The sequence below is a fragment of the Sturnira hondurensis genome, unplaced genomic scaffold (genome assembly GCF_014824575.4).
Source record: "Sturnira hondurensis isolate 20B ecotype Veracruz unplaced genomic scaffold, ASM1482457v3 Scaffold0010428, whole genome shotgun sequence".
Lineage (NCBI taxonomy): Eukaryota > Metazoa > Chordata > Mammalia > Chiroptera > Phyllostomidae > Sturnira > Sturnira hondurensis.
In genome coordinates this window covers 20,552,514-20,696,692 of record NW_028083059.1, presented here as the reverse complement: position 1 = coordinate 20,696,692, position 144,179 = coordinate 20,552,514, and positions in this window count along the sequence as shown.

The window sequence follows — 144,179 nt, the reverse complement described above, 5'->3', positions numbered from 1 at the left end:
CAAGCATAAATAAGAGTGTCTTGCTGAATGTGCATGGAGAATGGAGATATTATTTATAATCAATGGCAGTTCCAGAATGGTTTTTGCCAAGAAAAATCAAAAAGAGATGACTTATGCTTTAAGAGTTTAAGGGGCATTCTAAAGAACCAGCCTAAAATAAATTAGCTGGGGCCACATGACTAAGCATAGAAAAATTCTAGTTCCTTTTAAGTAAGAATGTCTACACATGCACAATTATGCCTAAGCATTCTACTATTTCAATAACAGTAATTTAGTTCCATTTTAGTAAAATCTTTCTTTATCAGCCCTGGCTGGTGTAGCTCAGTGGACTGCACATGGGCCTGAGAACCAAAGGGTTGCTGGTTCTATTCCCAGTCAGAGCACATGCCCGTGTTGTGGGCCAAGTCCCCAATAGGGGGCACACAAGAAGCAACCATACATTGATGTCTCCTCTGTCTCCTCCCCTTGCCCTCTCTCTAAAAATAAATAAATAAAATCTTTAGAAACTATTAAAAATGTTTTTTATGAAAACTATTTGGACAAAGTTAAGTTAAATCACATCCCACTAATACAATAGGCTAAAATAATTAAATCTCCCTGAGTCAGAAAATTTTTTTTCTGAAATATTTAGTCATGCAATAAACTTGAAGACAGAAATCAGATTTTATTTTTATTAATTCAGTTTTTCAAAAAGACAACTTTTGTGAAGGAATAAATGTTCTATAAAGTGTGTAAATATTATAGCACATATAATGTTAATATAGAAGCATTATTCAGTATACACCTGGAGATGGTCATTGCAATTGACCACAACATATAGGCCTAACTTTTCTAGCAGCCAAAGTAATAAAGGAATATGAAGACTGAGCTTATGTTGCTTTTATATCACATTAAAAAACACATGAACTCGTGGAGAGAAAAATATTTGTTAACTCTAATGCTAAGAATTTATTGTATGTTTCCTTCAAAATGAAAAACAGTTCAACATAATAATTAACATTTGCAAATGCATTATACAAATCAAGTGATCACTTGATGGATATTGAATAAAATGTATACTTCAGGCTTATTAAAAATTACTGAAAATGACTTTGATATGAGCTTTTCTAATGTATATCTCAGAAAGAAAGCAATATTATATTATTGAAAGATATTTCTGCTAAAACAGGACTGTGTAATATTTAAGGGAGAGCACATCTTCCTTTAGCAGTTGAGAAGAATAAAGTCAATAAATGTATAACACTGAAAAAATAACATTGCAAAGAAAATATCATCAAAACACAATTTTCATTTTTTTTAAAATTGTGCTATACTAATACAATCTCCAGTAGCTGTTCTTCAAAGAAGGACTTCAGTTAATCATACTTCCCAGGCTTCACACCCTTGTGTATACCACCGCCCCCCACCCCCCCACCATGTTGAATCTGGACTAGTGGAAATAACAAGGTTAGGTCATAAGAAATTTTGCAGCTTCTAACCTCGGTGTTCTGGACCAAGGAACCTCTTTGAACTGAAACATGATGGTGTAACAGGGAAAAAATACTTCGTACTACTCTGGCATACCTTACAATGGAAATAGAATAAAATGTACTAACAAACTAATGAAAAGAACTCACAGACTGACAGTTTCTTCGTAAGTGTATTGCAAGTACCAGCCGTTCCCATTTCTGCTGGTACAAAAAAGGGCTGTGGCCACAACTTCGGGTGATGCCTATCACCCAACTGCATGGACTTGACTGGCGCTGACCAGCTTCAGGATGCTGATATTAAGGATCCATACTGGGGCCAGTGAGGATACTGCCTGCATGTCCACAGCCCATTCCCTGATTTCTTTGCTCTCTTCACCCCTCTCTCTCCTTATAAAATTCCCTGCCTGGCCTGAAATGTTAAGGTAGGCTTTGAGATGATGAGAATTTCCCATCTTCCAGGTGGCCAGCACCTGAATAAAACCACTTTCCTTTGTTTCCATCAGCATCTGCCTCTGGAGTATTGCTTTCGAAGCAGCGGGCAGCTGGACCTGCATTCACTTAAAATGAGGCAAAGAGAAACTATGTGTAGATGCTCTAGTTCTCAGCACCAGATGAGAGACTAGCCTACTGTCAGTAATGTCAGCTGACATCCAGTCCAGCAGAGGCTTTGGATAGCTGCAGTCAAGTTCAGATCTGACTGGGGCTGCAAGGGCTGTCCACCAGAAAAACCAAGTGTAGTCAAACCACAAAAGTAGGAGAGATACATTGTTCTAAGCTACTAAATTCCTGAGTGATTTATTTGACAGCCATACATAACTGGAGAAATGTGTTTTCTTAATACATTAAGTAATAAGGCCATGCAATATCTAATAACCTCATTAACTTCAAATCAGTGATGAGCATAAAATATTCAAGGTTTTTGTTATATCTATAGTGTTCTTTGGACTTAGATTTCCATTTAAGATTTCCATTTAAGATTTCCATTTCCATTTAAGATTTCCATTTAAGATTTCCATTTCCACAGATATTTATTCTTTACATAAATAATTAATAAAATGCTAAATTTATTCAGAAATTTTTGGAAATAGAGATGAGTTTTTTTCCTTTTTATTAAGCTCGTGAATTCTCTAGAATCCGAAACTTGATTATGGATTCCAAGTTCAGAATACCTTTGCTAAACCTGTCAAAGATGTCATCACAATGATGCTATAATATTGAAAAAGATTACTCTTACTCATTACAGAGGCATTGACTTTTAAATAGAGAAACAACTGCAGTATGGTAATTGATCCAAACATAAAAACAAACTATGAGACTACCATATATGACTTTAAAAACTAAGAGGAATACAATGTATCAGCATGAACTCTTATGATAAATCCTCCATCAAAAGCTCTGGAATATTTCAATGAATTAGCAGTTCAAATATTTATTTGAGAAATAGTTAAATATCAAAAGTTCTAGAGTGACACATTACTGTCACCAAATTTAATAACAAAATCCATATGGTTAATATATATCCATTTCTTCCTATGTCCACTTTCAAATTTTACTAAAGTATTTCCCTGAAAATATTTAGTAACATCTTCATCACTATCTTCCCACATGTTTATCATTTTTTCCCTACATAGTTTAGCTGCTTGATGAAAAAGATGGTTCTTTAATTCTGAATCTGATTAATGGTATCAATCTGAAGACAAATGTTAAGGGTGTAAAGACTACCTCAGAGCCCCAGGAAAGAATAACAGCTTGAACCATCCATTTTTTCCATGTGTATCAGAAGGGCAAAGGGTAGAAGCTTTCACAAAATTTCCATTGTTTAAAAATAAGAAAATTAATGTACCTCCAACACACAAAAAATCATCCAGGTAAAGCTAGCTTAAGATTTTATTGAAAACAGATGGTCAGTAAACAATGATTCTAGTATTCCCTCTATAACCTTTTAATCAAACACATACAAATTCATAATCTTTACAGAAGAGGATATAAAATTAGGTTAAATCAGTAGGCAAAGAGAGCTTATTTTTATTGTTATCCATTAGAATATTGAACTATAAGAAACATTTATTTTTAAAGTAACATAGCAGTATACTTCAAGGAATGGAGAGAATGTGATATATTTATAAAATTAATTCAAATTTTTAAAGTTCTAGATGAAAGCTAATCTATTGGTATATACTAGAAGATCAAGTATCCAAGGGAAAACTACGAAATAACCTCTCAGGCAATTTCTATAATCTAATTTTGCTGTCAAATAACTAAATTCATTCTCTCTTATTTTCCCTAATTTCCAAGTTTCTAAACTATCATTTTAATCAAATGTTTCATTCCCAATTGACCACACTACAGAGCTAAAAGCAAAGATGCCTTGTGCACAAAAAGAGTTTAGCAAATAAATTTTACTTAGTGATTTACTCTTGAGGTCCACAGGCATTGATGAAGACATCATGGTTTAAGTGCCAACTGTTGCTTTTAGCCCATATTTTGTTTTCCCCGAGTGGCCGATCATTCAAGTTAATTACCACCATTTTCAGAAAAAGCTCCTGCTGCACAGTCAAAGCCCCAGCTCAACCCTTTACCTGGTCAGAGGTAACCTCCTAAAGCTTTCAGAAGCATTAGTAACAAACAAATCAAAGTAATGTAATCAGCAGCTGATTTTTTAAAAATTATGTGGTCTCCTTTTCTCTCTACTTAGCAGTTTTCTCCGCTCAATTCCACTGTCTTTGTCACAGCAGTGTTTGGATGGCTCATATCATTCCTGCTTGGATAACAGTATGCACCCCACTCGGGGTCCGGATTACCGTCAATGCCAAGCAGAGGTCACCTATGCTCTGAGTGGGGAGAACAAGAGCCAGCAGCCCTGTTCATAATCATCACAGGTACTGCTCACAATACTGTATTGGAGATGCACTTAATATACTTTTAAAAAACAGTGATACTTAATGGGTAATGATTCATATTTTTTAACAACCAACCATAGCTATGTGGGGGAAAAAATCAGTAAAGTTAGTTTTCCTATTCATAAGAGAGCCCATCTATACCAGTACTAGGACCCCACCATTTCCTGGCATAGCTGGGGTGCACAGGGATTAAACTGGAGGAATGTGTTGTGGACATCTTCTTATTTACAACATAAAGGCATCTTTCTTTCCCCGGGGATCCAAGGGGCGCTTATTTTCTGTGCTGTCTCTTTGTTCCCAGGCAGAGTCCTACCGCTCTGCCAGGTTTCTCCTGCCTTGTATGGTGACTTTCAAATGTAAGTGGCTGTCCCCTTGGGATTATGTTTTAATCGGATTCACTTCAATAAAAAAAAAGAATCTTGGAATGATAAAATGCACTGACAATATGTCACAGACAATAGAAAACAGAATCAGATGTATTTGATAGTTATCAGATCCTTAAGATAATGGTAAATGCAATTAGCCCCCTCCCCCCTAAAAATAGGCTTTTCCAACTTAAGAGAACTGGACATACTGCTCTTCAAGTTTCAACCCTTTGTAATTTCACATTTAGATAATATATAAGTCATGCTGCACTTCATTATTTTAGGTATTGTGATACTTTGGCATCTAAGACAATAATATTATATCAAATCACATGAATAACAATTATCTTATGTAATTATACAGCAAGAAGAGAAAAAAACACAAAACTCCATAATATAAAATTTAATTAAACTTTAAAAGTAATTTAAATGTCTTTCTATGAAGTCTATTTTCAGTGATAAATATTAAGTTTAACCTTTTGCATTATAAACCATATTCAGTTTAAAATTAAATTATATGAGAAATACAATTTAAGTCACTCCAACACTCAGAAATACAGACAAAAAGCATTTAACTGCTTTTCATTCTCACCTAAGGATATGTTTTATTGATTTTGGAGAGAGAGAGAGAGAGACATCAATGTGAGAGAGGAACATCAATCAATTTTGTCTTTTGTATGTGCCTGGAGCAGGGATTGAACCCACAACCTATACATATGCCCTGACCAGGAATCAAACTGCAGTGACCTTTTGGTTTACAGGGGCAATGCTCCAATTAACTGAGCTACTTGGCCAAGGCAAAAATGAATGTGTTTTTATTAGATGTCTCTAGTGATGCTTATTTTTTAATGAATTGTAGTAATAAGGAATCTTGGTTTAAAATATAATTGCCCTAGATCTGTGTTCATCTTTCACAGCTCTCCATTTCTCACTTTTTTTTAGCATGTCACTAACATTTGATACTATTTCTAAGGCTTAATTCTGGACTTCTGTGCTTATAATAGTATTTGAAATTCTTCTTATTCCATCTCCTTGATTATAGTTAAAGCACAGAACATTAAAAGTATTAAAATCATTTTAAACTTTTTAATTTTATTTTCATAGAGTGGACTAAATCATCGTAGGTAGCCAAAAGGCCAAAAACTCGTTTTAGTTTAAGTATATTTATTATGTCTTTGTATTTCTAAACTATTATCTGTTTCTACACAAAGCATTTTAGGCATCATCTAAAATAGCCCCCAATAATGACTGCCTCCTGTTTTTCCTGGCCTTTTATTGTTCTTTGCCCTTGAATAACTTGCTTCCAAACAACTCATTAGAGCAAGGCTGAGGTAGCATGTCTAGGACTAAGTTACATAAGACTGGGACTTATGTCTTGCTAGCAGACTGTCTTTATTGCCTTCTTGCCTTGTATCTGTGGTGAGGCAGTCAGCCACGTTACAGAGGCTCATAGGGCAAGGAACTCAGAGCCTCTGGCCAACAGCCAACAAGAAATTGAACCTGTCAGTCCAATATACAAATACCTGCCAACAACTACATGAGTTAGCTTGGAAGTTCAGGCTTCAGATGAGACCCCAGTCTCAGCAGACTCCCTGATTGCAGCCTCATGGAGACAAGACACAGAAGACCAAAAGGCCAGGCCTAAATACCCAGAACACCCAGAGAATAAGAGACAAATAAATGTGTATTAAGCCTCTAAGTTTAGAGTAATTTATTATGCATCAGTAGATAAGTATGTAAGATACTTCCTTAGACTTTATTTACTCAGCATCGCTCGACCTTTTAAAAAACCTGGAGTGTTTCTATAGTCCTACACTGCATTGGTGGAATCTTTTCACTGTTGGTGTAGGTTGTGTTTCCTTGCCAGTGACCAACTACTGGTGTTCAGACCAATCCTTGCCAATGAAATCTAAGTGTAAGTCCACTAGAGAGTTTACAGAAATGGGGTGCCAACAAAATGAAAAAGATATGCAGGAAGAAACACCTCTCTTCTTGCTCAGACCTGTAGGTGATGCCGCCATCACACAACCCAAAAAAAGAGCCATTGTTATTTCAAGAGTAGCAAAAAAGATAAATATCATACTTAGGATGTCATAATGCCACTAAAGTAATCATCCTAGAATTACCATGCTTCCAGAATTTTTTGTGTGCCACAATTAATTTTATATGAGTCTTCTGTAATTGTACTAATATACTTGCTAGCATATATGACTTAACCAATATTGAAAATATGCAGTTTCTTTTCATGTACCAAGACAGAGTAAGAATAAGGCAAGTACCATGCCTTTATGATATTGCTTAATACAATCAAGCTCACATACGAAAATACATGTATTTAATTTTTTTCTTAAAACCTCAAAATTATATCTGGCACAAATTATTTGACCTCAACCACAGCTTGCAGTGCTGGAACTTGAAGAAAATCTCATGTAATCAAAAGAGGAAGATAGGCTAAACTCACACAAGAATCTAACAGCCTTTCTTAACTGGCTCTTCATCTGAATTTCAGAGCACACAATGTGATGCGAATGACCACTGTATCAATTCTGTGGAGGATGGTGGTACTTAAGTATTGCACTATTGCCATTCCAGGAGGTAAGTTAATTCATTGTAGACAAGAGGTGTCTTCAGGCACTTGGATTTAAATCTTTCTTGGGACAGAGTTGTAAAACAGTATTCTGGTAGTTAATCCCCTAGTTTCTCAGTTACACTTTCTCCCCCCATCCTCCACTACATTTATCTCTCCCCAACAAAATCTGTAATGGTGGAACATTCTTCCAGGGGTGTCCAATCCAGCCTTTGGCGTCTCTGCATCACACTGGAAGAAGAATGGTTGTCTTGGGCCACCCAGTAAATACATTGTAGGGCTGCCCCGTAGATACATTGTAACACATTACCACAAAACTATCTCATGATGTTTTAAGTAAATTTATGATTTTCTGTTGGGCCACATTCACAGACATCCTGGGCTGCATGTGGCCCATGGAACGCAGGTTGGACACCCCTGGCTGTTCTCAGGCTCAGACTTCATAAAAAATTCTTTCATACAGCCATCTTTTCCAAAAGTACATTTTGTGATGACATCAGATAGGGATGCTAATCTATAATATAATGCCCTGACACATAGTAGGATTTTAATAAACACTTGATATTGAAAGATAAAAAAGAGTAAGTTTTATATTAGCCCATTATGATTATAGCACTTTCTGAAGTCCAAATTTCTACAAAATAAGAAATGATAAAGCCAATTTTATTATACACTAATTCTATATCTTATCATTCTCATGTATTTTACTTTTAAATTGTTTTGTTGATATTATGGCTATAAAATAACCTTTCACACTATTCTATTCTATTCAACAACATCAAGATTTTGATGTTGTTTTTAATCAAGCAAAATAATTTGTGTTTATATTTCTGACAAAGAAAAACTATATTTTTCTGTGACATTTATTTTTATGACAATAAAGTATAGAAAAGTAAAATATACACAGGGGTTATCTGCATTTAAAACTGTAGTACTTATTTTTATGTGGGGGAGATAAGACTAATAAGGACATTTCAAATGCAAATTTTGAGAGAGCTTTGTGACACAATGTAAATTCCATCTCATAGTCTCATGGTTGACTAATTGAATTGCTATTGATAAGATGTCACTTAAAGAGACACCTCTGCACTGAAACATGAGTTTGCTGTAAATGACCTGTCATTAAAGTCAAGGTAATGTCCAAATCTTGATTGAATTAAAATGTACCTACTAGCAATGTGCTCAGGAGGAGTTAAACCAGCAAGGATGGAAAGACCTCAGCAACCACAATCCACTAGAGAATTATGCCTCAGGTGTTGTGTTAATTTACTTGATGGGAAACATTCATTGAAGCCAATCAATAAACCAGGTAGAAAAGCTAAGAATTGGAGCTCCATTAATAGCCAACTACATTCAGACATTTTTACCTAAAGCAGGTGGAATATTAGTTTTGAGTTTTTAATTATATCTGTGTAAGTAATATAATTAGTTTTACATAATTTTAAACAGAAATGGCATTATTGAAATTACAATGAAAAGACATGGTTTTTATTTTATTTTTTAAGATTATTTATTTATTTATTTATCTTTGGAGGGGAAGGAGAGAGGGAGAGAAACATCAATGTATGGTTGCCTTTCATGCGTCCCCTGCTGGGAGTTGGCCTGCAGGGAACTGGCCTGCAACCCAGGCATGTGCCCTGACTGGGAATCGAACCACGATCCTCTGGTTCGCTTGCCTGTGCTCAATCCACTGAGCTATGCCAGCCAGGGCAAGACATGGTTTTTAAATAAGGGTTTTTCTAAGCAGCCCATACTTGGCCAGGTATCACTTAGAAAAACTAAAATTCAAATTGGACCAGTATGTAAATATTACTCATCAAAGACCACAAATTTATTAAGTACTTACTCTGAAAAAGGAAACTATAAGTGTTCCTATACTGTAAGAAATTTTAGTCATTTTGCTATTTTGAAGAAACATCAACTAACTACATAGATAGGTAAAAAGATTTTCTACAACCTGCCTCAGTAGCAAGACATAAAAAAATTTCCATTAAAAATACATATAAATGCATTTTAATCCTTCATCCCAGAAAATAATCCCTTAAACCCCCAATTTCCTTCCTCCACATCTCAGGAAAGGTATAAAATGCTGACCATGATTCTACTAACATAACTAATATGGAATATGCAACTCCTATTATAAAGAAAATAACCATACTTTTCAAAACATATTTTAGAGACAGATACATATTATCCACAAAAATAGAGTAACATATTTTTATGTAAAGCAAAGCTCTATATTCGTAACCAACTTTTAGTTTCAAACATATTTTAAAATTGCTGAGTCACTGCAAGGCTGGTGTTTCTCAAGACTTTTCAGTGACTTCAAAATGAAAGAATAATTACACCTCAAGTTCTTATCACTCTTATACACAGTTACATTCATGAGGAATCAGCTACGTCAAAGGCTAGAAAATATGCCTATACTGGGTTGTCACTTAATAAGAGATACATGTACACCTAATATCACATCTTAGAAAATTCTAAATTATTTTCATCTCTATTCACATTTCATCTGTATTTCTTTATTTCATTATACTATCTATGACCTTAGTGTTATCCTTTACTATTAACTGATAGAGATTAAAAAGGTATAAAATTATAACTAAAAAGGTAAAAACATTATAAAGCAAGTATGACAAACTGACTGGACTGTAGATGAGTGGATAAAAAGCTGTAGTACATTTACACAATGGAATATTATGCAGCTGTAGAAAAAGAAGGAATTCTTACCTTATTCTAAAGCTTGAATGAACCTGGAGATCATTATGCTAAGTGAAAGAAGCCAGTCAGAGAAAGACAAATAACATAAAATCTCATATATGTGTGAAATCTAAAGAACAAAATACATCTAATAAACAAAATAGAAAAGGAGGTATGAATATATGGAACAGACTGACCGACAGCGGTCAGAGGGGAAGAGGATGGGGGCTGGGTGAAAAGGTGAAGGCCTTAAGAAAAAAAGGAAGAAAAACTCATAGACACAGACAACAGCAAGGTGATCGCCAGCAGGAAGGGAGGTCAGGGGAGGCAGAAGCAGAGAAAAATGGGGTAAATGGTGATGAAAGGAGACTGGACTCAGAGTGGTCAACACATAATACAATATACATATATGATGATATATTGTAGAAATGTACACCTGACACCTGTATAATTTTTAACCAATGTTACTCCAATGAGTATAATTTAAAAAGCCTAAAAATATTAAAAAATAAACCAAATTTTAATATGAATAATTACTCATATCAGAGTAATATTATCTCCAAAATATGACTGCCTTTCCTCATTTGCTATAAAAACATGTACACACAAAATTTCCATATATTTTATATAATTTCTTTAATCAAACTTCAATAATATCTGCCTTTAACATTTATTTTTGTATTTTTAAAATATATTTTAATAATTATACTATTACAATAGTCTCATTTCACCCCATCTATTCCCCTCTGCCCTGCACACCCACTCCCGCCCACATTCCCCAGCTTTAGTTCCTGTCCATGGGACATATATATAAGTTCTTTGGCTTCTACATTTCCTATACTATTCTTAACCTCCCCCTGCCTATCTTCTAATTACCATTCATGCTACTTATTCTCTGTACCTTTTCCCCCTCTATCCTCACCCACTCTCTCACTGATAACCCTCCATGTGATCTCCATTTCTGTGATTCTGTACCTGTTCTAGGTGTTTGCTTAGTTGCTTTTGTTTTATGTTCAATTGTTCATAGCTGAGAGTTTGTTGTCATTTAATTGTTCATATTTTTATCTTCTTTTTCTTAGATAAGTCCCTTTAACATTTCAAATCATAAGGGCTTGGTGATGAAGAACTCCTTTAACTTGACCTTATCTGGGAAGCACTTTATCTGCCCTTCCATTCTAAATGATAGTTCTGTTTGGATACAAGTCCTTGCCTTTCATGACTTGGAATACTTCTTTCCAGCCCCTTCTTATCTACAAGGTATCCTTTGAGAAATCAGCTGACAGTCTGATGGGAACTCCTTTGTAGGTGACTATCTCTTTATCTGTTGCTGCATCTAGAATTCTCTCCTTCATTTTAATCTTGGCTAATTTAATTATGATGTGCCTTGGTGTGTTCCTCTTTGGGTCCAAGTTCTTTGGGACTCTCTGAACTTCCTGGACTTCCTGGAAATCTATTTCCTTTGCCAGATTGGGGAAGTTCTCCTTCATTATATTTTCAAATAGTTTTCAATTTCTTACTCTTCCTCTTCTCCTTCTCGTACCCGTATGATTTGGATGTTGGAATGTTTAAAGATGTCCTGGAGGTTCCTAAGCCTCTCCTCATTTTTGTTTTTGTTTTTTTGTTTGTTTGTTTTTTTATTCTTGGTTCTTCATTATGTTCTGGTCCAATGTTTCTTTCTTCCTTCTGTTCCAAACTGCTGACTTGAGTCCCAGTTTCCTTCCTGTCACTGTTGGTTTCCTGTACATTTTCCTTTATTTCACTTAGCATAGTCTTCATTTTTTCATCTAGTTTGCAACCATATTTAACCAATTCTGTTAGCATCCTGATTTCCAGTATTTTGAACTGTGCATCTGATAGGCTTGCTGTCTCTGTGTTGCTTAGTTGTATTTTTTCTGGAGCTTTGATTTGTTCTTGGCAAACCTGTTACATAGTAAGGGGGAAATCTTAGGTGTTCACCAGGATGGGGCAACGCTGATCGCTGTGTTGTGACACTGTATGTGGGGGAGGGGTCCAGGAGGGAACAGTGATGCTTGCTCCACTCTCTACCAGCTTTCAGTCACTTCCCCCACTTCCCACAAGCAAACTGGGCCCTTCTGTTGCTGATTTCTGGGTGGGTGGGCTTGTGTGCATTCTAGGACCCTGTGGCTCTCTCCAACAAACTCTCCTGTGAAAATGGGATTTTCTCCCACTGCTGCCTCAACCCCCACAGGTGTTTTCAATCAGAGGTTTGAGGCTTTATTTCCCTGTGCTGTGGCCCTGGGTTGCTCGGTCTGCCTTGCTCCACTGTTGTACTTCCCAGTTTATTAGCACATGAATGTGGGACTGCTCAGTCCACCAGCTGCTGCCTTGCTGCCAGCCCTCTCCACCCTGGCTGCCCATCTCTGCCCCTCCTATCTGTCTGGATGAATGCTTCTTCCTTAACTCCTTGGTTGTTGGCTTTCCATACAGTTGAATTTTCTGTCAGTTCTAGTTGTTTTTTGCTTTTAAATTTGTTGTTGTTCTTTTGGTTGTGCAAGGAGACACAGTGAATCTACCTACACCTCCATCTTTGCTGGAAATCCTGCCTTTAAAAACTTTAATTATACTCACTTCAAATTGTTTCTGGTTAAAAGTCGTGGTTTTACTGATTTCTTTTAAATTCTATGTTAATATTGAATTAAAATCTTTATATAACAAGTTGTCTCCTAATAATGTGCCATAATTTGTTGTGATTTTCTTTATTTCTGACTGAAAAGCTTCATAGAGTATGTCAAAGTGTAATATGAAATAGTGTCAGCTGTTATTTTTTGCAAATTTTTAAAAAATGGGTAAAATGTTAAAGAATATAGAAAATATAGGGTGGAGCAAAGTTGTTTACAGTTGTTTGTATAGAAAATAATACAATAATTAATAAATAATACAAGAATAAACTGTCTTGTGTACTCACAACATACTTTTGCCCCACCCTGTATATAATCAAGTAATAGCCACAGGAAAAGTAAAACCTTTCACATATTAGATATATTTCTCATTTTCATCACATTTCTTGCACAGTGCATTTTATGTAGGAATTTTTTAATTTTTACTTTTTAATAATTATGTATTGTTCTTAGTTTTGAATGCTGCTATTATTTTCACTTCTAAGTTAGTCTTGTTTCATTTTTTACAAATTCTTGAAAAAATACTAACATTTTGCCTGTTGCAACTAAGTTTTAACAGGGAGTCAGATAACCCTGTCCTTTTGCCCTCATTCTAACAGCCCAGGCTCCTGCCAGGGGAGTAGTCGGCCTGTGGCTGTGGGAAGGTTAAGGCTGTGAGTAAAAGCCAGCATCAAAGGCCACACTGACATGATTTTCCTGGCTACAGTGAGCTCTTCATGAATTAGAGTGCATGGAAACTCCTATAAAATTAACTAAAGTCCCTATATAAGGTAAAAAGCCACTTAAGACTTGTTAATACATATGTCTCTGAGAAAAACAATCTTGCTAAGAAAAAAAATGCTTTTTAGTTTCATATTGACTGCTTCCAGTAACAGTGTTACAGCAAAATTAGAGCGAATTCAGAAGGCTATTTTGTTTATATCCATGCATAACCTCTGCATTTTTCTCATATTCGACTGTTCAAAGCTTTTACTTATAACTTGCTTTTCATTTTGTGTTGCATTACTGTCGAAATTATGTCACGTTTTATTAGAGAGAGATTGTGAAGAGGAAATGTCTGCCACTGGTAAAGGAAGGTTGGCATTTGGCTCTCTGCTGACTAATTAAATGTCGCTGAGTCCAGAGGCCAAGTACGCATCAGGTGATGATTTGGTAGATGTTACTGCTGCATATGTACATTTAATTACAGAGCGATTGAAATTAATAAAGTGGTAGTACCTCCCGGAAATATATTTTATGACCAGTGATCTCTCTGAGAGAGAGCTGGCTAACCACTGCCCTTTATATAATGCTACACTTTGCCAAATTCATTAGAGAGACAATTAAATCGCAAATTAATAAGCATTCACCTGTGTATTATCTACATTGATGATTCTCTAGTTACTCTAAAATTCACATTTTTGCTGTTTTGCCTAGTAGGTATTAAGGATCATTCCCCAGCCATCATGGCTCTGAGAAGTCTTCCTAATATACATCCACTATACATATATATGTACATGATCATATACACTATCATATATATGTACACTATCATATACATTATCATATATATATATGTACATTATCATATATACCATAATCCAGGAAATTTTATGCTTTTTGCACTAGGGTGTATATAAACATAAGTCTTTTCTTACAATCATATTACCTGAAGGGGAGACATGATTTAGAGAGTACCCCTTTCTCAATTATCTTTGCTTTTTTATCTTCTATTAGATGTGATAATTGGGGGTCAAAAATAGAGCAAACTCTCAAAATCAAAGATATGTACTTCTGTAGCCACCCACGGATCATTCCAATGCAACAAAACAGATGCATATAATCAAAATAACCAATTACACATAAGCCATTTATATTTGAATTTGGCATTCACTTCCTTTTGTGATATCTACAAAACAAGTTTTGCGACCCCACCATCCTACCTATTGTGGCCAATAGGGAAATTTACTCTTCCCTGCATATATGCGTTCCCTGGAATGCACATATTGGTACAAAAAGAGCCAAGAGGTAGACACATTTGACCTAAAAATGCTTTCTTCAAAACACACTTAATTCCTTCAGAAATTAAATGATCAAATCTCTAACATCTGGCAGAAACATGTATCAATATTTCTATTCTTCCAAAGACTGGCAGTTAAAAATATGATTTGTAATCAATGTGAAAATATCTGTTTCCTATATTCAAGGTTAGGTCATTTCCTCTTCCACATTTTATAGACAGAAAACATGCTAGACTGGTGAATTAAAAAAAACAGTCATGTTCATTTTATTAAATGTTCCCTCTTTAATATGTCTTTGTCCCTTGTGAAATAAAGTTGTGGCATCAGGTACTAATGAAAGAAATTAATATAAAAGTGCATGTGGGAAGGGAAATTAAAATGCTTAAGTGCTCATGATTTCTGCTATTCTACAATTAAATGCTTAGAAAGATACTAGACACTTAATAGTGTGGTATTTTTAGGGGAATCTTCCTGTTTTGCAAACAAAAGATATGCATGGGTTTGAACCATCTGTAAAGTGTCTAAAGTATGTCTCTGGTCTCCTTAGACCTACAAACTTAGATTCTCCAAGGCTCAGATAGGTCTGAGTAAATTTTAAAAAGCCTGACTATGTGATTTAGATGCTGACCCCTGTGTAGAAGGCACTGTATTTAAGTAAGGGCGAGATGAAGCAGATAAAATTACCCAGCACATTCCATCCCGAAGCATCCTAGTCACTGCACAGTCTGTAATCTCCGCCGCAAACAAAAACCAGTAAAAACCACTATGTATCTAAGAGACAAATACTAACCAGACCTACACTACTAGCTAGATTGTTATGTAAAAATGTAATATAGATGCAGCACCCAGCATATCCACACAGTAATTATAAACTCTGCCCAAAGGGTTTCTGATGTGCATGTTGTTAGTAAAATTCAGCCCTGTGAAAGTATAACATATAACTGTTCGGCTGTTTTGAAAACAAATATGTGAGTGAAATAAAATTTATAATCTTAGGAAATTCCTAAGGAGAGAGTGGGTGAAGAGAAATCAGAACAAATATTTAAAATCTGACTGTAAGAACTATTTAAATATAAATATCATATATAAAATTACATAAATTATATTAACATAAAATAAATATTTTATACTTCTTATTTAAAAGTCATTTCTTTAAAAAACATAATAGACACAAAAAAGGAGCCAAAACAATGCCCTAGGCAGTTCTCCCACGAAAGTGTACCCTCCCAAACCTCTGTTCTTGCTCTCACTGTTGGGCAAAACACGGGGAAGTTTTCCAGTTTTGTGATCCCCAAGTTGCAAATGTGAACCCATCTCTATCTTCCTTGATCTCCTGCTCTCTGAAAATCTCTCTCTGGTCAAGAACTTGCTCTATTTAAAAGTCAATTTTAAGAAAATAAGAATAATTGTTATTTACTGTTCTGATTTCACATTTTAGATTTCAAGAAGCTGACAAACTTTTTCTTTGACTCTGTGACACTGTTATCTGTGTTTTCCTTCTACTTTCCTCCACTCAATTTAAAATTTTAGCCATCCCTTAAAAGTGATATTCCTAAAGGTCTTGCCCTAGGCCTTATCCTGTTTCTACTTTTCCCCCCTATTTATATGGTCCTCCTGGGTTAGTGCTTCCATTTTCATGGTTTAAACTGCTATCTTTATGCTGAAGACTCATAACGTTTCCCTTTTCCTTATCTCTGTGATGAGCTTCAGACCATACATGTTACTATCCACTGGATGCCACTATTTCCAGAAGTCAAATTATCTATACTACCCTGCCAGTTCCCAAAATTACCAAATAAACTCAAATATTTGTGTATTCTATTCCATGTGTTGGTTTAGACACCTGTCATCCTTGAATCCAGCCCCCATCCATCCAATTACAAAAGCTATGTTTCTACTTCCTAAGCTTCTGAAATCATTTCATCACCTTCCTATTTTGCACCATCACCTACTGTAGGCTATCATGATCTTTGCCCAAACCACCGTGGAACTCAAATTTTCTCTTTATCATCTGTATTTTACCTCAACATAGCCTCATACTTACAAATACTTTCTCATACGTAAATATACTTACTTCCACTGCTATTAACATTTTTTAAAATATTTATTTATTTATTTTTAGAGAGAGGGGAAGGGAAGGAGAAAGAGTGGAAGAGAAACAAGAGAAACATTAGTGTGTGGTTGCCTCTCATGTTTGCCCTCCTGGGGACCTGGCCTGCAACCCAGGCATGTGCCCCGACTGGGAATCGAACCGGCGACCCTTTGGTTCACAGACCCATGTTCAATCCACTGAGCTACACCAGTCAGGGCTGTTAAAATGTTTTTGTTCAGGGAGAAGCATGACAAAATTTTTCCTGAAGAGAAAGATCCAAATACTTAGTCACCTTGAAGAATTCTCCATAAACTCACTTGTTTTCAGTGAAATCCTTCAGCGTACCCACCTCCCCTCCTTTTTCGGCCCTGTCTTTCCTCACCCATATAAGCACTCAATGCTAAAGGCGGGCTGTGTCAGGTTCAAATCCTTAAGTGCAAGTTCTTCTTTCTCACCTCTGGACAGTTTGTTATGCATTCCTCTGGCTGCATCCCTCCTTCACACCCTCCTCTTCACTTCCAGTGTGGATTCTGACATCACTTCTTCCAGACAACCTCCTTAACCAATCCCAAGCATGCTATAAAACTGCTTTTTCTGTACTGTCGTATTCTCTGTGCTTACCCATTATATTACTTATCACACTGCTGTGTAATTGCCTCTTTTTTCAGTGTTTCCCAGCATTTTGTACTCCCCGTGAAAGCAGAATCCATGACTATCTTGTTCATACCAGTGCCCAATTTTCAGATTCCCTTCCCCCTTCTTAGAACTGTACTTGTTAAACACCTCCTGGTGAGACCCTATCATCACTCTCATTTAATCCTTCCTTTTATTCATTTTTGACCCCATCTACTTAGTTTAAAATATACACATCTCTCATTTAAAAGCTTAGAAACATAAGAAAACACATCCCAGTGCTCACTCTGTACCACCAACCTGCTAAGTTTCATGAGAATTTTAATTATCTGGTGCTATTTATATTGTCTTATGTCGACTATTTCTCTAGAAAATATGACTATTTTCTCTGTCTGTCATTTCATTTCCACTCAAACACTACACCAGTCTACAGAAAGTCGCGAATTACCATTGCCAACAGAGTGAGCATTTATATTCAGTATTTTGGCTATAGGTCATAAAGCTCTCTCTTATAGAATAAATATAAAGAAGCTCACTGGATTCTTGCATTGCTATTTATACCTGAGAACAGAGCTTGGTAAACAAACAAACAGACAGACTAAAACATATTGCTCTAAATCAGTATTTTAAAGCAAACACTTTAAATCTCCAGTTTTAAAATATATACAGATCACCTGGTTTCCTGCTGAAATGTAACGATGACTTCAGTGGGTCTGGATTCAGACCTGAGATGTCGCTTTCCCAACAAACTCCCATGCCGATACTGCTGGCCTGTGGATGGCACTTAGAGCAGCAAGTCTCTGCAACTGTCTTGGAATAACCTGAGAGCTTTACAAATAGCAGTCTCTGGGCACTGATTTAACTGGTCTGGGTGTAACCCAGTTACCGGGAATTGTTAATGCTCCCCAGGTGAACCTAATACGCAGCGAAGCTTGAGAACCACTGTAACTAGAGTCTTCATTCCATACATTATATCACCAGATCTGATTTATCTTATAACTTATATCTTGTTTAGAAAAGTCTTTAAAATATAGAAAAGAATTCAGGTAAATGGCAGTAACTCTGGTAGCCCAACCAGTCACTCTTTTACTAATTTCGTCTGGGTGTATGTAACATACTACGCAAACTATTCCTTTTCCTTGTTATAATGCCTGCTGATTCCTACTGAACTAGTCAGGAGGGAATGTCGTGCAGCTGCAAGGGCATGCATGTTCAAGGCAGACACCTGAATTCAAGTTAATCGCTTTGCTCTATTATTCTGAGAAGTCACCCACCTAGTGCACATTCCTTTCCTTAACTTTAAGGGGAATAGATATCCTATGGATATCTTGTGAATTTAAATGAGGACTTTCATAAAAATGCCAGACAAATATTGAAGGTCCATAGGTACATTCGGTTATTTAATCATCCAACGATTGTTTATTGAGCACTTAATGTTATAATTAAGTAAACATAGATGCTTACAAGAAAAACAAGGCAGTCTGCCCTGTCTGGAAAACACAGTGGAATGAGTGCCAGTCTATGATCCAACGCGTTGCCAGTTCAATTCCCAGTCAGGGCACATGCCCAGTGTGTGGGCCAGGTCCCCAGTAGAGGGTGAGCAAGAGGCAACCACACACTGATGTTTCTCTCCCTCTTTCTCCCTCCCCTCCCCAACTCTAAAAGTAAAATCTTTTTTAAAAAATGACTGTTTCCATAGAGCCCCCAGTCATGTGTATGTGCGCACATCTATCATAACATAAGGGGACACAGAAGATTTTGGAGTGTGAGAATCTAATTTACAAACAGCAATCAGTAAAATCCTTTTTGAGATAAATAATATAGAAAATGATCTCCCCTTTGAAAAATCTGCAGAGAAGTACTCCAGGTAGACATCAAAGCAATCACAAAGTCTCTGAAGCACAAGTGAGCTTGCTGTGTTGTGGGGATGGATAGCATATGAGAGGAGAGCATAGTGGGAATGAGCCTGGAGGGATAGGAAGGATCCACATCATTTGGGAATTTGGAGAAAATGGATAGGGGTTTGCATCTTACTCTAATTGAAAAGGAGGAACATGAGAATTTCAATTAAGATATGATCTTGTTTTCATTGTTAAGAAATTGTACTGGCTGCTGTTAGAATTGAGTATAGTGGGGAGGAGCCTGAATGGAAACACTAGAGCCAGTTAGGAAGTTATTGTCTACAACAATGTACAAATGGGAAATGAGAATAATGTAGACAAGCAGGAAATGCTGGCTTTCAGTGTCTGTCTTTCATTATGTGCTCCTTGGATGTACCTTTTCAAGGTGACGAATGCCTTATTGTCCAGCAGGTCAGTGATGTTGCATATCAGACTCCTCTTGGAGTCATCCAAGTTTCCTTCACATGATCTACTTATGAGAAACTACCATAAAACAGACTAAAATACAGTCCTGCCCTAATAACTGCTAGGTGATTTATAGTGGAGCTCAAAATGTTCCTCTAAATATATAGTTCAGTCTTTGTGACTCAGTAGGCATTACATTAATGGCAATGTCCCAGAATTATTAATTAATTTTGGTCACAAGTAATTTGTAGGGCTGTTCAAGCAACATATATTCATTGTAATTGTTGACTTAATATATATACATATATATGTACACACAACATTTTCTCTGCTTTCAATCTTAAACATAGATTTGTTTTAAAAATAGCATTATACAGTTTACTTAAAATTTTTTATTAATTTGGTATTATATCCAGATACCAATCTAAATACCAATGAAAATTTGGTGACCAAGATCACATACATGAAAATCTTCACAGATCTTACTGTTTACAAAGGAAATAAACCCAGAATATAGTCTGTCCCAAGCAAACGCAATAAGGGGCACACATAGTGCTTTAGGAGTGTATGTGACACAAACATATTTAGGGAAGGCTCCCTATAAGAAAGAAGTGTTCCAACTGTGAAGTAAATAATAAACAGGACAAAGGAAAAGAGTGAAAGAGAAAGAATACAATATCAGAATTGAAAGATATTATGGCACCGTCCACAGTTTCTAAATATCCATATGAGGACCCACAACTAGTCAGATGGCTGATACCTGTGTTGAAGCAGGAGGAGAGACAAAGATTAACTCATATATTAATGACACATGTAGTGAGCACCTGCCACACACTGGACACTAGTAACTGAAAGCAGAAGTGAGCAATAAAAATACTCCATAGAGCTTAACTTCCTGAGGGCATGGGAGGAGGGAAGGCAGATGATAGACAAAGAGTCACTTCTTTTTCCTAGTGCATTGTTTAAAGGCAGAAATGTAAACTATAACAGATGTTCTCTGTCCTATCAGCAAATTCCACCTGCGGGACACTCTATAGCTTTCGAACAGGTCTGTCACAAAATAAGTCATTCATAAAATCACCTGACAGAGTTAAGCACATGAAACACATAAGACGAGGCTGTCAGGGCTTCCAGCTCACCGAATGATGAATGTCATGAGGAATAAACCCGCTTTAATTAATTATCCCTGGAGGCTTTCTACAATACTAAGGATTTTTTTTTAAGGATCTTTTTTCTTCCTTTGATGGCTCGAATTAATACCCTTTGCCACCTACCTCCACATCTCATTCCCTCCAATTTCCACAGCCAGCTGGAAAAAAGCCTGTTAGCCATCTACCTGGTCAAAGATTGACCTCGGATCCCTTTGAGGACTGACAATTTATTTTCCCAAATAAGCCAGAGGATATTGTTGATCCTGGGGAATGCTCAAAAGTCTTGCAAGGCCCATTTTACGTTTTTCAGCAGACTCTCTAGAATAATTAAGTTTAATGCAAAAAAAAATGATGAGGTGGTTTCTCCTTTCAATTCAGTAGTGCAGTATTTCAGAATCCCAGAATCTACAATAAATGATGTCCCCACAAGGAAAAGAAATATGTTACCAACATTTAAAGAATGTGAGGTATGGGACTCTCTTGAAAGACATTAGAAATTAACGAGTGGTGTAAAATCTAAAATGGAAATGCCACAATGAATCTGAATTTTCTCAAATATAATTTAGTCTTCGATACAAATAAATCCTGCACAGAAAATCTTTAATATTCCCACCACCTTAGCCTGCAGATCCAATTATCCCCCAACATTATCTGCTCAGCCATGCTGAGCCTGTTCGCCAGCCCTCCAGTTAGAAAATAATAAAAGGTCTGCAGGTATATTTACACTCAGAGGAAAAAGGTACAGGTGTGAGAATTGCAATCATTTTCTTCAGAGTTATACACAGCAAACAGTTTACGACTAGCAGGATAGATATCTATTCACAAGTTTGGCTAATTTTATGTTTCTGTTTTGAGTAAAAAATAGAGGGAATTATTCAAAGGAAATATGGCATGATATTTTTCCACAGAATTTTGTAATAGAGTAAAGCTCTTACATTTTGTCTTCATTATCATTTAGAATTTTTATTCATTCACTTGTCAGCAACATCCGCCAGAATACATCCGGAGGAATAAGTTCCCCACCTTATTCCCTACCAAACATAAGTGACTCATGTTTGCTGGAAGAGACAGACTCCAAAATAGGTAGGGCCAGTGCAATGGAACACATGTTATAAAATGATAAGTCCCAGCTACTACTGGAATACAATTAATTAAGCCCCGGTTTACTCAGGATGGCTGTGTAAATGCACAGGAGACCGCATACACGTGGTGGCTTCATTGGTTGCCCACAAATTGTTTCTGGTTTTCTCAGTGTTACACAGAGTTTAGGGAAATAAATTTATGCAGGTAGATGTAAGTCTGTTAGTAGGATGGTCTGGTGACTGAAATTTTATAAAATTAAAGCAGGAAAATATGAGGTTTTACAAGGAAAATATAAGCATAAGAAATATTAACTATTCCCTGAAGTTTTAAGCTCATTGGTCTTTATGTCCATCACACGTGTGAGATGATCAACAGACTTTAAGGTCAAGACTGCTAAAATGGTCAATTGTGAGTGAGGCCAAAGAGTGGCTAATCAGGACAGGTAGAAGAGGTTTAAACTTGATGGTGGAGACGAAGAGATTAAATAAAGTACATGTTCTCAGCATGGTGGTCCTGGAGCTAATTCTGTAAATACTCCCCCCCCCCCCCCCCGCCATCGTTAACTTGTCTTTTCATATGGCCTAGGTTGGAGTTTGAGTTCATAGAGGGAGCACGAATTTAATATGATGAACTGCCACAAAACTCAAAATATTTCGATTGAAAAACTGAGGTCACTCCACATTAATTAATTTTGAGTCTAGAAAAAATAAAAATGAAAACCAAAGAGACTACAGTAAAAAGAGAGAAAAATAAGAAAAAGATAAGATAATTTTTTGGAAGATATTCGAGGAAACTCTGTGGAGCATATCCGCTCTCTGAGGCCCTGGAGATGGAGTGCCCTACTTCCGCTGCATCCGTGGTGGGAGGCTCACTGCTCCGAGCGTGGGAACCCTTTTCCTGGGATAGACTAGCTGCTAAAGCAACTGACTGATAACCAAATCAGGGACAATATCAAAGCCAGTCAGCTTTAATGGTTTCAAGTTTCCAGATTAATCTTTCAAATCTAACTTAGCTTTATGAATGGGGGAGGGGGTATGTCTAGTTCAGAATGACGGCATCAACAACTCTAACATGATTTAAATGATTTCTTACGACAAAACATTTCTAACATATACAGTAGTCCTAATCACTCACTTTGATATAAAAATAGTAAATTGCAAAAATTCTAAACTGGAACAAATTGGGAGGTCCTGCCTCCATTTAAAGCATTCCTTCGGACCAAGTGATCTCCTTTCCTTCTAAAATCCTCTATTTGTTAAGAAGCATAGATATGGAACTGCATGCTGTGGTGAACTTTCACATTTTATATAGTGTATATAAATACACCTATAAATAAGTGATAAGTGATAAGTGATGCAATTTCTATTGCATATAGAAATTTGTTAAGCAAATATCAGTGTGTTTGACCTTTTAATATTCCTAATTTGCTATTTTTACTAGAAAATTTAGTGTTGAAAATTTTGTATGGAGAATGCTTATTTTTATATACAAAAGTTTAAATTATGTTCGCTCTACCAATCAATATTTTGTACACCACAGGAGGATTGACTATATTAGTATCTATAAAAATTATGAAAATAACTGCTAAACAGACATGAAAAGATTATGTGGTAGACTATAAAAATGGTTGCGAGTTACTCCATTCATTAAACCCAGATCCTTCCAGTGAGATGTTAGTCTCCAGTCAAAAAGTGAAGTCTGTTTCCCCAAAGGCTGAATCTGGGTGGTCATGTGACTTGATTCAGCCAGGAAAACGTTAGCAAACTTGGTACCAGTGAACCTGAAACAGTCTGTGCTTTGGGGCCTTCTCTCTTGCTGCACTTCCGAACTCAGATCACCACCTAAAGAGCTCCCTGGTCCCCCTGCCCGAGGATAAAAGATCATTTGGCACACAGACCACCCACCTCGGTTTAGTTGTGTCTCCCACCACCCATTAGCAGTTCAGTAGCTCTGGTGTTAACGATCAAACTCGCTCCATATGGATAGTGGTAAACCTCAGCAGGGTGTTTACCAGTTTACCATAGAGGTTCTCCTGCCCCATCTCTATCCTGATCTTCTAATTCATTCTTTTTGATTCTGTGTTTCTGATCAGAATTTTCCTTTTTTTTTTTTAAATCTTCTGTCCCAAACCAAACTGGTTGCTTCCGGTTATCAGACTTCAGATTTCTTCCCTAGCTATTTAAAAAATAGCCTGTAAACAGTAAATTCTCAGTAAGTGTTGCAAAACTCGGCGACTATGTCCCTGATTCCCTTGCTATTTCCTTCTCTAATCACCACTGCAACACCAGCAGGTGTACTTAACAGGAGTTCCTCGCAAAAGCCATTGTGCTTGGTGAAGTGCTCTCTATCCTAAGCCTGAGGACAGAGAAAGGCATCGAGTGATTGTTGGGTCTGGGGATGAGTGTTGAAGGAGACCAAGTGACTTCATTTTTTTCATATTTTTTATTGTTGTTCAAGTACAGTTGTCTCCATTTCCCCTTATGCCACCCACCCATCCCTGCCTCTCATCTTTCACAACCATATTTTTAGGGTCAAGAAGAGTCAAGAAAACTGTCCCTTGTACTAAAAATCTCTTGATTTCACTGTTGTTTTATGTTTTCAGCAAGCATTTTCGCAAAAAGTAAATTTTTCTTCCTGAGGTAGAGTTTTGTTTCATTGCTACCATCCTTCCACCCATGTATTTGTTTACAAAATAATATTCGAAGTGCTTATTAGGAGCAAGTACATGTGTGAGGTGCTGGGTATTCAAAGGCTGACAAGAATTAAATTGTCCTTGAGGAAACCTTGCATTCTGTTTCCAAAAGAAAATTAGTTGCACATGGACAAAAATAACTATTAGCAAGGAGCTATTTATTTAAAAATGTATACAATTGCTACATCTTAAACCTCCTACTAGCTTTTTGAGTAATAAATAAGAAAATTTTATGTTATTCTTGAAAAAAATATATACCTCCTCCCCCACGGTGCAAATTGTATCCAACAGTTGCTCCTTTACAAACCTGTTTCATGCAGAAGGACATTAGTCAAAAGTTCTTACGGTTTGGAAAGATAAAAGGTGGCCCTGCAAGCATCCAGGGTGTTTCTTTCTTTAAATACAGCTTCTGTCCATCGTCCTAAACAGTCAATCACAGAGATGTACTTATCACCCCACTGTCATGGGTTTGCACTGCTCTGCCTTGGAATATTCTAGATGAGACCAAACTCTTCAATCACAACACTGGTATCTATGAGATATAACTCGTAACTAGAATACTAGTTAAAAGATGTTTCTTTTTAAAAGGAAAATAATGTCATTACTTTATTAATGTACATTATTATTATCAGTTACTAACTCTGGAAAAAATGATAGCTGGTTCTTCTTCTTATGTTTCTGTATTTTTAAACATCCTAAATATGTTAATGTAATTCTTCAGTTCTTACAACACTTGTTTCTGACAGTCAAATGTGTCAGAGCAGTTTGTAAAGTAGACCAGTTCACTGTCAATGGAAGCAACACAAAGGCATTTGGCATAGAGAATTTAGAGCAAGACAGAGGCAGGAACAAAGCCAACCTGTGCTTCTTGTAGGTTGTATTAGTCAGTCTTTGTTTCTTTACATTTCAAAATGAGTGAAATAATATCCATTCTACAAGCCTAGGAAAAGATTAAATAAGGTAACTATGTAAAAACCTTTGCACAAAACAGCAAGAGTTCAACAAATGCCATGTGCCTTCTGCTTTTTTAACATTGTGTGTATATATATATAACTATATATATAACTATATATATAACTATATATATACTTTATATATAATTAATTATATATGTGTATATATAGTTAACTCTATATATTTATATATATAGTTACTTAGAATATCATTACAATTGTAAAGAAGTAAGTGAGTCCATTAAGGTCCTTTGGAACTACGTATGTACAAGCAAACCTCAATTTTGTGTTTCACTTTATTGCACTTGACAGATACTGAGTTTTTTTTTTTACAAATTCAAGGTTGTGGCAACCCTGTGCCAAGAAAAGTCTATCGATGCCATTTTCTCTGACATTTGATCACTTTGTGTCTCCATGTCACATTTCGGTAATTCTTTTAACAATTCAAACTTTTTCATCATTATTATATTTGTTATGGTGACTGGAGAATGGTGATCATTGATGTTACTATCATAATTGTCTTGTCACACCACAAACTGTGCCAATTAAAGCAGCAAAATCAATCAATAAACGTGTGTGTTCTCACTGTTCCACTGACTGGCCGTTCCCCCATCCCTCTCACTCTCCTGGGACCTCCTGTTCCCCCAAGACACAGTATTAAAATTAGGCCAATTAATTATACCACATGGTTTCTAAGCATTCGAATGAAAGGAAGAGTCAACTTAAATTAAAAGCTAGAAATGATTAAGCTTAGTCAGAAAGGCATGTCAAAAGTTGAGACAGAACAAAAGCAATGCTTTCTGAGCCAGTTAGCCAAGTTGTGAATGTAAAAAACCAAAAACAAGACAAAAAAAACAAACCCACAGAAAACAAAAAATACTTGAAGGAAATTAAAAGTCTACATACATATGACAAGATAACAAGACAACCTTACTACTGACATAGAGAAAGTTTTAGTGCCTGAGAGAAGATCAAATCAGCCACATTTTTTAAAGCAAAGCTTAATCCAGAGCAAGCCCCTAACTACCTTCAGTTTTGTGAAGGCTGAGAGAGGTTAGGAATTTCCAGACAAAAAGTTGGAAGTTAATAGCTCAGCTCATGAGGTTTAAGGAAAGAAACGATCTGCACAAAGTAAATGTGCAGGAGAAGCAGCAACTGCTGATGTAGACGGTGCAGCAAGTTATCAATATCTACCTAAGATAATTAATGAAGGTAGGCACGCTAAACAGAATTTATGTAGACAAAACAGCCTTATATTGGAAGAAGATGCCATCTGGGACTTCCTATGCAGAGGGGCGAAGTCAATGCTTGGCTCCAAAGCTTCAAAGGATGGGCTGAATCTCTTGTTAGGGGCTTATGCAGCTGACAACTGGAGTTTGAGAAATCGATGCTTATTTGCCATTCTGAAAATCCTAGGGGCCTTAAGAATTGTTAAATGTACTCGGCCTGTGAGGTCTGTAAAAATGAGACTGTGTGCACGGGACAACAGAGTCTGAATGACAGCACATCTGTTTACAACATGCTTTACTGATATTTGAAGTCCATATGAAGACCTACTGCTAAAAAAATGATTCCTTTCAAAACACTGCTGCTTATTGACAAAGCACCGGGTCACCCAAGAGCTCTGATAATATACAACAAGGTTAATGTTGTTTTCATGCCTGCTAACACAATGTTCATTTTGCAGCCCGTTGATCAAGTAATTTCAGCTTTTAATTCTTAAGGACGATATTTCATAAGGTTATGGCTGCTATAGATAGTGATTCTTCTGATTGATGTGGACAAAGAAAATTGCTTTTGAGATGAATTCACCATTCTAGATGCCACTAAGAACATTCGTGACTCAAGAAAAAAAGGTCAAAATATCAACATTATCAGGGATTTACAGGAAGTTGACTTCAACCTTCATGGATGGTATATTACGGGAGCAAGACTTCAGCAGAAGTAACGGCAGGTATGGAAGTAGCAAGAGAACTCTAATTAGTAGTACACCCTTGAATTTCTACAATCTCGTGATAAAATTTTCACTGATGAGTAAATGCTTCTTACAGAGGAGCAAACAAAGTGGTTTCTTGAGATGGAATCTATTCCTGGTGAGGATGCTATGAAGAATCATTAAATAACAACAAAGGGGTTAGAATATTACAAAAATTGAGTTGATAAAGCAGCAGCAGGGTTTGAGAAGATTAACGCCATTTGGAAAGAAGCTCTAATGTGGGTAAAATGCTATCAAACAGCACTGCATGCTACAGAGAAATTGTCCATGAAAGGAAGAGTATTGAGTGGGAAAACCTCACTGCAGTCTTACTTTCAGAAATTGCCACAGCCACCCCAGCCTTCAGCAACCACCACCCTGAGCAAAAAGATGACTGGCTGAAGATTCAGATTATGCTTTTTTAGTCATGATGCACTTCACACTTAATAGACTGCAGTATAATTTTTACATGCACTAACTAGCAAAACTAAAATTTCATGTGAGTCACTTTATTTTGATATTTGTGGTGGCCTGACACTGAATCTACAATATCTCAAAGGTATGCCTATATATGATTGGCTTAAGCTCAAGCTTGTTTGATTTGTTTCTTCATCTATGGTTTTTTCCTCCTAAAAATATTTTTGATTGTGAATCCATGTTTTCTTCTATATAATTGTTAGATGTTTCTCTTTACATAGTTGTAATTGATATAAGGGTACAATATTGTAAATTGCTTCAGGTTTGCTTCTCTACTACTTTATCGATGCACTGGCAATTCAATACAAAATCATGTTTTGCTCTGTACGGTGTGACTCGCTTGCTTGGGTATCGTTCTGCAAAGCAAAGGGCGACCTGTTCAGTTCCTGGTCAGGGCACATTCCTAGGTTGCAGGTTCTATTTCCAGTCGAGGTTTGTATAAAAGGTGACAGATCAATGTTTTTTTTTTTCTCTCATTGATGTTTCTCTCCCTTGCTTTCACTTTCCCTTCCCTAAAAATAAGTGAAATATTTTTAAAAAGAAAATAAATCATCAAGACAATCCATTTAATTTTCTAAAGGAAGTGGAACATTTGGTTGTACTCACCCTTTTTAGTGTTTATCATCACTTAACTTTATGAAAAAAAATTCAAATCTACTCTTATCCATCCATCCATCCAGAAATAAAATTGTACAGTTTTGTACAATGTAGATGCAATTCATATATTCCCTTCAGTCCTTGAAAATACTAAACTTTGGGGGCTGCAAGGTTAGATAAAAACACATTTATTTTTGGAAAGAAAGCAATAGGCTGCTTTAATATGGCTTACTGAAAAATACAAAAAAACTAACTTATGATAAAAGCATCAAATTCTGGCCACTTTACAGCATTAATATTAAACCACACATTTTTATATTTCATCTTCTAATTTGGAATTCCCCTAACATCTACTCCTAGAACAACATGTTTATAGAAGATATTTTCAAAACAAATATCATTTCAATCATCAATTTACAGAATATACATTTATGCTTATATTACATCAATTTTGACTTCAGTTTTCCTCCCTTGATGTCATTTGCAATTTATGGGCCTCTAGTTTCTAATATGTAAACTAATGGCCTTCATTAATGAATCAACAAACAACAAGTACTAGCAAGATTGTGGAGAAAAGGGAACCCTTGCACTGTTGGTGGAAATGTAGACTGGTGCAGCCACTGTGGAAAACAGTGTAGAATTTACTGAAAAAACTAAAAATGAAACTGCCTTTCGACGCAGTGATCTCACTGCTAGGTGAGTATAACAGATGGGCCAAAAGACTGTTTTGCATAAAGAAAATAATATGAAAATAATTCATAAATTAGAATTATACCCTAAGAGTCCTGCAACACCAGTCCAAAAGAACCTATGCAAATAATGTTCATAGCAGCATTATTTTCAGTAGCCTGGTACTAGAAACAGCCTAAGTGTCCATCAGTAATTGAATGGATAAAAAAACTGTGGTACGTTTACACAATGCAATACTAAGTGGCAGAAAGAAAGGAGCTTCTACTCTTCGTGACAGCATGAATGGAACTAGAGAGCATTACAAACAGTGATAGACAAATACCATATGATCTGACCTATAAGTGATCAGATTATATTACTACTAATCAACAAAACAAACAAATAATCAAAATAGAACCAGAGATTTGGAAATAAAGATTGGACAGTGACCAGGGGAGTGGGGGAAGTGGGGTAATGGGGGCAGTGGAGAAGGGGAAGGGGCAAAAAAAGGAACAAGAATAGAGGACTCATGGGCATGGACAATGGGGGTATTGACCGTGGCAGTGAGGGGAAAGGGGAGAGCAATGGGGAAAAAGGTAGGACAACTGCAACTGAACAACAATTAAAAAAGAATACAGCACAGATTCTCCTCCACCTTTAATGTTTTGGAGCTTTATATCTAATCATTGTACTTTATCTGCATGTTTTAGAACCACAAAAATTGGAAATAGCCTGAAGTGTTAACTTCAATAAATACACACTTCAGGCTCTGATAGCTTATATGTGCATAATACATGGTTGATGATGATACAAAGTCCTAGTATAAATTACCTAAATTCTAATTTATGAATTCTTTTCATATTATTTTCTTTATGCAAAGCAGTATTTTGGCCCATCTGTTATACTCACCTAAATAAGAAAGTGAGGCATAAATAGTTATTTAATTTGTTATATATTCACTATAATTGTCTTCATACAAAAGATTATTTAAGCCCATAAATCATATAGTCCTAAGTATGAAAAAATAAACTCACTTATATTCTACAAATTTGTTTTTTTAACATAGTATATTTCTCTTGTGTATGCATTTCTAGATATCGGTATTTGGTTAGAGAGATTGTGAGCTGGAAAAAAAATGTGCTCAAAGAATTTTAGGGCATTCAGTCCTTTAATTTCACTTATTTAGGAAATGCATTTATTTGGACTTATATAGGGTATTGGGACTCATACAAGGAGTATAGAAATGGAAATAAAGGGATGCTGTATGTTTGTATATGCATAAATAAACACAGATTTTAAAACACCCTATATTAATGAACATGGAGAAATTAGAGAATATTTTATACTGAAAATTTTATGACTTATCTATATGTAAACATTACATAACTAAGCAAAAGCAAAAATACCTAACAGAAGGAAAACACTGAGGCAACAAATCTCAGGGAGCTGAACCTGAAAAGAAAGTACAAACTGATGGCACATATATTATGACAGAAAGGCAAGGCCAAGTTTGTAATGTTTAACAGGGGGATCATGGAATCCGAGATCATAGTTCCTCTGAGTAGGATACTCTTCATTGCCACAGATAAAGCAATCCATTCATTTATCATCACCTCAAAACCCAAAAGACATCAAAGAAAAACTGAGAATAATAAAAATAACTAAATGTCAAATGGAACAAATATTTGAGAAATGTGCAAGACCCATAGCAGTTTGTTTCAGGAAAAAAATAAAATCTACCAGTTAGAGGAAAATAATAGGACAGAAACTAAACAGAGGATAAATGACAAGTAACATTACCATAAAGAAAAATAGTAAAAAAACAGATGAATTAATGTTAAATTATCAGTGTAAGGAAAACTATGAATACTAAGTAAAATTATTGATAATACATTTAGAAAAACTGTCCTCTATTTTTACTTTCCTTTATTACTTGGGTTTGTGAATACTCATAAAATATGTTAGCTGCTCAATAACTATGAAAATTACAGTTAAGTCCTTGCATAATGTCATTGGTAGGTTCTATGACATTAAACAAAACAACATATTACAAAACCAATTTTACAATAGGCTGCTTGGTATAAGCAAGAGTTAAGTTCCTACAGAATCTCATCAATGTTATAAAGAATATCTTGAACAAAATGATGTTGTTCCAGGACCTTCTGTATACTGCCACGGATGTTCTTAGGTTCAAGCGTATTAGTACTTCAATTTTGGAAAAATTTATGAGCTTAATACAAATTTACATACATGAATTATTTCAAATAAACAGAAGAAATTTAAATAGATCTTCAAATTGTGTTAAAACAATTTCAAGAAATAGTTATCTAATAGTAAGTTATGTGCCTAGCAAAATTATGTTTTGAGTATTTGGATTCAAAGTTTATAAAACGGTAGTGCATAAAAAGGAAAAATATCTTGTTACAAATATTTTTAAAAATAGAGCTCATATCAAAAAACAATTTTATTGTCTGTATACCTGAAGGAGATTGATTATAGAGACTTGTAGTCATTACACGTGGAATTATATTAGTAGCATGATTCCACATGTGTGTTTAAATTATGTGGTTTGAATATCATTGATCTCATTCCAAATTTTAGTTTGAAATAATAGATATGTTACCAAATGACAAAGGCTTGCATTTTTTCTTCAGGTATTTTCTGCTTTCTTAAAGGATCTGCATTTTCTGAGTGTTAGGGTTCACTGAAACAATGGCTGAAACAATCGGTTCATTGTGCCACATCTACAGTTGTTCTAGGGAACCACTAATGAGTGAATTTGTGATGAATTCTCATATGTAGGCCTATGGTCTAAGCCTCAGGAAGTTCTTCTTTCTGCTCAGAAACACTGGCCGACAGGGTAGAAGACACTAGTGTGAGACTGCTTTTATCTTCCATGCACAAGAGGGAGGGTAAATGAAATATACTTGAGCCCTAACCAGTGTGCTGGTTTTATAGTTTTCATCACATAAAAACCTCTCTTGCTGTTAAATCTAAATACTTTAGTATTTTCTTTGAATTCATTCAATATCTTATAGCTGAGTACACAAGGCGAAACTGATCTGGTCAGTAATTCTCCGTAAATACAAATTTTATGGATTGTTCACTATTCATGTTGCCTTTCATTCTGAAATAATACGTGAATTTAGTCATTCTATTGCTACAGAATTTAATTCACTATTAAATACAAAGATGTTTGCACATTAAAATGTGCATCTATAGCTCTCCAATCTAAATTTCAAATATTCAATTTATTATCTACTAGCAACATAAAATTTAATTTTTTCAGTATATCATCATTGAAGTGAAAGAAAGTTGTTAGTAAATTCAATAGTTAAAATCCCTTATGTGTGTTTGATAATTTAGTTGTGTTATTATGTAAATATATAGGGTCCCACAGAAGTAAAGCCTTTGAATGTGGTTAGTAGGGTATGTGACTTTCTCGCAAGAGATAGACAGCAATTTGAATATTTCACCTAAAATGTCATATGGTATGTGTGACTGTGATAGTGTAATGTTATAGAAGTACATGCTTATGATTTTGTAATATAAGATTTTTATGTAATAAAAAGGGCATTATTTCTGCTAGACTCTGTATTATAAGTTCTATATAAAAGAGCAAAATGTTATGTGTATGATATATGATAAAATTAAAAAAAACCTTAAAAGGTATTCAAGGGCACAAATTAAGAGCCATTAAATAAAGTATATATCTACACTATCCTGAGGTCCGTAAAGGACTGTTAGTGTTCTTAAGGGTACAAATAAAGAACAAAAACCATTCCTCTCTCATCAGGAAAGCTGGAGCCTCTTCTGTAATAGTTAAGGACACTAGTCACACTTCATTAACCTGAAAATTTGTCTACAATAAGAGAAACAAGGACTTGCAAAGCATTGGAAATCTAATCTTTCAGTTAAAAATTCAACACTTTTTCTTACTCATACAATTATTAATGAATGGTCACAAAGTATTAGATACTGCTATATTTTTTCCAGAAGAAAGATGTGCAAGCTTACCATTGAAACAAGCTAGGGTACCACTGACCAGAATCCTTGAATACACTCAAATATGTATGAAACTAGATATTCATTCAACAAAGAATGTAAGTATCAACTGTATGCCAGGCACTATGATAGGTTCAAAGGTAACAGATAGAAATAACATATAAATCCATTTTTCAGTGTTAATTTAGAAGGGAGAAACAAGCCGATGCATTAATTCATGATATAACTCCTATTATATCATGAAACAAAGCACTGTAAACCAAAAAGGAGAAATATACTATTTCTGTCTGGTAAACTTTAGAAATATTTCTCATGTGTGTGTTACATTAAAAATATATTATTTGAGCAGGTAAAGAAGGGAGAGGCAGAGGATTTAGTCATTTCACTCAGAGAGAAACATGGGTGACCTGACAGAGCTATGGAAAGTTCCCGCATACATCCTTTCACATATACATGTAACACGCACCTTTGGAATAACCCTGTGTTGCAAAGCACTCTGCTAGCAGTGAGGAAAACACCGACACACAGATGCCCATCTTCCCCACGTCCCCTCTGGCTGACAGTCTAGTAGGATAAACAGGCATTGGATAGTCGTGATAAATGTTCTCTTAAAAAAGAGAAAGTATGGATGCCATGGGAGCATAGGGGAGGCTTTAGAATATATTTCAGGTAAGGGAACCGAAGTCCAGTTAGGGAACAGGTATGTCCAGGAGGTCAAAGTCTCATAAATTAAGGTGTTTAGACTGAATTCTGCAGGCAAGGAAGAGAATTCTGCGATCAAAAAGTGGCACCGTGGATTGCTGTACTGAAAAGGTAGCACTGAAAGTATAAAACAAGAAAAAAATCAAAGAGTAACTAAAAATTATGAAAAACAGAGTCTACTACAAAACTGCACATGAGAGATGAGGATAGCCTGAGTAATAATTTACAGATGTGATAAAGAATAGAGGGAATATTGGAAGGACATTTCTGAGATTCGGTGAAAAATTAGATTCTCAAATATGAGGCACGAGAGAAGTCCCAAACCGAGAGAATGCACCACAGGTTCCACTTATATGACCTAGGGCCATTATAAGGCGGGAAGAACTGAAGAATGTTGGGGATCTAGAAAATAAAGATTTAAGGGTGATCAAATGAGGAAGAGTTCATTCTGGACAATGAGAATTCCCATGGTGGGTGGGACAGAGAACAGACAAATGAAAAGATAAACCCTGGACAACATATGATTAATGTTGGGGAGAGGGATCTATGCTGGAGAAACATGCTTGAGTGTTATCAAAATATTCACTACAGCAATGGTTCTCATCTTTGCAGCCCAGTATAATCACTTCAATCAATTAAAAAACATCAAAGCTGGTTTCACATCCTCAGAGATTTCAACTTCAGTGATTTGTGGTGCAGGCTGGACAGAAGGATTAAAACTTTCCCCATGTGATTCTAATATGTAGCCAAATTGAAAACCTCTGACATCAAGGGACACATGTGCATGAGGTCTTTTAACAGTATAAGCCTGAATTCTGAAGTCAAACAGAACAGTGTTTAAATGGAAGTTCTGCTAATTTAGCCATGAAACTATGCACATGAAAGTTACAAATCTCTTATCAGCAAGATGGAGTCTACTCAATGATTGGTAGGATTGTATGCAAAAAATAAAGAAAGTATAATGGTGCTTCTCAGGATTTATAGAACAAGCATCTATAAATATATTCATCTGTAAGTATCATCAATTTATTATTATTATTATTATTATTATTATTATTAATATAACATCACCTAATTCTCCATTATATAAAGGTTGAAATCATGGAACTCAAGGAGATCACAGAAAAAAATACACAAAATATAAAGAGAAATGCTCTATGGGCTGAATCTGGAGAATATGCAGCATTTAAAGACTGGTAGAAGAGAAAGAGGTGTTAAAGGAAAAAGTAGAAAGGTCAAATGTTTGGAAGAGTTCTTGAGGAGATTGGTGTCTCAGAATTTATTAGATAAATTTCAAATGTCACAAATATTTGAAGTAGGATGAAGTATACATCTTGTCTATTGATTTGGTAAATTCTAAATATGCGGGGTCTAAATTTGATCAGATTAAGGCTGTACAAATCTATCACCGTTTCATGGGTAAATAATTAGGGGCAGTCAAGGGAAGGCAAGAGAAGAAGACTCTTTCAAGAAGTTTATTTTTTTAATGGAGCTTAGCAGATAATTCCAGTGGATACTTGAAGAGAAAGAAATATGATGGAAAATTTGAAGTACTTTTTTTCTAGACTATAAATAATTATAAAAATAAGTAAAGGAGCTAGTTAATGAAGAGGTTGAAGATATAGAAAGAGGAAAACCAATGAGCTATGGCCCCAGTGAAAATGTTCATCTCAGAAGAGAAGAAACCATGACTAATTCTGAGACAGTAGCCCATGAGAAGTGGGGAGGGAAACAGAGAGAGAACCCCACAGCTAATGCTGTGGGACTAGAGACACGCTATGTTGTAATCTGCATTTCCTGAGGGAGGAGACCACTCATATTCACTTTCATGCTTTCAGTGTCTAGCACTCTCTTACAAAGAGACACATTTAGTATATGCCTCATGAAGCCAACTGTGACTTTCATATCAGAAACCATTCTTATCCTGAGAGAGTAGGTAATGGAAGATAAGAATGTCACAGCAAATCAAAGGAAAGCTATAGAACCCAAAGGGAAGAGCCTGTGAACACAGGAACATCTCAGTAGCACATAGCTCTATGTCTTCTTTATGTTCTCGTACATTCCTCTTCCTCCCAGAATCAGAGAACAAAATGAAGGCAATATTATGTCAGAAAGTAAATCATTACACTAAGGAAAGAAAATGTAGAAGGGTAGGGTGGGACTTCCACTTCTTTATTTCCAGTACCAAGAGAAAGCAGTGTTCTCATCATCACCACCATAAGGACCTTTCATTGTAGATATCTGGACACAAAATACAAAGTAAATATCCAGAAATCATATAAATTCTCACATACCAGTAAAGAATAACCAGAAATGCCCTGGCTAGTGTAGCTCCGTGGATTGAGTGCGAGCCTGTGAACCGATGATCCCTGTTCAATTCCCAGTCAGGGCATATGCCTGGGTTACAGGCAGGTTCCCGGTTCCCAGCAGGGGACACACAATAGGCAACCATACATTGATATTTCTCTCTCTCTCTCCTTCCCTTCCCCTCTAAGATAAATAAATAAAAAATCTTTAAAAAAGGAATAACCAGAAATGAAAACTAAGAAAAAAATCCCACCTATAATTGCATCAGAAAGTACTTAGAAATAAATTTAACCAAGCAGGGAAAGGTATGTACATGGAATATTATAAGACGCTGAAGAAAGAAAGTGAAGAAGTTATAAATAAATGAAAGTTTATCCCATGCCCACAGATAGGAAGAATTAACATTGTTAAAATGTCCACACTACCCAAAGCAATCAATAGATTGAATACAATTCCTATCAAATAATCCAAAAAACTATATGGAATGATGAAGACCTCAAATAAGTACAACCATCTTGAGAAGAAAAACAAAATAGAAGAAATTATACTACCTAACATCAAACTATTCTGCAAGGCCATAGTCATGACAACAGATATATAGATCAATAGAACAGAACAGAGAGCCCAAAAATAAATCCACATCTATATGGTCAATTAATAGTTGACAAAGGAGCGAAGAACATACAACAGGATAAAGAAGTATATTCAATAAATGGTATTGGGAATATTGGACAGATAAAAACCAAAAATTAGGCCTGATTACCTTTGCAAACCACATGCAAGAATAAATTCAAAATGGATTACAGATTTAAATGTAACACCCGAAACCATAAAAATCCTAAAATAAATTATATGCAGTCTCAAAGAATTTCTTTTAGTAACATTTTTCTGACATATCACTTTGGGCAAGGAAAACAGAAGAAAAATTAAACAAAGGAGACTACATCAAACAAAACTTATCACACAAGAGGATAAAAGATGGCCCACTAAATGGGAGAACACATTTGGTGATACATCTGATAAAGAGTTACTATCTGAAATTTATGAAGAAATCATGCAACTCAATGACAACAACAAAAACAAAACAATCCAATTAAAAACTAGACAAAGTACCTAAGTAGATACTTCTCTGAAGAGGACATACAGATGGCTAATAGACCTATGAAAAGATGCTCAACAGCACTAATCTTCAAAGAAACGCAAATTAACACCACAATGAGATATTAGCTCACACCTGTCAGAATGACCATCATCAATAAAACAGTAAACAAATGTTGGTGAGGATGTAGAGAAGAGGGAACCCTCATGCACTGTTGGTGGGAATGCAGACTGGTGCAGCTACCGGAAATCCTACTTCTGGGTTTATATCTGAAGAAACCCAAAATAGTAATTTGAAAGAATAGTTGCACCCCTATGTTCATTGCAGTGTTGCCTACAATAGACAAAACATGGAAGCAACCCAAATGCCCATCAATAGAGCAGATAAAAAATAGCGGTACATACATGCAATGGAATATTACTCAGTCATTAAAACAACGAAAACAATGAAACCTTAAAATTTGTGACAGCATGCTCAGACCTACAGAGTATCATGTCAAGTGAAATAAGTCAGAGGGTGGGAAAGCAAACACTATATGATTTCACTTGTATGTGGAATCTACTGTATCTAAAGAACAATATAAACAGACAAAGAAAAGAGAAGTAGACTCATAGATACAGAGAACAAACTGATGATTACCAGATGGGAGTGTGTGGTTGGGGGACTGGGTGAAAAATTCAAAGAGATTGAGAAATATACATTGGTAGTTATGAAACAGTCATGGGGATAGAAAGGACAGCATAGGAAATAGGGTTAATAATAGTGTATAAATATGTTGGTGCCAGTTGGTTTCTGAAAACATCAGAGGGAACACTATAAAGTGTGTGATTGTCTAACAACTATGCTGTAAACCTAAATATAAAATAACATTGCACAGAAACTATAACTGAAAAATAAAATAAAATAATAAGGTAAAAAGTCACAAAATAATTTGAAAGTTAAAATAATTAAATACACATATAATTAAATGGTCAATACTTCTGTCATACTAGCTATGTTTTAAGTGCTCAAGAGATACATACAAGCAGTGTTAGAGAGTAAGCATAACTTTAGATGGTACACTGAGAAATTGTTCATGATCTTTGTCCTAGTTTAAAGCATGGCCAAAAGAAGTGACACATAAATATTACTTACAATAAAAGGTAATATATATAAGTCATACTGAAACACAAATTCCCGTTTTAAACTTTTCATAATTGGATTAATATTTTAGAGTGCTTACTCAAGGGTTATGCATTGATCAGAAGCTGTTGGTTTCTATGCTGAAATGTTGTTCTGCCTAAGGGTTATAATTCACCCAGCAAGTGGTCAATCACGTTTCACTCCTAGAATGAGTCATAATTCCTCCTTTGATGTAATAAAATTAATTTCTAAGGTTTACCCTCCCTAAGCCCCATAAAAAAGGTAAGTGTGTCTTTGGGATATTTGCTAATATTCTCTGTGAAGAACTAAAATGAAGGTAATAACACTAGGCAGAGCTAAGGACTCATTACACATGAACACAAATCATGTACCATTTAAAGAGATTATACAGTTTGTCATAAAAAGCATTGATCTTTTATTCTTGTTAAATATAAACCTATTTGGACCAAAATCTTAATTAATACTTTCACTCTGGTTCATTAACATTGTGATGGTTTAATGCAATGATGGTCCACATATTAACCAGGCAAGGCACATAATGGCCAGAAAGTCATGTCTCAAATGAGGACAGTTGCCAAGTGTTCTGACAGGAAAAAAAAAAAAAAAAGCAATCTACCCATATATGGAACAGTCACATTTCTTAGCACAAAAACTCCCCAGAAACTAAAATTAATTCCAGATAGATCAAAGACCACTAATTATATGAAGTCAAATTTAAAAACTTTTAGGAAAATGTTCTCATATGAGAATATTTTATGATTTCAACATAGGGAATGACTTCTAAACAAGATCTAAAAAAAGAGGAGCTATAATGAAAAAGTTGTATTGCTTATAATGAAATACAATATGAAATTTTAAAATAAAAGACATCATTTTAAGAAAAAAGGCTAAAGAATACAACCTACAAAAACTATGTGTAATGCACACACCAAAAACAAATTAGGGTGGAATATATATAAAGGCATTCTATAAATCTACAACAAAAAGCTAAGTGTCTCAGTAGAAAAATGAGTAAAATATTTGCTTAAGCAATTCACAGTAGAGGAAACTTGAATTCTCAATGAGCGGATACTCACTGAATATATAATCAGAAAAGACAAATGAAAACCATTGAATTGGTAAAACAAATAGACGTGCCAATATTCAATGCTGACAAGGATAGATAGAATGGTAGTTCTCACGAATGTGCTTGGAAACTATAAATGCTGCAAACACTGTGCGGGGTTTAGGCAATACCTGAAAAACAGAAAGAAGTAAATTCCACATAATTAATCAATTTCACTCCTAGTCATGTATCTAAACAGATATTGGATATGAGCACAGTGATGTATATGCAAAAATAAGCAATTGCTACAAGGAGAAACAGGAAATGCCTATTAATGAGATAGGAAAAAGCAAATTTTAGTAGATTCATATAATGGAATACTAAACAGCAGTGAAAATAAATGAAGCAAATCATCCTGGACCAGCTTGAATGAATCATATAAAAACACTATTCCCAGGAATGCACGTAAGATGTTAGCATTTATAAAAATGGTATAGTTATTTAATACAATGCTATACATGATTGAGAAGTATACATATGCATGGTCAAAATCAACAGAAAATACATGGGAAACATAATAGCAGATTTACAATACTGGTCACCTCTTGGAAGGAGATGCAATCTGGAAGAATACAAAGAGGGCTTCAATTTTGTTTAACGTATTCTTACTTAATTTGGGTGGTAATTTACCGACATTTATTCCACTAATTTTTCTATCTTTGCCAAATAAACACACCGTGATATTACAAAGTCAGAGTCATTGAGCCTCAAGTGCAGCAGCACCTCAAATTGAACAGCCATTTTCTATGTGATTACCAAAATTGTGCTCCTGACACATGTGGCTTTCTGAGGCAGACCTCTCTTGTGTCAGTAAATGAACTGAGTGATTGAACTTGCCGTAGTCTGAGATCAAATCTTCCTTTGAAGCAGAGTAATCAAGGAAGACATGCTCATAGCTCTCAGTAAATGTCAGAAGCTATGCTAATGGTGACTCCCTTACACTGCCAAATTAAGCTCCAGATTGGCCTGGCTGAGTTGGGAAGTAACTGCTGTGATAAATTCTGAGGGCCTGGTTATACCTGAATTGCTTGGCAAAATGTGGATTCCAGACTCCCCTGAAATATTCTAATGTTTTAATGGGGGGAGGGGGTCCAGGTTCTGTGTTATTTTTGTTGATTCGGAGCTTTCTTTGATTCAATGGCCAAAGTTTCAGAAATATTGCTTTAAGACTTCATAGTACCACAGTAGAAATTAATAAATAAAGGCAATGGAATTTCAGAGATGTTATTATATTATGAAAACAACAATTGGATGGTGACTAGAAAGGGCAAGGGAGGGGGATAATGGGGGATAGAAGGGGAAGAGTCAAGTCAAGGAACACGTACAAAGACCCATGGACAAGGACAACTGGGAGGGGGTGAGAATTGAATGTGAGGGGGTGGGCAGGGCAGAAAAGAGCAATAGTGGGGAAATGTGGACAACTGTAAGTGACCAACAATAAGAAAAAAATTAAAAGATTAGGAGTAGAAATATTTACTTATTTATTTTTAGTTTTTAAATATATTTTATTGATTATGCTATTACAACTGTCCTATTCCACCCCTTTATTCCCCCCTGCCCTGCACGCCCCCTCCCACCCCCCAATCTCCCTCTTTAGTTCATGACCATGGGTCGTACATATAAGTTCAAAAGTACAAATATTTAAGCTTATTTGCTTAGTATAAAGCTTTTCATAGAACTGACACCTATTTTATACTTTGAAGATCACCCGAAGGTTAAGAAAGAAAGAACTATTCTGAGGAGAAGTTCTAAAATAAACAGCAAAAAAGGAAGAAGGAAATATTTCTTGGAATATTTGAGAAAATACAAGTAGATTTTTATGGTAGCTGAAGATGGAAGAAAGGAATTTCGGCTCCAAATGACAGGGCACTTTGAATGACAGGACAAGGAATTTGGACTACAGCATTTGTCCTCCAGAATGAAGTCTCTGGCAGACACGATGTATGTGAATTCAAGTGGGTGAAAATGCAGGTGAAATGATGGTCTAGAAGGGTGATCCCTCAAAACAGAAGGAGAAGTTGGGGGCAGGTCTGTCTGTGGCAAGAAGCTAGGCTTAAGACAAATAAAATTAACACTACATATTTTCCCATTGCTTAACTACAGTGGATGATGCAGAGAAATATGTCAAAGGTGAATTTGCCCAGATGAATGAGGGCTATTTATGACTTGGAAATTCAAGTATTGTAGAAGAACAAGTTTGGCAGAAAAATTATGCATGTGACTTTAGACACTTTCCTCTACTATATTTTTCTTTAAAATATTTGCAATACATTTCTAGGTAAAGATGTCAAGAAGTCCTTTGGAAATATGTGTGGCATTCAAGAGCAATGTAGGCACTAGAGACACCTAATTTGGATTTCATTACTGAAAGTCTAGAAATCTATCATCTTATGTAACTGACAAGAACAAGAAGACAACCATGGGTAAATGAAAAAATATATAATTGACAAATAAAAAATCAAATTTGACAAATAATTTATGTAAAATGATTGACTATAGAGTGAATCCTCAAGAAAAGTTAGCTTACTCCTCTTAACCTCCAAACAAAGACCAAATTAAATGGCAGAAGTTATAATCGATTGGAAATTTCAGAGGTGTATCAAAGCTATGGGGATTGGGATAGTCAGAGAAATCTCATGGTGGAGGGAGGAGCATGAACCGCTCTAGACAGAGGAAGGGTTTTGCCATTAAAGGGGGGAAACATCCAGACCAGACAAGTCATGTGCATAGAAATGTGATGTAAAGGTATATACTGTAAAAGTAACTCCTGTAGGAGAATAACAGGATAGAGTCTCTCCAGACTCCCTGGCAATAGTGGTGTAACCTTAAAAACAAATAATGAAGGCCCTAAGTTTCACCCCCTCTTCTTTGACCCCTCAAAGGTGTGGGTGCAACTAGGGTGGTGGTTGGAGGTGAGGCTGTTCTTTCCTCCTTGGAGAGTCACTGTTTATAGAAGATTGGTGTGGGGAAGTGGAAAGAATGATTTAGAGGTGGAAAGGATATTTAGGAGATTCAAAAATTATGGATATTCAAACAAAATTCAAAAAATGATAAAATCTTGAGTTAAATATGAGGGAAAAATAGGTCCATGGGATACTGGAAAAACATGTATTCTGTCATGAGCAAGACCTTGTTTACAGTTGTGAGTCTGCCCCTCATTTGCTGAATAGCTGTGTATATTTAGCTTTATACGTTAAAGAAATCTAATAAAGCCTTACTTCAAACAAGTGATGTGAGGGTTGAGTGAAATATCTATTTTGAGTAAGGCACCTAACACTGTGTCTACTGTTTTCTCCTCTATGGTCTTGGATATTTCAGTCCTTCTTCTAGGACCTCTATTTCCTATAGAATTGGGAGCATTGGCTGGCCCATTTAGCACTAATATATTGTAGGTACAATCAGGAATACAAGAATACTAATATTGCTCATTCACTTCAACAGCAAGTTTAGAGAGAAAAATGATTATGTGACCAGGTCATAATTGTATCCTACTGTATGCTATTATGATTTTGTTTTTGAACTGAGAGAGAGAGAGAGAGAGAGAGAGAGAGAGAGGTCAGGTGAGTTTTCTGGTTGATAAGGAGGCACTAATTCTCTCATTCTCTAGTGGATTAGTGGGAACCTCTTCTTAAGTTACGTTTCAAATGGTGCATTGCACTTGCTCATTCATCAAACTGCCAAAGGTTCTCTTTGCTTTTTCTTTTCTTTTACAATTCACTTCTTTGCCATGCCTTGAGTTGCTCAGCCTCTTGATGAAAGTAACATATTAAATCTCACTGAAATAAAAAAGAGCTCTTAATGTATCAAGTATAGATGGATGTCAAAAGGTGAGCTTTCACAGCTGAGTACACTAGTTTCCAAATTGTTGCTAGTGCTTAGCTTTCCTTTCATCTCTGACCAAAGTTATTTTGTATTTGATTTGATTCTATTAAAACATAAAATGAGACAATTATATAGACCAACACAGTACTCTTTGGGGAGATATTAGAACACTTATCTTTATTTTGTACAGTACAGGCTAAGAAATTCAGCTTCAAACCTGTGAGACTCCCTAGGCAGCGACTGACACTCTACCCTCCTCCTACACTCAGCAATGTGCTCTATCAATAGAAATCGCTACCCCTTCCCAGGATACAGCCTAAAAAATGGTAACACTGGTTCAAGGGCAGGGGAAGGGAAGGGAAGGGAGGTAGAAGGAAATAAGTGGGAAAATATAGCCAACATGTGATTAACAGCTGTTTGCTGGAGCAAGCTTCCATCAGGAAACTGCAGCTGTGTCATTGTGCTTCAGTTTTGCAGATCATTCAGGGCTGAATTGGAAGATGTCGGAGAAGGAAGATGCATGGAGAAACATTAAAGGGAGGCCAAAATCCATGGCAACAGCATGAGGTGGATGCCCTCATTCCTTAAATTTACCCTCCTCAGCTTTACCCTACCCTCCTATTGGGAGGCACATGATTCCTAAGAAACAAAGTCCTCCTGCCGACTGTATAGTTATTCTTTCTGGGTTGCTGCTGTTGAGGTTTTGGGTGGTTTTCCCCTTTGCAGGAGAGAAGAGTTTTGATACACATCCATCGGTCTTTTAATAATCCCCTTTAATACAATCAACATGCTGCATGCCTTCAAGGATGCTTTCAAAAGAGCTACCTGTGCCTCTTCAATGTATGAAAGAGACGCACGTCTTGGGCTGGCAAACTGAGTCTCTTTAAATAACAGGTCTGAGGATCATCTAAGTTTGGACCTAAAACCTAGTTGCCAGGCTTCTAGTGGGCCTCCTAATAAAGAGGTGGACACATAATATTTTCTGTTTGATATTACATCCTAGTTCCCACAATGAAGGGGCCAAATGGAAGCTGGGAAAAGAATGAAATGATATTGTCTTCTCCTTGTGCTTAGAGGAGTATATTCCCTCTGAAAAGTCCCCTTTAAGCAACCAGCATCCCCAGCAGACCATTCCATATGGTCCTGCATCTATGACCCTTTCTCCAAATGCTCAGTGCGGGGTTGGTAATCCACCTCCAAATTAAATGATGGTCCACCACTACTTGGGACTACACAAACCATCCTCAACAGACCTTTGTAATAAACACACGGCATGATTAAAAAAAAAATCACTTAAAAAGAAGCAGGGCAGATAATCCAGAGGAGTTTGCAAGGTCAGGGCACTCCCCGGTGAGAGCCTGAATAGGTGGGCGGTGTTGAGGTCAGGGTTCAATGACACTGAAATGAAGACCCCTGCCCCGCAGTCTCCTTTATCTGTAAGAGTCTCCAGTGAGCTCCAGCATCTGGAGCTCTGCCCCTTCGGTGCCGCAGAGAGGCCAGGAAGCGCATTTCAAAGACGCATCTAAAGCAGCTCACTTAAAAGATCCAAGAAAAACCTGGCAGATGACCAGAACTGGCTCACATCACTTGCTATCTTCCTCCTCGTTCAGCCTTATCAGCATTTCCCTGGGTCCCCTGTCCCCTTTGGGGATCCAGGTCTTCTAAGGCATTTGAGAGGCACCCTAGGGATTTTTGGGTAGCGGTAGCCGCTGGGACCCAAGGCTGGAATGGAATGCTTCAGCATTCCGTCTGCCCATCCCACTTGTCTGCCTGCAGCACAGTGGCTCCTAGAGGAAATAGCCAGGGACCTCCGCGGCCAGGTGTGTGCGTCCTCTGGCGTGTCCCAAGCAGCCTCCGCAGCGCTGCAGCCCGGGGCGGAGAGGCAACTGGGGCTGTGGCAGTGAGTGGGATTGCCACTCCGAGCGCCCGGCTCCGCCCGCCCGCAGGGCTCTGCCTTCCTCTCCCCATTGTGTCCGCAATGCTGCGGGACTGAGCCTCCCGCGCCACCGCACCCGCGCCAACCCAGGAGCTCCAGGCAGGAAGGACAGAAGATGGGGCAGGAAGAACCAAGAAGAGACCCCAGAAGGTCATGGCGCTTCAGCAGTAATTCAGAGGCTTCTGGACCTCCCTGCATTACATTTTGCAGCTAAACGCCACCAACTGGAGCGCTTCCTGGCACGTCCCACGCATGTGGTTTTTGCGTGTGAAAGATGGCACGCGCCTTGTTCATTCATCTATCTTCTCCTTTCCCGTCTCTCCCTGAGATCCAGTCCACCCTGTCTCCACATCAGCACTACACCTTCCCCATAACAGGTCTACATTTCAAGCAAAAAAAAAAAAAAAAAAAAAGCTGCAGGAAAGAAACGCATGTCTTGAAAAACCTCATTGCCTACATACCACCAAGAGTTTACCAAAATGCAGCTGTAATGCTTCTTTTCAAAGCTTCATTGTCACCCTCCTTGGACAATGCTTTCAAAGTTTGCAGGCGCAAATAACCTCGGAATTGCTGCTTTCTGAGCTTCAGTCCACATCCCGAGCCCCAGAGCGGTCTGGGACTTCGGGATTACGCGGCAAAGTTGCTCAGCACAAACCCTGCAGGCTGCTGGTGACCAGATCATCTTAATAAATAGTGCTGTATGTCCCCGGGAAGCCCCAAAGTGCCACGTAACCTCCTCCAAAAAGATTAAATCAGCCTTACGAAATAGACCCAAATTCCGAAACTTCCTTGTGAAGCCTGCTCAGCCCACCCAGAACAGACACTCAGCATAACTTGCAAAGAAATAAATGTCTCAACCCTACAGGGAAACTTGTTGATTTCAGCCCAAGCTAGGGGCTGCAATTTCCGGTCTAGCCTGAAGGTTTTTGATTCTGCACGAAAATACCCGGTGCACCAGGCACAATTTCTGACAAGCGCGGAATCCTTCCCGCACCCATTCTACACCCCAACAACCACCGCTATACAATCAAGCCTGTGTCTTTTGACAATTCTAAAGCCGGTTCTCACATCCTTTACAATCATTTGGACGACTTACCCTTCGCTAAGACTGTTTTCAGAAATCTAGCAGCTCGGTGGTGCAGGCGCAGCCCTCCAACTTTGCTGTGCACAGAGACCTCCCCGAGTTTAAACCAGGCAAAAGCGGTCTGAGACTTATAAATGTAAGAATGGGGAAATAGGGAGAGAGTGAAGTCGCGTTTCTTCTCAGTATCAGCACACTGGAAAAATCCAATCCTTCTTCAGTACAGAATTCTTTCAAACCCGTTATCTGTATTACTATTAATGCGCAGAGCAGACGGCATTGCATGCAAATAGGTCCAAGTGCGCGCTACTATTGGTGGCAGCGGAGGCCCCTGGGTCCTACTGCTCAGCCCTAAAGTAACAGCAACACGACGCACGCAGCTTTGGAGGCGCGGAAGGGAAAATGGATTTAATTGATTCGTTACCTCTGGTATTGTAAAGCTTGCTGCGATGTTTAATCGAGGAAAAAACCCTCATATTTAAACTCCTGTCATGTGCTCTATCATTTCATATTTGCTTTTAATTGTCTATGTGAGTGGCTTTGAAAATACAAAGGCTTTAAAAAGAACACCCCCCCTCCTCCTGGCCACGGAGGAAAATTTACACATACTTCTGGCAGGAAAACCTTCATTTATGCATTATTCTGATACAAATTTGGGAAATATTTAGATAACACCTGTACTTCACTTACTTATATAAAACAGCACCTGATTTTATTATTGAAAGTGCAAGGCAATTCCAAATAATATAAACAGATTAAAATGGTAGAAGCTAAAATATGGGTGTACCGATTATAAAACATGGGGTAGGTTCTTAAAACGCTACCGAGGGGGGAAAAATGGTATCAATGACAATGCTCTGGGAATCATTTTTATTTTGCAAACTAACAAACTATGAAATATTTTATTTCTGAATATTGACAGGAGACATATAAATCAACTTAAGGGTACTGGTAATGTCATAATATGTCAAGCATTTACTATTAATTGTCACATTTTATTTTTACAGTTTCTCTTTTTGCAAGCCCATTAGTAATGCAAATTGGCACAAGAGATTTACAGTGAGACAGGCCTATGGTGACTGGCAACTTGAAATATGTTATTGGGAAAAAACACTTCAGTACATCATCATTACAAGTAGCTACCTTAAAAATTAGAATAGCTGGATCTTAATAGGTATGAATTTAAAGCTGTTATGCATGCTTTTTTCGGATCTTTAATTTGGTAGAAAGAGAAATCCTCATGTAAACTAAAATGACACGGATTCCACCACATTCCACCAAGATATTTGCTGATATTACAACCTAGAAAATAACAAAATTTTGTTTCATTTTAGATGTAAATAGTAATGTAAATTTAATTGCAAAATTATGTCTATAATCACAGCTCAATGATACTACAAAGTGATGTACTGAATAGAGTCAGTATCAATGAACTCGTAAATTCACCAGCCATGTGTAAACTAAATAAATGGAAAGGCAAAATGCGAAAGTACAGCAGAATTGAGATCTTATTCCAAACACATGTGTAGTGTTTGAATTTATGTAGTGTGTGCTACAATCCTTCTTCATTTCCATAACTCCTTTCCTTACAGCCCCTTCCCTTCCCCCATCAGTAACCCTTGACAACAGAAGTGTTACTTCAAGTCCAGGTTGCCTTTGCTGCCTTCCAGACCTAACTTACAGATTACATCCTTGTAGGAAACAAAATTAACTCTTACACGACTGAGATGTAAAAAAGAGAGTTTCCTGCAGGACTTTGAAAATCCAGTGTTCTTATGTACATTTCCAAAGCTTTTACTAAACGTATTTTTGAAATATCAATAAACACCATTTCAGAGTGAAAAGACGTGATCAATTGGCAGTGCGTGCATGGAGCCAATGCGTGCGTGGAGCCAATGCGTAGGTGGAGCCAATGTGTGCACAGAGCCGATGCGCTGCATTTCCCCACTGCTGTCGTGCCTCCAGAACAGCTCTTTGGGATGACTTTTCTTTTAGGGTTATTATCACTTAAATCCAGGTTAAGAATTTTTCAATTTACAACAGAGTTAACAAAAACATATCAAGATATTACTATAACCAATATAATTGTATAGGGACTCATCTCTTTTCTAAAGCTATTATTTGTATAATAAGGAAAGTGTAATGACTCTGAAAAGTTAACAGCAGTGATTGATATTTAATTCTTTTTTTTCAATTTTTTTAGATTTAATTGTTGTTCAAGTACAGTTTTCTGTCTTTTACTCCCATCCTATCCCAGCCCCCCCACCCCCAGTGCTCCCCACCTTAATTCTTTTTTAAAACAAGTATATTACTGGTCTTTCAACTTTCTGCTACAAGTGGACTTGAAAAAAATAATTATTTGCAGTCTAAGTGCAAATTGAAAGTTCTATACTTAATGAATATCTTTATAGAAATAATAAAAGATGTGTTTTATTCGGGCAGAGTTTGTACAAAATTAATGCAACCTGTCTATGACTGTAAAATAACAGAAAAGTTGAATAGTGGACAAATACGATAGTGAACAAAAGAAAAAATATATCAAAACCAGCCTATTAACACATTTACCACAAAATTGTTTGATCAGTTCACACTTTCTGCATATAAAAGACCAAATCAAACATACAGCAAGTGAATCAGAATCACAAATTCAACCAATTAGTTTTTCAGGGAAAAAATTATGTCCCACTGCTCTTTAATAAGTGGCTTGTGTTTATTCTAATTATTTTCATGTTTGAGATATGACATATAGTGTCTACTATATTTATGCACATTGAAAATATTTTACCTTATTTCCTAAACACCTAGGCAAAAATATTTTAAACAAGAATATTAAAGCCACACAGGTTTTCATCATTTCTAGATCTATTGAAGTACCCTCAGTCTATTCTTCCCTATTTGAAGTATTGTTGAACCCCTCACTTCGTCAATGCAGCTTTCAAGGATGATATATACTCTGTCAGGCACTGATTTCCATCATGCCCTTGGACCCTGGTGACAATGCCTTATTGTGGTTAATGTGACCACCTACAAAAGCTGGAAATTAAAGCATACCTGGTATGTCCCCATATGCCATTATTATAATCAGCTTGCTTCCTAGATTCGTAACTTTTGATGAAATCTAGTGAATCCTAAAGACATTCAGCTATTATCCAAGCTCTTTTAAAAATTCTGAGTGTTTTCAATAATTTTGAAATATATACAGATTAAAAACTTCCAAAGCCATAAATAATAATTTATTTATCTTAGATAGATATTAATTTATATTTGATTTTTGACAGATGAAAAAGAAAATTAGCAGACATTTAAATTATACTTTGGAAGTAGAAATATAAAAATAAACATGTAGCTCAGTGGATTGAGTGCTGGCCTGAGAACCACAGGGTCACTGGTTCAATTCCCAGTCAGGTCACATGCCTGTGGGCCAGGTCACTGGTAGGGGGCACTCGAGAGGCAACCACACATTCATGTTTCTCTCCCTCTCTTTCTCCTTCCCTTCCCTTCTGTCTAGAAATAAATAAAGAAAAAACTTTAAAAGAAAGTACCATGTGGTCAAATGGGCATTTTTTAGGTGTAAAACAGTAGTAAATAACAATATATATACTAAATGTTCATTGAGATATTATGATATTTCAAATAATGCACTACAATGCCTTCTAAAAAATGTTCAATGTTACAGAGATTACATTTAAACACATGGTTTGTTAAATAATTTGGCTGAATTGCTTGCTAAATCAGAGGAAGAAGGTACAACTCAAAAGTTAAAAATAAATTTATGTAAGATAGAAAGTTTGAGGATAAATATGACACCTAAAAGAGGTAAACTCAATCTGACAGTGAGCAGAAGAGATAGGAACTTCATGTCACAGTGATTCGGTAAGGTGATCACCATGAATGGAATGCTTGTAATATGTATAATTGTAGTAAAAATTGGCAAGGAAATGAGGCATGGAGCGTATTTTATACTATATCAAATAGAATTGCACAGAAAACAAGATAAAAGTCAAGAATAAAAATGTAGAAATGAAACACTTTGGCAAAAGATGAAAGAACAAAAAAACTAAACAGAAATGCTGTAAACTTCTACTATAGTAACTAGAAATTAGATAAAGTATTAATAAACATTTTAATTCAAATGCTAAGTCTTTAAGAACTGTACTATTATTCTAAGAAATGTGTGAATGTTCTAATTTTTTTTGTCAAAAAAAGACAAAAATGTAAACCCAACTAAAAAGGTTGATAAATGTCAAATAATTTGTTGTTACAGCAAAAAACACATATAGATATAAAAATACTATATAACAACTGCATTCATGCATTGAGAACTAAACACACAATGTCCTGTATGTTTGTGTTATTAAGGTTGATAATTAGATGTTGTAGTTTGTCCTTCAAAAGACACAAATGATTATACTATTTAAAAGAAACTCTACTAGCCAAAAACTAACACTCAAATTTATTCTGTCTTAAGAATTCCTTTAGGAAGCCTTAGGCTTTAGCAAGCCTTCAGGGCTTGCTTATAAAACAATGAAACAATAATTGCTTTTGCTACATTTTTACTCATATGCCATAGTTTTTAGGTAGGTAAATTCAATCAAACAGTAATGTTATTTGTTTTTATCCTACACCAACCTCTGCCTGTATAAAAGCTAATGTTAAAGTCACAGGTCCCCTGCTCATTTTGTGAATATTGAATCTGCTTTTCATATGTCACTATGTTGGACACAAAAAAGTAGATAAAGCTACAGTAGAAATTAAGGTTATTTTTTTAAATTAAGAGCAAAGAGAACTGGATACAATAGCCTCATTCTCTAAGAAGGGAGGGATTCAGAATATAAATTTTAATATGAAATAATGGTAAATGTATTAGTTTGTGCTTCTTATGCTGTGACATTAATTTTAAAAGTCTATTTGCAAATGAGGTCTGCTCCTTCCTTCACTACTTTTAAAATAACTCCGCTTTCTTTATCTATCAGAAAGAAACATTTTTATTAAACAGCTTGTAAGTGAAGGTAATCAGTATGTACTTTCTTTGGAAACGAGAATAAAATTTTAATGATTTTCATTATTTTATTTTTATTTGTTATTTTAAATAAATTATTTATTATTTTATTATTTATTTTTGTTTTTTGTTGTTCAGTTACAGTTGCCTTGCCTTTTTCTCACTTGCTCATCCCTACCCCTTCCCCCCAACCCCCACGGTCAATTCCCCCATATTGCCCATGCCCATGAGTTCTCTATACCTGTTCCTTGTCTTGCCTCTTCCCCTTCTTTCCCCCATTATCCCGCTCCCTCCATGCCTCTGGTCACTGACACTTCTTTATTTTCATGTCTCTGGTTCTGTTTGTTTGTTTTATTGACTAGGTTCTACTTCTAGGCGAGGTCATATCAGTACAGTATTTTGGCCCAACAAGTCAGTTTTCTTGTTATTAACTGGTTTATTTTCTGTTCCATAAATGTAGAAGTAAAATATTATTATTGTAAGAATAAATGTGCAATAAGGTTTTGTAAACTTCACATTTTAAAAATAACATTAACTGACATCAGAAGAGCTCCTAGACATTGTAACGGCTTCCAACTATATAGTAGCAGAAAAATATAGTGCATCCATTTTATAACTTGTAAACATGAACACCAAAGTTCCCTATAATATTTTAAAAACTACTAGGAAGTACAAAAACATAAGACTTTTATAAAATAAGAAAATGGAGACTAAAATGATAAATAAAAATAATGAATCACTTGGACAATTTCAAGAATGGGCTTCCTAAAATGTTCTATATATAATTAGGAAAATTCAGGGCACAGAGAAAGGGCATGTATTTATTAAAAAGGAGTCATATGTAGCAAACCTAATTTCCAGCTTTTGCTCACTTAGACACCCTTAGGTCATGAGAGTGTCTTGGAAACAGCTGATCTTGATTCCAGGTAGGCATCTGACAAGAGATTTCCTCATTTCATTGTATACAAAGTAAAGAAATATTGGCTGAATGACAGAACATTTAGGTGGAGTTGTAGCTAATTAAACAAGTGGACTTCCCGTGTTGATTCATCAATGTCAGCATGAAAGAAACGTCGATGTCCTGCCGTATGCCTGTGCATTTGATATTGTGAGGTTTAACATGTTATGGCTGAAGAAATCTTCTTGCACTGCAAAGCTGAGATAGGGGAGAAATCAACAGTTTGAAAAACTAACCGAATGTGAAAATGGACACTTGAAACTGGGAAAAACTAAATGCATAAAAAGCTTCAACACAACATTAAGTAATAGAATCTTTGAAAATGAAGTTCAGAGGTCAATGAGAAACTACCTGTGGGATACAACCTAACTACAAGCTCAGTACAAGCTAATGGTATGATGGGAGAGCTGGTAAAGCTATTTTAGGTTGCAGTTACACAAGGTCCTGTGCTATGATTAAGGCGGTAGCAGTCTCATTGCTCCTCATGGTTCAGAGCAAATCAAACTCTAGACCTTCAACTGAAAGATGAGAGAAAAGAAAAGAAGGAACAAAATAAAGGATAGAGGGAGGAAGAGGAAAAGAGTGAGAGAGGGAGAGAGAGGTAGTGAAAGGGGGAGGGCAGCAGGGAAGGAGAAAGGAAAGATGGAAGGAAGAAAAGGAGCTGGGGCAGGAGGGAGAGAAGGACAAAAATAGGGAAAGAAAACTATAGAGCAGGACATAAACCAAGATAGTTGCCAGATCTGACATGAATGTAAGACAAAGAATTAGCAAAATAAAGATATTTAAGCCAGGGAAAAGTTTTTTAGAAAATATGATTACTGACTTCTACTATCTGTATTGCTATTATAAAGAAAAGATAAAAAATGTTATTCTGGTACTCTTTGAGTTTAAAATTCTATGGTTGTTATTTCTATAAAAAGAAAAAGGTAGCACTCCTCTCCAGATTCCAGCTAGGTTTACAATATATGAGGCATATTTAGACAAAAGAGAGTTGTTTAAATTAAACTGAGTGGCCATTATCCATCAATGGGAACTAATCAACTACTTAATTGTCCAAAAAACCCAAACCAATGAAAGCAGTGACAAACAACCAAAAGAACTGTCCAGAAAGGGAGAAATGAAGAGGATGAGAAGGGTAAAGAGTATGATATACATAAGTTATAACATTAACTGTAGCATTCAGCAAAAAAAACCATGCAAAATAAACACAGTATTCTTTTGCCAGGAAATTAATGATGGTGGCAAGAATTATAATGTAAATTTTTGGCACCAAATGATCATTCTATGAAGATTAATTTCTTAATAATAAAGTATTTCATTAAAATAATTTATTAATTATTATGTGCAGCAAAAATTCAGCACTTTCTTTGGGCTACCGCCTGTGCCTGCTGCTTGGCTGAGCACAACTAACAACTCCACCATCGTAATGAAAGACGGCACACTTTTTTTTTTTCTGTAAAGTGACATTCTTATGGTACTTAGTGGCTTTTCCAATATGCATACCCTTGATGTCCTGGGCATTTTCATGAGTGTTCTTAAAGCAAACACAGATTTTGAACCCCTGGATTTTGTGGGATTTTCTGGGTCAAATGTATGCAGGACCATTTTCAGAGGTCACTTCAGGCCCCAGAATAATTTCTAATTTCAAAAAATTCAGTGTATGTTTCTATATGCACTTATTTTTTATACTAAGAAGAATACTCATGTTTGAAAATTCATTAATTAGTACATTCCATAACTATGGATGCATAATAAACACATTACATTATGGTTATATGAAAAATTATAAATGACATAGGCTATTTTCACATGGTATTTTCTGATATAGATATGACCAATTGAATGTTTATCACATTATTTAATGAACTAAATGTAAAAAAATCTTCACTGAAGATGAATGGACTGCATAATTTAAGTTATACAAAAATTCTAGAACAAATTTAAGTGAGGACAAATAATATAAAACACACACTAAAATATTAGGGTGCTAGATTCAACAGAAGGGATACAACTTTAATGTATGATCATACTTTGAAAATAATTAAATGTATTAATCAGAAAATAATATTACTGATGTACTCAAGAATCTTGCATTTACCCAGGAGGATAACCCACATTTCTAGAGTGATCTGGGATGGGATAAATACCCTTGCTTATCCAATTGTTTATCAAAGACTAGTAAAAGAAAAGTTAAATAAGCAGAATATCAAGTAATAAGAAAACTCTGCATTGGATATTTTAAAACTTAATTAAGTTTTGGGGGAAATGTAACATGTTACAATCCACATGTACACACAAGTTAAAGGGCACATATAACATGTGTGTGTTATAAGACACAATACACTTAAATTAACTCCTCTCTACATTTGAACTCCTAGTATCCTTTTGCATGGAAGGAAAATTTGAGCAGACCAGTCACCTTACAAAATGAAATATAATGTTGCTGTATTGTAGTGAACTCATGTTTGACAAATAATCCAGTATCCCTCCCTGCCATGCCTCTCCTTTCAATAAGATCACACATATGTAGGTGACTAGCTATGATCGGTGAAGTTTTGGCAGGTTTTTAAAACACAGGCATGTGTGTTATGATGCTTCCCCCCTTACCAGATGATCAGTCATATTTCCAGCAGAGGCTGTCTGGCCCACCATGAAGGGCATAATGCAGGAGCAAAAAATAAACCTTTATTATATAAAGCATCCAACACTGGGGGAAGCACTAGTGACTGCAGCATAAGGTCATCCTCACTAATGCAGGATGGGACAGAAGAAACAAAATTCTGTTAATTTCTTTCTGTATACAGCCAGTCAGCACCTGGGAACTAGATACGATTCTCGGGGACCACTACTGAAAGGAAATGGTGCACATGGCTACATCTGCAGAGCTCTGAGGATGCCCCTCCAACACAAGAAAGCCTTAACTCTCCTCCTAAAGCATGCCAAACTTTGAGGCATTTAAGGGTTTTTTATAGCCTTTATTTAAAAGGTAATGCTGACAATAGAAATACTAATTTAGGGGCCACAATAATCATGCTGCCTACTTTGAGCTCATCTTAGGTTTGAATTTTCAAGACATTTATTTTTCCTGTGCACAATATACAAGGCATAGGAGAGCAAAATAAACTCAATTGATTGTAAAACTCTGGTAGCCTGAGAACTGTAAGGTTTTGCTTTCAAATGTATAAGGAAATTCCCAGAAATAATTGTGTAGACTATTAAATATTTACCTAGAAAACAAAAAATCAAACAAAATCAATGGAATTAGTTATCTTAAAAATAAAGTCAACCCCATTTCAAGTAACAATGTATATAAAAATTAAGTTTATCCAATTATAGACTAGTTAATGCCCCACTACATTGCTTAATCTAAGCTGTTCAAAACTAAAGAAAATGATAGAGGTAATATGGAATATTAAACATAATCATAAAGCACCTAGAAGACAGTGGAACCACAAACTAAAAGTAGATGTAGCTCACGAGTAATAAACCTTGACAAAATATGACCACTAATTACTTTGCTTGCATTATAAAATTTAAAACACAATGTGTAATATACACACCACATGAATAACTCGTTGAAATATTACATAAGTATTACTGTTGAAATGTATTTGATAATTGGCTATAAGTTAAATAAAAGTTACAGAAAATCATGTGATCTTGTCTCAGAGAAATATAGGGCTTAGCAGGATACAGCAAAAATCAATTATAAATTATTTCAATAAAGATGTTTGTTAATGTTTTATGAATTACTATAGAACACAAACAGCACATTTTGTAGTTGCTTAATTTAGTGGATTTTACATGAATTGCTTTTTAGTGGACATATGTATTTTAATAGTAGTTAGAAAAATGTATATAAATAGAAAAAGTCTATGATCTTGATATCATCAAGGGCAGCAATGTAGAATCTCTGGGCAAATTTTGAGGGCAAATTTTGCAGAAAATAAGTAATATTAAATCTTTGTCAATAATTCAGCTACAATATTTTAAATTCCATTGGCTACATTATATACATTGTTTCTTACTTATTTTGCATGGCATTCTGAAGAGAATTATTGATCCATGAAAACAAATTTCTACTTTGAAATCCATTATGATTGATATCGTTTGGATTCTTTCTCTGATTTTTCTTTTTTATTGTATTTTTTTCTATTATCATTTACTTCCTTTATACTTCCTCCTCCCTGTAATCATGACACTGTTGTCCATGTGCATGGGTCCTTTGTCCTTTTAGCTCAATCTGCCCCCCGTCTACCCCCCACACCAGAGCTGTCAGCCTGCTCTCTATCCATGAGTCTGTCTCTATTTAGCTTGTTAGATTCTACATATGAGTGAAATCATATGGTATTTATCTTTCTCTTACTGGCTTATTCTATTCACTATAATGTTTTCCGGGTCCATCCGTTCTGTCACAAAGGATAAAATTCTCTTCTTTTTTTACAGCCAAGTAGTATTCTATTGTGTAAATGTCCCATAGTTGTTTTACACTCATCTACTGATTGACACTTGGGCTGCTTCCATATCTAAAACACTGTTTGTAGCAATGTATTTTTCTGGTATGTCTCCATAGGCAAGGAAAAACAGAGGCAAAACAAATGGAACTACATCAAACTAAAAAAAAAAAAAAAATGTTGCCTGGCAAAGGAAACTATCAACAAAATAAAAAAAACTACCCATAAAATGAGAAAACATATTCGTTAATGATACATCTAATGATGGATTAATATTCAAAATTTATAAAGAACTTATAAAACTCAACACCAAAATAACATATGATTTAAAACATGGGCAAAGGACTTGATTTGACACTTCTCCAAAAAGGACATGCAGATGGCCAATACACATATGAAAAGATGATGAATGTCACTAGTCATCAGAGAGATGTAAATTAAAACTAAAATGAGCTATTATTTCACACTGAACAAAATGATTGTCATCAATAAAACAAAAAACAACAAGTGCTGGCAAGGATGTAGGGAAAGGGGAACCCTTGCACTGTTGGTGGGAATGCAGACTGGTGCAGCCTCTGTGGAAAACAGTATGGAGATTCCTCAGAAAATTAAAAATGGACCGGCCTAAGGACCCAGGGATTCCAGTGCTGGGAATTTCACCGAAAAACTAATTTAAAAGAACATAAGCACCCTTGTTTTCATTGCAACGGTATTTACAATTGCCAAGATATGGAAGCAGCCCAAGTATGTTTTTTCTCAAAGAGAATTTTCCTTCACAGTGAGCTACTAAAACACCACAAGAATAACTAAAATGCCATCTTCTTACTCCATCTGGGGAGGATGTGGTTCACACCACATTCAACTCCAGATTTCCCTTTTAACATGGACAATATTATTATAGATCATATTCAAAGTAGGTATCTACTCTGTGGCGAGTATGTAGACAGTGCAACAGAGAAAATGAAAAAAGCCTTAAACTATTTCAGCCTGGCTCCTAACTTTTCATATTTATTATTGTCAATGATTCTCAGGATCTATGAGACTCTGGATAATAAAATATTTTTTAAAACTAAGACAGAAGCATATCTTAAAAGAAAAAGGACATCTCTTGTCCGTCAATTATTTCAGCCCTCCTGTTTCCTCCAAACCTGCTCCTTGTCCTGGATTACAGAGATTCCCTCCACTGGAACATTCCAATCTTGGCTACTGTCTTTTTCTACATGGAAAAACTTACAAGATCAGTATATTCTCTCCATCTACCTTAACAAACAATCTGCTGCACATCTGTAGGGTAAATGGAGTCAGTCTGGCTTCCTCACCCAGGTGTCTGGGTAACTAAGGGGAACAGTGTTCCCATAACCATTAAGGGGCCTAATAAGTAGTGTTCTCGTTGCCTTGAGACTGAGCCCCATAAACTGTTCCCATAACATCAAGTGAGCTTGCATGCTCAGAACTATGTTATGTTCTGGAATGTTCTGGCATTTTTCCAGTTTTGTTCCCCTCTAGTACTTAAACAGGTAGGGGCTTCTCACTAGAGAGACACATGGGGGACAGTTGCCACAGGGAGTGCGACACAGAGACATACAGGGAGATGTGCAGTGTCCAGCTTGCAGTGTGCATGGCTCTCCTTCCCATGACTAAAGGCAGGCCGACATCCCAAGGGCTCTGTGAACATCATTCCATCAGCACGAATACCATGGACCTGCCTGGCCTTGATCAGATGCAACACAACATCTCATTCTCATTATGAGCTGTGAGGTTTGCATTGAGAGGTAAAATATTTCATCCAATAAACATTTCATGTATTCTGTCTGCTTTAAAAGACATATGTTTATCTGGAAATCCTCAGCAGATGAAACAGACTTCAAATTTTAAACAATAATTCTTGACAAGGCATGAAATATTAGATACCATGGCTAAATATGTTTTAATATTTCTTGAAATTGCTCTAGCTTGAAAGTCCTGAAAAATTCAGTAGGTGGGAGGGAAGTCATTGATACAAGAAAAATTTAGGTAGATTAAAGTACTCCATGACTCAGTTCTTAAGCCTAGGACATGTACTTTATGGGCTTATATAAATGTAGTTCCTGGCTAAAGTTGATGAACCAATATCCTTTTGAAAATCAACTACATATAACAGCTCAATGAGCAGTATAGGCCTCCAAAAGGAGGAAAAGGAATCTATCCCATTAAAAGACTTATGAAAATTGCATAGTCAAGGGAAAAAACCCACAAAAACTAGAGGGTACATAATTAATCATATAGTTATTAAAGTGCAACCTAGGCATACATGCTATTGAGAACAACAAAAAAGAATCATCTCTGGGAGGTGAGATTAGGCTAGGTAGAAATAAGACCAGTTAAATTATTTTATATATATAATTATTTTATATATATATATATTTCCCACAATACAGAGAAGAAATATAGATTTCTCAATGTCAGAAAAATGCAAACAAATGAAACTTCAGGAAGGAACAATAAAAATGATTAAAAGTCTAAATGAAATGATTAATGGGCAGAGATTAACAGACAATATCCATTTAATTTTCTGAAAAGACTAATGGGCAATTCAATCACTTGAAACCATCTGTAGGGTAAAAAAGGGGAGAAGGAGCAAATTTTAGGTTATACAAGAAAAAATAACTAGAAGTAATCAGACGAAATTGAGTATAGAAAATTTTTGAGGGACTGTCATAGAAAAGATAGCCTTCTTATGTCTATGAGGCTGAGGAATTGTTTCCTAGGGGACATAGTAAAAAGCCCCTTCTTGAGACATTAATGTAAACCAGACAAAGAAGTGGATGATGGTATAGAAAACAATTCTGTACTCACAAAATTATGGACATTATGATCTAACAGCTCCTATCCTGTCAGCACAAAAAGTCTCTAATGCCTGTAATTTGTGGGCTTCCAGCTTTTGTATTTTTCTTTTTAGGAAAAGCTGGTGGAACTCTAACCAGGACCCTGAAGATGGACTTCCGGCATATACTGCATTAATGGCTTTTGTGATTGTGTCACTTACTGTTCACCTATCATTTACTATATTAGTTTTTGTGAAGTAAGATTCTTTTGCCAAGAGTTATAGTAAAATTTATGATTTCCAAGTAAATTTGGTTTACAATACAAGGATATTAGTGATATATTTTACTGATCTACTAACAACTTAAAGCTCAATAAGGATTACTTTTATCCTGTTAGTTAATCATGTTTTTAAGGTATCTTAAAATCATAATAAAGTTTTCATTTATCTAGAACTTAAGTGAAAAGGTCTAGCACATGAAACCATTTTCTTGACACACCATCCCATCAAGCTGATAGTCACAAAAATTATCTTTGATGCATATATTTTCAGAATCATTTCATTAACAACATTTACATTTTGGTTCATTCTAGTGTATTGGATCTGATTTAAAAGGGAAGAAATCAGTGAATTTGAAAAATGTACCTGGCTTTTCATTATATATTGGGTCAATTAGGACTGAGCTGCTGAAAAAGAGCTGTTAATACTTTAGAGCTTTTTTTATTTATTTATCTTTAGAGGGGAAGGGGAGGAGAGAGGGAGAGAAATATCAATGTATGGTTGCCTCTCATGCATCCCCTGCTGGGAGCTGGCCAGCAACCCAGGCATGTGCCCTGACCGGGAATTGAACCTCGATCGTGTGGTTCGCAGGCCTGCACTCAATCCACTGAGCTACATCAGCCAGGGCTCTAGAGCTTTTTTTCAGTCCTCACCTGAGGGCAGGCTTACTGATTTTAGAGAGAGGGGAAGGAAGGGAGGGAGGGAGAGAGAGAGAGAGAGAGAGAAACATCCATGTGTGAGAGGAACATTGATTGGCTGCCTTAGGTACGCACTCTCAGGAACCAAACTCGCAATCCAGGCCTGTGCCTGCTGCGGAATGGAACCCTGGCACTTTTTGGTTGTCAGGACCATGCCCAACCAAATGAGCTACACCAGCCAGGGACATATCTTAAAGACACATCTACACATTCTCTTATTTAATATTTATCATCACTCTCTAAGAAAACTCAAATCAATAAAATTAAGTGACTTGCCCACCATCACTCAATCAATAGCAAAATAGGCTGCTGATATCATATCTCTAGGCTTTAAACACTGCTATCTGTGTATGCATCTGTTGATCTCTTTTCACAAAATACTCAATAGACTTTCTTAACAATCATCTCATGTTCAGTTTGTGGGATCCACGTTAGCGGATATTAAACAACACAGGCTAACTGAAGAAGAAACAGACTGTGAGTTAGAAGTCTGAAGTCCTCCTCTTGGTTCTGCTGCTGACTGACAGATCTTGGTTAAGAGATTTAATCTTGTGAATCTCAGTTTCCTCAACTTCATATATTTGATTACATAGAGTTTAAGAATGTTATTCAACTCAAATACTGGTCTAAAACTATGATGGCATAGTTTTCAAATATCGTGAGACCATTTTTTAAAAGTTGTGTCTTTAAATTTTATCTTTGCACGTTTGTATTTAACTTTCTTTAATTCTTAAAAATTATCTAATAAACTTGAAAAATATCTCATCTTTTCTACAAATTAACTCATCAGATGACAGGTATTGTTTAATGGGTAAGTAAATTGCAACTTATAAAGAATATTAAGCAATTTCTCTAAACATTTCTAACATTTTCGTTTTCAACATCTATTCAAATTTTCAGTCTTTGGAGTCAGTGAGATCAACATCTATATATTTTTTCCTTTTAGGTACTTAAAATGTGAACAAATCAATGTCAATTTCCCATCAGGCTTAGAGATATTTTTTAAAAGCAGCAGAGCAATAGAGTTCATGTTTTTGCTCTCCTTGGCACTGCTAGGCCACGGTCAATTTCCAGACACGGCACTTTTAAAGAAATATAATAACCTGGGATGTTTCCAGGGAAGAATGGTCCACAAGATGAAGAGAGCCAAAATAATAAAATATGCTTACATTATTGAAGAAACTGGTGATGTTTACAGTGCAAAAGTAGAGTCAGATAATTTTTTGACAATCAACATACTTTTGTCTTTTTTATGATCAATATCTGGAGAAAATAATGTACCAGCTCAAAGTTTCATAATAAAGCAAAGACACATTTACAGGGTGGTACAAAAGTAGGTTTATAGTCATGAGTATGCAAAACACAGAGTTTATTCTTATTTATTATTATTTCTTAATCATTATATTACTTTCCATGTGAAGAACTTTAAACCTACTTTTGCCCCATCCTGTAGTCACCTCTCTACATGTAGCTACACTCTTGTACAACATTGCCCACTACACACAAACCCAGTATGGTAATTATAGAGCAGTAAAAATCAGATTTGTGTTTTATTTTTAAACCAATTCATCTATCTGAGAAAAAATAGATGCTTCCTGGTAGATTCATAAATGCATGGATTTTCCAGTTACCATGTTAGTCTCTGCAGATATAGCATGAAACAAAGCTTCACATTCCTTTCCCTCATGGGCTTATATCCTTGTGTGGCAAAACATGTAAGTACGAAAGCAAATAGAGTGCATGTAACTACAGACCACTAAAACTTATATAAAAAAATACCCAGATTAATGACCAAGAGGAAAAGACCATAGTACATAAGGTGGCCAGAAAAAGACTCTTTGAGGAGGTGACATTTAAATGAATATCTTACACATAAAAATGTCAGCTATGTGTAGTACTAAAAGAAACACAACTGCCCTGGCTGGTGTAGCTCAGTGGATTGAGCGCAGGCTTGTGAACCACACGATCGCAGTTCAGTTCCCAGTCAGGGCACATGCCTGGGTTGCAGGCCAGTTCCCAGCAGGGGACCCATGAGATGCAACCATACATTAATATTTCTCTCCTTCCCTTCCCCTCTAAAGATAAATAAATTTAAAAAATCTTTAAAAAAAGAAACACAACTCAGGCACAGGGATAAAAGAAGGTGAAGATTGGATTTAGAGAGTACAGTGAAAAAAAGTAGCATTAACAGGGTACAGGATTTAGAGTTGGGCTATATGGAAGTATCTACACAGCAATATGAGGAGAGTCATGGTGATAGATGGACAGGTACACTTTATTAGTGGCAAAAATAAATGTGAAGGTAAGGTATGAATGAATTATTCCTGATACCTATATGTACACAGAAAAAGAATGAATTCAAGAATATTAGTAAATCTTGGAAATTATTTCTGAAGTACAAGGACTTTTGAGCGATCTTTTTTCCTAGTTTCCACAATCATTCTCTATACAAAAACCTACATGAATGTTTATAGCAGCTCTCTTCTTAATTGTCAAAGCTTGGAAGCAAGCAAGATTTTCTTCAGTAGGTAGATAGATAAACATTGTGTGATATATTCACACAAGAAAATGTCACTCACCATTAAGTGGAAATGACCTATCAAGCCACAAAAAGTGGAAGAAACATAAAAATACATACCACTAAGTGAAAGAAGCCAATCTGAGAAGGCTCCATATAGTATGATTCCAACTATACGATATCCTGGAAAAGGCAAAAGTATGAAGACAGTAAGAAAAATAATTATTTGCCTAGGGTTGTGGAAGTGAGGAATAGAGAGGCAGAGCACAGGGAAGTTTTAGGGCAGTGAAAGTATTCTACATGATGCTACAATGATAGGTACATTTCATGACATATTTGTCAAAACCCATAGAATGTACAATGCCAACCGTGAATTCTAAGGTAAACTATGGACTTGAATGATTATGATGAGGCCCATTGATTATAACAGATGTGCCAGTCAGGTGGAGGACGTTGGCAATGTAAGGGGCTATGCATATGTCAGGGAGGATGTGTGAAATCTCTCAATTTTGCTATGAACCTAACCTGCTCTAAAAAATGGTCTTAAAATTAAATTATAACAATTTATTTAATCAGTTCTCAAGTACTATTCTTCAAGTATGTGAAAAATGTGGCTTGTGTATGTCTGGAATGTGCATTCATTTATTCAATATTTATTGAGCACATCTTATGTGCCAGGAACTCTTCTAAGCAAAGGGAACAAAATAAACCGGAATGTATAACTTCAACAAGTTTGATTTCTAGTACAAGAAACACTGAATGAGAAGTTAAATATTGTATAGCTCTGATGGTCATTTTCGTATTAGATTTCAGATTTAATTTCTGCTCTTCTCTGACCTCTGTGTATCAGGTAATTACACACCCCAGCCTTCCTTAATCTCAGGTTTCCAGGTAGGTTTTTGCAATTAGAAGCACTTAAGGGATCCTGGAGGGTGTGAGAAGAGGAAAAGCCAGGGTATTGCAAACCTCTTTCTAATTTTGGAGGTTTCTCTCACAGCAGCTGTGTCTCCTGCTTCCTCCAAATCTGCAGCTCTTGCTTGACAGCTCCTCAGAGAAATGCAAATTAAATGCAAATTTAAAATATAATGAGATACTATTTCACATCCGGATTGACAAAAATTTAATAATCGGACAAAACCAAATGCTGTCAAGCAATGGAAAGACTTATACTCTTTTGGTGGACGTTAAAATTGTTAAAACACCTTTGGAAAAACAGATCTGATGGTTACAGAGAGGCTGAAGATAAACAAATCCTACTGCTCATCAGTTCTAATTATACCTTATAAAGAAACATTTGCACATGTGAAACAAAAAAATATATGCGAATGTCTATAGCAGTACTTAGTTTTTATAATAGAAAAAAATTGCAGTACCTTGCAGAAAATAAACATTTAAAGAAAAATAAATAAATAAATAGATAGATAAATTTTATTTATATACATTTGATGTAGTGTTCTATCAAAGTATAAGTGAATGAATCAGAGATCCATGTGTTAACATGTATGGACTTTTAAAAAATCCACTTTGAATGAATAAAGAAATCATATCATATAGTATACACACACAGTACAATTCCATTCATCTGATGTTCAAAATGTGCAGAACTAAATATTTTTTTATATATTCAGACATAAATGGTAAAGTACTCATTCAAGAAAAGGATTGGTAAAGAAAAACTCATGATAGAATTATTGTGGGAGGGGTTAAAAAAGAAGTTGAATTGCCCTGGCTGGTGTAGCTCAGTGGATTGAGCATGAGCCTGCGAACCAGAGGATCACAGTTCGATTCCCAGTCAGGGCACATGCCTGGGTTGCAGGCTGGTTCCCTGCAGGCCAACTCCTAGCAGGGGACGCACGAAAGGTAACCATACATTGATGTTTCTCTCCCTCTCTCCTTCCCCTCTAAAGATAAATAAATAAATAAAAATTTAAAAAATGAAATTGAATTTGAAGATGGAATCTTAGGTATTTACAAGGTAATTAGTGTTGTTCTCTCTCTTAAGATGATGGATGGATACATGGATGCTCACTTATTATTATTTTTCTTATTTATATCTTAAGATTATTTTTTATATTTGTAATTTTTCATAATTAAACTAGAATTGATGCAAATGTACACCTCTATAAAAGTATTACAGTATAATTATTGATTATAGGAAATACAAATAATACTACCTAGTACATAAAACACATTTCAAAAATATAAGAAATGTATAGGCAATGCACAGGGCAGATATACTAGAGGGTGACAAACCAGAGAAGCCATTCTAGCAGAAAAAATACTTAGTTGTCATAGACATTTATATGCCTTCTCTGTCACTCTCCTGAAAAGTGGTTACCATAGAGTACTTATAATCTTCACTCTTTTATTTAATTTTGAGTAGACCTATGCATATGCAGAAAGACTTTGAATAAAAATGTATATCAATAACCAGCTATTTCCCTATACACACTCATTTTTTTCCCAGTCAGAAATACCAGTGAAGTATTTTTCTAAGGGCTCAGATCCTCAGGGAATACATCAATAAAATGAATCCAGTTGTCACCCCACACGCCAATTTTTACAATGCAGTGCATTCTTTGAAATCACACCTTAGGCTATATAATCACAGAGTGGAAAGTTCAATTCTATTAATTTATCTGTTTCAAGATACATGACATTAGTGACAAAATTATTAAAAAAAAAACATATGTCAACTTTGACTTACTTGACCTTTGATAAATATTGGTTTTTCTATGAAAGTATCCATTCATCAGAGAGAATAATGACTCTCTGAAGATGAAACTTCTTTATTCTATGCCATTTTCTCAAACCAAAGTAGCTGTCATACATATCTAGAACTTTCCCATGTGTGCAGAAATAATGCACAGTGGCAAAGATTTTGATATTTCTACAGTGGATTCAATATAAAATGGAACCATCACATTGCAGTTAAAATAATATTAATAACATCAAATAGACCTAGAGTACTTATGTTTCAGGTAGTATTCTAAGTACTCGAAACATAATAAATCATTTAACTATTAAACCTACATGAGGTAAGTAATATTATTAACTTCTTTTTACAAATGAGGGCACTGAAGCACAGAGTAATTATAAAGACATGTCATTCTTCAAACAGCTCAGAAGAGAAAATTTAACCCTGAAAATGTCTTTAAAATTTCTCACCCTTGGCCACTAGTTTCTATAGCCCCCCCAAATGTATAGAAGTTGACCTAGAGCAGGAGCAATACAAGTGCAGGCAGGGCTTTAAAAAGTCAATCTTGATAGAATCATTGAAATTACCTCTTTAGGAAACTTATAGATAGGCAGGTGATGCATTGGTATAGGCAACTTGAGTCATAGCTAAGCCAACAAGGGGAAAAAATATAGGTGGAGCAAAAAGGATTCAAATAAGAGATATAGTGAAGTTGGGTGATTACCATTCAGTACCTTGGAAAGTTCCCTGGCAATGCTCAACTTAACCTCTGCCATTTGAGCTGCTGAGTCCTTTCAGTTTTACAATCTCTGCATATAGAATTAGAATTACTTCCTCGTGTACTCGAGTTTTGTCATTTTGAAAATTTTCATTTTGGAACACTCTCAAACTGAAAGGGAATTGTAAGTGCATGACAAAGACTTGTCCCCATCTCTAAAACATTTGAGAGTAACTGTACCTTGGTGCATGGTCCTGACTCATCCTTTTCCTGGTAGTGTGCACTTTTATCACTTAATTGGCATGATGCCCACCAGGCTTCTCAACTGTACAGACACTCTGTTCCTCTTTGTAATTAACATGATTTTGTCATATGTTAATTTGAAATTATGTAAATAATAAAGATGTAAATGTGAATGTGTACAAACATGTCTCCACCATTCTTTGAGTACTTCCTTGCTGCTAGGACAATAAGATATGTTAGTTCTCCCTGACATGCTCACTGGCTTCACCTTAAAGTATCAATCTTTTCTTCAAAGGGTCATGGCTGCCATCATCACACAATACATGCATGAAAGTGTGTATATGTCTGTGTTTGTAAATATATTTATAAATGGAAACCAATCCCTTTACATCTAACAAATCTGCCTTCACTCACGCTGCCACGCAGACACTGCCCTTCGCCTGCTAGTTCTCTGACACCTCACGCCGGGCCACAGTGTCATTGTCATGCAGGACTTCTCGTCCTGCTGGTACCCCAGGACTCTGTGCTGAAGAGCCTACATACGTTTGACTTTTTTTTTTAATATAGTTTTTATTTAATTCTTGTTCAAGTACAGGTTTCTGTCTTATATTCCCAACCCTGCCCGCCCCCCACCCCATGCTCCCCGCCTCCCTCCCCTTTCCACCCCCCAACCTTAGTTATTGTCCATGTGTCTTTTATACTTGTTCATGTGAGTCCATTCGTTTGACTTTTCACCTAGATTCAGTTTGAATTATCGCATTAGGTGATCAACCTTAGGTAAGCATTCTATTCACTCATCCGTTTTTTCACTTATTTAATAATTAGTTATTAGACCATTCTTTGAAAATTTCTAGTTTCTTTTCATTCTCTACTACAGGCTGTTCAGAAACATTGGGAAAAGTTATGTTGCACACCATGGGTTTTGCTTCAAACATTTTCTTATTTAAGAATGAATAGTTCTGAAAAAGAAATAGTAGCTTTATTACCATCGATCTCCTGAGCCGTCTCTGGGTCTGGGCCCAGTGCTCTCCTGGGAGGAAATTTTGGCCTGTGGCTCTGCTGAGTTACCAGAAACTGTGATTATGGATGGGAGGCTGTCATTCTGTTTTAGGATCTGACTTTGGAGCCAAGAAGATTAACTGATGCCAGAATGAAAAGTAAAATTTAACAACCTTAAAGGGACTCTAGAGTTACCTGGGATTTAAAAAAATTATTAAGTTCTTTTTGAGGGTTTACTATACCTTTAGACCTACCTTCTTATGTCACTTTCTCCTCTTTATTTCTCTACATAAAACAATTTTTAAAAATAAATGAAATAAAGATAAAAATAGATGAGTGGCAAAAACAATTTTCTATGCAAAAGTACATATGCAAAAAAAATCTCTTGAAATGAATTCAATTAAGCTTTTTATCTGAATGATATTACTTAAAATTAAAACTAACAAAATCCCTGTGTCTCTATGAAAAAAAACAAACAAAAATCTCAGGTTATTTTTTTGGGAGAACATGGGAGATAGGATGAGAGTGTTATATCCCAATTAGAATTCTGAGATTTATAAGCCACAGGCAGGAATTTTCAGCCTGCCACAAATTTATTGGTTCTATGTTCAGACTTTGGTTTACCCTGGGGGTGATAAAAGTTTGTGTCACAGTTGTTTTGTGGATGACTTTAGTATTACAGTTAAATCAAATGAGATGCAATTAAATGTCACAACTGTAATTTTGGAATGTAAATATGTCCTAGATGTCAATAAACACAGTGTTGAGAAAAATAAACAAACATGATGTTTGAGAGAAGTTTTTATTTGTCAAGTCCTCTCATCTCAGGCTTCTGATTTTCCTTCCTGTACAAGTTTGTAGAAGCTTCTATCTTTATTCATTACTTCTCTATGACCCAAAGTTTCAAACTAATTGTCTACTTTCAACTTCGTTCTCATTCTCAATGCTCTCTTTTTCTTTGATTACCTATCTTCTTTGATCTCCTAACTTGCTTCTAATGGTTGTCTCATCATTGCCCAGATTCTCCTCATCCTGGCTTAGAGGACTGCTTCCATAATCTACACATCAGTGTAATAGGATTAATGCTTCATCCATAAAGAGTATGGGTACATTTATTTTGCAGGTTTATAACTGTACCTTATATAGTCCACACTCAATGATGATGAAGGCTACTTCTAATTAAGAAGAGGTATTATTTTTACACAAGCTGTTGACTATCCAAAGTATTATCAATATGAATAATCATTATATTAATTATAATTATAGTAAAATTTAAAAAACAGGCTCTAAAAAAACTAGTAGCTCTGAACTATCCAATATGTTTTTATGAGTGTTGGGAACTGCTTTGCCTGGTTTCAGAAATTGTAACTACCCCTCATGGCTAAGGATGAGTGAGTGACCTCCAGAATGTGAGCCACAGGAGACAAAGCTTGTCTTGGGTAGCAAACACTGCCTCGGTTTCTTCCCCTTTCCCCCAAAAGCATGGTCAATGTTGATGACTAGTAAGACCCCTCACAGCAGGGGGCAACCTAAGCCAGACTCAATCACTTGGGAGTCCTTCATGGAAGAACTTGGGGGGCTGTGACAGGGAGCAATGGACCCTTGCCCCCCCCCCCGGCTATGTGACATAGCCTGAATCCCCATGTCCTTTGGGAGAAGCGCTTCCTGGTTCTAATCCACTTAAACCTGGATACCTGATGGGGAGAGGTGCACCTCCCTGCCTTGTAGAGTGCTTCCTGGGAAAGAATCTGGCATCACAAAGACTCCCAGATAAACCTGTGAAATCTGCTCTGCTAAGAGTGCTTTCATTCATATGTTAAGGGTTCGAGCAGGAAACTCTGCAACTCTGTTCCTGATAGACTCTGACTCATACTAAGCCCTCATAATTTCTTTGAAATGTTATCTACTGTTTGATGCTTGCAGCCTTATATTCCTATGTATTACAAACCAATAAAACCCCTATAGGAAGGGGCTCCTGGCCTTTTTCCTCTGAGAAACTGGCCACCTCTCCTCCCCAAGCAGATCATGTCTTGGTAGTGTTACTTTCATTTGTGGTGGACAGTGGGTCTTGAGGGCAAAGTCGCCCCCACATATGAGAATTTCAGAATGATTGTTAAAGACAGAAGTATTAAATATCGCTGCTTTTCATAATAAATTTACATTTATCAAAAACCCCAGATAATTCATTTTAGATAAAGTTAGCTTGTTTTTAAAAGAATTACTCCTACAAATACTAAAAGTATCATTAATTTATTTATGTTAGATGTTAAAATTTCTGAAAATGTCTTAATGATCTGTGTATGTAAACACAATTAGAATTTGCACACAATTCTAAATCTATTTGCCTTATTTCTTCTATAACAGTTGGTATTTTCCAAGAAATCTAAAAGGCATATATACTTTTCTGCATTTCTTCCAACGCTGTACGTTACGTTGCCTTGATTGTGCTCAGAATTTCAACTTGAAAGCTCTAGGATTGGATGTGAATTCCGGTTTGAGATTTTTGTGAAATTACTACTGAGGCAAGATATGTAAAAATAGAAAATAGTGGTAAAACAAATTTCTAAAATGACATATTTGAGGATAAGCCAAAAATAATAAAATTTAAAAAATCATTGAATATAATTAGTAAAAGAAAGATACATGTATATTTAATTTAACATTTCTAACTATAATATTTAATAAAGAATTAATATCCAACTACATAAACATGTAAAGAGATATTGGACTGACGTTTTGTGTTTTTTTCTTCTGAGTGCTAAGAATGTTGTCATAATATAGAAAAATCACCTGAACTGATAATGAAAAATAATTTTATTTTTCTTGTATGATTTTCTTTTTTTTACACAAATTCCTGAAATATTACTCCAAAATAAAGTACCTATTTCTTCCATATTTGTCTCTTGGAGCTTGCTATCAAATGCTACATAGAAATTAATTTAAAAATATTTTAATGCAACTCTGTGATTATTGGTGAAAAAGTGAAGAAAAATAAACATTGATTTGTGCTATCCCATTTATATCTCTTGGAACTTGAGTGACAAATCCAATTAGAAGGTCCTCTTCCAGGGGAAGAAAGTGACCCGTGCCTACAAATGATGCAACCACTTTTAAAAATCTATTTTGCGAAGTTTTACACTCTTGGCAAATGTTGGTTGAATAAATAAAATAATAACTTTGAAAATAATCTTCAAATATGAATACTAAAATGGCAATAAATACATAACTCTCAACAATTGAATCTAAAAATAGCCTAAGCAAACAGGAAGGACAGAAACAGAATCATAGAGATGGAGAATATTGGGAAGGGGGCTAGTGGGGAGGGCATTTGGGGAGAATGAGGGAAAACGTGAAGGGATTCAGAAGCACAAATTAGTAGGTACAGAACAGGCAGGAGCATGTTAAGAGCAAGTATAGAATATGGTGTAGCCAGAGAACTTATATGTATGATCCATGGACATGAACAAAGGAGGGAGGAAGACCACAGGGAGCGGGGTGCTGGGTGGAGAAGGAAAATGGAGAAATAATTGGGACAACTGTAATAGCATAATCAATTAAAAATTTTAGAAAAAGGATTGAGCAGTTATATTGGCATATACAAAGAAAGTGTAAATTCTTGTCCTTGAAATATAATCTTACCAGAGAAAACGTAAACTCATTCACTGAATTATAACCAGAAGAACTCTGTTATTATATGCTAAACTCACATACTCTGTGTAATAGCAATAGTTAATTTTTATTGAGTGCTTTGCCTTGTTTAACTATCAGAACAGCTCTATGATGTAGGCACTCTTTTCATCCCTGATTACATCTGTGGAAAAAGAAACAGATTGTATCAATAAGCTTGTCCTGCTCATAGTGGGTTGAACTCAAGCCGACTTACTAAAGCAATGAAGTTTTCATGTACTGAGCTACTACTAAAAAATTTAGAGGAGAGACATCATCATATGATAGAAAGGCCAGGAAAAAAATTCATGTATATGCGGTATTTGATTTAGGTCTCAAACAAGAGTTTGAATTCAGTTAGTATTAATACGCCTGAAAAATTTGTGGCAAAGACTGAATTTTTATACTAGATGGGCATCATAAATTTAGGGGCAGAGACTGAGTAGGATAAATTGGGTCAGAATTTTTTTGATCCACAAGGTGGTAAAATTTTTAAAATTTATATTGTAGGAGATGGGGGGCATTGACCATATGGGAGATTTATCCCAATATCTGCAAATGCTTCTTGCACAAACTCTGCAGTCAATGTTAAAGAGTAGTCTAGAATAAATCACTGCAGCACAGCCTGTAAGGTACAAAAATAGACACATGTCAATGTGCACAAGTCAACCAGAAGAGGTACAGCAAAGCCTCCAGAAAAACTGAAATCTGAGTTTTGTCTTGAAGGCAAAATGTTATGGAAAGATTCATCCAACGCTGATGTTCAGAATGAATTGAATAAGAGAAGGATCTGGTGTCAGGTGGAAAAGATAAAAGGCATTACAGTAAAAGAGGTAATATGTGGTGGAGACTCCATCAGATGCCCATTTATTTTAAGCATGATGAATTACTGGTCAGAAGAAAAGTTAGCCCTAAAGAATTACAGTTTTAATTTAATATTGCACATAAATAAGATGACCCTGGGACAGAGGACTTATTTATGCCATACGAATCATGATGCTAATATGACCAAGGTTATGGGCTTACTCACTCTGTTCTATGACCTTGGAGTACAGGCCAGTTAGGAATTTTAGAAGTCTTTGCAGAATGACAATGGCAGATAATGTGAAAACCTCCATAGAGTTCATGCCTATGATAGTCAACATTGAAAAAAAAATAAAACGCTCAAAATCATTTATTTAATTAAGCATGGGCAAACAGCATCATCACATGAAATTATAATACAGGGTGCAGTAAAAGTAGGTTACGGTTGTTCATATGAAAAGTAATACAATAACAAATGGTAATACAAGAATAAACTGTGTGTTTCTTGTATTCACAAGTGTAAATCCACTTTTGCCCCACCCTGAATACTAATCAACATGATTTCTTCTGAACTTTTCAGATCGAGGTGAATATCAAATTAAAACTATATAAGGGCCCTGGCTGGTGTAGCTCAGTGGATTGAGCATGGGCCTTCGAACCACACAGTCGTGGTTCGATTCCCAGTCAAGGCACATGCCTGGGTTGCAGGCTAGTTCCCAGCAGGGGACTCACAAGAGACAACCATACATTGATATTTCTCTCCTTCTCTCCTTCCATTCCCCTTTAAGATAAATAAAAATCTTCAAAAAATAAAAAAAAGATTCTCTTAAAAAAAAAACTACATGAAGTTTTATTTATCCATGCATAGTGTCTCCAGCACTAGAGTCTGTGTAATCTTCACTACTTCTGCTTAATAATGATAATGAGAACAACAACCCCAACAATAATAATGAAGAGAATAATATTTATCATGTCCCAAATAATTTTGAAATCAGGTAGCATATGGACAAATGTGTAGTTTATTTAACTCATAACTTTTTTTACATTTTATGAATTAGGAATTTTTATAAACCTGTATTACAGATAAATACACTGAGACTCTCAAAGCTAGTGGGTAGATTTCTGAGCTAGGACTCAAACTTGGCAATGACCGTCAAGTTCAGTAAATCATCTACTGCTCTACACTTCCTCCTATATAAGCATTGCTTATGACTCAGAAACATTCTTATTTTTTATGCATTCCTGCTTCAGCTGCCTAAAATAAGTGTTTTACATATGATTGTCTAACCACTATGCTGTATACCTGAAACCAATAAAAATATTGAACATAAACTGTAATTGAAACATATTTTAAATGAAAAAATATAAATTAAAAATGTGGAAATGTAGATAAAGAAAGCAAACAAAGATTTTCCCATAATAGTGATTAAATCTCAAGTCACAGCAGTTTCTACAGTTGCTTTGTGACTGCCCTGAAATTTAACGTTTAAATAATCAATTCAGCACTTGCTGGTGTGTCTGAGTGGATTAAATGCTAGCCCATGAACCAAAGGGTTGCCAGTTCGGTACCCAGTCAGGGCACATGCCTGGGTGGCAGGCCAGGTCCCCAGTAGGGAGTGCTCCATAGGCAACCACGCAATGTTTCTCTCCCTTTCTCCCTCCTTTCCCCTCTCTAAAAATAAATACAATCTTTAAAAAATTATCAATCCAAATCCCCAATGTAAGAAAAAGAAAAATATGTGTTTTCAAACTAAATCCCTTTCAAACTAAATCCCTCTCAATACAAGTTGCATCCTATGGTCCTGTCTATGGGTTTCCCTACCACAGGCTCCCTTTTCTCTTTCTTGGGCTACAGCACTGGGTGTAGCTCTTGAAATCACAGTGGGGAGAAGAAGAAGGATCCCACAGCAACAGCCACTTGCCCCAGACCCTCACTCCTCTGTCATCAACACTGGCTGCGAAACGTCTCCCCACTGCAATGACTCTATTGTGGGCGTTCTCTTTAGGCATCAAGCCAAAGCAGACAGAGAGTACTGTGCTGTTTCATTTTTAGTAAAGCTGTATGAACTCCAAGGTCTAATGCAGCTCTAAAAATTGCACAGTTTTAAGAAAGTTAATGAAATTAACCTAACATTATTGATGTTCAGGAAATTCAAACAATCTGGTATTTTTCTCCAGAATTTCTTTTCCTTCAGCATCTTGTTATTTCTGGAATGTTTCTTAGTACCTGGAATTTTGTCAGTAATTTCAAATATTTATTATTAATTTATTTAAGTAAGTGATAAGCATCTAACATGTCAGGTCCAGTATCAGGTGCTGACGATTGGAGACAAGGGAATTGACAGTCCTAGAAATCCAGGGATTGCACTGCATCTTGTGGGTTAAGACGTAAGTCTGGGCATGAGGGTGCAGAAAGTTAACTGAAATTATATAATATGTACTTATGTACATTTTTCCCCCAGACGCAACAACTTTCGATGATGGGCAAAGCACCTAGACATGTACATGGGGATGATAGATGACTGATCACCAACATTTGCATAACTATCAATAAAAGAACTCTTTTGCTATGTTTGGTAGCAACTTTTTATGGGATAAGATTTGCCTTGTGGCAAATATAAATTTAAGTAAAATTGCACCGAAGAGGATGTCTGTCATCAAAAGTGCACTCCAGAGAATGGCTATCATCATATATCCACAAACAACAAGTGCTGGCAAGGATGTAGAGGAAAGGAAACCCTTGTGCACCATTGGTGGGAATGCAGACTGGTGCAGCAACTATGGAAAACAGTGTGGAGCTTTCTCAAAACAATTAAAAATGGATCTGCTTTATGACCCAGTGATTTCACTTCTGATATATATTTGAAGAACCACAGAGCACCAGTTCAAAGGAATTTATGCACCCATTTGTTCATTGACGTGTTATTTACAATAGCCAGGACATGGAAGCAACCCTAGTGCCTATGAATAGGTGAGTGGATAAAAAAGTAGTGGTACACGAGAACATACAATAGAATGTTATTTGGCCATAAAAAAGAGTGAAATCTCATTATTTGTGACATCCTGGATGAACCTAGAGGGTATTGTGCTAAGTAAAATGAGTCATTCAGAGAAAGAGAAGTTCCATATGATTTCATTTACTTGTGGAATCTAAAGAACAAAATAAACAAAATTAAAAGAGACCTAAAGACACAAAGAACAGGCTGATGGTTGCCAGAGGGGAGAGGGTTTAGGGAAGTAGATAAAAAAGGAGAAGGATTAAGGAGTATTCATTGGTAGTTACAAAATAGCCCTGGGGGCTGTTAAGTACAGCATAGGGAATATAGTCCATAATATTGCAATAACTATGTATGGGGCCAGGTGGGTACTGAAAATATCAGGGCAATCACTTTGTAAAGTATATGATTTTCTAACCACTATGCTATACACTTGAAAGTAATACAGAATGATATTGAATATAAACTGCAATTAAACAATGAAAAACCACCATTTTGAAAGGAGTCATATGATTCAGTTTTTCATGCAGAGCTTTTAGAGGCCATGATTTCTCTGAATTTCCAGCAACATTCAGAGAAATAAAACAAATTTTCACTTTGTTCCTAATGCATTGCTTTAAATGAGCTTCTAGCTATCTACAAAAATGCATATTGATTCAATTTCCTGACTAATAAGAAAGAGAATCTGGTATCATCTACCTGGTTAGCAGGTTTATTTATATCAGCCGAATAAGAATAAAATTTTCTCTAGCCTGAAACAAACTTTGGACCCAATAAATATAGCATGGTGTGTTTCTTCTTTTCAATAATAAAACGAAATCAGCCTAATGTAAAAAAATAATGTGAGCAGAGAAGAGAGGAAAAAATAGCTGTAGAATGACTAGCTGCAGGATTAAGTGGTGGGGGAAGACCCGTTGGCTTTTTTCTGCTTGAGGGTTTGGAAGGAGAGTAGTAGAGACAAGTCTAAAAGCTCTTGCTTTACTATTACTAGTTATCAGAAATAATATTATCATTAGTCACCACTCCATTCCTTGTTAGCTGCCTTCCTGAGTTCACCCCCAAAGTTGGTGACAGGGTATTTCTAAACAGGGAGTGTTGAGGAAAATTGTTGTTCAGAGAGAAAATAAAGGTCATGTAAGTGGCTGCTACACCAACGGCAGCAGCAGCGGTGGCAGCAATACTCGCATCTCTCTCTTCTTTCCACTCTCCTGCTCCTCCTGATATCAAAATGTGCACTTATTAATCACCTGTCACGTTCTAGATATTGTACATATGTACTTGAATTATACAGTCTTTTGCTTAGTAGTCCAAATACATGTGTGAGGTAAATTTTAAAATTTTCTTCTATCAAATGTGGAAAAAGTAATGCGGACACCAGCCCACAGTGTCCATGTCATTATGGATGACACGAGACATTCACATGGACTACTGAGTCCAGTGGAGGAAAAGGGACAGCATGGCTTTTTCTCTCAAGGGGATTAAAAAGCCTTGGACCTTGCTGAGACTGGCCTTTATTAGGTTTCTCTTCACATTACAAGATGGTCCTTTAGGTGATTACCTTTTACAGAAAACAAAGGAGCCAATGCCACTAATCACATCACGTAAGAGGGATATTTGCAAATGAAAGGGACAAAGAAGTTAGACTGGTTACGCTGGTCCCAGGAAGGTTTAGCATGGGTTTTAGGAAATAATTTTGCAGTAAATGTTTGCCACAAATCCAGGTGATGGAGTTTTTAGCAAAAGGCAAGACTCAACACGGCCTAGGCACATTGCAGACCTGATTCCCCACGGGAGAACCTATCTGTGGGCGTGGGTCCTGCGCATCTCCAAGTGGGAGCTGGGCCCAAACCACGCAGAACAGTCTCCTACCAAAAGAGCCTTAGATAGGCAAAGGGATTAGCCACAATCTCTCATCTAGAAAGTTAAAGAAAGGTGATTCAAACAGTCATATAACTGTCCAAAACCTTTTTTTTTCTTTCACTCTTGCACTGCTTCAAAGTTGCACAGAATTATTTATTATGATTGCTAATATTTTCAATGAGCTAATAGGAATATAAATATCTAGTTTCTGTTCCTAGAAATAATAGCTTATCCCAGAATATACACTATTTGAGCAAAATATGCATATCTTACTTTTATATCTGTAAGTTTACAGTGTTTCTCAAAAAACTGGCACACAAAAAATATTGGTTGATTCAAGTTAATCAATAGTTGATTCAAGATATACAGATACCTTTTCACTGTCTTTTCAAAATCACAGATTACTTCAGATCATTAAAAACTAAATATTTGCAATAAGAAGGTAAAATACAGTACCCTTATGCATTTTTAAAATAACCTACGGCTATAAACAAAGAACAACTGAAAGTTGTCCCACTTGTGATGGTGACTGGTCAAGTACCTTTTAAGGAATAAGCTATAAAAGTGCGCTTTTAGTCAGCACCTTAAATTGGTGTTTGATTATGATACTTCCCGGATCGATAGCCAAAGAACTCTGAAATATTTGAGTTCTTTGGGAGGATCAGCAGCAGACATGGTACTGTCTCAGTCTGGCTCTGATTTGCTGGCTGTCTCGGGCAGAATCAGCCATCTAAGCCTCACTTGACTCAATCATCAAACAACCCTACTAGTGTTACCGAACAAAGGGTCCGAGGGGGGGGCAATACTTGGCCCACCGAGGGATGCCAAAAACTGCTACAGAAAACAGGGGCCCCTCCCAAGGACGATACACTAATATCTATAGGGCTCTTCTGTCCGCCGCCAATTGNCTATATTTCAAACTTAATTTCAATTGCTTTTTCAATGCTATTTGTTGGACTCTAATAGTCTATATTTAAAACATTTTTTGTCATGGCCAGTGAGGGTTATTTGGTTGGACTGTCACCCTGCCAACTGAAAGGTTGTGGGTTCGATTCCTGGCCAGGGCACATGCCAAGGTTGCAGGACAGGCAACCATTTGATGTCTCTCTTTTGTGTCGATGTTTCTCTCCACCATCCCTTCCCCTCTCTCTAAAACCAATTAAGTGTGTCTTTAGGTGAGGAAAAAAAATATTTCTTAGTTGTAAAAGAGGTAAATGCCTTTAAATAAAATGAAAAAAATACAAACATGTGAAACATGGTACATTGAAAGAAAAGTAAATTATTGTTTATTCTCTAGAAATTGACGAATTACATAGCTCAGCACGCTCTATTCCCTTGCGTGTGTTTGGGGAGGGGCATGTTTTCAATCTGATTTTGCCTGAGTGACCACAGAAACCCCATGCTATGCAGTGACTCAGACACACTTTGCAATAATAGCTCCGTTAACTGACTCTTAGTGCTATTTTACTTCCCAGGTGCTATCCACATGGCCCCAAAGTTTCATAAAGCTGAAAACATTATTTTATTGTCTCAAACTGTTGATTATTTGTTTAATATATTGTTGAAAACTACATGATATTTTTACTTTCCCACACTGATTAAATGAATTATCTGAAAAAAAATAAGAGTTCTAGTTAACCCTAATACAGACTAAAACTGTTTCTTTCCACCATTACTGTGGCTCCATTAGAAAACACACATTTTGGCAGGAAAAATCTCAGATATTCCATGCAGCAATATTTTTACTGGTACATCCCCTAGAGCAAGGGACATAAAGGAAAGAATAAACAAATGGGATCTCATCAAAATTAAAAGCTTCTGCATGGCTAAGGAAACCAGTATCAAGATAAAAAGAGAAGCAACAGCTTGGGAAAACATATTTGCCAATGATACCTCAGACAAAGGTTTAATCTCCAAAATATACAAAGAACTCACTCATTTCCACTCAAAGAAGATGAGCAACCCAATTAAAAAATGGGCAAAGAACTTGAACAAACACTTCTCCAAGGAGAACATACAGAGGATCCAGAAACACATGAAAAGATGTTCAATATCGCTAGCTATCAGAGAGATGCAAATTAAAACCACAATGAGAAACCACTTCCCCACCAGTCAGAATGGCCATCATAAACAGAGAAACAAACAATAAGTGTTGGAGAGGTTGTGGGGAAAAGGGGACCCTAGTTCACTGTGGGTGGGATTGCAGACTGGTACAACCACTATGGAAAACAGTATGGAATTTTCTAAGAAAACTAAAAATGAACGTGCCTTTTGACCCAGAAATTCCACTGTTAGGAGTATATCCTAAGAACCCTGAAACACCAATCCAAAAGAACCTATGCACCCCGATGTTCATAGCAGCACAATTTACAATAGCCAAGAGTTGGAAGCAACCTAGATGCCCATTGGTAAACGACTGGATCAAAAAACTATGGTACATTTACACAATGGAATTCTATGCAGCAGAAAGGAAGAAGGAGCTCCTACCCTTTGCAACATCATGGATGGAGCTGGAAAGCATTATACTGAGTGAAATAAGCCAGGTGGTGAAAGACAAATACCATGTGATATCACTGTTAACAGGAATCTAAAAAACAAAACAAACAAGCAAGCAAAATATGACCAAAGACACTGAAATAGGAACAGGCTGACAAGGACCAGACGGGAGAGGGGAGAGAATCACAAGGGAAAAGGGGGAGTACTCATATGAACAAGTATAAAGGACACATGGACAATAACTAAGGTGGGGGGTGAAAATGGGAGGGAGATGGGGAGCACTGGGGGGTGGGCAGGGCTGGGAATACAAGACAGAAAACTGTACTTGAACAAGAAATAAATTAAAAAAAAAGAAAACACACACATTTTATTCTCAGCCCTGCAAAGGAAAGAAATTTGATTGTGTCACAATTGATTTAGATCCTAGGGGCATCACGTGACAACTTTTATTTCTTCTCTTGATTTTATTGCCAACATACAATTATTTAAAGAAATGAATAACAAAGTGACTTACTTCAGAGAAATAGAATTGATAAGAAAAATTATTTGAATTTTGCCTCATTTGAAAAAAAACAAATAGTCCTGGCTGGTATAGCTCAGTGGATTGAGCACGGGCCTGCGAACCAGAGGATAGCGGTTCGATTCCCAGTCAGGGCACATGCCTGGGTTGTAGGCCACTTCCCGGCAGGGGACACAGGATACATTGTGTGTCCTCAGCAGAGGCAACCATACATTGATATTTCTCTCTCTCCTTCCCTTCCCCTCTAAAGATAAATAAATAAAATATTTTTTAAAAAATAAAACAAAAACTACCTGAGACAAAAGGAAAGCACTGAATAAGAGCAGATGAAAGATGTGTCACTATTTAATACATATAGGAGATGTGTGACATGAATACAGACTGATGAAGAGACAAACATGAGGAAAACACTGCTGTAACAAAGCACCACAGACTGGTGGCTTAAACAGCAGGAGCTGATGTCCTCTCAGGCTAGATACTAGAGATCTAGATGCCCTCAGAGTTATTTCTTTTGCAGCATGTCTCCATGGCTTATAGACAATCAAGGAGAGAGAACTCTGGTCTTCCCTCTGAGTGTTCATCTTAACCTCCTCTTCTTATAAGGATACTAGTCACATTGGATTAGGGGCTGTCTCAATGACCCCATTTTAACTTAACTACCATTGTAAAGGTCATATCTGCAAATACAATCACATTCTGAAATACTGAAAGTTAGAGCTTTGATATGAATTTTAGGAGGATACAATTTAGTCCAAACAAACAATTTAAGGCTGATGTAGGCATTTAAGTTTCTTCATCCATTACGAGAATGTGGTGTTGAGACACAGACGTAATTTCTTGCAGGGACACACACCCTTGCAGAAACCCATCCCACTGACCACAGAACCTAATTTTAGACCTTGTATTTTCTCCCAATACATTTTTCTTACTAGAGGAATAGTATGTACATTTTTTTTCAGGGAGTAGCACTTTCTCTTTTCATCTTAGCATCTACACCGGTTCAAATGGGATTACTCTTTTCTTGAATATACTCATGTTTGACCACACTGATTGGTCAAGGGGAGAGCATTTGACTGAAGTCGTCCTATTCAAGGTTTAGATCCAGAACTGAGGCAAGGAACTGATTCTTTCTGGAAAGGCAATTGAGACTATATAGGCCCAGGAGTTTTAAGAAGCACCAGTTCTAGTCTTCTGAAAAAATCCAGTCTGCTGTGAGACAAGATGAAACTAACATGCAATGTCACAACAACTACAACCACAATAACAACAAAAGACAAGCTAATGATTAAGAAAACTCCAAAAATTTTAAATCTTGGTTCTCTCTTCCTCACTTAGGTTTTTTTTGTATTTTTTATGTCCAGTATAGGAGTCATTTTTTTTCCTTTTTCTAATCTAGCTCAAATTTAGATTTTTTAGCTTTCAAGTCATATTACTAATTTTGTCTGTAATGAGACAAAGATGGAGTAGTGCAACAGCAGAATATGAACACTTGCTATTTCATGTTGGGAACAATTTCTGAAAATACAGTATGAGTGTTTTTATTGTGTCTGGTCTAAGAAAGTATTTCTGCTGAGTATCTCTTCAAGAGATACACTTTATTTACTTAGCTTTGCTAATTTAGAGGGTGAATATAAGCAGCCCAATTTTGGAAATGTGAATTATTTAAAAGTACTCAAAAATTAGAAGTCAGTCTATGCTTCTCTATAGAATCCCTGATGCTGAACTCTGACCATGTACATGGTTTGACTTAAAGTGAGAAGTTCTAAGAGAATGCAGTCTAGTTTATTAATTCTTTTTTTTTAAGATTTTATTTATTTATCTTTAGAGGGGAAGGGAAGGAGAGAGGGAGAGAAACATCAATGTATGGTTGCCTTTCGCGTGTCCCCTGCTGGGAGTTGGCCTGCAGGGAACTGGCCTGCAACCCAGGCATGTGCCCTGACTGAGAATCGAACCGCGATCGTCTGAGTCGCAGGCCCGTGCTCAATTCACTGAGCTACACTAGTCAGGGCTTTATTAATTCTTTTTTATATGAGTAGTGCTTTCTTTATGATTTGTGTCTTAGAACAGGAAGAAGTTCTTATATTTATTTCTAAAAGTTTTGTTTTTTACCTTTCCCATTTAGACCTGCAATCCAATTTTAAATTGATTGCTATGTTCAGCATGAGATAGAGGCCAAGATGCAGTGGAAAGTTAATTTTAAGAGTGAGCGAGTTAAAGAACAGATAATGTTGATGATCACTGAATCCATTTAGATACTGAATTAAGAGTAAGCAACCAAGAGACTCAGGCTGAAGCAGATGATTGAAATATTACATAAGTAACTAATATCAGATGATATTTATAATCAATAATAAAATTATGGTAAGAATATTATATATAACATTATAAGTAGTAAATAATAGAAACAATTTATAAAACAAATACTAAGAAGACAGAGAAAGACAAAATGTGACAAATGTTATGTGGTATTTATAGCTTTCAAAGAAAAAACTAAATCAGTCATAACTTCTGGCCAAGATGAAAGCATAGGTAGATACACTGTGCCTCTTTGCACAACCCAAATAAGGACAACAATTTAGAAAAAAATAACAACCAGAACCGACATAAAATTGAACTGCATGGAAGTCAGACAACCAAGGAGTTAAAATGGACACATTCATCCAGATGGAGTAGGCAGGACGGAGATGGGAATCAGCACCAGAAGGGCCCCGTTTGCTTGGGGGAAGTGGCAGAAAAAACTAAAATCTGACAGAGAACAAAGCAAGCGCTATTGTTCTCTCACAGACCCCACCCCCACATACTTAGGTGTTCACTGGTGGCTCAAATGGAAGAATAGATCAAAGCACCAGAATAAATACAACTAAGTGATGAAGACATAGCCAACCTATCAGATGCACAGTTCAAAACACTAGTGATCAGGATGCTCACAGAATTGGTTGAATTTGGTCACAAATTAGATGAAAAACTGAAGGCTACACTAAGTGAAACGAAGAAAAATACACAGGGAACCAGTTGTGATAGGAAAAAAACTGGGACTCAAATCAATAGAGTGGACCAGAAGGAAGAAAGAAACAACCAAACAGAAATGAATGAAGAAACGAAAATTCAATAAAATGAGAAGAGGCTTAGGAACTTCCAGGACATCTTTAAATGTTCCAACACCTGAATTATAGGGGTACCCAAGGAGGAACACACCAAGGCACATCATAATTACATTAGCCAAGATTAAAATGAAGGAGAGAATCTTAGAAGCAGCAAGAGATAAGGAGACAGTTACCTACAAAGGAGTTCCCATCAGACTATCAGCTGATTTCTCAAAAGAGACCTTGCAGGCAAGAAGAGGCTGAAAGAAGTATTCCAAGTCATGAAATCCAAAGACCTACACCCAAGATTGCTCTCTCCAGCAAAGCTTTCATTTAGAATGGAAGGGCACATAAAGTGCGTCTCAGATAAGGTCAAGATAAAGGAGTTCATCATCACCAAGCCCTTATTATATGAAATGTTAAAGGGACTTATCTAAGAAAAAGATTAAAAAAACATGAATAGTAAAATGACAGCAAACTCGCAATTATTAACAACCATGCCTACACCCTGGATGGTGTAGCTCTGTGGACTGAGCACAGGCCTGCGAATCAGAGGATCACGGTTCAATTCCATCAGGGCACATGCCTAGGTTGCAGGCCACTTCCCAGTGGGGGACCCCTGGGAGGCAACCATACATTGGCATTCTCTCCCTCTCTCCTTCCCTTCCCCTCTAAAAATAAATAAATAAAATCTTAAAAAACAAAAAACAAAACAAACAGACAAAGAAAAAAACCCAACAACCATGCCTAAAATAAAAACAAAAGCAAACAGCTAGAAAGGGAACAGAACTGATACAAGCAGTGGCCTGCAGTGCCCAGGGCATCATGGATAATGCATGAGACAAATTCACAGGAACTACTGAGTCCTGTGGAGGAAAAGGATGGCATGGCTACTTCCTCAAGGGGAGAGCATGCTGACCCTTGCCCAGGCAGGCTTTTATTTGGTTTAATATGCACAATAATACAGGTACAGCTTGTTAATCATTGTCAGGCAGTAAGGATCAAATGCTAGCATACAAAGAACTATTAGGGCTTCTTCTGAATCAGGGTCTATCAGCTAAAAGGCTACAAAACTTTGGGAAACAAACTCATTTCCTGTTTGGGCCTGTATCTTTTAACTAACAGCATTCTTAGCAAAGCCGGCTTCACAGGATTTTACATATCCTTTCTCAGGCCTGATCACCCAGAGAACCTGCCCTTTCTAGCACAGGGCTGCACTGCCCTCTGTCATTGTTTCAGGCTTAAGTCAGGCAGAGGAGGCAAGGTAGCCAAGGAATTAGGAGAAATGAAGACTCAGGCTTTGTCAAAGCCAAGGGGTGAGGGTCCATTACCCCCTTTCTCTATAGCCCCCCCAAGTCATTCCCTGGGGCCACCATGTGATCATGCCTGTCTTAGGTTGTTCACCCCTTGGGGAATTTTACCCATCATTGGCTAACTGATCAAGCACTGGGAGCCATATATGAAAAAAGGAGCAGAAGTGGCGTTCCTGCCAGGGAGATAAGCTTTGTCTCCTTAGTGGTTTGTGGTCTGAAGGTCACTCACTCAGCCTTAGCCATGGGGGGGTTTATAGCTCCTGAAACCAGTCAGGTTGGTTCTCAACACAGAACCACAGAAATGGAGATCACATGGTAGGTTAGCAACAGGGGTGTGGGAGAGGGAGTGAGGGTGGAAAAGGTACAGAGAATAAGTAGCATAGATAGTAGGTAGAAAATAGGGGGAGGGCAAGAATAGTATGGGAAATGTAGAGGCTAAAGAACTTGTGACACATGGACATGGACTAGAGGTGGGGATGTGGGTGGGAAGGGGTGTGCAGGGTCAAGGGGAATGAAGGGGGGAATGGGACAACTGTAATAGCATAATCAATAAAATATATTTAAAAAATAAATCAGTCATAAAACAAAAATATGTAATGATTCCAAGCTTCCAATGGATTTTCTAAAATTTTCTTATCTTAGGAACCAGTATCTCTTATGGTAAGAAAAAGAGTGTAGCTGGATTTCAGAAATTTCTCAGCTTTTTTTCATTAAAAGTTTATTTTTGTCTACTAACATTAGACAGTGTTATAGCCAATGGGATATACGTAAACGTGGCTGTTGTAATGAAGTTATTCCTCCAGCCATATCTATACATAGCTATAATTGCACACACATGCATGTATACAAGATGTTACTTGTTACAAGATGTTACAAGGAGTATGGAAGGATGTTGGATATTTTATTTATTTTAGTTTTACTTTTTATCATTGCTTGATTTTATAAAAAGAAAGCTTATGCTTTCTTTTTAAAAAATCTTTTATTTATTTATTTTTAGAGAGAGAGGAAGGGAAAGAGAAAGAGAAGTAGAGAAATATCAATGTGTGGTTGCCTCTCATGTGCCCCAGACTGGGGACCTGGCTCTCAACTGAGGGATATGCCCTGACTGGGAGCCAAACTGGCAACTCTTTGGTTCTCAGGCCTGTGCTGAATCCACTGAGCTACACCAGCCAGGGTGTGCTTTATTTTTAAAAAAATAGATTAAGCAATTACTCAATAAATGAATTGTAAAATCAATAGCTTTGTGCATTATATAATCTTAACTTTATATTTAAAATAACTTAATTGTTCTTTAATGTAGCAAAATATAAATAGCTCCATTCTCATTTTAATAATTATAAATTTACAAATCATAAATTTATAATAAAAATAAAGATCTAAATATTACTGTGGAATTTTTATTTCTGTCATGAAGAAATTACTGATGCCTATTGACATGTCTCATTAGAATTGTCCTTTCATTATTTAGAAGTTTAATTTTCAAATTAAAAATGACTAGTTTACTTTTTTATGCTTAAACCACAATTTTTAGACAGGTATTGATATTAACAACATTGCTCTTAATAGGTTTTTGGGCAAAAATAACTATAAATCTGCAACCACCCCTCAACAAAAACCAAACAAACTAACAGTACTGTACTAGCTGGGGTAGTAGGGTGGGTGGTGGGGAAGGCAGAAAACTGTACTTTAATGACAATAAAAGTCAAATATATATATATATATTTGTAAATATATATACATATATTTATACCAGTGAACCCAATGGTTAAACCTGATTTCATGATAAAAAAAAAAACATGTGTATTTGAGTCCACAAGTGGCAGAACAAAAAAATAAATAACCAAATAGTACTTTACTAGGAAAAACTGGATACATATTTAAGTAACTCCAAAAGAAGGTATATATTGTTAGATCAAAGAAAAAGTTTTGAAAATGGCGCTGGCTGGTGTAGCTCAGTGGATTGAGTGTGGGCCTGTGAACCACATGATCACGTTCGATTCCCAGTCAGAGCACATGCCTGGGTTGCAGGCCAGTTCCTAGCAGGGGACTCACGAGAGGCAACCATACATTGATCCTTCTCCCCTTCTCTCCTTCCCTTCCCCTCTAAAGATAAATAAATAAAATCTTAAAAAAAAGAATCGTTAAAAAAGTTTTGAAAATGGGTTATTTGCAATATACTTAGAAGATTAGTTTAAATTTGAGAAAGCAAAATTGAAGGACTAGAAAGAACTCCAGGAGAAATAATTTCACCAAGGTGAGAGCTGGATGCTTTGCTTAACCATGAGATATATAAAGAGTAGAAGGGGTCAAGGATGCTGGAATATTAGTTTTATCTAAATTGTTTAATGCATTTTTGTTTGAATAATGATCCCATGTTTGATTCATGAGTGATCTTGTATATTTAACTAATATGATTGAAATTTATCTAACGACTATGTATAGTATAAGTTAGGAGAGGGCGAGATTAAGTACTGCATTTTGCCATGTATAATGCACACCTTTTTACCCAAATTTTTGAGGGAAAAATAAGGATGCTCATTATACATGAGTGGTACCTGAAATACCTTGTATCTGTTCTTGTGTTTTGTAATTATTTGTTACATAAAATGTTCTATACCATAATATGTTAAAAAATAAATGCTAAAATTCTTTATAATACAAAAATGAGTATCTAAATATAAATGAATAATTGAATTACAAAAATTAAAGCAAAAGATTTTTTACCTGAAATTTTAGGCAAAAAGTGGGTGTGTACTATACATGGGAGTGTATTATAAACTGCAAAATACAGTAAAAGGACACAGGTTAAAAGCTTATTTCAACACAGATAAGAAGTAGTTAGTCTTGCATTGATTTGTTAGCAATGGGATGGAAATGATGGAACCAATCTTAATAATAGGTGTTTAACCATCCAGTGAGACAGGCTGATGGTTGAATGTAAATTGTAGCAAAAAGAAATAAATAAAAAAGAATTTCCTTTTTTGTTGGGTCATGTATTTTGCTTTTTAGGTTCTGCATATAAATTAAATCACAGGACACTTGTCTTTCTCTGTCTGAATTATTTCACTTTTCATAACACCCTCTAGGCCCATTCCCAGACAGGAGGTGTTTTGGAGGCAGGGTGAGAAGGTAAAGGGATTACGAAACACAAACTGGTAGTTACAAACTGATAGTCATGGGGTTTGCAAAGTGTAGCACAGGGAATATAGTCAATAATATTGTCACTACTATGTGTGGCACCAGTTAGGTATTAGACTTATTGGAGGGATTACTTTGCAAATTATATAAATGTCTGGCCACTATCTTGTATACCTGAAACTAATATAATATTGAATGCAACTGTAATTAAAAAAATTAAAAATTAAATGAAAAACATTTTTCTTGTTTTCAATTCAATTTTCAATTCAATTTCAATTTTCAAAGAGTACAGAGAACCCAGGAAAAGAGGTAAAATTGTTTGGCAGTGGAAAGGGCTGTATTTCAAAGGCCCAGTGAATCAAACAGGAGAGACTTTTTCTTCTTTGTTGTTTCTTTTATATTTGTATTATTATTATTATTATCATCATCATCATCTAATGTCATTTGTTTTTAGAGAATACCTCATATTCCAAATTTAGCAAATTGTAATCTTATAGGATCACCGTTGCATATGCAGTTTGTTCTTGACTAAATTGTCATTATGCAGCATGAGGTTAGTTTAGTTAAAAGGCTTGTTTGAGAGTGTGTATATAAACTTAAACAAAACTTAACTAGTTTGTCCTAGAAGAATGCTTCATAATCAGACTACGGGCCTTTAAATGACTAAAATCAGAAGTTGGAGAAAACCAGGAATATACAAAATATGATATTGTAATAATGATTTAAAATACATATAATTTTTGCCTCCTTCAAATTTAAAAAAGAAAATACATAGAATAGCAAATTCTAATAGTAAGTGGCAAAATTATTAGGAAAAATCTCAACTCTGATTTTGGAGCAAGATTATTTTATTTTGTTTTATATTTGGTATGTTTCAAAGAGTTAAATTTCTTAACAAAATAGTTATAAAATATAATGACATACTCAAAAGAGGCAATATAAATTGAATGACAAAGCTTAATCAGATTAACTCAATAACAAGAAGTATTCTCAGTGTACACTGTCACCAATATTAGCAGATAGAACACTTGACCAAAGGCATCTGATACTAGCAGTGACCTTGGGAAAAGTGACATGTGTGTTTTATCTCACAGTATTTTATAATTATCAATAAGAAATGGTTTTGGCAGAGATACTCATCAAATAAAAAAACATAAGTAATTAGCTGCAGCAATATATGGAGGATCATGAGTCTGGGAAATGAGCCAAGATAAAGGTTATGGTAAGTGCACCTTTTAAAATGACAGATAGAATCTAGAGGGTAAAAGAAAATTTTGGGCCAAAAACGTATGGTGGTAGTAATTCTTGACTTTAGATAAAATAGAAAATGGGCAAAGAAAAAATTATCATTACATCTGGCCTGTACTCAGACTTTAAAATGCTCAACTTAATTTTACTTTCTCAATAAATATATGGCTTCTTTCTTTATTTTGTAAAAATTAATTATAATCTCATCTTGTTGATCTGAAAAAAAATGCACTTAAGAACCATGCTTCAGGAAATTTCAATGTGTTAATTTAAACATTATGCACGGTGATCTTAAATTTACATCTTAGTATGTAAGTCAGTGCAATATACCTCTAGGGCAACTTGAGATGCTTCAAGATACGTACAGAGAAGGACAGTTAGCTTACAAGAGAAGACTCTATGAATATATTAGGACACTGGAGGACTATTAATAAATACAAAACTAAGAGGTAAATTGAGTGTTAACACTTCGCAGAATCAGGAAACTGAAAAAACAAAGGTGAAGGAAGGCAAAAGCAGGTCAAGAGAGAGCTTGCCATTAAAGGTACAAGTATTTTGGCATAATTATACAATTTGCATTGAGCAAGATAGCAAAGATTTGAGCTAAAGTATACACCAAGAGCTCAGAAGATGGAAGCATTCACCCTGCATTTCTCATCGCGCGCATGCACACACACACACACACACACACACACACACACAGAAACAAGCTAGCATGATAAAATGTAGAAACTGTACACGCCTTGCTGAAATTAATACTTTGAGTTGAGGAAAATGTCACAAGGAAGGATGTAGGGTGTAGTAGATTTTAAAGAATCACATAAGAAAACCCCAAAATGTATTATTTGCTTTTTAGCCAAATCTTATTTTAATTTTGCGCACACTTTTATTTGGGTGACCTGGACACTCTACCTACTGACCTATGGCTAAAGCTTGAAATAGGTTTCAGTGTGGACGTCTCTAGGATTCTACAGGCCAAATGAAATGAGGCCAAAAAGGATGGTAGGTGGCTTAATCTTGTGGATTCATAATTCTAACCTTCATCTCTGGACATGTATAAATCATTCAGGCTCTGTTGAGTCATCTTAGTAAAATGAAAGAAATTGTAATAATTTTCAATTACACTTTTTACAGGGTTATATTTAATCATAGTTTTGGCAGTGCAATTTTCCAGTTTTACACACTCTTATTTATTGAATTAGCACTTAAAACAAGGGTTGCTATAATTAAACAGACCATGACCTTGATCTAATAGATCTATAATTTGGAAATTATACTTCCTTATATAATTATTAAATGCATTTATCATGTATCTAAACTCTGTCAAATAGTTACACTCAGCTCTTTATTATCAAGCAGCTGCATATCCAACTTGGAAACCAGATCCATTACATTACTACTCTGACTGACTATATTATTTTGTCCACTTAGCTATTCCATTATTTATTAATTCATCACTTTAAAGACTTCTCTCTCTTCATTGTGAAAAATTATGTACAAAATAGAGCCAAATTAATAGCAGATATTTTACACATGAGTATTTTCATTACTGTTTATCTATAACTGTTACATTTTTAAAAGATTTTATTTATTTATTTTTAGAGAGAGGAAAGGGAGGGAGAAGGGGAGAGAAACATCAATGTATGGTTGCCTCTCATGTGTGATCCCACTGAAGACCTGGCCTGCAACCCAGACATGTGCCCTGAATGGGAATTAAACCAATGACCCCTTGGTTCACAGGCCAATACTCAATTCACCCAGCCAAACCAGCCAGGGCTACCCCTGTTAAAAGTTTTATAATAAACTGAGCAAAAATTAATTGTTATTTCATTTACAGCCTTATTAAACTATAGAGACCTGGTTTTATTTTGAATTAGAAAATTGTACTTTTTCACATTTCGATGAACTTTTTATCATAATAAGTACAAAGTAAGACAACATCAAAATGATGATGGAGATAGTTCAACTTAGGATATAGAAGGCATTGTTTAAAGATTGTTATGTTCCTGAACAAAAGTGGGGCTTGGCTGCCTGTCATCAAACACAGGCATAAGAAAAAGGTTGATGAGGAAAGAAAAAGGTCTTCATTAAAATGTCGTTGGAATGGGGGTCTCCCTGGCTGCAGGCTCCTCTCTTCAGCAAAACACAGAAAAAAACCGTTTGTTCCCAAGAAGGCTGAAACCCAAAACCATGCTCAGAAAAACTGTTCCATTCTTACCCATACTTGGGAACATCAGGATGCTGGGCAGACTGCTCTCTGGCCTCAGACTCCCTGCAGTCTGGGTGAGCAGCCCCTGCCACCGTCGCCATGGCACAGCTTCCCCGTGCTGGAGGCCTGGTGCCAATGTGAACTGCTGCAGCCAGGCACTCAGGGGTTCCATCGGTGCAGCCCAGCATCTAGGGCTGCCCCAGACACCAATGCCAGAAAGTGCTCTGACCTGCATGTCTGTGTACCAACCCCAGAGGAAGAGAAGGGGGCAGTTTCTACCTTCCCTCCATTTAAATCTCCTGGCCCAAGCTCCTCTGTGCTCTGCAAGGGTTCAGCTTCCCTAGCCAATCTCAACCTTTCCCCAGACTAGACTGGCAGATTAGTACCTCCCCTGGCCACCATGCTCTGGGAGTATAGGAGGGCTTTTCCACCCTCACCCGCCCGCACAGATTCTGCCCAGGGCCACCCTCTCACCGGGTCTCAGCCCAGGAGTAGGGGAATCTGTCAGGTGCCACGCTAGCAATGCAGCTTCACCCCCATTCCCTCTGGCATTTTCTGTCACTCCTCTGACTTGGCTCCTTCTCCGTCCTGCACACTGGCTAGGTCTGATGCAGATCAGTCTGTATCAGTTAGAAATTTAAGTAAGCGGTTTTAAAGTTTTTCTTTTTTTTGGTAACATCACAGGCCTCTGTAAATTACCATGTTCCATGAGGAAGAAGGTTTTGCCTAACCCAACTTATAACACAGAGATGGCTCTTAACATTAGTTGAAATATGATACAGATTTTTACTACCTAAGTAAAGAAGATGGCCAGTCACTCTAATATCCCTATAGTATTGTCAGTATTAGAATTCAGAATAAGAATAGGGCCCTGGCTGGTGTGGGTCACTGGTTTGATTTCCAGTCAGGGCACAGAGGCTGAGTTGTGGACTCTGGCACAAGAGGAAACTATTAATGTCTCTCACATATCAGTTTCTCTCCCTGTTTTTCTTCCTTCCTTAACTTCTCTCTATAAATAAATAAATAAAATCTTTTTTAGAAAGAATAAGGACAGGGTTAGATTACAAAGCATGTATATCTTTCAAAAAGATTATTAATAGGCTATAAATAAGTAAATTGTTTTTAATTCATTGGACTTAAATATTTAGGCAGCTGCAAGATTCAAAGAAAAACAATTATCAGTAAAATTTAGTAAAATGATTACCTTAAGATTTATTTTATTAGAATAAAATACAACTGATGGCAACATCTTGGGAGAAAACATGATGGTTTGCGTACAATAATTCAAATTCTCAGCAATATGGAACACATGAAAATAAGGCTCCAGGAGTATGGTCTGGGATTGTAACCTGTGTTAATGGCCGCCGAAAGATCCCATTAGGTTGGCACTCTGTGCTCTTGGAGCAAAGTTACAAAATTAGCCTATATCTAGGATTTGAATTAGTTGGGTGCAGGATTTCTTTCTCAGGGATTATGTGGAGGGGTTGTCATTGTGTGAGAGACAGTGGCCATTGGTGGACCAGGTGTTATGTTAGTGGCTATGCTATGATCACTGAGGAGAATGTGGGATGTCTAAATAAGGATCAAGGCTAGTGGATTAAAAAATTCAGAAAACAAAAATAATGTAGAAGGAACTGTCACTAAAACTCCAGTTTTGGAGGTTTTTTAGTTCAAATGTTCGCATGCACTGGCTCAAAGGAATGTGCGATATAGAGTTTGCAATAGTGAAAGGAAAAATAGAACTGGTCAACATGGAGAAGAGAAGTTTGTACTCTAAAGATCAAGCTCCCAGATGAAGTAAATGTTACCCATTACATAGGACAAAATCACAAGACACTTTAGGTTGGGGATTCATGATCATGCTTGTGAGATGATTGCTTGGGGTGAGTTAGAGTAATGGACCATTTTGCCAGGTCTTGATGACAGTTCTAAGGTCTTTCCCAGTGTCCCTGTGTTTGCTTTCAGGAAAGTAGCCAGGGGATTGTTGCATGTTAGGGCTCAGGAACTGGAACATAACTTGGGTCAAAATGGCATCTTCAGTCAGCCAGGAATCTGGACCTTGTGACCATTAACCAGGTCTTCTTCAGCCTCAAGGGTTGCTGATTATTCAAAGGAAATGATAGTATCTGAGAAGTATGTAGAGAGAGATGATATGATTTCTAGAGGTAGGACTTAAAAGTAAACGTAATCAAAGTCATAGGGACACTCGGTTTCAGAGCCACATTGCAGAATGTAAAGAAGGGCTCACAGAATCACGCAAAAAGCACTGGGAGCTTAAAAACATTTAAAAACCCTAGAAAGTAACATGGAAACCAATAGTTAATATAAGTCTTTGAGACCTTAGCCCTTAAAACATTCCGAATGCTTAAAGAGACGAAAACCCAGCACATATGAGCAGCGGGTGCTAAGGTCAACTCCGGGAAAAGATAGGATCTTTGCCCTTTGCCTTCTTTCCTACTCCCAGCTGTGCACAGAACACGGAAGACCTACAGGTCCTAACTGCAGCCAAAGTCATTTCAAAGTTTCTCTGGAATTGAGACAGAAGTATTAGACAACTTTTCTTGTACTTTCTTTCAGTTATTCTGAGATAGAGTACATGTGTTATCAATTGGCCTTGAAGGAGAAAAAAATTAAAAACTAAGTGAACCACATGTTGGCAGCATCCTCAATAACAATCTCTTTGGTAAACAAACCAAGAAGTATTTTCCCAGCACGATAGAGCTGTGGACCTCAATTTTGAAAGAGCTCATTCATTTTTTATTTGTTTGTTTATTTTCTAATGAAGTGCCACTTTTTCTATTGATTTTTCAATCTCCCCTGACTGTATTCTCAAATGTCTAAGTAGTCTACCATATAATCTATAGATCCATGCTGATAGGGTCATCTCCGCCCATCAGTCAGAAAGGATTCATTAAACACAGGCTGTATGTCTGGTGCTCTGGGAATCAGAAAAAGGTAAAGGAAACATCCCTTGATCTGAAACAATGAGCCAAAATCTTGTCACAACCAGCCATAAGATTGTGTGAGTGTAAATAGAAAGTATACTATCTGGTAAAGAACATGATTTCTCTAGGATCTTAAAGAGAATATAGAAATGCTAATGATAAAGGTGGCATATTGTATATTTGGCATAGAACATTTTGTTGTTCACATTTTTTCTTTGCTTTTAAATGTATCAGTTAAACTTATGAGAATGTATGTCATTCAGTTTATCTTTTCAACATGTGTTGAGTGACACTGATTTTAAGTCTCTCCTTAGTGTAATTTTTAGATTATAACCTCATATTAGTATGTTAGTACTATTGATTTTAGGAATAATGTGTGATGTTGTTACAGAACAGGCTGGGGGATGGGGCTGACTGATAAAAAAGACCCCCCTTTTTTTCCAGGGGTTCCTCCCCTGTACTAGGTTCACTTTGCCCCTAGAGGAAAGATGTCTCTCAATACCAGAGATCAGTGAAAAGGAAAGGAATTACTATTTATTTAAATATACAGACTAAAGTTCCTTAGAATACCCACAAACACACACAGTCCTTCCTTCTCCCTCTGCTCAGTCCGGGGGAACCATATCTCAGGAAAGAAGTAGAAGTCTGTGGTTCAGGCTCCTGGCACAATCCACATGGCAAAAAGGGAGCACGTCCAAAGCCGTGTCATCCTGACTCTCGCCCAAGCTGCATGGTCGCTGAAAAGACCCATGGTCCCAAAAAGAGACACCGAATGGCTGCCTCACCTGGGTTTAAATCCCAGGGCCAATCTTCCTCTGCAGCCCCATTTCTTGTTCCTCCCACAATTGGCCACAGCTGCCAGCATTCCGGGCAGGTGTGGCCTTGTGGTGTGGAGCCAATTATCTCCAAGCTCTTTTGGAACCCATCACAAGTCCCTATTTGGGGCCCCCCTCTTGGCTGCACCCTGTTACAATGTTAGCATACATGGTAGAATAAATAATCATATTTGCAACCTTAGCATGATGGCTTATATCTTTATTCTTCAGTGTCTTAGGGAAAATTAGAGAATGTGAACATCTTCAGCCCTAATCCCTGTGAAATTACAAATACGAACTAAAACTTTACCTAGAACATATTTTAGTTTCACAGTGTGTTTGGCTATGTGCACTGGAGACCAGGTGTAGAATGCATCCCGCATACAGTGACACCAGAAGGAGAATGGAATCTGTAACCACTACTGTCTTCTAAGCACCCTTTCCCAAGGTTTTTGTTTACTCTTAAACCCAGTTGGACCATGAACTCCCCATTTCTCTAAAGGAGATGATCAAATCCTTAAATTTGCAAGCTTTTAGGGGCTACTCTTATTTTGCTATGTATTCTAGCTTCAAAATAGACAAATCATTATTCGTGATTTGGCAGTTTTCATGGTTCACTCTGTCATGAAAATTAGAAAATAGAATAAACCAACAGGCAAATAAAAGCATGGTAGGGCAGTAATAAGCAAGAATACAGGGTCGAGCCATAGCTTGGCATATCCACCATAAATATCCAGATACAGATAAATAAAGGATAGAGAGATAGCTGATACATGGATATATAATTCCACTGCCATTTTGACCACAGTTATATTCTACAGCTGTATACCTGTAAGGTGGGTCTGCTTCTGTGCCACTTACTAGTCACCTAATAATACCAGTGAGTGCTTGTTATCTCTCTCTCTTTTCCTCTCTTTCTCTCTGTAAGAAATCAGGACAAACTAACTTATGCCTAATCTGTTTTCTATTTTAAAAAGTGCATGTCTTTATCAGATTGAACTACTAACTTTTTTGTAATAGACATTTCTTGTACTTTCTTTAAGAAAAAAATTTTGTTTTGGCTTTTTCTTTTCTTTTTTATTTTTTTAACTATCCAACACAAAGACAGTAAAGACAAAGACAGTAACAAATTTCAAGGGAAAGGACTGCATACTTGAAAATGAACAAATGAACAAACAAATGAATACGTAAGTTAATAAGCAAACAAATAAATAAGCTAATAAATAAGTAATTGATATGATTAGAGCCTTCTGCATGGGAATTTTAAAACAAAAGAGAAAGGACGGGCAACAAAATCTATAGCAAGGAAATTAAGTCACACATTGTATCCATTTGTTTACTAGTTTACTTGTTTCTTTTTAGTAGGAAGCAGTCATGCTGGCTAAAAGGAAGATGCATAATGTCCTGCATTTACTTCTCTTTAAAATTAAATAGGACCTCTATTCTTGGGTTTTAGAAGATAAACCTCAGGTGTTTTAGTATCTATATCCCAAAGGTTCTGGTAAACATGCTTTTTGTTTTGATTTTATCATTTCCCTTTGATATTTGCTCATTGGATAGATGGAAAAGAGTGAACCAGTTAATAATGGGCTCTTTCAACTTTTCTGCTCCTTTCAGAATGTCAACTTCTTTTTTAGGATGGACATGCATTCTAGATACTTAACTTTCACAAGCCACATACTTATAATAATAGTAGTAGGCTAACCCAGACACACACCCAGAAAAAGTTTAATGTTGGATAACTTATTCATGTCAGTTTTCTCTTTTGTAATGTGAAGGGGACTGGATTTAATATTTCTAAGTATTATTTTCTAGTCCAATTATTTTCTCAAATGCATGTGCACACACACAGTTTCTCTCTACCTCTCACTAGTTTAATAGCCACTTTTTAACCTAAAAGCATTGCAAAATTCATTAAAATAATATTGCACTGCATTGTTTTCCTGATATATATAGATGTAGTCTGTCCAGAAAGTATCCATCCATGTATGAAAATTAGAGGCATTTATTGAAAAAAATACATGATACATGAAACACTGTACACAAGGCAATGATACCCAGTCCCCTTCAAAGTAGGCACCTTGGGACATGTAGGGTAAGTGGAGGCAGTCTGGCTGCCTTACTTAGGTGTCTGAGTAGCTAAGGGAAGCCGTGTTCCCATAGCCTTGGAGAGACCTGATAACCAGTGTTCTCATAGCCTTGAGACTAGGACCCATAAACTGTTCTGGTAAGATGAAGTGGGCTCGCATGTGCAGAATTATGTTATGTTACGTTTCTGGCATCTTACTGGCTTTGTTCCCCTCTAATACTTAAACAGGTAGGGACTCCCTGCTGTGAGTGATGATGAGAGACACACAAGGGGACCGGTGCCGTGGTGCGTGCCATGCTGGGGAGCAAGGGCCATGACATGAGACATGCGCATAGACTCACAGCTTGCAGCGTGTGTGGCTCACCCACTCGTGAATAAAGGCATGCTAAACATCCCAACGGCTCCATGAATATTATTCTGTCTGCGTGAGTACTGTGGACCTGCCTGGCCTTGAAAGATCTCAACACAAGACATCACACAGTTCTCTCAATTCCATCTGCTGCCCCATCATATTTTCCTGAATATCACAGACAGTCTGAAATCTTTTCCCTTTCAAAGGTGATTTTAGTTTTAAGAAAACCCAGAAGTTGCAGGGTACCAAATCTAGAGTGCAAGGGGGATGAGTCACCTGGGTGATTTGATGTTTCACCAAAAAACTCTGCAGGAGATGTGATGCATGAGTGGGAAAGTTGTCCTGATGAAGCTACCAATCATCAGGTGTCCATAGCTTCACCCTTCTGAATCATCTGAGTACTTTCCACAGAGGTATATTCAAGCTTGACACAAAATTTGATGAAGATTCATCGCTACTCTCGCTCAGTCATTTTGAATGTATTCTTGATACATTAACACTATAGTATATGGTCTGTCTGGAGAAAGTCCAACCATGGAACAGTTTGTATGACATCTATGTAACCTTACAGCCAAGGAAAGTGGACTGGAATCACATACGTGAATGATGACGACTTCCTGTTCTAGGCAGAGGGAGTGGTAGACACGTTGAGTTAGCATGTGTACTGTGTAGACTTTGCATTTGAAATGACTGAGTGAATAATAAATCTGCATAAAAATTTTCATCAAATTTTGCATTAATTTTGAACATTCCTCTGCAGAATGTTCACCAGGTGACTCAGCCTCACTACAGCCTAGATTTAGCACCTTGAGACTTCTGGTGTTCTTAAAACTAAAATAATTTGAAAGGTAAGAAATTTCAGACCATCAGTGAGAGTCAGGAAAATATGACAGGGAAGCTGATGGCAACTGAGAGAACTGTGTGAGGTCTCAAGATGCCTATTTTGAAGGGGACCGAGGGGCCAATGTCCTATGTACAATGTTTCTTGTATCTTCTTCAATAAAGATCTCTATTTTCCATAGTACATAGCTGGATGCATTCTGGATGGACCATATATACATATATTTTTCCTTATGGAATATTTTAATGTGCATCAGAAATACAGAAACATTGTATTTAAAATAATTAAACACCATCTTATGATGGTGGGTAAAACGAGCATAGCCATTAGTTCTGAGTTTGTGAGTTACTTGACCCCTCTGTGCTTGAGATTCTTTATTTGTGAAATCCATGTCATAGAGCTATTGTGAGAATTAAGCACAATCAACTGACTAGATGTATTTATGAATGTATTGATTTTCATTTCATATACTTTATTAAATATGTAGGTACCTTCTCTTTCTTAAGACTTGATAGAATGATCTTGGTTGGACCTGAATGTTGTCATTACCTTAAGTGTTAATTAAATATATGTGTAACTGAATTTGAAAATAATGTGTGTTTATAAAATTTAAATATATTCATATGATTATTCTATATATATTTATATATGTATATTCATATATATTTGAATATATGTATATGTTCATATTTGTATATATATGTATATGCTAAGCTTATGTATCCTGGATCTGTGGAGAACAAATTAGTTTTAACAGGTCTGAGTGCAAAAATTCTATAATTTATTAGTCCTTTAAGGGCAGTAACATTATTTTTAGATGTTTAAATTTTCTGTTTTTTTTTCATATACAGAGCATTGTATAATTTATTCTGTTATATTTAAAGAAAAATCTTTGCCACATAATAAGAGTGCTTTCTTCAGCTCCTATTCCTAGTCATTTTGCTTAACTTATATGTTTTCACAATTTTTTACAGCATGTGCTGATGATAGAGTCTTACATACTTAGATATTGGAGGCTAACCTATTGCTTTTTTAAAAAAGATTTTACTTAGTTATTTTTAGAGAGAGGGGAAGGGAAGGAGAAAGAGGGAGAATGAAACATCAATGTGTGGTGCCTCTTGCATTCACCCAACTGGGGACTTGGCCTGCAATCCAGGCATTTGCCCTGACTGGGGATCCAAATAAGGACCCTTTGGTTTGCAGGCCAGCCAGCACTCGGTCCATTGAGCCACAGCAGCCAGGGCAAACCTATTGCTTTTTGAAGAGTAATTGTGTCCTGGATTCTGAAGCTGGGTATAACTTCTTAGGCCTATCGTCTGTTTAGCATAAATGCAATGTTTCATCACTCAAACCATAGAGCTTTGCAATTTGTCTCTAGTTGACCCTTGGAAGATCTTTCTCTCTAGTAGTTTCCCCACTGGATTAGAAAGATCAGGCCGATCTTTAATAAACCATATGCCAAGGACTTAAAAATCACTGACTTGGTTGAACTTGAAACTAAATCAACAATATGACCATTTCCACAGTGCTTGTGACAACTCCAGTTGCCAGTCAATCTGAGGCTTTGTTTCTTGACACTATAGCTGTGTCACAGGCATGTTCTGTTCAGAAGTCCATTCATTTATTTATTCAGAGTGAGACAGTATTAATATCCAATAGTACTGAATACACACTATGCTCAAGCCATGGCTCTGGGCCCCGGAAATACAGATCCTACCTTGCCACTGTGGAGCTCATGTCTTAGTGGAGGGCTCTTGACAATTTAAGCCACAGATGTTATGACACAGAGAACTCGGGAAACATACATCATAAAGATCCACCTATTATGAGGGATTAAAAGAGACATTTTGAAGACATTTGAGCTGACTACAGTATGAATAGTTAAGACTTTAACTCAATGAAAAGTACAAGAACATCCACATCCAGGCAAAGGACATGCATAGTAACAAAGTAGCTACAGAGAACTGTGAACAAAGAGAACTGTGAACATTTGATGAGCTGAACTAAATCTTATACAACTAAAGCCAGGGAAAAAAGAAATAGGGAGAGGAGAAACTGAAGATATTTTAAAGTACTAAACTCGTAAAGAAACTTATAGAGCATGGGAAGATTTCAGTGATTTGTTTTAAAGCTATGGGAAGCCACAGAAGGATTTTACAGGCATAAATGTGGGGGTGGGTGGTATATACTATAGTTATATTTTTGGTTAGAAAATATGACGCTACCTCCATGGTGAAAGAAAAGTCAATCACAACAGAGAAAGAGACCAGCTAGTGCACCACCACTTAAGACTAGACAAAAGATGACTTAAAAAGACCAGATATATAATAAAGGTATGGAAGAAGTAGAAATATTGGAAAGATTTCAAGGAATTAAAATCTGCAAACATTCATAAACTGTTTGGGGAAGAGCATAGACTAGAGAGACAATCTCACAGATGATTCCATATATCGGGCTTGAGTACTTTGTTTTCTGGCCATGACATTTCACTGATATAGAATATATTGAAAGAGTTATAGGGGTTAAGGTCATAAGTTCTGCTTTGGGAAAATTATATTTTGGTTTCGTATGCAATATCCAACTGACAAGATAAATGTACAGTTAGACGTATAAGGTTTGAAATTCTAAAAGAAGCTACAGAGTAATAGGTAATCATTGAATCCATGAACGGGGTTGATACTGCCTAAAGAAAGAATATAGCAGGAAAGAAGTGTGCTTCAGATCAAATCATAAAAGAACTTCAAGGTATATTACTGGTTGAAGAAGGATGAGCAGAATACACTGGGGAAAATGGCCAGAGACAGGAGGAAAATATTAGAAATATGTTGTCATAGAAAACAAGACAAACAGAGGATTTCCAGAAGAAGGGCAATACCAGAAGTATCGAATGCTATAAAAATGTCAAGTAGATAAGGACTGCACTGAATGTCTATTGGCTTCAGTGACATGGAGCCCATTTTTGACCTCAGCAAGAGCCATTTCCCCGGAGCGATGAGAGTGAAAGACAGGTTAGAGTAGGTTGAGTTCCTGGGAAATAAAGAAAAGGAGTCTGTGAAGTCAGACAGCTTATCAAAGAAGTTTGGTGATAAATATGTTAGAAGAGGAAATGAAGCTGAGCTATCATTTTCATGGATAACAGGGTAGCAGCTAGAAGCAACTGGGTTTGGGGGATACCTCAGAGACCGTTTGAAATTATTTTATGAGATCGCAAAACAAAGTAGCTATTTTGCCTTTCATGAAACCCAGTAAAATGCTGTTACATATGAACAGAATAAGAACATTAGGCAAGATTTTAGATGTCCTTGAACCTAAATGATGTTTTGGGGTAGGGGAGCCTGTTTTCCCCTTTATTTACCAAAAAAGAAAACCAACAAACTAAGGAAACCTCAGTTTTGTTTGAATACGATCTCACCTCGAGAAAAGAAAATGGAACAGATTATGATCTTTATAAATTTCTTTCCATTCTCTGATTCTAAAGCCAAGCTAACAATATGTTAGTTTCTGCTAATAAAAAGGATGTAATATACTCATTTTTCCTAAATGAGTATATTATACAGATTTTGGTTAAATTCTGCTTCAGATATTAACAAGCACTTCAGCGACATTGGAATATTGGAGAACTTGTGACACATTCTCACTAAGATATTACACATAAGTATCTCCAGACAAAATGTGTCATAAGCAATGAATATTATGCCTGCATTCAAGAAAGGGCTTATATTTATACTGGCAGGAGCATATTTGAAATGGAGGAATATCCTTTCAGAACATGTAATTTTGCAATATCTCACATATGAAAACATTGAAGTAAAATCATGCACTATTATTTTATGTGAGATCTCACCTAAAGCTTCTTAAAATATATACATGAAATACAATGCAGAAAAGGTTATGATAATCTTCACATATATGGAATTAAGCCCACAACCCTAGGCAATGTAGTTTACCTATGTAATGGTGGTCCAACTTACACGACTTCAACAACCACATAAAAATTGTGCAGAACTTACTTACACCAATTCTTTTTTTTTATGTAATATTAAAAGTTTAGGGAAAACACACCACAATAAGCAATTTAAGTGTTTTTAAATAAAGTATCACAATTATAGCATGAGGCATGCAGTATATGGTATGTATTGGCTGTCATAATTTCTTAAAACTCTAAATATTTTCCTCAATAATTTTTAAGATAATAAACTTAAGGCATAAAAATCTTTCTCCAAATAAAGACTTGCGTGGTCATGAATTTCAGTTTGTTATATACCATGTACAAGGTCACCTTATTGAGATAGTTATTAACTTCCTAGGACTACTAATTTAACTCGTGGCACTTTTGCCAAATTAGAATTAGTTTTCTGTGCTTAAATCCAAATATGAATGTTTGTATTTAGTATTACATGTGTGTTATCATTGATACATAATAAATATTTTCCTGGATTATTATGAAGGTAATTTACACATTTTATAATATAATTTTAACTATCAACTTAAAAAAAGAAGTTTAATAAAAACCAAATTGCCAACAGACAAATAAGTTATTCTTATGATTGGGTAACTACAGACATAATATATAAATGAATTACCTTCAGGCACCTTTAAATTATGCAATAGTCTTTTCTTAGGAAATTCAATGGATTTAATGACCTTGGTAACACAGTAATGTTACTATACAACTATTGCAATGCATTATAAAAGAATTTGACATTGTAAAATATCTTGATTTCTGGAGGAATAAAATATCTTTGTAGGAATTAACCATATCACAATTTTATATATTTTATGATACTCACATGAAAAAACTTAGCTGTACACAAGGAAAATAAATAAATTGGCAAAAAAAAATATATATTTTATGAACTCTAAATACTTTATACCAAAATATCAAAAATAATTTAACATTTTTATTTTTTATTCAGTCTAAATAATTACTGTGTATTTTTAGATTACCGAATAATGAGTAATGACACTAATATTTATGATTTTCATTCCTTATGATATATATTATTCAATTCAGATCAGTATATGGAATGATTATAGGTAGGCATTTCTAAGTATTTGGAAGATTATTATTATAATTTCTTTTCATCCCAGTAAACAAAAAAGTATGTGAATAAATATTTTTATAACAGATACCAACACAAATGAATGGTAATCAGTTAGCATTGCTGCAGTTCTATAATCAATATACGTTCTTTCCAAAAGTGTTCTCTTAACACCATTGCACAAAATATCTTCCAATTTTAATAGTTTCAGAATTCTTCTAGCCATAGTATTTAGCTTATATTTTGAATCTGTTATTCTATTTGGGAGACTAGGTTAATGTAGTGACCCATTTGTTTCTTTTCCAATTCTAATTCAATTTCTTTTGACAAATGTTACAAAACTGCTTCTTTTAAAAAAAAAGGTTACTTATTTATTTATTTTTACACAGAGGGGAAGAGAGAGAGAGAGGAAGAGAAACATCAATGTGTGGTTGCCTCTTGCATGGCCCCCACTGGGGACCTGGCCTGCAAGCCAGGCATGTGACCTGCCTGGGGATCTTACCAGCAACACTTTGGTTTGCAGACTGGCGCTCAATCCACTGAGCCACACCAGCCAGGGTTAGAAACTGCTTCATTAATGTGCTTGCATTTTATTCTGTATCAATTGAATTCATTTATTATGATATCATAGTTTTAAAATGTTTTAATTATTCATAACTTGAGATTAAGTGCTAGATATCAGGGCTTAACTGTGTATCTCTTGATTCAGTTCTTAAAATATATTTGTGATATTGAGATTTATAAGAAGACGTGTATATTTGGTCTGATCTGTGTTTCTAGCACAGAGTTCATAAAACTTGAAATTTCCAAAGTGATGATAAGCTAATCTTTTGTTATATTAATGAGGTGAGTTTTGAAAAACAATTAAGGATGTGACCTGGTTGTCTAGAAGGCCAACAACGTGACTAAAAGGTTAGAACTTTCAGTCCTACCCCTTGACCTCTGGAGAGAGTAGAGGGCTTGGATATTGATTGACAATTGTCAATGATTTAATCAACTGTGCCTAAGTAATGAAACATTCATAAAAATCTAGAAGAACCAGGTTCAGAGTGCTTGTGGGTTGGTAAACACTTAGACAGGCAAGGAGAATGGTGTACCCAAAGAGAAAGCACAGAAGCTCCCCACCCTTTCCTTGTACATTGCCCTATGCATCTTTTCCACCTGTCTATTCCTGAATTAAACCCTCTTACAGTACAGTTGCAATCTAGTAAGTAAAATGTTTTTTTGTGTATGTGTCCTGTTAGCTGCTCTAGCAAATTAATTGAATCCAAGGTGGGGATTTTGGAACCTTTAGTCTCTAGCCTTTGGGTCAGAATACCCAGCTTGAGTAATAAGAGAGAGTGTGCCACAAGACACTAACAAGAAAACCACTACATTAGGCCATGATACAAAGACAGAGAGTCACAGAAGCTCTACCTAATGCATAGTAACAAACACAGGGAAGTTGCCAAAATGAAGAGACAAGGAAACATGGCCTAAATGAAAGAACAGATCAAAACTTCAAGAAAAGAGCTAAACAAAATAGAGATAAGCAATCTATCAGATGCGGAGTTCAAAACGCTGATTGTAAGGATGCTCAAGGAACTTAGTGAGGACCTTACCAGCATAAAAAAGATAGAGTCAGAAATGAATGATGCACTAATTGAAATAAAGAACAATTTATAGGGAACCAACAGTTGAGTGAATAAAGTCTAGAATCAAATCAATGATTGGGAATATAAGGAAGCAAAAAACAACCAATCAGAACAAGAAGAAGAAAAAAGAATTTAAAAAGCGAGGATAGTATAAGCAGCCATTTGGGACAACTTCAAGAGGTCTAACATTTGCATCATAGAGGTGCCAGGAGAAGAAAAGCAAGAAATTAGAAATCTGTTTGAAGAAAATAGTGAAAGAAAACTTCCCTTATTTGGTGAAAGAATTAGACATGCAAGTCCAGAAAGCACAGAGAACCCTAAACAAGATGGATGTAAAGAGGCCAACTCTNAAACAACCAAATCAGAACAAGAAGAAGAAAAAAGAATTTAAAAAGTTAGGATAGTATAAGCAGCCATTTGGGACAACTTCAAGAGGTCTAACATTTGCATCATAGAGGTGCCAGGAGAAGAAAAGCAAGAAATTAGAAATCTGTTTGAAGAAAATAGTGAAAGAAAACTTCCCTTATTTGGTGAAAGAATTAGACATGCAAGTCCAGAAAGCACAGAGAACCCTAAATAAGATGGATGTAAAGAGGCCAACTCTAGTACACATCATAATTAAAATGCCAAAGGTTAGAAAGAACGAGAGAATCTTAAAAGCAGCACGAGAAAAACAGATAATTACCTATAAAAGAGTTCCTGTAAGACTGTCAGCTGATTTCTCAAAAGAAACTTTGCAGGCTAGAAAGACTGGCAAGAAATATTCAAAGTCATGCAAAGTCGAATCCGTAGCCAAGATTGCTCTACTCAGCAAAGCTATCATTTAGAATCAAAGGGCAGATAAAGAGCTTCCCAGACCAAAAATAAATAAATAAATGAGAGAGTTCATCATGATGAAACAAATTAAGCAAACAAGAAAAACAAAGACAGAATCATGGAAACAGAGAGCATTTTGATGGTGCCAGATGGCAGGAGTGTGTAGGGGAATGGAGGAAGAGATGATGGGATTAAGATGTACAAATAGGTAGAGCCATGGGGATGTAAAGTACAGTTTAGGAAGTAGAGTAGCCAAAGAACTTGTATGCATGATCCATGGACATGAACAATGATTTGGGGGTTGTCTGAGGGAGTAGTGGGTTCTGGATGCAAGGGGTAAAGGGTGAAAAATTGGAGCAAGTGTAGTAGCATAATCAATAAAATATAATAAATATAATAAAACCTATTATGATTATAAAAATGTTAATTATATCTTTAAAAATGCTATCATGGCAACATCTAGACTGGTGTTTGACCAAACAACCAGGTATCATGAACTAGAAAAGTTAAGAAAATTAATCATAACAGTATTAATTTATCTGAATGACCAAATAAAAATGCATTTTCTTTTTTTAAGTGAAATCTTAGAGTTTTGTTATTCTTCTTGTACTATTAGAAATAAGCTTTTCCAGTTAGCTAGGACACCAGAAAACCTGGTTTGTGATCATATGAGTTTTGACTGCAGTGATTAGAATGAAGTGGCTCAGTGGGGAGCTGGGCCTGGAACGGATGACCCTTCGCTCTCAGGTCTCCACTTATGAGACCAGAAGTCAAGTGAAGTGGTCTCCGAGGTTAAGGAAACTATTAATACTGTCTCCTTTTAAATGTTGTTGAACAATAGTCTTGCTCAGAATATCTGGTTGAATTAATTCAAGTCTCAGTGCAGAGGCAGACACAGGTAATATATAAATTCTTATGGTGACAGGAAATAAGAAAAGAGATCATTACCAGTTCTCTTTCTTTATCCTGATTCACTGGACCACAGAAGTTTCAATTTTACTGATAAAATATTTGCATGTTAGAAGATAAAGATATAGACTGTGTTTTAAAAATTCAGTTATATAGTCTTTGATTCAAGAAGAAGAAATTTGGTATATAGAGAAAGGGTAGGTAAAAAATAAAAGCTGTTAATTTTACTCTCAGGTTTATTATAAGGCTTAATTTCATTTTAAAACTGAAGTTAAAGGAAAACACTTACATAGAGTGAAATTAAGATCATGCTTAAATATTCAATTAATAATTTGAAATCAATCATTTAAAGGTTAGTTTTCTAGTACTACACTGAAATGGAAGGTGACATAATAGAAACAGAAAATATATGAGGAACTCCATTTGTTTGGGGGCCAAAATCTTTGAGAAGGAGATGGAGTCTCATAACCTCCTATTGCCCTTTAAATATACTGACTAGCAAGTTAGACTAAACAGAAGACAACTCTGTTTTATCTTGTCAAAAGATCTGATATATCTCAAATAAATGTTTTATTTAATACAACCATGGTTTTTAACTAAAAGCTTGTTGTAACTGTACTGTAATTTTCTATTTGTCTCTGCTGAAAACTAAAAACTGTCCACCATAGTCATTTTTATTTTGTGGGACTTTATCTTTTGGGTTTGGTGTTAGACATGTATGGTGATACATTCTGCAGAGTAAATTATGAAGATCAAAACAAAGTGACATAGAATTTGACTACAAAGATAGTCAACATTTCAAATATTAAATCATACAAGGATCATAAGGCTCCTCGGAGCACTATGTCAATTTAACTAATTTGTTTTAGAAATTCATTTGCATTACAGTTAGAATTATCTAAGTAATATTTGACATAGACTCAGATATGAGAGAAGATGAAGAATTATCTTTAATATATAGTTTATAAATAAACAAGATGATTATTTTTATATAGAAATATTTCTGTAAAATTTGTGTCATAATTTATTGTTTATTTTACTGATGGCTTTACACTCAGAAATTTGGTAAAATAATGGATGTGTACTTTGTTGATCTCATTGTTTGGAATGCCTTATTTCTGGTGTTTCTGTTTGTGCATTTTCAGTGGAGTGTTTAACAGATTAATAACCTTGTTTATTCTGTAATTTAAGATTTCCACATGTTCCTTTTCAGCATACAAGATTTGTTTGTATGGATCAATTTTATCACACCCCATTAGTACTATCTACTTCACATTCTGTTTGGAGAAGGTAATGGGTGGGCAATCTATTTCATATGCAGATACTGATATTCAACCTCAGTAAAATTCCTGGTATTTTTAAGGATATACCAGTAGGTTTGACTCAAGCTTGACTATACAGAATGAAAACTTTGGTGAAAAACATTGATTCTCACCTGATTAAGAGAGGGTCTGTAAACAGATCAACACAAAATTAACTGATGATTGAAAAGGTGGCACTGCAGCTTATTGAAGAATGGGCAGTGGTTTGAATTACATAGTGCAGGAATAATTGAATTTCTATATGAAAATAATGCATATTAATCTGGAATTCACATTACTTTAGCCAGTTCACACATATAAATGTAAAAGATACTTTTTCATGAAAAGGCAGTGGTTTACCCACATACCTACTAGATTTACCAAAACACAACTGTCCCGTTCTCCCTTCCCACTCAGTTTTTGCCTTTCAGCCTCCTGTGTCTTCTTCAGCTGATGACAGATCTTACAAATGGACACCATCAAACAACAGACACCATCAAACAACTGTTATCTTCCAGTACATCAAGAAACCCACTTGTCCTCTGCCCATATTCTTTGTTTTTTTTTCTTTTATTAAAACAGAAACACTACCTCTGTTGTATCAAAGAACAAAACCCAAAACACTTTCATCCCATGTTTTTTCCTGGATATTCTGTGTGCAAGAGATACCTCAAATTTATTTTTCAATATCTAAGTTTTGAATCCCTCAATGCCAGATTTTCTCTCTCTATTCTATCCTCTCTTCCTAAGTGAAACAACGGTGCCATGGTTAATAACTTCCAAGTTTCTATCAACAGTTTGAAGCTACCCTTGAACTAAGACTTATATATTAGCTAGATGGGTACTTGCTATCTCTACAGGTCTATACGTTTGCAACTGAAATGGTGTCTCTCCTCCCCAAGACTGTATACGCCTGTGTTCCTTACTTCAGTAAATAGTGCTGTTAGCCACCAGGTTGCTCAAGTCAAACATATAGGTGTTCCTTTTATTGTTCTTTTCATCAGAAGTCCATCCCATCTAAGAAAAACACCCCTAACTCTCCTATACTCTCTAGGCTCAATGTCAGCTTTCTGATGTGAATCATAATTATCTCTGATCTTCACTATTCTGGTACTGCTGCTGCTACTACTATTGTTTCTACTGCTACTACTGTTACTGTTGCTACTGCAGCTACTGCTGCTACTGCTGCTACTGCTGCTAGTACTGCTGCTGCTGCAGCTACTATTACTATGGCTAACACTGCTGCTATTGCTGTTACTACTATTAGTGCGGTTGCTTCTGCTGCTGCTATTTCTATGGGTACTGTTACTGCTGTTACTGCGGCTACTCCTGTTAGTAGCATTGCAACTGCTAGTAGTGCCGCTACTCCTACTGCTAATACTACTGCAAAGTTTCCTAAATCAGCTTTCTAAATAGTGTCCACATCTCCACATCTGCTCTCCTTTTTTACATTTTCACAAAACAAAGAATATTATTTTGTATTTAAATAAAAAATACTACTTCAGTGAATTTTTATGGATCTAAGAATTAAAGAAATTCAAAATCTGAAGGCCGTACTAAAATTAAAGGACCCTGCAGAGTCTGCCTTTAATTCTCCTCTAAAGGCTTACTAGAATTTAGCTCTGTTGATATCCTTTCTATACCTCAAATTTTGTAGATTGCCAGGCACGGATTTTCACTCACGATTCCTCTGGAGGCTGTTTTCTTCACTCTTTGCATAACTGACTCCCTCACCTCCTCCAGCTCACTGTTTAATTGTTACTTCCTCAGTTCTCTGACTAGTTCACAAGAACTAGATATTCTACCATTTACACTATGGGATACATCGTGGTTATTTACTTCATTGTTATAGTTCAAAATGTTTATATTATTTATTTATTTTCTTTTTCCTTTACTGGAATGTAAATCCCACAAAAGTGAGAACCTGATGATTTTTTTACCAGGCAATCACTAGACTCTGGTACTGTGAAATGCTTGATGTTGCCATTGTTCTTGATGTTCAGCAAATATTTTGAATAATTGATTATATTATGCCCAGGTGATGTCGGCTGTTGATGGATTAACACCTTACCACTCAAAGTATTGTCTCAGACCAGCAGCAGTGGCACCACCTGGGAGCTTGTTAGGTTTGCAGAATCGGCACCTTAACAAAATCCTAGTTGGTTTGTATCACATTAAAGTTTGAGAAGTATTAGATTAACACTAAGAAACAACTCTTTCACACAGGTATTGCCTGGGAGTCTAATGCCTTTGTATCCAAATAAGGTTAATCATAAAATGTGACTGAAAATAAAGAACATTAAGAAGTATTTAAAATGTAGCATATGACTAAATGAATATAAGGTAGGTAGGAAAAATGGAGTGGTTTCGTTATACAGGCACTAATGAATCATATATAAAGGAAACCACGATTATACAAATCAATGGTAGTTGCACAGAATTCAGCATATGGATCAGGATACATGAAAAATAATTTTAGGTGAAGCTAATGACTAGGAATTTAACTGTCTTCTCAGACATAAAGGTAAGGGGCAGGCAGGCACAAGGACACCTAAAATAAAGTGTTTAATGTCACATGTGGGAAGTTTATAACATACTGCTATAATTGGGAAGAGGAATTGGGATTTAGCTGTATTTCATATGTGACTCATTGTGCGCCTCCACCCCAGTTTTTATATAATGTACTAAGAAATAGGCTACTGTGACATGAAGTGTTCTGTTTCCTACCATCTGTCTAAAACAAAATAAAACACATTTCCTAAAGCATAAAAAATAAAATTGAATGGTTTTATTTCAACCAGAGCCAGAAGTCAGCTCTGGGATACACTCTTTTTGTGTACTTTTTAAGTGGCTGTTTCAAGTGACAAGAGGTTAAGTAACCAATACACTAATTTTCTGTATAAGAACAGGAACTCTGGCAACAAGAATTTCGGTTGATATGGCTGAGGGAGGCCTTGACATGTGTTAGAAAAAGCAAAAGGATACCTATGAATAAATTTTAATTCATTTACTGCAAAAGAAATCTAGAAACAAGGCAATAAAACTTTAAATATTAATAAGTTAGCTACTGCCCTGGCTGGCATAGCTCAGTGGATTGAGCATGGGCCTGACAACAAAATAACCGCGGTTTGATTCCTAGTCAGGACACATGCCTGGGTTGCAGGCCAGTTCTCAGCAGGGGATGTACGAGAAGCAACCATACATTGATATTTCTCTCCCTCTCTCCTCCCCTTCCCCTTTAAAGATAAATAAATAAAATCTTTAAAAACTATAAAAATAAAAAAGTTAGCTACTAAATACATTATGACTTTTCTTTACCACTTTTTAAAAGCAATAGTATTTCCCCAACCAAAAGGCCACCTGACATGACAAATAAGTCCCACATTGATTTTGTTAGTGGCAACATAAGTTAATTAATATTTTTGTTGAAAGCTTTATACAAAATGGTAAATTCATTTATCATAGCTGAAGAGAAAAGAAATTACCACACTTTAAATATTCAATATATTAAGGTGTTAAATTGTTCAACCATAAACATCCAGATTCTTCTGACATCAAAACAAATTGAATAGGCTCAGAGAATATGCTTCTGGATTACTTTTGTAAAAATCCTATCTCAATACAAAATATATCTCTGAATAACCCGATGGTGTTTAGCATAGTTGTGACTTTTATCAGTCAGAATAAGCTAACGTATGATGTTGTATTAAAACCTAAAAGTCTTGATGACTTAAAATAATAAACATTTATTTCTTGCCCATGCCAAATATCTATCACGGTTGGCTCAGGCCCCTGCTCACTGTGGTCAGTGAAGGACCCAGGCTGATGGCTGGCCAGTGGCTTGGCAGTTGCCTGCTACTGTGCCCCAGAGGGAATGATGAGTCACATATTAGTTCAAAACTTTCAGCCTACAATGACTAATTGCACTTTGATTGGCCTACCCAAATGGTAAGACCAACTTGATTCCAGAAATAGAGAATTATAAGGGAAGGGAAGAACAACCTTATCCTGTGCCTGAGAGAAGCTGAAAATACTTGGCTAATAGCACTGATGATTATTACCATAACAAATTTTTATCAAAGGTCATTAGATTCAGCAGATAATGATATTTCAACCTCTCTCACATTGACAAAAAGAAGTGCATGTGTGTGACTAGGGAGGAAAGGGTAAAGGATCAATTTTTGTATAAATTTTTGATAATAATTTTAATGTTGGAATAATTGTAACTCATTGCCATCTTATACTCAGACACAATACATACTTGAAAACATAAAACTAGCTTAAGAAATGACAAATGCATGTTCCCTGTGATATTTTGTGATGCTTTGCATGTTTTGAGTTATAATTGAAAAAAATTATATATATATATATATACATACATACTTCATTTCGGGGTCCATAAAAAGAAGCATCTAGAATAGCATACTGCACATAATTGGTAACAATCAATAAGTTTTCACTCATTCCTATTGCTAATATAGAACACATTCAATTCCACATATTACTTATTGACAACTTTCACTAGAATCTTAAATGCAATATTAAAGACATTTTATTCAAAATATTTTTCTTCCTGTTATGCCCAAATTTATAAATATAAGATCTTAAACTTATATAGCCTGTGGTCTTTATAAGCACATGAAAAGTAAATATGCAGAATATTACATACATATAAAAGGTTTGTCTGAAAAAAGTCAAGCCTTCATTAATATAATGAGGATGGTTTGTACAACATTGAGGTAACCTGGCAGCCAAGGAGAGTGGACTGGAATGTGCATGCGTAAACAATGATGACTTCACTGTGCTAGCCAGTGGAGGTGGTAGATGCCATTGAGTGAGCATGTGTACTGTGTGGCTGTCGCATACAAAATGCTTGAGCAAATAGAGCAACAAATCTGCATCAAATTTTGCATTAAGCTTGAATATTCTTCTGCAGAAACTATTCAGATGATTCAGGGGGCTTCTGGGATGATGTAATGAGTGCAGCACAAAAAAAGTTGTGGCAAAATCTCTTCAAAGATGGTCAAGAATCTGTTGAAAATGATCCACATTCTGAGAGGCCTGCAACAAGCAGAACACCGGAGAATGTTGAACGTGTAGGGCTGTAATCAACAAATATCGGCCACTGACAGTGTGAGAATTAGACACTGATCTGGGGATTCCAAAAACTACTGTGTCCAAGATTTTGATGCAGGATCTTGGCATGAGCATGAAATGTGTTTTGGAAAAATTCATTGCGTGGCTACTGCTACCAGAGCAGAAGGAACATTGCGCAGCTGTTGCTAATGAATTAATTCAAACCACTACCTATGAAGCAGATTTGGCACTCTGTGAGTTCTGACTTTTCCCAAAACTAAAATTAAGTTTGAAAGAGAAGGGATTTCAGACTGTCATTGAGATTCAGAAAAATGTGATGGGGAAGCTGATAGGGACTGGGAGAACTGTGTGAGGTCCCAAGGTGCTTTGTTTGAAAGGGACTGAGGTGTCATTGCCCTGTGTACATTGTTTCTTGTATCTTGTATCCTCTTCAAATAATTTTCAATAAATGTGAAAATTCTGTTTTTCGTAGTACATGGCTGGATACTTTATGGACAGAGCTTATTAATCTAATCATATCCAATAAACCTTATATATGAGTATTATTACTTTTATAAAAAATTGCTAAGCATAGGCCTAAACTTACTTTGTTTTGAAGGTAAATACTTACTTCTTTGAGTATTTGTGATTTAGAGGATACAGGATCTAAAGCCTAGAGATATCATTATTTAAAGTATATCCATATTTCTAAATGTCTTGTAAAAGTGAGTTATATTGTGGAAAATAATTCTTGGGACAAAGAGAGGTTAAATCTCTCCCATACACACCGTTGTAAAATTTCACGTAATTTCTGGCTGGCAGCCCATGTTAACAGCACCCTGTAGATCTAGTAAGAAATGAATTTCCTTGCATTAGGTCATAGCATCTAGAAGCATCGAGAAATTTTCATCTTCAAAAGTCACAGCAATTTTTAATTGCCAAAGTTTTATTCTTTTTTTGTGAATTCTTTGCGCCTCGTGATTTTATTGAGTAGTAATTCACCTTTTTTCCTGTGAAAAAATCAGGGTGAACTACTTGATTCTCAGCATTTAAAAATATCCCCAATATTTTATATTCTGCAGATCTAGGAGGTGCAAGGAAAGAGGTGTTATAGCATCTGTGGTCTGAGGGAGGGATAAGAAGCTGCGAGTTTCTGAGATGTTATAAAACATTTTCTTCTATATCTGCCTCATTGTATCATAATAACCATGTAATCACTATATGTTAAATATATGTTTTTTCCTGAGGTCAGAAAATATTAATTCTGGGAAGCCAGAGCCTAACAAGAAGATGGCTTCTGTGTTCATGTGAAATAGAGTAAATTCCCCTGGGAATTTTTTTCCTTTCTCTGCCAATTTGATCTCTGTTCTTTCATGCACTTGGGTTTTTTTTGGTCATTGCTTTAAGTAACTGTTGTGGAGACATGAAAAGTAGAATTTTACTGTCTCTGGTTTCTTAGAACAATATAGAGAATACACAATTTTTTGGAAAATATTTAATATGGACAAGGCAGAACCTCTGTCTTCTTCTGCCCACCATGTTGCTCCTAAACCTTTACTCAGCCCTTGCTTGGACCACACTCCCTGAACTTCCATGACCCCCTTTCCCAACAATCACACACAATGTACCGAATAGCTTGTACCTCAGACATTTGGAGAGACAGTGGAGGCATTAGATCACGAACCCCCAACCTTTCATCTCTAGTTGTTTAGGGGATGAAGGTGGTAAGAGTTATATACAACCATGTAGAGATTCATACTACATGGGGACAGAGGAAAACATATGAACGTATTACATGTGGTCTTAGCGACAGATATTCTATGCAAACCCCAAGGGCGATGGAGTTAATTAAGTGCCCTGATGAAAAGGTGGGTTGCCAGATCAGTAATAAGAGGATGTGCAGATGGGAGAGGAAGGTTGGCAAGTAAATTTATAAGAAATCTGATTGTTCACCAGACCTGTGACAAGTTAAAAAAAACCCTACATATCACAAAAGTGGCAGAGATAGAATTCAGCAAGAATAAGGGGATGGGAAAACAAAAAGACAAGAAGGAACTATGGGTCAAAAATTTGGAAATGAGTCCATTCTTCTGGGTAGCAGATATGGTCATACTGCTGAGCGACCAGACAAGGTGAATGCTGAGATCACTGGAACCAAGCAATGCACTAGTTAGTGGAATACGAGGTTGTGAAAATTCTAGAGCCACTTCTTAAAGCAATATTTTTGACTAGTGGTGAGTCAAGTAACTGAAATAGGTGAGGTCAGATGAAGATAGAAACCTTGAGGCCACTAACAGGCAGAAGTTAGGCTGAGAAATTCTTTCATAAACCAGACTTGGTTTTCCTAATATATAGATTCCCTGCTGTCTAAAATTAATTTCCTCATTTTTCTAAGAGAACTGTGATTTTATTTTTTGTGGCAATGTTCCCAGTTACATGTTCTCACAGCCAAGTCTCTCTTATAGCTAGGTGTGGCTGTCTGATATACATCTTGCTGTTGCAAACATCCAGGCTTGAATTTCTAAAAAGGTTTTTGTTGTTATTTTCTTCATTTTTTGTTTGTTTTTAAAGAAAACTCAACTGGTCCTTCCTTTTCTTTTTATCCTTTGCCTTTGACCCTTTACACTACCTAGAACAAAGATACAATAATGATGTACCAAAGACAGTTTTTAAACATGCAGATAAAGGTCTTTGGTTAAGGATGTCTGAACAGAGCTCTAGAAGGAGCATGAATTCTTATGGCTTAAAGAAGCACTTTATTTTCAGTCCTAGGGTTTCTTGATGTGATGAAATTAATCCTATTTGGTTAAGCAAAAAAAAAAAAAACCCACTTTCCATTATAGGCAGCCAAACATGATTCACAGTTGGGAAAAGATTAATTTGTATCAGTGCAGTTGTGGAAAAGATATGCCTTAAGAAACAAAAACCTGACCCCTCAGATGACTGACCTGACCTAAAGGTGAATTCTCTGATTAAAAAGGACAGTGGTCTTCTGGTCAAGATGACAGTGTAGGTAAATGCAGTACTTGTACCCTACCACAACCACATCAAAATTATCATCATTCAGAATCACCTGAAACCTAGCTGAATGCAAGTTCTACAACTAGGGATTTAAAAAGAAGCCACATCCAGCAAGACTGGTAGGAGGGCTGGAGATACAGAATGGGCTGCTCCTGTATCTATATGTGGTAGATAAAAATCCAGAAGGATAGCTTGGCTGCAGAGGTCACCCCTTAAGAGGGAGAGGTCCCAGCCCCATACAAGGCCCCCCAGCCCAAAGTTCCAGGGCCAGTAAAAACAGTCTCCATAACTTCTAGCTGTGAAAACCAGGGATAGCTGAGTCCCTGTGGCTGAGTGAGACAGAGATCTGTTGAGTTCCTAGCAGTTCCTCTTAAAGGGTCCATGCATGGATTTAATCTGATTTACTATCTCTGAGCTCCAGTGCTAGGAGAGCAGCTCAAAAAGCACCAGAAACATATGAGGAGAAATGGAATTTTCTGGCATCAGGGTGAGAACTGGGTAGGTGGACAGCTTCTCACCGACAGAAGTGCTGGCAGAGGACATTGTTCCTTTCCTGAATCTTCCTCCAGAAAGCCTGCAGGCAGGTGCCATATATGAGTCTCTACCAATCTGTCTCCCAGTGTTTGCCCCACCCTGGTGGGGGATTCCCTGAGCTCCCACTCCACCCACGCAGTTTCCGGTGGCTTTTCCATATAAATAATCTGTCATGGTTTAAGATGCAGACTTTCCTAAAATCTCTCAAACAAGCAGCTTCTGGTCTTGGCATGTCCTCTACTGCTTGCAAAGTGGTCCAGCACTAGCGGCAACATCGTGCCCTCTCCTGGGAATCTCAAAGCCTAGCACAAACAGCAGTTATCTGTAGATTTATGTGTAGTCCGTGCTGAGGGACCCTGGGCAGAGCATAGGTGTAAGCCCACCCTGGCCTGCATCTTTCAGGGGGCCCTAATTTCACCTGGTGGACAGCTTCAGGCCATAGCAAAGCATCACTCAACCACTTCTATAAGTGACACACTCAAGGGGAGGACTCAGTAGGCACCAGAGCCCTGATGAAATAAGTCCTGCTTTGTGAGGTAGGCCCCTACATAGCCAATCCACCGCTGTGGTCAGCGGTTGTAGCCAGTCTTTGCAACTGGCCTACTACATAAGACCATTCTAGCAAGCTGGGGAGATGCAAAAGCTCTACCTAATTTACAGAAACAAACACAAGGAGCCTGCCAAAATGAGGAGACAAAAGAAGTTTCAAATGAAAAAAAAAACAAAATAAGCCCTGGCTGGTGTAGCTCAGTGGATTGAGCGCGAGCCTGCGAACCACACTATCGCGGTTCGATTCCCAGTCAGGGCACATGCCTGGGTTGCAGGCCAGTTCCCAGCAGGGGACTCATGAGAGGCAACCATACATTGATATTTCTCTCCTTCTCTCTTTCCCCTCTAAAAATAAATAAATAAATAAATGAAATTTAAGAAAAAACAAAACAAAATAGCAAAAAGAGAAGTAAACAAATGAAGACAATTAACCTATCAGATGCAAAGTTCAAAATACTGGGCATTTCAGTAAGAACTTCAACAACATTAAAAAACATACAAACATGGAAAGCATAGAAAAGAACCAGTCAAAAATAAAGGATGCACTGACTAAAATGAAGGATAATTTACAAGGAATCAATAGTAGAATAGACAAAGCAGAGAATCACATAATCGATTTGTAATATAAGAAAACAAAAATCACCCCATCAGAAAAAAGAAATCCATTAAAGTGAGGATAGTGTAAGGAGCCTCTGGGCCAATTTTAAGTGCACCAGCAATCACATAGTGGGGGTGCCAGGGGTAGGAGAGAGGGTAAGAAATTGAAAACCTAGTTGAAAAAATGATGACAGAAAACTTCCCTAACTTGGTAAAGGAAATAGCTATACAAGCCCAGGGAGAACAAAGTGTCCCAAACAAGATAAACCCACAGAGGCCCACACCAAGACACATCATAATTAAAATTGAAAAGGTTAAAGACAAAGAAAGAATCTTGAGAGTAGTGAGAGAAAAGCAGTTAATTAGTTACCTGCAAATGGATCCTTATGAGACTTTCAGTTGATTTCTCAACCGTAACTTTGCAGGTCAGAAGGGATTTGCAAGAAATATTCAAAGTGGTGAAAAGCAAGGACCTACAACCAATATTATTATAGTCAGCAAAGTTGTCATTTAGAATCAAAGGACATGTAAAGAACTTCCCAGACAAGAAAAGGCTAAAGGAGTTAATCACCAACAAACCAGTATGAAATATTAAAGAATTTTCTTGAAGAAGAAGAAAAAATAAAAAATATGAACAGTAAAATGACAATAAATACATATCTATCAACAGCTGAATCCAAAAAAAAACCAAAATAAATGAACAAAACAAAAGCAGACTCATACATACAGAGAACATTACGATGGTTACCAGATGGAAGGGGGACTGGTGGATGGGTGAAAAAGGTGACGGAATTAAGAAATACAGTCAGTTGTCAGAATAGTCATGAGGATGTAAAGTACACCATAGAGATTATTATAAATAATATTCTAATAATTTTGGTGTCAGATATGTATAAAATTTATCTGGATAATCACTTAGTAAGTTATATAATGTCCAGTCATGGGGTGTGCATGTGAAACTAATATAATATTGTATATCAAGAGTAATTAAAAAATTAAAAATGATTTAAATAAAGAAAACAAACCAAAAAAAAAAAGGAGTGTTTATCTGGTATCCTGCCATTTTCAATGTACCTTGTTAGGTACTTAGGAATATTAATAAATCAAAAGAATATTTGAATTTATTTATAATAATGTTTTTTGTACCATAGTATTCAGCTTTTTAAAAATGTTATTCTGTGAAATTGATCCTTAAGCTAATTTGAGGGCAAAATAACTTTCCAGGTCAAAGGTTGAATAAATTAGAAGATAAGAAGTAACATATGCTCTCAAAATCTGAAAATTAGTTGCAAAGTCACAGTTAATTTAATTACCATGTTGTACAGCCTTGGAATAATAATGTAGATTCAGAATTATAATAAAATTAGCCAAAATATAACACATTAACATCTTAAAGTAAAAAATTATGTGGGTTGGCTATAAAATTTAAGTATAACATTTTTATAATTAAAATATACTTTTACTGATAAAGATATATTTACTTTATATGAGTTTCCATTTCTGTTGTGTGACCTAATAAAATACATTCGTTATTTACCATTTTCTCTTATTCTTTCCATCACTATTTTCAAATACAGATTCTTAGATTAAATGGATATGTAACAACACGTAACTGTAGATTCTACTAGAACATATTCTACAAATGTAGTTGAGACCAACAGTAATGTATGATAATTATATATAACCAATGTGGTCAAATCTGACATTTTACTTGAATATGACCATAAAAGCTTTGAAATGCATGGTGCACACATAACTCAAATTTTGCATATAGGACTTCTTCGATACAAACTGCTCTTGGTTAATGTAACTTACCAGAAGATGGTTTTCGAAGAGAAGATAAATTTCCTGTCTTATATATAATTTGGGCAACCAATCTGCTCCTTTATTTTATTACATGCAGACACAGATATGCATACTCACACATGATTCCATTATTCATATTTTAATAAACTCTATTTATAAATTACAGGATCTTCAGCTATGATTCAGTATGATTTTTCTAATAATTAATATGATAACCACCAAGCATCATCTATTGTAGAGTCCTTAGAATTCTCAGTTAACTAAAACTAATGTTATTGAAAGTACTCTTCCTAAAGTAAGCTTTCTTGTCCAGACAGAATCTCTTATAACAGATTTTGAATCTTACCTATCCTAGTGAAATCTGGTTATATTCCTTACCATAGTTCAGGATTGTTTTTGCACACATTGCACTTTCAGAAAGGTTTTCTAGTTTATTTTTATTTATTAAAGATATCATATAGTCTTTTCCATGTAGACCCAGGAAATCCTGGATCTAACATTAGTTCTTTACTGAATTATGTAGTTTGGATAAGCAATAGTTCTTCAATAAAATATGTTTAAATAAGCAACTTCTGCTAGAAAATAATTTTTTTAAAAAAACAATCCACGGACTTCTGCCAAGATGGAGGCATAGGTGGAAACACTGTGCCTTCTCCCACAACCAAGTTTGAATACAACAAAAGTTTTGGAGAACTAGGACACAGCCAAAGATCAGAAAACGGAATTATATGGAAGTCCGACAGCTATGAACCGTTCAAAGGGGACGGTAAGAGAGGCGGAGCCAGCAGCGGAGCTGCATAGGGCAGGACAGATCCCCCGACCTAGGCGCTAGGTGCGAGGGCAGCCCGGAGCCAGTCCAGGTGCGGGGCAGACTGACCAAGGTCACACATTCACGCACAGTGAGATGGACCACGCAGGCCCCAGGGGATGAACCCAGTGGTGGAGGGCTGACAGCGGTGGCACACTCGAGTGCAGTGGAATGAAACGCGTGGTCCTGGTGATGGTGGTGGCTGCGGTGCCGGTCGGGGTCGCGGCAGCGGGTGGCAGAGGGAAGCCATTGTCCCTCTTTGACCCCACCCCCACATACAACATCACAACCCAGCAACTGAGTTGCCCTGCTCTGGTGAAAACCTAGGGCTCCGATCCTGCTACTTAACAGGCACAAACAGCCCAAAAGATGGCACAAGAAGAACTCAAAGTCCCAGAGCCAATAACTGTAAGCGACCAACAGATTGCCAGCCTCTCAGAAGCCCAATTTAAGACACTATTTATCAGGATGCTCACAGAATTGGTAGAGTACAGTCACAAATTAGAGAAACATATGAAGGCTAAACTAATTGAAATGAAGGGAGATGTCCAGGAAACCAATAGCGATGGAAAGGAAACTGGGACTCAAATCAATGGAATGGACCAGAAGGAAGAACAAAACATCCCACCAGAAAGGAATGAAGAAATGAGAATTCAAAACAATGAGGAGAGGCTTAGGAACCTCCAGGACATCTTTAAACGTTCCAACATCCGGATTATAGGGGTACCAGAAGGGGGAAAGAAACAGCCACGAGTGGAAAACGTATTTGAACAAATAATAAAGGAGAACTTCCCCAGTCTGGCAAAGGAAATAGACTTCCAGGAAATCCAGGAAGCTCAGAGAGTGCCAAAGAAGTTGGACCCAAGAAGGAACACACCAAGGCACATCATAATTACATTAGCCAAGACCAAAATGAAGGAGAGAATCCTAGAAGCAGCAAGGGATAAGGGGACAGTCACCTACAAAGGAGTACCCATCAGACTGTCAGCGGATTTCTCAAAAGAGACCTTACAGGCAAGAAGGGGCTGGAAAGAAGTATTCCAAGTCATGAAATCCAAAGACCTACAGCCAAGATTGCTTTATCCAGCAAAACTTTCATTTAGAATGGAAGGACAGATAAAGTGCTTCTCAGATAAGGTCAAGTTCAAGGAGTTCATCATCACCAAGCCCTTATTATATGAAATGCTAAAGGGACTTATATAAGAAAAAGAAGATGAAAAATATGAACAGTGAAAGGACAGCAAACACACAGTTATTAACAACCACACCTAAAACAAAAGCAAACCAAGAGGACAGCTAGGTCAGGAGTGGAACCATAAAAATGAAGAACACATGGAGGGTTAGAAACAGGGGGGTTGGAGGAGGAGAAGGGGGGAGAAGGCACAGAAAATAGCATAGATGGTAGGTAGAAAATAGATAGGGGGGAGGGCAAGAATAGTGGGGGAAATATAGAATCTAAAGAACTTGAGACACGTGGTTATAAACTAAGGGGAGGAGAATGGTGGGGGAGGGAGGGTGCGGGTGGAGGGGAATGAAGGGGGGGAATAGAACAACTGTAATGGTATAATCAATAAAATATATTTAAAAAAAATAAAAGCCATGGTACGAAGTTAAAAACAAAAAACAAAAAAAAAAAACAATCCACTGTCACCCCTTCAGCAATAATATTATATTGGGAATTACTTTCTATGATAACTATTTTTCACATTTTCATCAGTTGAAGAATTTGGAGTTGCAAACAAATGCTATTTCCAGGCGTAAAAAAATGCCATGGCCTCAAAATACACTATACGTAGGTTCTGTCAAGATGCTTTGTAAATACAGTTATTTTTTAAAAAATACTTTTATTTATTTATCTTTAGAGAGGAAAGGTAGGAGAGAAGGAGAGAAACATCAATGTTTGGTTGCCTCTCATGTGTCCCCTGCTGGGAACTGGCCTGCAACCCAGGCATGTGACCTAACTGGGAATCGAACCGAGATCGTGTGGTTCACAGGTCTGCACTCAATCCACTGAGCTACACCAGCTAGGGTAAATACAGTCATTTTTACATCTTGTGTTCTTAGCAATAAGTACTTCTTCTGAGAAGGATAACTTCTTAATTTTTTTTCAAAATGTAGTTAATTCGCATAATTATTAAAATTAAAGCAAGATTTTCAAATATCCTTCCACAACTCAGAAATAATCTATCTGAATTTTGATATAACTTATTTTTCTATGTATAAACACATTAAAATAATTTTATAGTATTTAATATAACTGTTCATTTATTAATTATTCATATTGTTATTATTAATTGAAACAGCTTAATATGTCATGGAATCTCAGAGTTGAGATACATCTTAATGGCCTTGTACTCTTACATCCCCTTACAGTACCCTTCAAAGTCTCTTTAGGAATCCTGGCTGGCATAGCTCAGTGGATTGAGGGCAGGTCTGTGAACCAGAGGACTGAGGTTCAATTCCCAGTCAAGGCATATACCTGGGTTGCAGGCCAGTTCCCAGCAGGGGGTGCACGAGAGGCAACCATACATTCATATTTCTCTCCCTCTCTCCTTCCCTTCCCCTCTAAACATAAATAAATAAAATATTTTTTAAAAAGTTAAAAAAGTCTTTTTAGCATCATTCCAGTATCTTTACATCCCCTAAAAGTCTTTTGAATATCCAGTAGCTTAAAGAGAAAGACACCATTTTGCCTTAAAATCTGACATTTCATTTCAGATAGCTCTAACTGTATGTTAGACTCACTTCTCTGTCACTTGTCACCCATAATTCTATCCTGTAAAGTTATGGATAATAGGTAAAATTCCTCAGAGTAGGAGATTCTTAGCTCCAGGCTAAGCGGCTATCATTTTTTCAATGACTTCATGTATGAGCACTTATTTATCTCTGGGTCTGATTGCTTTCGACACACATCAAGGGACTTCTAAAGAAGTTGTATTCATAGGGGTCCTCTCAATTTGCTTAGCGATTTGCTAGCTGAAGCAGTTTATTTAATTTCTCTGTATCTCAGTTTTCAAATCTAAAAATGGGGGTTATAATTGTATCAAATTGATGAAATTGTTATAAGGATTACATTAGTTAACACAGACCAAGTTTTCTGTCCAGTGGTGGACACATACTAAATATTTACTATAGGTTAGGTATGATCATGTCATTTATTCATTTATTTTCATATTTATACAACTAACTATAAATTCATGATTTTTCATTATCCACAAGTCTAACAAGCTTCAGATGAATATAGCCAGCTCACAGATATCTGAGTTTGAACCTCCCATAGGCACTCAAACTCAGAATTATTTACCGCCTTTCCAACCTGAGCTGGCTGACCCAAACTAGCCCATCACTTCAATCCCACATACAATCCCGGGAATAATATGTGACTCTTCCCTTTTCCACTCCACCTCTCATATTCAATTGCGTTGTGCTTTATTTGTGTGCCATCCAAAGTTATGCTGACATCTTAACTTCTAGTACTTGTTAAAGTGATCTTATTGAAAACAGAGCCATTGCAGGTGTAATCAAGGTAAAAGTAGGGTTTACTCGATTAGAGAGGGCCCTAAATCCAATGATTCAGAGATGCAAAAGACACACAGAGAGAGATGAAGGCCATGTGAATAAGATTTGTTCACAGGGATTGAAATGATGCAGCTATGGTACAAGGAAAGCCAAAGTTGCATCGCCAGCAACCATCAGAAGCTGGGAAGAGGCATGGGAGAATTTTCCCTAGCGTTTTGGACATGGCACAGTTCTGCTGACACCTTGATTTCAGACTTCTCACCTCTAAAAATGAGAGAGAATATACTTACATTTTATAATTCCAGTTTATGATACTTTGTTGTGCTTTGTTACAGCAGCCCTAGGTAACAAATACAAACTGATTCCTTCAATTTTGCTTTTTAAATATCTCTTGCATCTATCTATACCCTTTTTTCCAACTCCAGTATTGATTCTAACTTGACACTCATGCTATCTCCCCAACTGATATTGCTGATTCTGTTTTTTTCTAAAGGATCACAGAAATGATAACACATGGATATGTAGAAAATCACAGATAAGAGGTAATGGAATGCTGAACTAAATTATGAAGATTAAAGCATAAGGCCATGGGCACTGGATAGCATCATCAGAAATATCAGTCCAATAGTGATAGATCGATAGTAAGTTGTTGGTCTATTAAAGTGCTGTTTTTCAAAACTGAAGAAAGGTTCATGGGGTCACTATTTATTTCTTTCAAATTGTGAATTAGTGGCCCTGGCCTGCAAGCTCAGTTGGTTAGAGGATTGTCCTGATATGCCAAGGTTGCAAGTGTGGTCCGTGGGCAGGGCACACACAAGAATCAACCAATGAATGCACACATGAGTGGAACAACAAGTTGATCTCTCTCTCTTTCTCCAAATCAATAAATTAAGAAAAAAAACCCCAAAACACTAAAAATGTGAATTGCTGGAGCCAGATTCATGTCTTCTGTGTGTTGATGACTCTACTATTTGTATCTTCCTGTTGATCTCCATATACAAATGCTTACTTAATATTTCCACGTGGGCTTCTAATAAACCACCAAACTTCACACAGGCAAGGTAGAACTCCATGTTTTCACTAAATCTGTTCTTCCCTACAATTTTTGTCATCAAAATTTGCAGTGTCATTTTTGCCTCCTCTTTTACATTTCATCTTTTGGCATTCTATGCACCTCCTCTGTGTTATTTTCAGAATATATCCAGAATGCGATCACTTTTAAAAACCTACATGGTCATTATCCTAATTTATCCCCTTGGTATCTATCTGATAGAATACTGCAAGAATCTCCTAGATTATAAATTCTCTATTTGCATTCTGGTCCCACAGAAGGCAAATGATTCTTTGAAAATATAGATCAGATAATATCACTGCATGCATACCCCACTAATGTGTTCTGTTTCACTTGAAATAACAAACCAAGACTTTAACAGAATTTACACCACCCTTCCTGATTCAGCTCTGGCTACTATTCCTACTTTAGTCCCTCTCACTCTTCCTAAGAATCACGACCTCAGCTTCCAAGGGAACCTTGACTTCTTTGAACAAATCAGGAATGCTGTTTTCTGAGTATTTGCATTTGCAGTTCTCTTTGCCTGAAGTACTTATCCCCCAAATACTTGCATGATGTGTCCCTTTATTTTTTTCAAATGACAACTCAAAAGAGAGTTTTAAGTGAACATTCACTTAAAAAAAGAAACTTGCAGGAGTTCAAGATTTACTATAAAGCTGTAACAATCAAGACAGTATGGTATTGGCAAAGGAATATACCAATAGATGAACGGAACAGAATAGAGAGCTCAAAGTTATAGTCAACTGATTTTTGACAAAGGAGCAAAGTCACCCCTCTCTCTGTTTCTCTCCATGCAGCATTTTCAACAATGGTGCTAGGATAACTGGACATCTACATACAAAAAAGTTTACACCCTTTAAAAAATTAAATTCTAGTGGATCTTAAGCCTAAATGTAAAATGCAAAACAATAAAAATCTTTGAAGATAACACATGAGAAAATCTAGATGACCTTGGGTGTGGTGATGACTTTACAATACCAAAAACATGACTGATGAAAACAATAATTGATAAACTAGACTTCATTAAAAGTAAAACTTTCTGCTCTACATGAGACACTGTCAAGAAAATTACAAGTGAAGCTACAAACTGAGAGAGTACTTTTAAAAGACATACTGATAAAAAACTGTTAACCAAGATATACAAAGAATTATTTTTTAATTACTTTATTGTTATTCCACTACGGTTGTCTGCATTTTTCCCCAACCACTCCCTACAAAGAATTCTTAAAACTAAAAAATAAGAAAATAAATAACCTGATGGGCAAAAATGGGCAAAAGATCTGAAAAAATACCTCAGCAAAAATAATATGTAAATGGGAAATGATCATATGAAAAAATGTGCAACATCATATGTCATTAAGAAATTGAAAAATAAAACAATAAGATCCCAATACATGCCTATTAAAATGAAAAAAAAAACCACCCAACTCTGACAATACAAAATGCTGGTGATCCTGAGGATCACAAGAACTCTCATTTATTCCTGGTGGGAAGAAAAAAATGATACAGCACCCAGAAGGACCTTTTGGCATTTTTATTTTTTAAGTATATTTTATTGATTATACTATTATAATTGTTCCACTTTTCTCCCTCCACCCTGCACCTCCCTCCCACCAGCATTCCCTTCACCCCCTTAGTTCATGTCCAAGGGCTATATGTATAAAGTTCTTTGGCTTCTCCATTCCCTATACTGTTCTTAACCCCCGTCCCCACCGTCTATTTTGTGCTTAACAATCATTCTTCTTATTCCCTGTACTTTTGCCCCATTCCCTCATTCCCCCTCCCTGCTGCTAACCCTCCATGTGATCTTTGTTTCTGCGATTCTGTTCCTGTTCTGATTGTTTGCTGAGTTTGATTTTGTTTTTTAGGTTCAGTTGTTGACAGTTGTGAGTTTGTTGTCATTTTAATGTTCGTAGGTTTGAAATTTTGGCATTTTAAAATAAGACTAAATATACTCTACTCTTATATGATATAGCAATTTTATTTTTTGGCATTTATAGAAAGAAGTTGAAAACGTAGGTTTACACAACAACCTGCATGTGAATGTTTATAGCAGCTTTATTAATAATTGCCAAAACTTGGAATCAACTGTCTTTTGATAGATGAATGGAGAGATAAACTGTGGTATACCAAGGCAATGGACTATTATTCAGTGCTAAAAACAAATAAGCTATCAAACCATGAAAATACATGGAAGAAACTTAAATGTAATTATTAAGTGAAAGATTCCAGTCTAAAATGACTACATGTTGTAGTACCCCTTACCCATGAGGTTCTAAGATAACAGTGGATGCCTGAAACCACATGTAATACCAAACCCTATATATGAAGTTTGTCCAGAAAAAGTCCAGCCATTGTTAATGTAACAACAATGGTTTGCACAATATCAATGTAATCTGGCAGCCACGGAGAGTAAACTGGAATGCCCATCTGTGAACAATGAGAATTTCACTTTTCTAGTCAGTGGGGGTGGTAGACACTGTTGAGTGAGCATGTGGCAGTTGTATTCAAAATGAATGAGCTAGGAGAGCAAGAAATCTGTATTAAGTTCTGCATTAAGCTTGAACATTCCTCTACAGAAACTGTTCAGATGATTTAGAAGACTTTAGGGGATGACGCAATGAGTGCAGTGCAAATAAAACTGTGGCACAAGCGCTTCGAAAATGGTCAAGAATCTGTTGCTAGTGATTCACATTTTGGAAAGCCTAATTGTTGCAGCCTTTCCAAGAAGCCCGAGGACGTTGAATGTGTTTAGACTGGAATCAGCAAAGATCAGTGACGGACAGTGCGAGGACTAGCAGCTGATCTGGGGATTCCGAAAACTACTGTGTTCAAGATTTCGATGCAGGATCTTAGCATGAAACATATTTGGCAAAATTTGATGTGTGCGTGGCTTCTGCTACCGGAGCGGAAGAAACATTGTGTTGCAGCTGGGAGAACTGTCTGAGGCCCTGAGGTGCCTACCTGGAAGGGGGCTGAGTTGTCATTGCCCTATGTACAATGTTTCTTGTATCTTGTATCTTCTTCAAAAAATGTTTTTATTTTTCATATTACATGCTTGGATACATTCTGGAGAGACCTCTTCCTATACTAATATTTTTCCTGTACATACATACCTATGATAGTTTAATTTATATATTAGGCCCAGTAAGAAATTAACAACTATAGCCAATAATGATAGAATAATTATAATAATATACTGTGATAAAAATTATGTGAACGAGGTCTCTCCCTATTTATGTGTTTCAACCATTAAATAATGACTTTTCTGCAGTGTGAGACTGCAGAACTAATATAAATTTATTTTTCCTTCTTCACAATTTTATAGGGAAGATTCTTTCTTACTGTAGGTCTTAGATATCTCAGCATTCAATATATTTTTCTTTCCATATTAAGTTGAGAGCTTCACCCTTTCACTTGAAGAATGCACTTTACAACTTCTCTTCAGCATATCTGAATTGGTACCACCCCTACACTTGCACTTTAGGGTCATTGTTAAGTAAAATAAGAATGACCTAAACAAGCACTGCCAGGCGAAGACAGTCGATCAGATTACCACCATGGCTGCTGAGTGACTAAGGGGTGGGGAGCACAGCACCGAAAAATTGGACGAAGGTGTAATTTACATCCCAGACAGAAAAGCATGATATTTCATTATGCTACTCCGAACAGCACACAATTTAAAACTTACAGATTTCTTTTTTATTTCTGGAAATTCCCATTTAGTATTTTTAGAGTGCAGCTGACTGTGGGTAACAGAAACCAAGGAAAGGGGAACTGAAGGTAAAGGGGGGGGGCAACTGTACTACATGATTTCATCCATTGGACATTCTGGAAAAGGCAAAGATTTGGAGACAGTGATAAGTTCAGTGATGGGGGCTATAGGGTGTGAGAGAGGACGAAAAGGCTGAGCACAGAGCAGTTTTTAGGGCAGTGAAACTATTCTGTGTGTTAGTGTAATTGTGGATACAAGCGATTATCCTTTCATTAAAATCCATGGAATGTATTGCACCAAGAGGGAATGCTAATTCAGCGGTGAACTCCAGGTGATAATGGTGTGCCAACTACGTCCATCACTCGTAATGCGTCTGTGCCTCTGGTGACAGACATTGGTGGTGGGAGAGGTTGCGCAGTTACAGGAGTGGGTGGGCCTATATGCTAATGCTGTAATTCCTGCTCAGTTTTGCTATGAACAGAAACTTATTCTAAAAATAAAGTTTATTAAGAAAGAAGATTAACAGAGCTCATATCTTGTCCATGGGTTTTTCATAAGAAAGACCAATCGGAGATCTATGTTATAATACGGCACTCTTTGAAAGTGCAAGCACCTGCAATATTTTAGCAGTAACCAAGTCTCAGAACACAATCTGGAAAAATAGATAAATAAAAACAAATCCTTCTTTAAATATTATTCTCTTAAATTTTAGTCCCTTATTCTACTATACTTTTTGTCATAGTGATCAAAAAGATTTGACATACATAATTATAGTTCATTTTTTAATTATCTATCTCCCTGGTAAGATACGAGTAAGCCACATGAAGTCAGAGCTGTGGCCTGTATTAATCACACCACAGTCTCTTGTCAAATGCTGGTAACTTGGCTTTGTGGTTATTACACTTTAGGTTAATTTTGAATGTGCCTAAGGCCAGAGCCAGTGGTGTCCCCTCGGTGAGCTCAGCTGGTTTTATTCCAGTTCTTTGGGAAGAGCTGTCTGCTTCCAGAATACACCAGCCTAATTGGTGACTTTGCTCTTTGTATCAAGGAAAAAGATATAAACTGAATAAACATCAAAGATCCTCATAAATAAACAGAAGACATTAACAAGGTGATTTGTATTACTAAGGAAATATCAAACAAATTAATATAATTTAGAAACAGAAAAAAGCCAAATATAATTTTGGAATGGCTTTAAATTTGAGAGGGGTGGGTATCAAGAATAATTGAAAGTTTCCAGTTGAGAAAATTGAGAGGCTCAAAATAAACTGTCATATTTACATTTAGCTGGAGTCACATGTTTCTTTTAAAATAGGTAGTATTAAATAACTAATTAAGACGAACAATTTCTTTAAAAAATCTAACAGATATTTTAATGGAATAAATAACCTGATTATTTTGAGTTTATTATATAATTCATTTAAGGCAATTATAAACATTAATTCAAAATAGACTGTATTTCCATATTTTATGTTTCTCTTCTGAGGATGTTAAGGATCTCATTCCAAATTACCATCTTTAACATTATCTTGGTATCTCAAAATGTATTTCAAATTTACTCAATAATTCAATCATTTAGGATGGCATTATATCCTTAGAAGTTCTGAGTAGTTATTGAGAAACGAAATTTTTTTTGGTAAATAACATAAGTTTTAAAACCTTTAAGTGAAACCCTACCAGGGGTGTCCAACCTTTCGGCTTCTCTGGGCCACACCAGAAGAACAAGCGTTGCCTTGGGCCACACATTAAATACATGGTGACGTGAAATCACACACACAAAAATCATGATGTTTTAAGTAAACTTAAGGTTTTGTGTGGGCCACATTCACAGCCGTCCTGGGATGCACGTGGACTGCATCCTGCAGGTTGGGCACCTCTAGAGCAAGGTTTCCCATGCTCCCTTCAGGTGGTTCCTGAAACACTAAGTTTGGGAAATCCTGAAGAGTTCATCTCCATTTACATATCCCCTACATTTAATTATTAAAGGCACCCAGGATACATGTAATTAAAAATATTTTGCCGAACATATTTATTCAAAGAGAGAAGTTTCTTTTCCTAATGCAACAATTAACATACCTTTCATTAATGAAAACAACATGAAAAACCATAAACTAATCCAACTCTGAAAAAAATGAAATCTATTCTAGTTGTCCTTCACTGCTAGTACTTTAAAGTGATATTTGGAAATTGCCATGGAGCATCCTGGATCACGAAAACTGTGCCAAGTGATTGCAACAGATGAATTGAACCCTGGAGAGGTAGGGGGAGCCGAAAGCACTTCTTGAAGTTGCCCTGGGGATCTGGATCATCATGTCCTCTCATAAGACAAACCTGGTGAGCCTCATCATCAAAGCATCATCATCTCTGTCCTCCCATTAATAGAGAGAATTATCAGAGGCACTGGCCAAACACTGTATGTTCATTGCTTCACTTAATACACACAGCAGCTCTGGAAGGTGTCTGTACTGAACCTGTTTATTCAACAGGTGAGGACTCTGGAACCCTGACTCACTGGCTCAGGGATGGATATGCCATTAAATACTGAGAACCACAAACTAGGACTAGGCTGTTTAATTCTAAATTTTCACAAGCACAGTGAATATAATTTTATTCCTCAGAACAAATGTTTCAGGTCAGGATTCAGAAAGCTTCAATCATGTCTGTTTTTACTGACATACTTTGAGGCTGCTGCTATAACCATATTGACTATACAAAAAGGGCCAAGTGCCTTGACAAATGAATATGTATAATTTCATACATAAATGTCTTATATAGAGAAGTTAAAAGTTTAAGTAAACAAAATTTAAAAGAGAGAACTTGCCTGGGAAAAAACATTGAGATAATGTTCACTCTCATTTTTGCCTATTTCCTCATTAATTTTGCTATAGAAATTATTTGTATACGTATGGAAATATAACAAGAATAGTTGATAGTTGATTTTACTTATGAATATTTATAAATATCTCTATATGATTAAATATGACTGTACTATCAGTTTATTGACTAGCCAGTGTTCTTTGAAATGGATGTAGAATAGCTTTGCTTTGCCTGAGGAGATAGAGAAAAGCAATTCACACACTTTTTGTGTACGTGTGTGTGCTTGTGTGTGACAATTCTCTCCAACAGGATCTCCAGTTCCTAAGTTCTTCACCTTCCACGTAAAGCCTGGAGGTGGGCATTGACTATTTCGGAGTCACTTCCACAGTAGTTGGCACTGGCTTCATAGATGCAGTATCTTGCTCCATGTGCTTAGAAATGACCATATTGCTTCCAATTTTGAGCTTCTATTAAAACACTGGGAAAGAAAGAAGAAAATTAAACACTTTGGCAAAGAGTTTAGAAATACTGGCCTCTAATTATGGGTTTTAAAATCTTTGAAGTTAACTCAAAATACCTAAAGAATAAAGCAAAGAAACAAACAAACAAAAAACCCTAACAACTTGGTTTGGGACAGGAATAAAGGTCATGATACTGCAGGCCAGTCATCTAAGAGTCACCATTTTCTTGAACGTTTGACATTCAATAGAGATTGATATTTACAGAAGGAATCTGACATCAGAAGCCTCTAAGCATTCCTTTAATTTCTATGGTGCAGGGAGACACTGCCTTGCTTCCCTTTCTACTGCCTACGGCACTGTGGAGTGGAAGAGATGATCTCCCAGAAGGAAGTCAAGTGCTGCTATGAATGGTTCATGGAAACTTGGAGGCAAGAAACAAGAGTCAACTACACAGCCAGAAATTTTTTCTGCAGGTCAAAACTGGAAAATGTTGATAGGTTTGTTACTGAACAGAGGTCCAAGGGGGGGGGGGCAATATTTGGCCCACCCAGGGATGCCAAAAACTACTACAGAAAACAGGAGCCCCTCCCAAGGATGGTATACTAATACCTACTGGGTTTGTCTGTCTGCCACCAGAGGAAAGACATCTTTCAACACCAGAGATTTGTGAAAAGGAAAGGAAAGGTTTATTTAAAGCTATACACACACTTAAAGTAGTAATCCAATGTCCCCACTAATATATCAAAGTCCTTTAAGATAACCACAGATGTTCACAGTGCTTCCTTCTGTATCTCAGGAAAAGAAGCACACATCCATGTTTCAGGTTGCTGGCACCATCAGCTGTGTCACCATCCAGGCAGGATCCCTAATTACTCCAAAGCCATGTGGCACCTTTTCATGGTCTACTGGCAAAGAGTTCTTTCACCCTTCTTCCAGGCAAAGTCTCTGCTGCTTCCCAGGCCATGCGGCCAAAGGGAGCACTCCCAAAGCTGCATGGGCCTCTTCTACCAGAGCTGCAGGGGTCTGCACTCTGGCCGAAACTGCACAGTTCTCTTCCTACATGGCTGTGGGGGGGGGGGGGAGGCATTCTGGCCAAAAGCACATGGTTCCCCTCCAGTGGCTGCTGTGTCTGGGGTTTAAATCCCTGAGCCAGTCTTCCTTTGCAGCCCCATTTCTGACTCCCCCCCCAAGTGGCTACATCTGCCAGGACTCCCATGTCATCCCACCTTTACTGAGCTGCCATAGTGAGTCCGGGCAGGCATGGCCCCATTGCAGGGAGCCAATCATCTCCAAGTTCTCATGCAGGCACTGTAATCAGGGGTGTTGCCTCCCAGTTACATCCTGGGTGGAAGTCACTCCCTTCTCTCTGGCTCAAAGCTTGGCCACAGCTATTTAACATATCTACGAAACCAGTTAAAGGTTATAGATATGTTAAATAACCATTCTAGAAGTTAGCTGCAAAACTGTTGCTATGCAAAACAACTTTCAATGACCCTGCTCCATTTGTCCCTTCCCCCCCAACTGACACCCCTGGGGGGGTGGGGTAAGGAGTAAGGACATCTTATATGTCTTTCTAATATTTCCTCGACACCGTGAGTTCTGGACCCCATTCCAAATCCCTTTTTCAGGGGGGCCCTCTCTTGGCTGCCCCCTGTTACAGGTTCAAGCACTGTAAAAAAATCACTAGAAAAATACCATTACATGGTAGAATTTTGAAGATTTTATTTGGCTCACTTAATCAATTTATAGTAACTTTACTTAAAAGTAGTATAGATGGAGATCTCTCTATAAAATATTTTTACATCATAAATAACTTAGAAAAGAAAATCTATAACAGAAAGCATAGTTTTATTTTACTGCCAAATAGGACTTAAAAAGCATAAAAATGGTAGTTTAATTTTGAACTATGGCAGAAATCTGTACACCACAATGTAAAGAACCTTAACTATAAAGCGCCTGGGTGGTTTTAGTGCAGACCCCTGGTGCTTCTTGTTGTCTCACAATGCCCAGTGAAACACCACTCTGAACATGAGGTATTTGCATCATGAATTATAAATGAAAAAAATCAGCCCCCATATTTTTCCCTATGTTATGTATCAATCAAAACATTTCCTGATGATGAATTGTTAATCCAGTTTGATGAGTAAAATGTAACAAATAATTGCAGGGGGAACGCATGGTTGTGACACAGGATAGGAAGTAGTTGGCCTCTGCTCACTGTAAAGTAGGACCACAGGGAACTTCAAAGGGCAGAAGCACAAACACTGAAGCATGACATCCTCTGAGATATTAGTGACCTGAAAAGAACTGTTGGTTTCCTTGATCACTTTACTATTATGTTAATTAGAGCTCTGATGGACCCTTAGATAATATGATAGAAATTTTAAATCCACTTTATTCTGGAGGGAATGTTTCAAATGCCTCTGTTTGTCTATCACATTGGGAACAAAAGTTTCCTCAGTACATGTTCATGCCACCTGGGCCATATTACTTAGAATGAACAAGGAGGGAGAGAACTCGAAACTAAGGGGCAGGGCACATGGATACTTCTCCTAAGAAAGTTCTACGTCCAGGTTCTTAATATTTTTTTCAGTAGGACAATGACAAGTCTGGAATTAGCAATGAGCTGAGACATGGAGTGTTGACATAATCTAAAAAAATTGTCAAAATGTTGCTAAGAGAGGCACAGTGGCAAGCATCCCAGATTGTTAACTAGTTGGCACAATACTTTTAAAATATTCACCGATCTGAGGGGCAAGATTTTAGTCATACTACTGAGAAGATAGAATCACAGTGTAAAGGAATTAAAAAGAATAAAAATAGAATAATGTAGGCACAGATAGGAAATTTGAGTATAGTTTCATAAAGACAAAAACTGGACTTTGGGAAAAAGAAAGACAGCTTCTCAAGCTGGGATGGAGAACAGGGACTATGGTAAACCAGCCTCAGGAAGAACATGAACATAACCGTGTTGAGTGCAGAATGAAGAGGTGGGGTTCAATTCCCCTACGCAGTATTCAAAAAGCTGTTGACCAATGGAATGGATTTCCTTCTCCCTTCAGTCTCTATAGTTTAAGGACTTTCTCCTGATCTGCTAATCTTTCTCTTAGAATTTTCTTATTCTCATATCATTTCTCTCCAATTTATATCCTTTTGACATATACCTGGATATTTTTTTTTCTTCGTTTCCCCTTTTGTATTCCTTACCTCCTTGGTTTTACCAGTCAGTAATTTTAGTTGAATGGTCTTATAATTGTTGTGTATATGGCTGGTTTACCGAATGGCAGCAAATGATGGGGCACACCCATTTATCAGGCATCCAAAAGCAAACAGTGGTTTACTTAGCTATAAGAAGATGGTTGAGAGGTGAGGAGGAAGTCAGGGAAGGGAGTCAGCAGCCTAGATGAACTTGTCACTACAGCAACTGAAGAAGCCTTAATCTTCTATGGTAGAAGTTCTCAAAGAGTGATTTGTATATAATCATGAGTTGGGTATTTTTGTAGCTTAACATGATTGTATTATGGAGCAAAGAAATGAGAACTACTGTTATAGCAGATGGAACATTAGATGTAAATATAGGGGACAAAAATGAATCTCTGTGATTTTGGGGGGTCCTTGAAGACTTTTCCATTGAGTCCCCAAGATCAAAAGTATTTAAATAATAATTGTATGAGGCCATTTGCTTTTCACTTTTCTTCTCTTATGACTATAAAGTATGTTTTTTCAGTAGCTACCTGGTATGTGCTATCAATAGTTTGAAAGCAAAAGCAGAAAGATGAATATGGCTGTCTTCTATTAAACCAGATATTAAAAAACAAGCAGATATTATACTGCTTATAAAAATACAAATAATACATAATACTCACCAGTTTTTAAAGATAGAGCTGTTTTAAAATATTACTTATATTAATTAAGGGTTTGCTATTGTTATTTTCGAATGAATTATTAATATTGTTTCAGTTTCAGTTTCAAATTAGTGAACATCAATTGATTTAATCCAAATAAACAATAATTCTTTGGGGTTTTCAATAATGTATGAGTACGAAGGGATCTTAAGACTGAAAATATTGAGAACTGTTGCTCTGTGGAGTGACAGATAAGTCAGCGAGTTCTGAGAGACCCAAAGACATCTAGATAAATAGAAATTCTCTGCAGATCTGTTCAAAGAGGTGTACTGGGCACAGGTGATATTTATTAATGTAACTCATAGCTGAAAACTTTAACAAAATGCATATTCAGATCTACCATGTGCTGAACAACACATATGCTGAATATTATCTCCTTATTTATCTTTCTATACTTCGGAGACTGTTAGGGTTTTTCCATTTGAACCCTAGCTTTTGTTTGGGAGTGACTGACCCTTGGTACTATGTCTCTGCATTGAGATGAACACTTCACGCTTGCAGGGCTTAATAACATTGGGCAATAAAACATTCAATTAACTCTTCTGGCTTTATTCCCATGTTGACTCTGAAACCATATAATTATAATTTAACTTGCCTATAGGGAAGAAATATGCTAATCAATAAATAGAAGTATTTAGACTTTTTGATAGCAATGTGTTTTATTTAATAATAAGTAGGTCCCACTTGGTTGTCTTGTAAATTAGACTCTTGTGCATGTGCTTAGCTTGATTTAACATCCTAGACACTGACTGATTCAGGGTGCCCCCAAATCACACTTCTTAGCCTAAAAAGCTGAGTACTATATGTTAGAAATGGAATTTCTGTCAAGTGGGGGCCTCTTCAGGGAAGCCACCCTTCTTCTCTTAAATAGGACTTTGAAGTTTGCAGTAATGGGTTAAAATATTTTTACTCCACTTTGTCCCACAAGAGGCACCAAATGCCCAACCACTGTGATAACCATCTATATCCACCTGCACCCGCTGTACACAGTCAGTGTTGAAACAGTTGTTCAGTATATAGATTTTATCCAAGTTTTTTATGTGTCTTAAATATTATGGGGAACTTTTCACTTCATAGGAAAAATAAAATGCAACTGAGGACTGAATTGCCCATTGATCTCCATAAAAATACTCTTAGTCTATTTGAGCATTGAGTGCTCTAAGAAGCTTATTGAGCTTTTAAGCTATAACTTTAGCTTTTATACTAACTGTTTACAGCCATGGTTTCAACCAGAAAGATAAATGTTTGAAATTAGGTGTCCAAGAAAGCCATTAACCTTTTCAGGTAAATTGCATTATTTCCTTCACTACTATGAATTATATAACTAAAAATAATGTTGTGTGTACAGACAAAAGATGTTACTTGTGACCCACCATAAAAGCATGGTATAGAGCTGTGTTTTCTAGAATGATGAATTTGTGCTGATGCTATCACACTCTCCCCAGAGTTGCCCTTAGCATATTCCTCTGCGGTTCACTGGGTTTCATTGAGAAGGCTGTGGCTCCTGTCAGCCTGTGTTAACAAAATAAAAACAAAAACCCCAAGGCGCATATAATCACCATTCCTTCATACAACCAGCTGGTACATGTGGTTTGCTTATCTGCCTGCAAGTTACCATCATTGTATAATAAATTTTCCTCTCCAAACACTCATTTTGTTTTCCTCTGGATGGACCTGGACACCAGTGTATTAAGCTAGAATGGTCATTTCCTAACTCTCAGGGCAACTCCATTTTCCATTCCTCCTCACTTAATCTTTTGGAAGCAATGGAGCACATATTTAGAACAATTAAGCATAGGTCGAGTATATATTTATTCTGTGACTGTGGAGCAGTTCATTCATTGCATACTAAACACATTCTAATATCTATTGTTCATTCAGGGACAAAACAATTAGCCCAGAGAATTGTGGCTCGAATGGTCTGAATATAAATGGGCTGGTGGAGAAGTATTTCTCATCTTTATGGAAACAAAATAACAGTGAAATCATTCCCCTCCATGCCATTTTTTCTATCATTTTTGCCCTCAAGAATGTGTTAAGGATTTATCAGGCAGAAAAGTGTTAAGAGATGTGAGTTGTCAGTATTAAGAATATCATGGCTTTGCAGCTTTTCCACAACTATGCTACGTGTAGAGGTGTAGAGGAAAGAAGAAGCCCTTCCCACTACACTCAGAGGGAAGCAGTAAAGGTTACATTGCTTTAAAAGGTTGGAGAGAATTCAAGTCAGATAGAACTAACTGTAGAGATGTAGGGATACGAACACCGATTTCAGTAATGACATGGATCACAGGAACTGCAGAGAGCCCTTCTTTCTGTTTCTACTGCTTCAGACAATTTGCCCAATGGAAAGCTGCACATTTTGAAATGAAAACAATTTTAGGCCCTGATATTTAGTGTGTCATTTTGTCGTCATAGGGTTTCAGTTATGGGCACTAAGGTTCAACATGCATAAAACTTCACTGCATTAAGAGTGATACACATATGAAATGTGCATAAAGACTATCACATGAGAACATTAAAATACCTGTAGTTTTCTAGTAAAAAAAAACATTCATCTCAATATGTTTAGTCAAGTAGAAGGCAGTTAAAAATAAGTAATATATCAATAGAAATGCACCCTCTTTCTTTGAACTAAAATACAAAAACAAAAGAAATTTTATTTTTCTAACATAGGCAACTCAATCAAAAATATTGGCTAGTTCTTTCACTAAATCCTATATTAGGTGCACAAATAGCAACTAATGAGATAACTGATTTGCTTTGAGACTGTCCTTATGAAAATATAATACATTACTCAAACCAAAAGATTTTTCAATTCTTAAAGGTATTAATTAAACAAATATCTACTTAGCATCTACTCCATGCTGAACAATACTTTACATGAAGAGAATATAATAGATATAATTAATCCTAACCTTTAAAATTTACCATATCCAGTTGCAATATAGCATAAACTATTAGAAAACAAACGAGAAATGATGTTTGGATAATACAAATAATTCTTTCTTCTGGAAGATAAACATTCACAAAATATTGCATAAAACATTTGCCCATATACAAATCTGAATTGCACAATAATTCTCTAATTTTGGAGAGTCACTTTTGGATCACTGATTTTTGCTTAAGTAGCCTGGCTCCTGGGAGGCTTCTATTTCAACAATGAGATCAAGACTTCATGGTTTGTTTGATTTGCAAAGGGCCAGATGTCTGGCTTGACAATGTCCTTCTTAACCTTTTTATACCAAATGGATCCAATCTCCTTGGTTGTCATAAAGAACAGCAAGGATATTCCATAGTGGTGGTAGGTTGTTATAACACTGCAATTCCCGTTAAATACAAGAGAATTGTTAAGGAACTGATTTATCTCATGTTCTGGTTTGAGGACCACTCCAAGTAACTCTAATACAAATTATGGCCTAATTTGTATTAGATAGGCGTAACAAAGATAAAACAACTTAAACACAAATGTGAAAGAATGTGTGCACTCCTATGTTCATAAAAGCATTATTTAAAATAGCCAAGACCTGGAAAGAGACCCAAGTGTCCATCAGTAGATGAATGGATAAAAAACCTGTGGTACATTTACCTAATGGAATATAATGCAGCTGCAAAAAAGGGAAGAAACTCATACCTTTTAAGAGAACATGGGTGGACTTGGAGATTATTATGCTAAGTGAAATAAGCCAGTCAGAGAAAGACAGATACAGTATGATCTCACTTATATGTGGAATCTAATGAACAGAAGAAACTGATGAATAAAATAAAAACAGAGACATTGAGTACACTGACAGCTGTCACAGGGGAGGTAGGAAGGGAGGACTGGATGAAAGGTGAAGGGATTATCAAAAAAACATATATGCATTAACCATGGACACAGACAATAGTGTAGTGATGGCCAGAGGCAACGAGAAGGGGGGTGGTGGCTGGGTGGAGGTACACACAGGTGAGTGGGAAATGGAGACATCTATAATATCATAAACAATAAAAACAAAGAAAAAAACAATTTAAATTCTTTATCCCTGGATTTATTTACAGATTTCTTAATGGTTGCATGAAACATACGTTAAGGGGAGAAATGACTTGATTTTCTCAAATGCACATGCTTTGATTTACATGATTTATACACATCAACCCCTCCAATCTTAGTTCTCTGATTGGCTGAACCCATATTTTGGCCTCCTACCTCTGTTGATTTTGCTTGTAATAAATAAAGAAAACCCACTGACTCCTTTTTTAATGACCATATTTGTCTTATATATCAATGGTAAATTATTGTGTCTATAAGGACAGTGTTTTGGGATCTAGGTTAATTTATATGTTTCTTGATCAGTATTTACCCCATCATAATCCTAATTCTAAATAGATTTTATCTAAATATGAGCAACTATAGGATGCTTCTCCACTGACTTTTGTGTAAAGCATTAGATGCTTGTTTTCTGTTATATTGTTTAAAAAGCAGCTGGTTTTACGCTGACATGTCTATTTTTTCACAGCCCTTATGTTTTGGTACAAAACTGTTCTTTATATATTTTAAAGTGAAAGTTACATGTATTGTTTTACTCTTTGTCATGGTAAACATCTGATTGTGGTTTTTAAATTGGACATTTTTCCAACAATGTAGGTAATTAAAGAAAAATGACTATGAATGGCTAATACATACTACTCACATTTATTAAACTACTGATTGGCTTGACTGTTTATTATGAAGTTAGCATAGTTAGGGACTTGGAAGGACCCAGTTTAAAAATTTGATGACAAAAATGTCTGTGGAAGAGGTACGTGGATAAAACCCATGTGTAGAGAGTGTGATATTTTTCAGTGCCACATGCATGCCTCTGGTCACATTGAGTGTTGATGATCAAGGTATTTTGTGTAGATAATATTACTTTCAGATTTTCAGAGACTCCCTCAATTTAGTGCCCATTTAATTGCTTATAATTTATTTGGTATGAACTTTTTATTGCATATATGTAACTAAAAAGTATAGTGAAGGCATATAATTCAATTAATTTCCCCAATGCACACAGACTTATGTAGTCAGCACTCTGGCCACTTTCAGCAGTACCTCCTTTCAAGGGCGACCAACATTCTGACTGGGGATTAATTTGACCTATTTTTGAAATGTGTATAATTCAGTACATATTTCTTCCTGTCTGGTTTCCATCACTCTACATTATAATATGTGTCCATATTTGCTGTGTGGAGGTGCAGTTCAAAAGTTTCATTGCTGTGTAGTATTCTATTTTATTAATATGCCATAATTTCTTTATCCATTTGTCTGTTGATAGAATTTTGGAGTATCCTGGTTATTGCAAATAATGTTCCTATAAACATTCATGTACTTGTCTTTGGTGAATATAACACTTTAAAAAATGCATATATGCCTAGGGGAACTGCTGGCTCAAAGGATAATACATTGGTTGTTACAAAAAATATTTCCAAAAATGGTTGTGCCAATTGTACTTGATATTTGCTTCATTATGAGTGGCTTCTTAAATTGTGTGTCCTAGGCACTGTACCTGTCACAGCCTTGACCTGGTTTTGCATTTTCTTAATGCAAACGTCTTTCTGTTACCGAACAAGGGTGGGGGGGGCAATACTTGGCCCACCCAGGGATGCCAAAAACTGCTTCAGAAATCAGAGGCCCCTCCCAAGGATGGTATACTAGTATCTACTGGGCTCTTCTGTCTGCCACCAACTGGAAAGACATCTCTCAATGCCAGAGATTTGTGAAAAGGAAACAAAATGTTTATTTAATGCTATTCGGGCCTAATGCCTTCATTAAAATATTAAAGTTTTTAAGNACCCCCCCCCCCCCCCCCCCCCCACACACACACACAGCACTCCCTTCTCCCACTGTCCCAACTCCGGGTACCATAAATCAGGGAAAGAGCACACGTCCATTTTTCAGGTCGCTGGCATGTGAGCTGTGTCGCCTGTCCAGGCAGGATCTCCAATTAATCCAAAGTCATGCAGCACCTTCCACTGGCAAGAGTTCTTTGTACCAAGTTCCATTCAAAGTCTCTCCTGCTTTCCAGGCCACTCGGCCAAAGGGAGCACCCCAAAGCCGTGTGGGCCTCTTCTACCAAAGCCGCACTCCACCAAAAGTGACTCTTTCTTCTTCACCTGGCTGCAGGGATCTCCATTCTGGCAAAGCTGCGTGGTCTCCCCCCTCACCTGGCAAAGAGGGGGTCCTCACTCTGCTAAAGCCACATGGCTCTCTCGCAGGCACTGTCTCAGAGGATCAGCCCTCAATTCTAGCTTGGGTACCAGCCACTCACTTCTCCCTGGCCCAAAACTTTGCCACAGCTATTTAACATATCTATGAAACCAGTTAAAGGTTACAGACATGTTAAGTGACCATTCCAGAGGTTAGCTGCAAAACTGTTGCTATGCAAAACAACTCTCAATGGCCCTGCTCCATTTGTCCCTTCCCCCAGCTGGGGGGTAGGGTGAGGACATCTTATATGTCTCTCCAATATTCCTATACACTTTGAGTTCTGGACACCATTCCAAATCTTTTTTGGGCCCCCCCTTGACTGCACCCTGTATCATTTCTGTTTATTGATGAATAACATATTTATTGGTTATTTGTATATCTTCCTGTGAGGTGCATGTTCAACGCTTACATATTTTTAATTTAGTTTTCTTCCTGTTTCTCATTAAATTATATGGACTTCTTATATATTCTGGATTTGTCCTTTGCCTGGTATAAGTGTGACAAATATTTTCTTCCTCTCTTAACTTTCCATTCAGTTCCTTAATGACTTAATGAGTAGAGCATTTCTTAAGTGAAATTCAATCTTGATTTATCATTGTTTTCTTCTGTGGCTGTTACTGAGCTCACCAAAATAGTAAACAAGCAGACCCACTGTTCACCTGTTACCTTGGTGTTAGACCCAACAATTAATGCAGGGAGGAGCGAATCTTTATTTACAATATTCCATCCTTAGAGGGGCTCAGAGCACCTCAGCTTGGAGCCCTCTTTTCTCACCAGACATAGCAATTCCCATGCTCCCCACCAGGATATAAGCCAGAAACCCCCAACATTCCCCATGGCCTTACTGTGCAGGATCCGAAATACACGTTCATCGAACTCTCTGCATAATAGTCCAGGAGAGCTGTTCTGTATTACTCTGGATTGTGGTGAAACTCAGGGAAGACATAAGTCTAAATAGTCCAGGTAAAGTCGCAGTCTACAAGGCAGCATCTTGCAAAGAAGTCCTTTGCAGCTTTGGAGTCAGAGAAGACACGGTCACAGCTGCAGTGCATGGCCTAATCCAGCTTGTCTCTTTCCCTCACTGTTACTCCCTGCATGGCCAAGACTGCTTTTCCTTCCCAAAGCAGCATGGTCGAGAGAGCTCCCCAAGGCTGCAACATCCTGCTTTTCTACTCCTTCCTAAGCCATGTGATGTAGAGCCAGAAAGAGAGAGACTACCTCTAATGGCTCTCCTACTCTCTTCCAGGCCACACGGTCCAGAGAATCAGCATGGCTGCCTTGCCTGACTTTAAATTCTCACCCTGCTTCTCCTCCTTAACCCCATTTCTGACTCCTCCCACAATGGGCTACCTCCACGGGCCCTCTGGTTTCTTCTATCTTTATCAGCTGCCATTGTTAGTCTGGCCAGGTGTGGCTCAGTGAGCAAGGGGAACCTCCTTCCTACTCTCACTCAGGCATAGCAACTGTGGAACTGCCTCCCATCACAGTTAAAGTCAGGTCCATCTATCTCCCTGGCTCTTGGAACACCTGAATGAGCTACTTAACATATCTATGAAGCTAGCCAGCTGTTATTGATATGCAAAGTACCTTTCAACCAGGCAGTCTACTTCCCCATCCCCCAAGTGATCGCTGTGGATTTTTTTCTATATACCTGGGCACCCCAAGTTCTGAACTTCATTCCACACCTGTTACATGGCTAGTGTTCATATTTGCCTCTCCAGGTATATCAAATATGATTCTATATTTCTTCTAAAAGTTTTATGTTTTTTACTTTTCTAATTTTGGTCTGCAATCCATCCAGAAATGATTTTTGTGTACATTTTGATGTAAAGGTCAAAATTATTTTTTTCTGTCAATCCAGCACCATTGCTTGAAAATACCATTCTTTCTCCCTATCCTTCAGTATTGCCTTCATCAGAAGTTAAATAACCACAGACATATGAGTACTAGAGTCTCCACGTTGTTCCATTTATCAATATTTAAATTATTTTATTTTTATTATACTTATCTGACTAATATTGATTTAATATAGGTCTTCATATCTAGAACACAATTCATTCGGCTGTCTGGTTTTTATTCTTTAAAATTCCCTTGGCTTTTCTTGACTAATCTTCTTTTTATATTTTGCATTTACAAATGGCTTT